This window comes from Lactuca virosa, chromosome 5, assembly GCF_052849685.1.
Source record: "Lactuca virosa cultivar CGN04683 chromosome 5, Lactuca_virosa_CGN04683_v6, whole genome shotgun sequence".
NCBI classification, from domain to species: Eukaryota; Viridiplantae; Streptophyta; class Magnoliopsida; order Asterales; family Asteraceae; genus Lactuca; species Lactuca virosa.
The window spans coordinates 339,375,898-339,520,076 of NC_136430.1; positions in this window are offsets into that span (position 1 = coordinate 339,375,898).

Below are 144,179 nucleotides of genomic sequence, written 5' to 3' on the forward strand. Positions count from 1 at the left end.
TAAAGTTCCAAGAGATTTGGGAAGATCATAGATGTCTGAACTAGACATCTTTTGGGAGATATTCAAGATAGTTGATCTAAAGTCCTTAATATAACACCCAATATGAAATATTAAGGCTAGGATCCAACAACCTATTTATAACTGGAAGAGGGATGCCGTAATCCGAGTTATAAAATAGTTGAAGGTAGGTAAATGACGATTTACCAATTTCCACCATGAAAAACGAAATAATGTAATTAGGTTTTTAATTGGATTTGAAACTCCTAGATCTTTTGAGATTCATTGAACTTTTCAATGGCATGTTTCAATCTCGAGTGTGCCCTTCAGGTTTTGTGACTGGGATGCCGAGGATCAGAAAACAAGGTGTGAAGTAACCATGCAAATTACTTGGTACCCTTAATATTTACCCCTCAATCGATGTGCCCGTTAACCACACAAGCTCCACCGATACTATGATAAATATTAAGTTACCCTTTGCCTACCTTGTTAAATACGAGTTAGTGTGCCGGTTAACCACACACGCTCCACTAACCGACTTAAACAAAGTGCAAAGTGTACTTTCATGGATTAGCACCTTATTCACATTTTCCTAAGTAACTAAGATTGGGAATTTATAAGTGTTTAGTTACTTAGTATTTATCATTAATACTTTTAATGAAGGGAGAATTATAGTCCTTGTCCTACCCGTTCGGCTAACGACCCTCCACCAGTCAAGGAAGCGGTGGGTGAGAGTGGACACCCATTAAACTGCCATTTTATAGGCAGTAACCTTATACCCCCCTTATAGACCGGCTTCGTGAATGAGGCCTACTAACGGTAAGACTGACTTGCTCTTATACATATATTTATTATTAACTTATAATACTATAAAGTATAAGGGTTGAATTTTAACTTTTAAAATTCTAAGGGCTAACTTGGAATTAAAGTATTCATGGGGAAAACTTTACAAATTCCAAAACATTGAGGGCAAGTTTTGAAAATATTCAAAACTAATTAATTCCATAACTTATGTGTTTAAAGTAGTTTTAATTAAAAAAAAAACTCTTCAAGTTCCATAACTTGAGGACAAGTTATGGAAGAATTTAAACTAATTAATAAAAAAAATAACTTTTTTTTATTGTAACTTATGGAACTAATTAAGGTTACACTTTTTTTTTTTAATTTAATGAAGAGACTCTTGAACCTCCATAACTTGAGGACAAGTTATGGAGTCATAAAACCATTTAATGAGGACAAGACTCTTCATTTTTGTAACCATTGCCAACTATTTATGAGTTTTATGAAACTTAAATGTGACTTTTCATATAACTTGAGGACAAGTTACAAAAACACATTTTAGAATCAACTCTTAGATTAAAATGGATTGAAAACACATAATCAATTAACTTTTCTATTAATCTAATAAACTCATATAAACAAAGATAAATCACATCAAATTTTTTTCAAGTAATTAGCATAACTTTTAAACTAATACAATTCGATTTTTCAGCTAATTTTGCAAGTATAACAAGAAAACAAGCCTTGGCTCTGATACCACTGATGGGTTATGAGCATTCTAACACTCCTAAGTGTACATGCAACCCTAAATACCTTGGATCTATGTTTTCTCTATTATACATACAATTATGAACATCCAAGGTATTATCCTAATCTAGCATACAAAATAATAAATATAACAAGATAGAATACATACCTCTTTGATGTAGAATGTCTTCATGAAGCTTGAGTGCCTAGTGCCCCAAGTGTGACACCTCAAATGGTTCACACAACACCAAATACACTTGGAATAACTTGAGAGAAACTTGAACACTCCTTGAAATCGTCTAGCCCTCACACTCACACATTAGTGCACGATTTCTTGAGCCATGGGATTCTTTTATATGGTGGCTATTAGGGTTACACCATGTAACTCATAACTTTACCCATTCCTTATGCTCCATGGATTTTAAACTCCATGGAGTATCCATGGGTCACCCCATGGACTTAGTCCAACATAAGGAATCTTGGATCACAAGCACACATATATAAGAATGAATGATTTACACAATCAACCCATATATTTAATTAGTCTCCTTTTGATCACTTAATTAATTCCAAATTAATTCTTGATCAATACTAATTAAATAACCTTATTAATATATTAGAACTTATAATATATTAACCAACCTTAAGTGTTATTTCTCTCATTATAGTCTATCCAAATGCATGATGCCATGCAACCCAAATGGATCATGCCGGGTCGGGTCAAGTCTTACCAATTATAGTTATGGACTTAGACATTAATCCAACACTATCTCTGTCATAGATAATGGATAAGGGTACCCTATGCAATCTGACGATCTCTCTAAGGTACACTCTGGTCATCTTCTCAATCTTATCTTCCTCTTTTATCAGTATGAAGTGGGCAGACTTGGTTAATCTATCGACAACTACCCATATAGTGTCATAACCAACAATAGTATTTGGTAATTTAGTGACAAAGTCCATTGCGATCTGCTCCCATTTCCACTCGGGAATCTCTGGCTGTTGCAACAATACCAAGGGTCGTTGGTGTTAACATGTTAGGCATTTACCTACGTGGGTTGCAATCTCAGCCTTCATGTTTAGCCACCAATAAAGGGTCTTTAGGTCATGATACATCATGTCTGCTCCAGGATGAATGTAATATCTAGTTCTATGGGCCTCATTTAGAACTAGTTCCTTGAGTTCTCTATATTTCAGAACCCATACTCGGTTCATGAAATATCTCGTTCCATCATCTTTAATTTCGAGTTGTCTTTCCATCCCTCTGAGGCCTTCTTCTTTAACCTTTCCTTCCGTTAAAGCCTCGATTTGAGCACTCCTAATCTGGGAGATAATATTTAACTGGATATTTATCCTAAGTGTTTTTACTCTAGGGGGTTTAACTTGCTCTTTGCGGCTCAAAGCGTCAACCACAACGTTAGCCTTTCCTGGGTGGTAACAAATCTCACAATCATAGTCGTTTATCAACTCTAACCATCTTCTTTGTCTCATGTTGAGCTCTTTCTAATCAAAGATGTGCTGCAGACTCTTTTGATCTGTTTATACTACACACTTCATCCCATAAAGATAATGACGCCAAATCTTCAGGGCAAAAACTACCGTTCCCAACTCTAGGTCGTAGATGGTGTAGTTGTTATCATGAACCTTAAGTCATCTTGTGGCGTAGGCTATGACCTTCTCCCTTTGCATCAATACACACCTCAACCCCTGTTGTGAAGCATCACAATATACTACGAAGTCATCAGTGCCTTCTAGAAGAGATAGTATCGGTGCACTACACAACATTTCCTTCAGCTTTTGGAAAGTTGTTTCCTGCTGGTCTCCCCAAACGAATCTTACTTCTTTTTGAGTTAATATTTTGAGGGGTTTGGATATACGTGAGAAATTTTCTATAAATCTTCGGTAATATCCAGCTAGTCCTAAAAATTGACGCACCTTTGTTGGCATTTTGGGCGCTTCCCAATTCTTTACCGCTTCTATCTTGGAAGGGTCAACATGAATTCCTCTGCTGCTTACTACATGCCCAAGAAAGTTTACTTCTTTTATCCAAAATTCACAGTTAGAAAATTTTTCATACAACTTTTCTTTACTTAAGGGTTCTAGGATCACTCGAAGGTGTTGCCCGTGCTCTTCCTTGGTTCGTGAGTATACCAAAATATCATCGATGAATACAATCACGAATTTATCCAAGTAGGGCTTGCACACTCGACTCATAAGATCTATAAAGATATTTAGGGTATTGGTCAATCCAAAGGGCATGATCAAGAACTCATAATGACCATAGCACATCATAATAGCGGTCTTTGGAATGACCTCTTCCATGACTCAAAGTTGATGATATCCCGATCTCAATTCGATCTTAGAGAAGTAATTGGATCCTTGCTATTGATCGAAGAGATCGTCTATTTGGTGTAATGGATATATATTCCTAATGGTCAACTAATTTAGCTCTCTATAGTCTATACACATTCTAAAAGATCTGTCATTCTTCTTGAAAAATAGAACGGGTGCCCCCTAAGGTGAAAAACTTGGTCTAATGAAACTCTTGTCAAGAAGTTCTTGTAGTTGGCTGGAGAGCTCTTTCATCTCCTAGGGTGCCAATCTATAAGGAGACTTCGCTATTGGGGAAGCTCCTGGAACTATATCAATTCAAAACTCTACTTGTCGATCTGGCGGTAGACCTGGTAGATCTTCAGGGAATACATCAGGGAAATCGCACACCTGAGGTACTTCCTCTATATTTTTCTTCTTATTGTCTTTTCTATTGACAATATGAGCTAAGAAGGCGAAATACATTTTTTGCAAGTAATTTCTAGCCTTCATGCAGGAGATGATCCTAAGGTTTCTACCGGGTTTGTCGCCATAGACGATTAAGAGTTCTCCGTTTGGTAGGGGTAGACGTAAGGCTTTCTCGAAGCATAGCACCTCGACGTGGTTAGAGGATATCCAGTCCATACTGATGACAATGTCCAAATTCCAATGACCATTCGCATAAGGTCGATGAGAAAAGTATGCTTATCAAACGTTAAGGCATAGGTCCTAAGTATTTATTTAACACTACCGACTTGACCGTTAGCCATTTCTACCCTATAGGCTTCCCTAAGTTTACTAGAGGGGTGATCTAACAATTTCCTAAATTCAGGAGTAATATAGCTTCTATCTCCGTCGGTATCAAAAATTATATTTTCATATAATTTATTGATTAGGAACGTACCCGTCACCGCCGTTGGATATTGGACGACCTCTCTTTCTCCTTTGACAAATGCTCTACCTCTAGCATTATCTCCCTGACCTCTCAACATTGGATAATTCCTTTTGATATGTCTAATCTCGTTACACTCATTGTACGCTCGGCTATATATGGTTGTAGTTCCTCGATTGGGTGAGGTTTCGCATCTGTTGGCAAGATGACCTTTCTTTCCGCAGTTGGTAAAGACCCAACATGCTCCATTGTAACGAAACCCACACTCATTACATCTAGGGCTACTTCCAGAGGTAGTCTCTGTCGAGGGTGTTTGATGTGTGATTTATATATATATATATATATATATATATATATATATATATATATATATATATATATATATATATATATATATATATATATATATATATATATATATATATGAAACATCCCAAAAGTACGGCCCAAAATTTTCATTTTGTAATCATAATAAAAATCATAAACCATCCAGTATCACAAGTCAAATCGTAAGTCATGTATCATAACACATCATAAAATCTGTCTCATATATAAATCTCATAACAAAATATCAGAGTAAAACTCCCAGGCTGAAAACTGTGGTGTGTGTCATGCGATCATCCCGCGCTCTTCCCTTTGCTAGTGGAAGTACCTAAAACCAAAACTGAAAACCGTAAGCACGAAGCTTAGTGAGCTGCCCCAAACTACCACATACCATACAATAACACATAAAACACATACTGGGCCTTGCCCACTGCATCGGACCACAGTCCGGAATAACTTGGGCCTTGCCCACTGCATCGGACCGGAGTCCGGACTAACTTGGGTCGTGCCCACTGCATCGGACCGAAGTCCGGAATAACTTGGGCCTTGCCCACTGCATTGGACCGAAGTCCGGACTAACTTGGGCCTTGCCCACTGCATCGGACCGAAGTCCGGACTAACTTGGGCCTTGCCCACTGCATCAGACCGAAGTCCGGACTAACTTGGGCCTTGCCCACTGCATCGGACCAGGGTCCGGAATAACTGAACATATCATATACATAAACATGTAACATAAACATATAACTACTGCATCGGACCGTAGTCCGGAACACAAGGCACATAACATAAACATGCATCAATCACAAAGACATCAAGCATACATACTACTTCTCGGGACCACCCCGGCATCGGACCGAAGTCCGGAAACATATAAACTGCATCGGGCTAACCCCGGCATCGGACCGAAGTCCGGAACTACTAATAACTAAACGAGTCGGCATTGTGGCCGTAGACCCGTTCCTAAAGGAGGAAACTCACCTCGCATAACTGGCTGCTGAAACTCTGAGCGGAAAATATCTGGCTACTGCTCCGGCGACTCTCCGGCTATAATTTCCACAATGACACTTAGTCAGAAACTGATTACTACCCTTAGGGTAAAATGACCATTTTACCCCTGGCTAAAGTCCACATCCTGGTCAAAGTCAACTTTCCAGTTGACCGGACTCGCCGAGTTGGCCCGCCAACTCGCCGAGTCCCAATCCTTTCATCTATCCCCAACTCCTCTCCACTCATCGAGTTTAGCAAGAACTCGACGAGTTCTCCTTCAACCATATCCACGGGACAATCTTCATCTGACTCGCCGAGTTCCTCCTGAACTCGTCGAGTTTATCCTCATCATATGAATGTGTCTAGTCTGTGACTCGCCGAGTTGTATGAACAACTCGTCGAGTCCGTCTTCATGAGTTGGGAGATGGCCTTGCACTCGCCGAGTACGTTCCTACACTCGCCGAGTCCCATGGTTTCCAGATCCATGGCTATGTCCATTTCGTTGAGTCCCTTCCCTGGACTCCTCTAAAACCCTTCAAAACTCAACTGGGTTCCTCTGAATCATAACAGTTTTGGGAATCAACCCATGACTCGCCGAGTCCCAAGAATGACTCATCGAGTCTATGCATATCCAAGTCTATAACTCGACTTCTGATGTGCAAAACTCATCCAGAAGGTAGATCTAGGCTCCTAAGATCGGTATAACACGTAAAGTCATGAACTTTACGTTCATGCATGGGACTTTTATGCTCAAAAGACCACAAATGAGGTTTATTTCATACTTGGGGTTCTCATGGCCATAAAGATGGCACCTTTATGCCATGAGAACCCTCTAAGGTTGCAGATCTGAGTGCAAATCGACTTGGGATGTCCAAGTCTCAAAGGTCAAGCTCCTTGGACCCAAAACCTCATAAAGATGACCACAAAGAGATCTAAGAAACTACAAGTCAAGCATGAGGCTTGATTACCAGAAAGTGAAGAGAAGCTGATGTTGTTCTTGGATCTACAATCTCCTCTTGACGTCCTCCTTCTTCCTCTTCTTCTCACAAGCTTCAAATACACCAAACAACTCTCAAAATCACCAAGGAAGCTCAAGATTGCTTATGGAGGATTAGGGTTTTGGGATCAATACTCTGGAGGTGATGGAGGCTGGACAAGAGGCCCATAATGTTGCTTAAATAGGGTGCAAACCCTAAATATTAGGGTTTTCCCAAGACTGGCCTACTCTTCGAGTCAAGACGCGGACTCGCCGAGTAGATCACTTAAACCCGCGTCTAATCCTGGCATCTACTCGACGAGTTAGGGCTACTACTCGTCGAGTAGCTCTTTATAAAAATACATTTAATGAATTAATACGTACCAGGAACGGGGCGTTACAATTCTCTCCCCACTTATCTTAGACTTCGTCCTCGAAGTCTGTTGTCTCTGGAAACAACTCCGGGTAGTGCTCCCTCATCTCTTGCTCGGGCTCCCACGTCCACTCCGAACCCTTGCGGTGCTGTCACTGCACCTTAACTAACTCTAACCTTTTGTTCCTCAGCTCCTTCGTCTTGGGATCCAAAATCGCCACTGGTCTCGCGATGTAGTTCAGGCTATCGTCAACTTGAATGTCCTCAAGGGGTACCACTGCTGACTCATCCACTAAGCACTTCCGCAACTGAGAAACATGGAAAGTGTTGTGGATCTGGTTGAGCTCTGCTGGAAGATCTAGTCGATAAGCAACCCGACCCACCCGGGCCAAAACCTTAAACGGACCAATGAACCTGGGGCCCAGCTTGCCCCGCTTCCGAAATCTGATAACACCCTTCCAGGGTGACACCTTCAGGAGGACCATATCGCCCACCTGAAACTCCAAGTCCGAACGCCGCTTGTCGGCGTAACTCTTCTGCCGACTCTGAGCAGTCTGGAGCCTGCTCCGGACTTGCTGAATCCGCCCTTAGTCTTGAGTACCACCTCTGTACTCCCCATGACTCGCTGACCGACCTCATCCCAACAGATTGGGGTCCTACACTTCCTCCCGTAGAGCATCTCGAAGGGAGGTTGGTCTATACCGGAGTGATAGCTGTTGTTATACGAAAACTCCGCTAACGGAAGATACGTATCCCAACAACCACCAAAATCTAGCACACATGCCCGAAGCATGTCCTGAAGAGTTTGAATCGTCCTCTCACTCTGCCCGTCCGTCTGAGGATGGAAAGCCGTGCTGAAGTGGAGACGAGTACCCATCTCGTCGTGAAACCGCTTTTAAAACGTGGAAGTAAACCGGACATCTCGGTCTGACACCACCGAGACAGGAACTCCATGACGTGCCACTACCTCTCGCACGTAAATCTCGGCCAGCTTCTCGGCCGAGATACTCTCCTGGATTGGTATAAAATGGGCGCTCTTGATCACCCGATCCACGATAACCCATATCGAATCCACCCCGCTTGCGGTCCTAGGATGCTTAGTAATAAAATCCATAGTAATATCCTCCCACTTCCACACGGGAATGTCCAATGGCTGCATCTTGACATGCGGCCTCTGGTGCTCCGCCTTGACCTTCCTGCAGGTCAGGAATCTTTCCACATACCAAGCTACGTCCCGCTTCATGCAGGGCCACCAGTAATCGGGTCGAAGATCCCTGTACATCTTCATCGCCCCTGGATGGATGGAGAACCGAGACTTGTGGGCCTCAACCATCAACACCTGTCGTACTCTTCCCCAGTACGGTACCCAGACCCTCCCATGCAGGGTCAACAATCCTTGATTGCCGTAATCAAACAAAGCTACTCGACCCACTATCCTCTCGTACTTCTGGCGCTCTTCCTTCAGGCCCTCGACCTGTGCCTCCCGGATATGTTCCAGTAATGGAGTAACCACTGTCATCCGCAGACAGATATCTCGGATCGGATCCGCCACCGCCGACTTCTTCGTCAGTCGGGTCAGCGGAACTGCTATCTTGGAGAAATCCTGGATGAATCTCCTGTAGTACCCTGCCAAAACCAGGAAGCTCCGAATCTCGGATGGAGACCTCGGGACCTCCCACTGCATCACGGCCTCAATCTTGGCCGGATCTACTAATATACCCTTCTGGTTGACAAGGTGCCCCAGAAACTGATGGGTTTTGAGCATTCTAACACTTCCTAAGTGTACATGCAACCCTAATAACCTTGGATCTATGTTTGTCTAATTATCATGCAAAGTTGAATTCCAAGGTAATATTCCTATCTAGCATACATGGGGAACAAATTTTAACTTGCATGAAAGATAGAATAACTTACCTTGTTGTTGCTTATGATCCTTGAAACCTTGTGAGCCTAGCACCCCAAGTGTGATGCCTCAAATGCTTCACACAACACCAAATGCTTTTGGAATGACTTTAGAGAGAATACACACTTCTAAAATCGGCCTAGCCCTCTTGTTTCTTATGTGTGGCCAATTTTGGTGGAGAATGGGTTTCTTATATAGTGTTGACACATCTAGGGTTACACCATGTAAACCCTAATGTGTCATGACTCTTCATTTCCATGACCCATGGGTTTGTAACTCCCATGGAGCATCCTATGGGTGGAACCCAACTTGATAATCCATGGAGCCTCTTAGCCCACTATATAAGATATGGAAGATTTACATAATCTACCCATATATTTAATTAGTTATCTTTTGATCACTTAATTAATTCTAAATTAATTCTTGATCAAACTAATTAAATAATATTATTAATATATTAGAACTTATAATATATTAATAAACCATAAGTGTTATTTCTCTCATTTTAGTTTATCCAATTGCATGGTGCCATGCAACCCAAATGGACCATGCCGGGTCGGGTCAAGTACATACCAGAAATAGTTATGGACTTAGACACCTTATCCAACAGTCTCCCACTTGGATAAGTCTAATAACTATAACTGCAATACTTCAGGAACCGATCGGCAATCGTAGCTCTTTCAAGGTCTCTCGGAACTGAGAAGATGATGATACACCATTTAAGATAAGTGATCATATAATCCTCTGTTCTAGATATCAGCCGGACAAATACATGAAACAATGTCTTACTTATTGTCCAGCAGTTTGTTTCCCGATTTCCGATTTGTTTGACAAAGAACTTAATTGAACACATTAACTTAGTTCTGACCGGGCCCGATACATAGGTCAAAACAAAATCATCGAGGGGCCCAGATATCAGCTTCTAATCCAAGAAGGAACAGATAAACTTCGACTCATATGTTTGTTCTACCACTCATTGAATTATACACAAAAGCACGTTTTATCACATCGAGTTACCAATGCGTTAACGTACAATCAATGCATAACCAACTCATAAGTAACAAATCATATCTCTAGGTTTGAAGACTTATATGATATTACCGTCTCACGATCACTCGAGATAAATTCCATGAAGTGATTCCAGTGAGCGTGGGTTGAGTCCAATGCTCAGAACTTATGAGCACTCATGAGTGTTGTAGCCATGTCCAACACCTTAGACCTCTGCATTCAATCATGACAGTCCTGATTCATACCTACTTCCGACATATGACCGACTGTGGAGGTTCGAATAATATGATATACCAAACATAATTATTCTGGAAGTCAAAACATGCAAAAGAAATATATTAAACGATCGACAAGAGATAGCAACACTTTACTCATAAATAAAACACCTTTTATTCATCATCTAATGTCAATTACACTTTACAAATTTCAAGGTTATCTAACTACTAAATCTAATATCATCCTTCAGCCCTATGCTCCGAGCATGCCGGAGATGCTTAACCCGAGTCAGTCCCTTCGTGAGGGGATCTGCTGGATTCTCATCCGATGATACCCTCTTTGCCACGAGGAGTCCTTCTTCTATTCGACGTCTGATGAAATGGTATTTTCTGTCGATGTGTCTGGATCTCCTGTGATCCCTTGGTTCCTTGGCTAAGGCAACTGCACTTTCACTATCACAGAAAATTTCCATTGGCTCTTTAATAGCTGGTACAACTCCAAGGTCTCCAATGAAGTTCTTCAGCCATATCGCCTCCTTTGCTGCCTCGCTAGCTGCTATATACTCTGATTCACAAGTTGAATCAGCCACTGTCTCTTGTTTGGAACTCTTCCAAGAAATTGGTCCTCCATTTAAGGTACAGACCCAGCCTGACTGAGAGCGGAAATTATCCCTATCAGTCTGAAAGCTAGCATCACTATACCCTACAACTCTCAAGTCTTCACTCCCACCGAGGGTAAGGACCCAGTCCTTAGTCCTCCGTAGGTACTTGAGGATATTCTTTACCGCAGTCCAGTGTACCTTGCCAGGGTTCCCCTAATACCTGCTAACCATGCTCAAAGAAAAGGCTACATCAGGTCGAGTACACGTCATAGCATACATGATCGATCCTACAGCCGAAGCATAAGGTATTCGACTCATTTCTGCTATCTCAGCCTCAGTACTAGGGCTTTGTGTCTTACTCAATCTGGCGTTACTCTGGATGGGTAACTCTCCTTTCTTGGAGTCCTGCACGCCGAATCTCTTCAACACCTTATCCAAGTAAGTACTCTGACTAAGTCCAATTAGTCTTTTACTCCGGTCTCTCAAGATCCTTATCCCTAGAATATAGGCAGCTTCTCCTAGGTCCTTCATAAAGAAACACTTCCCAAGCTAGGACTTAACTTCCTGCAGAGTTGGGATGTCATTTCCTATGAGTAATATGTCATCCACATACAATACCAAAAAGCTAACTATACTCCCACTAGCCTTGACATATACACAAGATTCATCTTCACTCCTAGAAAAGCCAAATTCCTTGACTTTCTCATCAAAGCAAAGATTCCATCTGCGAGGTGCTTGCTTTAACCCATAAATGGATTTCTCAAGCTTACACACTCTATTAGGGTACTCTGTGTTGACAAAACCCTCTGGCTGACTCATGTAAACATCCTCAGCCAACTTTCCATTAAGGAAAGCGGTTTTGACATCCATTTGCCATATTTCATAGTCATGAAATGCAGCTATGGCTAACAGAACCCTAATAGACTTAATCTTGGCCACTGGAGAAAAGGTCTCATCATAATCAACTCCCAGAGTTTGTGAGAAACCCTTTGCAACCAGTCGTGCCTTATAAGTGTGTACATTACCATCCATGTCGGTCTTCTTCTTGAAGATCCATTTGCACCTTACAGTCTTACGACCTAGTACATTCTCAACCAAGTTCCAAACTTGATTGTCATACATGGACTGTATCTCGCTGTCCATTGCCTCTTTCCACTTGGCTGACTCAAGGCCTGCCATGGCTTCCGCGTAACTGTTAGGTTCATCCAGACCTATCAGTGTCTCATCACTGATAAGTGTATCACCTTCCGCAGTAATATGGAATCCATAGTAATGCTCAGGTGCATTCCTAACCCTTGTGGAACGCCTCAGAGGTACAGACTTGTCAATTGGCTCAACAGAAGTTTCCTCCTCAAGTTGAGTGCTAGGGTTTGAAGTTCCTTCGCCACTTGACTCTTGAATTTCTTCAAGGTCAACTTGCCTCCCACTGTCTCCTTGGCTTATGAACTCTCTCTCTCGAAAGAAAGCCCTCCTAGCTACAAATACCACATTCTCACTAGGTCTGTAGAAGAGGTAACCAAAGGATTTCTGTGGGTAGCCGATGAAAATACACCTCTCACTTCGAGGTTCGAGCTTATCATGAGTCTCGCGTCTCACAAAAGCCTCGCAACCCCAAATCTTAATGTGGTCTAGTTTGGGTACTTTACCAGTCCACATGTCATGAGGAGTTTTGGCAACTTTCTTTGTGGGAACTAGATTAAGGATATGGGCGGCAGTCTCTAAGGCATACCCCCAAAATGAGATTGGTAGCGAAGCTCGACTCATCATGGAACGAACCATATCCAACAAGGTTCGATTACGCCTCTCAGCTACACCATTCAACTGCGGTGTCCTGGGAGGTGTCAATTGCGAGACAATCCCACATTCCCTAAGATAGTCGAGGAACTCTGAACTAAGATACTCACCACCTCGATCGGATCGAAGCATCTTAATGTTCCTGCCCAATTGATTCTCGACTTCCTGTTTAAACTCTTTAAACCTCTCAAAAGTCTCTGACTTATGCTTGATTAAGTAGACATATCCATATCTACTGTAATCATCAGTAAAAGTCAAATAATAACGATTAGCATCCCTTATGGCATGTTTGAAGGGCCCACACACATCCGTGTGTATAAGATCCAACAAACCTTCACCCCTCTCACAAGAACCTGTTAAGGGTGACTTTGTCATTTTCCAAGTAAGCATGATTCGCAACTATCCTCTGACTTTAGGTCAAATGACTCCAATACTCCATCCTTTTGGAGTTGGCCTATATGTTTCTTGCTTATATGTCCAAGACGACAATGCCATAATGATGCTTTATCCAAGTTATTATCATTAACAAAATCAATACACAATACATTATTTCCTAAGTTATCAACCACAGATACAGTTTCATACACACCATCACAAGGTAATGCTTTAAAATAAAGAACATTATTAAAGAAAGCATTAATCGAACCAACTTCATTATCAAATGAAAAGGTGAAACCTTGTTTATACAATGCATGAAAGGAAATAATATTTCTTGCCATTTCTGGCGAATAACAACATTTATTCAAATCTAAACTAAACCCACTACTTAGCGATAAAGTATAAACTCCAATCTTGGTGACAGGTAAAGCTTTCCTATTCCCCATGATTAAGTTTATTCTTCCATGCTCCACATTCTCACTTCTTCTTAGTCCCTGCAAATCAGAACAGATATGAATACCACAACCGGTATCAAGGACCCAAGAGTTAGAATGGGGTGAGTTATTAGATAAGATAGTGTAAATACCTGCATGGTTGGGTTTAACTTTCCCATCCTTCACATCTTGCTGGTACTTTGGGCAGTTCCTCTTCCAATGTGACTTTTCATGGCAATAGAAGCATTCAGCCTTTTTAGGGTCAGAAGAAGGACTGACAAAACCTTTCTTGGTTCCACTTGAAGAGGAGCCATCAAGGGTCCTAACCTTGGTACCCTTCGAAGAGCTCTTCCTCTTCTTCCCTCTACCTTTCCCGATTGCCAAAACCGGGGCGGAGTTTGGAGTAGGAGTGTTAACAACCGACTTACCCTTAAGACATGTTTCGGCGGTCTTGAGGAGTCCCTGAAGTTTGCTGAGTGTGACCTCTTCCTTATTCATGTGATATGTCATGCGGAATTGATCATAGCACGATGGTAAGGAGTGCAAAATGATATCTATTGCAAGCTCCTCAGGGAAGTTCACATTAAGCTTCAGCAACCGATCCACATACCTTTGCATTTTCTGCATGTGGCTCGTGACGGATTCCCCGTCCTTCATCATGGTTGTTATGATAGAGCATATGATTTCATATCTCTCTTGTCGTGCACTTTGATGGTATCTTTCCATCAGATCTTGGTGCATTTCAAAAGGGTAGAAGTCCTCATAGGACTTTTGGAGTTCCGCTGTCATGGTGGCCAACATGATGCATGCCACTTTTGTAGCATCCCTTTCATGTGCCCGGAAGTCAGCGATCTCCTGGGGAGTTGCAGTGGTCTCATCAATCTCCTTAAGCTCCTTGTCAAGGACATATTCTTTGTCCTCGTAGCGGGTAATCATCCTGATGTTTCTGATCCATTCATTGAAGTTGGATCCATCAAAAGTGACTTTCCCACACAAGTTCATAAGGGTAAAGGAGCCATTAGGATTAGAGCCAGAAGCAGCATTGTTTGAAGACATCTGAAAGAAGAGAACAAGATTAGTTTAGATATTAAGAGAGTCCTTAATAAAACACCCAAATGTAATATTAAGGCTAGGATCCAATCACAATATATTATAACTTAGAAGAGGTAAGCCGTAATCCAAGCTATAACATATTTGAAAGGTAGGTGAATGACGATTCACCAATTTCCACCATGAAAAACGAAATATAAATATTAGGTTTTTAATTGGTTCTTAGAAATTCCTAGATTCTTTTGAGATTCAATGAACTTTTCAAAGGCATGTTTCAATCTCGAGTGTGCCCTCCAAGTTTTGTGACTGGGATACCGAGGATCACAAAACGAGGTGTGAAGTAACCATGCAAATCACTTGGTACCCTCAAGGTTTATCACTCAATCGATGTGCCGGTAAACCACACACGCTCCACCGATGCTATGGTAAACCTTATGTCACCCTTTACCTACCTTGTTAAGTCCAAGTTAGTGTGCCGGTTAACCACACACGCTCCACCAACGACTTAAACAAAGTGTAAAGTGTAATTTCATGGATTAGCACCTTATTCACATTTTCCTAAAGTAACTAAGATTGAGAATTTAATAAAAGCATTTAGTTACTTTATAATATTCATCATACTTTTAATGAGAATTTACAAGTCCTTGTCTTACCCGTTCGGCTAACGACCCTCCACCGATCAGGGAAGCGGTGGGTGAGAGTGGACACCCATTAAGTTGCCATTTTATAGGCAACAACCTTATACCCCCCTTATAGACCGGCTTCGTGAATGAGGCATACTAGCGGTAAGACGACTTGTCGTTATACATATATATATTAGTAACTTATAATATTATAAAGTATAAGGGTTGAATTTTAACTTTTAAAATTCTAAGGGTTGGAACTAAAGTTTTAATCAAGACTTTACATGTTCCAAAACTTGAGGGCAAGTTTTGTAAACTTCCAAAACTTTTCATTTCTTATAACTTATGAATTAATTGAGTAATAAAAATGAAGACTCTTCATTTTTATAACTCTTGTGTTCTTTTAATGGCTTTAATAAAAGTGAGACTTTTGGTTTTCCATAACTTGAGGACAAGTTATGGACTCCATTAAAACACATTATGATCATGAATTAAACTACCATGAAGGTTACAAACAATTCCTATGATCATCTAATCTTCATAAGTTCAAGAACATGAATATGAACACTTTCAAGAATCAAAAATTACACTTAAAAAAAACTTGTAATTTTAATAATTGCCATTGTAAATGGAGTAGCATAAACATTACACCATCTAAAACAAGCTTTAAAACATCAAAACAGTTTAGGGTAATGTTTGTAGTCCATTTCCAGCAACAAATGTGCAAACTTTCATACGAGCAGAAAAACGATTTTTTTCAAGCTGTTTGCACAAAAAAAAAAAAAAAACAACAAACAACAAACAAACCTGGCTCTGATACCACTGATGGGTTTTGAGCATTCTAACACTTCCTAAGTGTACATGCAACCCTAATAACCTTGGATCTATGTTTGTCTAATTATCATGCAAAGTTGAATTCCAAGGTAATATTCTTATCTAGCATACATGGGGAACAAATTTTAACTTGCATGAAAGATAGAATAACTTACCTTGTTGTTGCTTATGATCCTTGAAACCTTGTGAGCCTAGCACCCCAAGTGTGATGCCTCAAATGCTTCACACAACACCAAATGCTTTTGGAATGACTTTAGAGAGAATACACACTTCTAAAATCGGCCTAGCCCTCTTGTTTCTTATGTGTAGCCGATTTTGGTGGAGAATGGGTTTCTTATATAGTGTTGACACATCTAGGGTTACACCATGTAAACCCTAATGTGTCATGACTCTTCATTTCCATGACCCATGGGATTGTAACTCCCATGGAGCATCCATGGAGCATCCTATGGGTGGAACCCAACTTAATAATCCATGGAGCCTCTTAGCCCACTATATAAGATATGGAAGATTTACATAATCTACCCATATATTTAATTAGTTATCTTTTGATCACTTAATTAATTCTAAATTAATTCTTGATCAAACTAATTAAATAATATTATTAGTATATTAGAACTTATAATATATTAATAAACCATAAATGTTATTTCTCTCATTTTAGTTTATCCAATTGCATGGTGCCATGCAACCCAAATGGACCATGCCGGGTCGGGTCAAGTACATACCAGAAATAGTTATGGACTTAGACACCTTATCCAACAGAAACTGCACCTCGCGCAACCAGAACTCTCACTTGGAGAACTTTGCGAAAAGTCTCTCCCTCCTCAAGGTCTCAAGCACCTCCCTCGGGTATTCCTCATGCTGCTCCTCAGTCTTGGAATAAACCAAGATATCATCAATGAATACTATCACAGACCGATCCAGCATCGGTCTGCACACGCGGTTCATGAGGTCCATGAACGCGGCTGGAGCATTGGTGACCCCAAACTGCATCACCACAAACTCATAATGACCATAGCGGGTCCTAAAAGCGGTCTTCTGCACATCATCATCTGTGACCCGCATCTGGTGATACCCGGACCGTAGATCAATCTTAGAAAACCAAGACGCTCCCTGAAGCTGATCGAACAAATCATCTATCCTCGGGAGTGGGTAACGGTTCTTCACTGTTACCTTATTCAGCTCCCGGTAATCAATGCACATACGGTGCGACCCATCCTTCTTCTTTACAAACAGGATCGGGGCTCCCCATGGTGAACTGCTCGGCCTGATAAAACCCTTGTCTAGTAGCTCTTGCAGCTGCGTAGACAACTCCTGCATCTCGGGAGGAGCCAACCGATACGGTGCATTGGCTATCGGAGCCGCACCAGGAACCAGGACAATCCGAAACTCAACCTGTCTCTCAGGAGGTATCCCAGGCAAATCCTCAGGGAATACATCCGGGTACTCTCGTACCACCGGTAAATCATCAACCGTCGCCTTACCCTTATCCCTGGTATCCATAACATAGGCGACGTACCCCGTGCAACCCTGCTGGAAATAGCATCTCGCTCTCGCTGCTGAACAAAGAATCGCTCTCGTGCAACACTGTGGCCTCTCGCCCTGAATCACTAACTCTCCCCCACTAGGAGTGCGGACCCTCACCAACTGTAGCTCACAATCAATCACTGCTCCATTGGAACTCAGCCAATCCATGCCCACTATAATCGTGTTCCCTCGCATGGGAATAGGAACCAAATCTACTGGGAACTGCTCATCAAATAACCGCAGTGTACATCCTCTATGAACTCTCGCAACCCTGACGATCCTGTCATCTGCTATCTCCACGTCGAGTGGGCAATCTAGCTCCCCCGGATGTCACACCCCCAAACCAGACGGCAGAAACGTCCGGGGGTGGAGGACTTCATTTGTAGTATCACAACACATGCATTATAGTAATCAGAGTACAAACAACCGTTGTATTTAAAAGTATAAATATTTACATGTGTTTCAACCTTGTATTATGAAACTAAATAGTTGTACAAAAGAAGAAGACAATACATAAATAGCTCCATCTTCTCAAAAGCTCGGGGTGTACCTGCCTACAGGTTCCCTGAGAATAAAAGTAATTTGAAAAGAGAGTATCAACATAAAGTTGAGTGAGTGCATAAGTATTTCTATTTTGAAAGAATGTCGTCTGTTTCTTGAATATATAACTGTTTCCAGAAAACTCTATATTTTCTGATGTATATGAAAAGTAGTTTTAGTTGTATAAAAACTGTTCTATTTGTAAACCAATGTTCTGTATTTGTAATCCTTTTGTAAACTTGTATCTATGAGTATGTCTGAATTCATTAACTGTTATTGTAAACTGTAATGTATTACTGTAAATTGTATCTGGTAAACTAGTACTTTGAAGTAGTACATAAGTTTAGTTAACTATACACTAACGTATTGTCAATATCTTTTAATGAGTTATTATAACCATACTGACTAGATGGCCTGACCCAACGCTATGAGTGCGCTGAAAGTTGATGATAACAATTGTCACTCATAGGCGTGTATGCCTGACTGTAGCTAGCAGTCTGAGTGCGGGATTGTCATTCCCAATATAGATCTATACACACATTGTTTCGATCCCCTGCTGGAGACTCTGTCATAATATCAGGACTTTACTATATTGTTTAAAATGAATTAAACAAACTGTACTACTTGACTCATAAAAGCATATAAACGTTACATGTATAATAATTATGAAAACTCAATCATTCTGAAATAAATGATTACTAGTATGTTCTTGAATTAATACTCTTAACCTGTATCTGAAAGAGTGTATACGCTTGAATAGTTTTGCATTAAACCTTTGTTTTTGTAAAACAATGTACTCTAGTATGCTTGAATCATAAATTAATGTTCTGTGAATCATAAATTATACCTATTATAATTTATATGTACTTTCTGTATTGATACTTAGTATTAATGAATACAACCCCTTGCTCAACTTGTTATAAAGGGTAATTGAAACTAAATGAATAAACTTTTATACTTGTATACATATACAAATATATATAAGTAAAATTTAAATGACACTCGGACAAATAACTGATACTTGTAATCCCACATCCAAACAAGGAAAAGGAATCAAAGTGGGTTATTAGTCCTAAATCTTTTAAATCTTATTTATATAAATATATGTATACTAGTATGATTTTTGGGGAAAAATATAAGTTTATAAAATATTTAAAAGAAGTTTCATATTTTGAAATCCATTTTGGTGACTTGATGTCTTTTTGAAATAATCACTTAAAACCACTTGATTTGATGATACTGAAATTCATTTTGATAAGATGTTTGAAACCATTTGTTTTGATAACTGTAATCCATTTGAAATTATTTGTTATAACACAAAATCTTAGTGTTAGACTTATATTCCCCCCCCCCCTCCTTAAAACAATAAAAACTATGAAAATGTGGGGGGTATGAACTCACCTGTTGTAAGTTATTAAAATGTAAGGTTGGTGTAGGATGCTAAGTGTCAAGTGAAGTTTTGAATACAACGGATCGTTTTGAAGCTTGAATGAGGTGTTCACGGCCTAAAGAACTAGTATGTGTTCTTGGTGTTCTTGAAGATCTAACCAAAAGAGATGATTTCATGGATGAAATCATAGAGTTTCACTAGATTAATCAATGATATCAACTTAGGAATGGAAGAATCACTTACAAATTTGGTGAAAATTAGAAGTGTTCTTGATGGTACTTGAGAGAATTTTAGAGTTCTTGACTGGAGGATATGAGAAATGAAGAAAAAATGAAGGAAATATATATATGTATGCGAGGGTTTACGGCCGAGGAGTTTGCGGTCCGAAGTCGGTTAGCAGTTTATGGCCGAAGCCTCGTTTACGGCCTGTGAGGAGTTTACGGTCCGAAGAGTTTACGGTCGTAAGCTCTTTGCGACCCGAAGTGTAAACGGTCCGAGGCAAGAATAAGATGCGAAGTTCTCGATTTTAAGCCTTTTCCTTCTAAATTCAACTATGGATATTATAAAGATTTTAGCAAATAAAGGTTATTATCATAACCTTAAATAAAAATCCAAATAATAAAAAGAACTTTAGTTGACTTTAGTTTGACTTCGGTTGACTTGTGTTGACTTTACAAATAGGAAAATAACGGGATATTACATTATCCCCCCGTTAGAGAGAATTTCGTCCCGAAATTAGAGTTTAAGCAAATAAGTAATTACAAATAATTAAGCGAAAAGACAAGGATATTTTAATTTCATTTGATCCTCACGTTCCCAAGTGAATTCAGGTCCTCGCTTGGCATTCCAACGAACCTTCACTATAGGAATACGACTTTGCTTTGTTTGTTTGACTTCTCGGTCCATGATTTCTACTGGTTCTTCCATGAAGTTGAGGCTCTCGCCGATCTCAATTTCGTCGAGTGGAATAACAAGAGTCTCATCGGACAGACACTTTTTCAAGTTCGAGACGTGGAAAACAGGATGTATGCTACTTAGTTCTTGAGGTAGTTGAAGTTTGTAAGCTACGGGACCAATTCTAGCAAGAATCTCGTATGGTCCTATATACCTTGGATTCAACTTGTCACGCTTTCGAAAGCGTATCATGCCTTTCCAGGGTGAGACCTTCAGCATGACACGGTCACCAACCTGGAACTCCAAAGGTTTTCTTCTTTTGTCGGCGTAGCTTTTCTGTCTATCTCTGGAAGCTTTAAGTCGTTCCCGGATTTGTACGATTTTCTCTGTGGTTTCACGAATGATTTCCGGACCAGTGAGAGTACTGTCAGGAACTTGACTTCTAGCTAGCTGCGTATCACCCACTTCAGCCCAGCACAGTGGTGATCTGCACTTACGGCCATAGAGAGCTTCGAAAGGTGTAGACTTTATACTAGTGTGATAACTATTGTTGTAAGAGAATTTGACCAAGGGTAAATGAGTATCCCATGCCTTACCAAAGTCTATCACGCAAGCTTGCAACATATCTTCTAAAGTTTGAATCGTCCTCTCACTTTGTCCATCAGTTTGTGGATGGTAGGCTGTACTCATGTCCAACCTAGTTCCCAAAGATTTTTGTAAAGACTGCCAGAAACGAGAAGTGAATCTACTATCTCGGTCAGAAATAATAGATATTGGCACACCATGCAGTCTAATGATTTCCTTGAGGTAAGTTCTTGTTAGCTTCTCCATTTTGTCGGTCTCTTTGATTGGCAAGAAGTGTGCGGATTTGGTTAATCTATCGACGATTACCCAAATAGTATCATAACCTCCCAATGTCTTGGGTAACTTGGTTATGAAATCCATTGTAATCCGCTCCCATTTCCATTCAGGTATTTCAGGTTGTTGCAATAAACCTTAAGGTTTCTGGTATTCTACCTTGACTTTGGCACAAGTAAGGCACTTGCCCACAAAGGTAGCAATTTCAGCCTTCATGTTTGGCCACCAGTATAGTTTCTTGAGGTCTAGGTACATCTTGTTTGAACCTGGATGAATGGAGTATCGAGTTTTGTGTGCTTCATTCATAACCACATCTCGGTAACCACCGAACTTTGGTGTCCAGATCCGGTTCATGAAACAATAGACTCCTCATCCCTGACTCTGAAGTTTTTATCCATTCCTCTCAAAGTTTCACCTGCCACATTTTTAGGTTTTAAGGCCTCGAGTTGAGCCTCTCTAATCCATGTGGACAAATGTGAATGGATTGTCATGGTCAACGAATTTACTCGGCGTCCCGAGTATTCTTTTCTACTAAGGGCGTCAGCTACAACGTTAGCTTTACCAGGGTGATAAAGAATCTCACAATCGTAGTCGTTTAGTAGCTCCACCCATCGTCGTTGTCTCATGTTCAGCTCTTTCTGATTGAAGATGTGCTGGAGACTTTTATGGTCCGTGAATACTGTGCATTTCATGCCATATAAGTAATGTCTCCAGATCTTCAGAGCGAATACCACTGCTCCTAGCTCAAGGTCATGTGTTGTATAGTTGACTTCATGTGTCTTTAGCTGTCTTGAGGCATAGGATATCACCTTTCCTCTTTGCATAAGAACACATCCAAGCCCTTGATTTGAAGCATCACAGTACACTACAAAATCCTCTGTCCCTTCAGGGAGAGACAGGATTGGTGCACTACACAAGGCTCGTTTCAGCGTTTGGAATGTTGTTTCTTGTTTTTCTCCCCAGCTAAAAATTACCCCCTTTTGCGTCAGAGTGGTAAGAGGTTTAGCTATTCGAGAGAAATTCTGGATGAATCTGCGATAATAGCCAGCAAGACCTAAGAATTGACAGATTTCTGTAGGTGTTTTGGGTGCTGACCAGTTTTCAATAGCCTTAATTGTGGAAGGATCGACGTGTATTCCTTCAGAACTGACCACGTAACCTAGGAATTCAACCTTCCTAATCCAAAATTCACATTTTGAAAACTTCGCATAGAGTTTCTCTGTTCTAAGAGTTTGAAGAACTTGACGAAGATGTTGGATATGATCCTCTTCACTTCTTGAGTAGATAAGGATGTCGTCAATGAAGACTATGACGAATTTTTCCAAGAATGGACGACACACTCTGTTCATTAAATCCATGAACACAGCAGGTGCATTCGTCAATCCGAACGGCATCACTACGAATTCATAATGACCATAATGAGTTCTGAACGCGGTTTTGGGAATGTCATCCTCCAAAATCCGTAACTGGTTATACCCGGATCTTAAGTCTATTTTTGAGAAGTAGCTCGCACCTTGAAGTTGGTCGAACAGATCGTCAATGCGAGGCAGAGGGTATCGATTCTTAATGGTAAGTATATTCAGCTCGCGGTAGTCTATGCACATACGGAATGATCCATCCTTCTTCTTCACAAACAAAACCGGTGCTCCCCAGGGTGAGAAGCTTGGTCTTATGAAACCTTTGCTAAGGAGTTCGTTAAGCTGGCTGGATAATTCCTGCATTTCTGAAGGTGCGAGACGATAAGGAGATTTGGCAACAAGGGTAGTCCCTGGAATTAAGTTGATTCTGAACTCGACTTGTCGTTCGGGAGGAACTCTTGGAAGATTATCGAGAAAAATGTCGAGAAAGTTACAGACTTCAGGAATTTTCGTGATATCTTTCACTTCTTGCTTTTCGTCTACCACGTGAGCTAAGAAAGCACAATACTCTTTGCGAAGGTACTTTTGTGCCTTAATGCAAGAAATGATCTGGAGGTTCATTCTGGGTTTGTCGTCATAAATAACAAGAGTTTCATTAGTTGGCAAGTTCAGACGAATGGCTTTTTCATAACATAGGATGTCAGCACGGTTAGGACACAACCAATCCATACCTATTATGACGTCTAAACTATTGATAGAGACCGGCATAAGGTCAATTGAGAAAGAAAAGTTATTCAAGGTAAGAGTACATCCTATGTATATTTCGTTGGTGGATTTGGATTTCCCATTAGCCATTTCGACTGTGAATGTTTCTTTTAATGGTTGGGAGTTTTGATTTAGCAATTGCTTGAAATTATGGCTCACAAAGCTCTTCTCAGCACCACAATCAAATAGAATGCATGCATAAGTGTTGTTGAGAAGGAATATACCCGTAACTACTGTGGGATTTGCCACTGCTTCTTCCTGGCCCAAGGCTAAAGTTCTCCCCACTCCACCTGCATTTCCAGCTTTAGGACAATCTCTCTTGAAATGCCCCACTTCACCACATTGATAGCATGCTTGACCCACTCCAGCAGCAGGTACTTGGTTAAGTGGTTGGGGTGGTGCTCTACAGAATCGGGCAATATGCCCTTTCTTGTTGCAGTTACGACATTGCATTTCCCTGTAATTTCCATTATGGTGAAAATTGCACTTGTTGCACTTGGGGAGGTTTCCAGCATAAGGCTTGGCTGGTGTTGGATTAACAGGAACAGCAGTAGGTACAGTAGCAGCATTAACTGTAACCAACTGTTGCTTCTTTGACGAATCCTGTGAGAACTTGCCCTTCCTCTTGTTCCGACCCTTCTTATTGTTGTTGTTGTTGTTGTTTCCCTTTGGTTGTTCTGGTGTAGTAACCACTGAGTGTTGATGGACTCCATGGTCGATAAGAGATTGTGCCAGCTCTTTGGCACTGTCAAAAGTAACAGGCCTTGAAGCTAAAACACTTGACTGAATTTGGGGCGACAGTCCCAAAATATATCTCTCAATCATCTTGCTCTCCAGAGCAACCATCTACGGGCACAGAATTGCCAAATCACAAAATCTACTGGTATAGGTTGATATATCAGAACCAACCATTGAAAGACCCCAGAGTTCATGCTCAAGTTTTTGGATTTCGCCTCGCGGACAATATTCCCGCATAAGCATACCTTTGAAGTTCTCCTAGCTGATTGAATTAGCCACTACCAGAGTAAGTGACTTAATGTGACCATTCCACCACGTCAAAGCTCTTTCCGAAAAAATGCAAGCAGCGAACTTGACTTTGCTGCTGTCAGGACAGGAGCAGATTTCGAAAATTGCTTCTGTCTTCTCTATCCACTGCCTTAATGCCATAACTCCTCCAGTTCCATTAAAGGTCCTAGGTTTGGCATTGGAAAAATCTTTATAAGTGCATTCTCGCAAATGCCCATGTCCTTCACCCTGGTTAGGGGGATTTGTACCAGCTCCAGACCCACTAGCACCAGAAGTATAGACATAGCAGTAGCTACAGCTGCCGTGACCGCCGCTTGGAACATAGCAGGGTCAAACTGAGGAGGTGGTGGAGGAGGTGGCACCGGCGGTTCATTTACATTGTGACATCTTGGATTTCTACGAGGAGGCATCTTTTTCTATAAAAGTCAAAAGATACAAAGATGATAAGATATCAAGAGTGAATATGAATTCTGATATCTTTGAACTAAAACATATAGTTTGATATGAATCTTGCAATGAATTGGAAATAGAAGTCTATGACAAGTACAACTTGTAACTGAATAATATGAAAGTGAATGGTTATTTTTCAATTACTAAGAAAATGCATGTCGATTAAATTGGCATAATGAATACATAAGTCTAGAAAACTTAACCCTAGACAGGTCTAGAATACACGAAATTCTGAGAAAAATATCGACATCATACAGACCTATCGAAAATAAAATTTCATGGTCTTAATGAAAAACCAGAAAAATAACTCTAAAACCTATCCATAGACTTAACTATAACCAAAAGAGTGAAATAGGAAACGAGTAGAGTATTTCCTAATGGCGACGGGTATCATTTGGATGAAACCTCATCTCAGCCATTTCACGCTCAATAGCAAGCAAATGCCTTTCATACACTGTCAGGCGTGCTCGAAGCTCTATGACTTCAGCTCGAGTTTCAGCTAATGCTTGCAATAGAGATTCATTGTCCCTTGTATCTCTCTCACGAGCATATTCAAGACGATTAATACTGATTGTATTAATTCTCACATTGGCATCAACTTCCCTGATTCGGTTGATGGCTGTTCTACCCTGAATTTCATTTCGAGCAACTCTGCTGACTATAATCGGCAGGAATCTGTCTGCTGAACCTCCTTCGCTTAAGTTGTAGAAGCTTCTGTCTCCGTTGTAAGGCATTGGTTGACCCTGTTCTTGACTCCATGTTTCCAAGCTTTCTACCCATAGAGGCGTCGGACCTAGGAAAACTGGACGAGGGTTAGGATTTTGAGCAATTGGTGGTGGATTATAGGCTTCTGATTCGGAATCATTGTCTTCAGGAAAGTTTTCTACAAAATCATCATCTAAGGGAATTTCGTGATTTTCTTCTGGCTCTGCATCTTGTTCTTGATCAGGGATATAAGGGTCTCCGGGTATGTTAAATCTAGCCATTGTTATCTAAGCGAGAATAGGGATAAGAGATATAGGATATAGTTAGTAACGATAAGTTTCTACAAGAAAGACCTACAATTAACAAATAATGTACTAAGTACAACTTGTTCTAGATATTACTATAACTATAAAGTGCATATTAATTATATATAACTTGGTTATATTCGACCTTCGATTAAATGACCTGGCTCTAAATCCACAACCAAACAAGGAACAGGAAATGAAGCCAAATCACATATTCTAAGTCTATATAACTTTAATTATATATAATTGTAATATACCCTTAATATTTATAGTTCTACCCTTGATTGTTCTACTGATTTCACATGTGTGTTATTAGTATATAGTGCCTAAAATACCCCTATAGTATTTTAATCTTTATGTTCTGTTCTAAAGTTCTTCTGAATATGTATAGTTGGTATGTTTTAGACATGCCACAACACTAATATCACTCCCAAACACATGTTGGTCATATCTCAAATCAATATAGTTGATCAGGCTATATTAATCCCAAATATGATTACATAACTGTCCAGGTTTGACTGTAATGTTCAACATCCAAATACTTTTAAGTTCTTATGATTTGATACTGTACTTGTAGATAAGTGTTAGTATACTTCTTGTAAAAATAATTAAATTTTTAAAAGTATACTTGTAGTCAGAGCTCTCGGCCCCAAATGTATTTATAGTTTGTATATCTTTTATGGATTGATATACTAAGTTCACTATAAACAAGGCTCTGATACCAATCTGTCACACCCCCAAACCAGACGGCGGAAACGTCCGGGGGTGGAGGACTTCATTTGTAGTATCACAACACATGCATTATAGTAATCAAAGTACAAACAACCGCTGTATTTAAAAAGTATAAATATTTACATGTGTTTCAACCTTGTATTATGAAACTAAATAGTTGTACAAAAGAAGAAGACAAGACATAAATAGCTCCATCTTCTCAAAAGCTCGGGGTGTACCTGCCTACTGGTTCCCTGAGAATACAAGTAATTTGAAAAGAGAGTATCAACATAAAGTTGAGTGAGTGCATAAGTATTTCTGTTTTGAAAGAATGTCTTCTGTTTCTTGAATATATAACTGTTTCCAGAAAACTCTATATTTTCTGATGTATATGAAAAGTAGTTTTAGTTGTATAACAACTGTTCTATTTGTAAACCAATGTTCTGTATTTGTAATCCTTTTGTAAACTTGTATTTATGAGTATGTCTGAATTCATTAACGGTTATTGTAAACTGTAATGTATTACTGTAAACTGTATCTGGTAAACTAGTACTTTGAAGTAGTACATAAGTTTAGTTAACTATACATTAACGTATTGTTAATATCTTTTAATGAGTTATTATAACCATACTGACTAGATGGCCTGACCCAACGCTATGAGTGCGCTGAAAGTTGATGATAACAATTGTCACTCACAGGCGTGTATGCCTGACTGTAGCTAGCAGTCCGAGTGCGGGATTGTCATTCCCAATATAGATCTATACACACATTGTTTCGATCCCCTGCTGGAGACTCTGGTCATAATATCAGGACTTTACTATATTGTTTAAAATGAATTAAACAAACTGTACTACTTGACTCATAAAAGCATATAAACGTTACATGTATAATAATTATGAAAACTCAATCATTCTAAAATAAATGATTACTAGTATGTTCTTGAATTAGTACTCTTAACCTGTATCTGAAAGAGTGTATACGCTTGAATAGTTTTGCATTAAACCTTTGTTTTTGTAAAACAATGTACTCTAGTATGCTTGAATCATGAATTAATGTTCTGTGAATCATAAATTATACCTATTATAATTTATATGTACTTTCTGTATTGATACTTAGTATTAATGAATACAACCCCTTGCTCAACTTGTTATAAAGGGTAATTGAAACTAAATGAATAAACTTTTATACTTGTATACATATACAAATATATATAAGTAAAATTTAAATGACACTCGGACAAATAACTGATACTTGTAATCCCACATCCAAACAAGGAAAAGGAACCAAAGTGGGTTATTAGTCCTAAATCTTTTAAATCTTATTTATATAAATATATGTATACTAGTATGATTTTTGAGGAAAAATATAAGTTTATAAAATATTTAAAAGAAGTTTTATATTTTGAAATCCATTTTGGTGACTTGATGTCTTTTTGAAATAATCACTTAAAACCACTTGATTTGATGATACTGAAATTCATTTTGATAAGATGTTTGAAACCATTTGTTTTGATAACTGTAATCCATTTGAAATTATTTGTTATAACACAAAATCTTTGTGTTAGACTTGTATTCCCCCCCCCCCCCTTAAAACAATAAAAACTATGAAAATGTGGGGGTATGAACTCACCTGTTGTAAGTTATTAAAATGTAAGGTTGGTGTAGGATGCTAAGTGTCAAGTGAAGTTTTGAATACAACGGATCGTTTTGAAGCTTGAATGAGGTGTTCACGGCCTAAAGAACTAGTATGTGTTCTTGGTGTTCTTGAAGATCTAACCAAAAGAGATGATTTCATGGATGAAATCATAGAGTTTCACTAGATTAAGCAAGGATATCAACCTAGGAATGGAAGAATCACTTACAAATTTGGTGAAAATTAGAAGTGTTCTTGATAGTACTTGAGAGAATTTGAGAGTTCTTGACTGGAGGATATGAGAAATGAAGAAGAAATGAAGGAAATATATATATGTATGCGAGGGTTTACGGCCGAGGAGTTTGCGGTCCGAAGTCGGTTAGCAGTTTACGGCCGAAGCCTCGTTTACTCCCTGCGAGGAGTTTACGGTCCGAAGAGTTTACGGTCGTAAGCTCTTTGCGGCCTGAAGTGTAAATGGTCCGAGGCAAGAATAAGATGCGAAGTTCTCGATTTTAAGCCTTTTCCTTCTAAATTCAACTATGGATATTATAAAGATTTTAGCAAATAAAGGTTATTATCATAACCTTAAATAAAAATCCAAATAATAAAAAGAACTTTAGTTGACTTTAGTTTGACTTCTTGACTTGCGTTGACTTTACAAATAGGAAAATAATGGGATGTTACACCGGAGCTCTGCTAAATCGCTTGCTAAGTGCAAGCGACACAAATGATCGGGTAGCCCCCGAATCGAAAAGTACCACAGCTGAAATGCCGTTCACTAGGAACGACCCTATAAGTACATACATAGCGTAAGCAATAATCAAATGAAATGATAGTAAGAAGATGGAGAAGATACATACCAGTAACCACATATGGAGTCGCTCGCGCATCCTCTGCTATCAACTGGAAGGCTCTGCTCTTCGCCACTGGCACCTCAACCCGGCCCTGACGGCCGTCTGTGATCCTCATGGTAGCAGGGGCGGGTACCACCACCTTTCCTGCTGCTGCCAGACTCGGACACTGGAACTTCTTGTGTCCCCTATGATTGCAATGGAATCAAATCAGATCAGATGTTGTGGTGGTGGTAGTGGTAGTAGCTGTACAATCCTTGCTCATATGTCTCGTCCGGCCGCACTTGCAGTAACCGGAACTCCCCGCCTTGCACACCCCATCGTGCAACCTGCCACACTTGCCACACCTACTGTGGCTCTGCTGTCCCCTAGACCTGTGATCAGACACCTTGGGCTTTTTGCCAGAACTCACTAAACCAGTCGTCGTTTCTGGCTTCCTCTTTCTCTCTATCTCAAGATCAATCTCCCTCTCACGAGCGCTCGCAATCATATCCTCCAGCGTCCTACAGCTGGAGCGGATCACAAACTGGCGGATATCACTCCGCAACATCTCATGATATCGGGCCTTTTTCATCTCCTCGTCCGCCGCATATTGCGGAACAAGAAGAGCCCTCTCCCTGAACTTGGCGGTAATCTCCGCCACAGTCTCTGTCGTCTGCTGGAGGTCCTGAAACTCCCTAGCAAGCTGCTGCACCTCAATAATCGGTGCAAACTCGGCCCTGAACCTGGTCGTGAAATCACTCCAGGTCATCGTATCCAACACTGCATCATCTCCAATGGATCTCCCGACCTCCTCCCACCAATCACGTGCCATGTCCTTCAGAAGACAGGATGCTAATCTGACCTTGTCCCCTTGGGACACCTGCTGGTACGGAACGTGTTGGCAACATCTGCCAACCATCTGGTACTCGCAATGGGGTCCCGAGCCCCATGATAGTCGGGAGCCCCACAAGCTCTGAACTCCCTGAAAGTCAATGTGCGCGATCCCATCATGGCCACTATCTCAGTACGGAATGTGCTCAACTTCTCATCCAGAAGCTCTAAGATACCCTCCTTGACCGATCCAAAGATCACAGGAGTTTGGTCTAGTATGCTGTGTGTGACCTCCGAGGAGATGAACTCCCTGGTCTGCTCATCTAACTGCTCGGCTCCAGAGCCTGAGCCCGATCCCTCTCCTGCACCTGAGCTACCCACTGCTGGTCTAGGGCGCAAAACCACCATTCTGAAACACACATAACAGACATCCGCATACCAATATAACTGGAGGGATAACATACACTACAGGTTCCCTGGTCTTATCTCAGCCTTCCTTGATTCGAGTACGGATCCTCTGCTTTCAGTAGTACGGGCCCATACTACCTTCCACATCTATCCGTACTCTCCTCAAGAACTGCCTCGACTCTACCAAGTCCTTTCTACTACTACTACTGCTGATCTCACACTAAACTCTTCCTAGGCTTACCCTAGTGTAATCACCAACCCACTATCCTCCAACAGCTGCATAAGAAGTCCCTGCTTTCTCTCACTAACTAGCTTGCAAATACTATTACATATTACTCAGACTAGATAATTCTTCGAGTGGGAGATCATACTCTACAACGATTGGACTCAGACAAGAGCTGCGAAATAGAGCTAGACTTAACCTTCTGAAATTATTTAGTCCTTGCAATATGCAACTTAACATATTCGTTTACTACTTAGTGAAAGATAACTAAGACTCCTAAGAGCACAAAGCAAGCAGCATTCGAGCATCGAGTACACATAATCAGGCATCAACTACTCTGGCTATCATACTGACTAATCTGTACTAGCATGCAGTTCTCATAAAGCTGAACACATATAACAGGCACATTAGGCATCCTTCCTAGATCCTTAGTCCTAATCTAGCATGTTGTTCTAATAAAGCTGATAATCATAACATAGCATAAACTTGTATGGGTAATTTGGGAGTACTTACTTGAGCTTGGCTGATTGCATGCACCACACCCTTTTCTCTTTTCAAAGTTCTTTTGCATTTTCAAAATCCTTTTGTAAAAATGATTTTCTTTTGAAAATTTCATGCCACTTCCTTAGTTTGAGTTCAGACACACCCAAGAGTGTGCTCGAATCCCTCAAACCAAGACTCTGATACCAACTTGAAACATCCCAAAAGTACGACCCAAAAATTTCATTTTTCAATCATAATAAAAATCATAAACCATCCAGTATCATAAGTAAAATCATAAGTCATGTATCATAACACATCATAAAATCTGTCTCATATATAAATCTCATAACAAAGTATCAGAGTAAAACTCCCAGGCTGAAAACTATGGTGTGTGCCATGCGATCATCCCGAGCCCTTCCCTTTGCTAGTGGAAGTACCTGAAACCAAAACTGAAAACCGTAAGCACGAAGCTTAGTGAGCTCCCCCAAACTACCACATACCATACAATAACACATAAAACACATATTGGGCCTTGCCTACTGCATCGGACCGCAATCCGGAATAACTTGGGCCTTGCCCACTGCATCTGACCGGAGTCCGAAATAACTTGGGCCGTGCCCACTGCATCGGACCGAAGTCCGGAATAACTTGGGCCTTGCCCACTGCATCGGACTGAAGTCCGGACTAACTTGGGCCTTGCCCACTGCATCGGACCGAAGTCCGGACTAACTTGGGCCTTGACCACTGCATCGGACCGAAGTCCGGACTAACTTGGGCCTTGCCCACTGCATCGGACCGGAGTCCGGAATAACTGACCATATCATATACATATACATGTAACATAAACATATACATAAACATAAACATGCATGAATCACAAAGACCGGAGTCCGGAATAACTTGGGCCTTGCCCACAAGGCACATAACATAAACATGCATGAATCACAAAGACATCAAGCATACATACTACTTCTCGGGACCACCCCGGCATCGGACCGAAGTCCGGAAACATATAAACTGCATTGGGCTAACCCCGTCATCGGACCGAAGTCCAGAACTACTAATAACTAAACGGTCCGGCATTGTGGCCGTAGACCCGTTCCTAAAGGAGGAAACTCACCTCGCGTAACTGGCTGCTGAAACTCTGAGCAGAAAATATCTGGCTACTGCTCCGATGACTCTCCGGCTATAATTTCCACAACGACACTTAGTCAGAAACTGATTTCTATCCTTAGGGTAAAATAACCATTTTACCCCTGGCTAAAGTCCACATCCTGGTCAAAGTCAACTTTCCAGTTGACCGGACTCGCCGAGTTGGCCCGCCAACTCGCCGAGTCCCAATCCTTTCATCTATCCCCAACTCGTCTCCACTCGTCGAGTTTAGCAACAACTCGACGAGTTCTCCTTCAACCATATCCACGGGACAATCTTCATCTGACTCGCCGAGTTCCTCCTGAACTCGGCGAGTTTATCCTCATCATATGAACGTGTCTAGTCTGTGACTCGCCGAGTTGTATGAACAACTCGTCGAGTCCGTCTTCATGAGTTGGGAGATGGCCTTGGACTCGCCGAGTACGTTCCTGCACTCGCCGAGTCCGATGGTTTCCAGATCCATGGCTATGTCCATTTCGTTGAGTCCCTTCCCTGGACTCCTCTAAAACTCTTCAAAACTCAACTGGGTTCCTCTGAATCATAACAGTTTTGGGAATCAACCCACAACTCGCCGAGTCCCAACAACGACTCGTCGAGTCTATGCATGTCCAAGTCTATAACTCGACTTCTGATGTGCAAAACTCATCCAGAAGGTAGATCTAGGCTCCTAAGATCGGTATAACACGTAAAGTCATGAACTTTACATTCATGCATGGGAATTTTATGCTCAAAAGACCACAAATGAGGTTTATTTCATACTTCGGGTTCTCATGGCCATAAAGATGGCACCTTTATGCCATGAGGACCCTCTAAGGTTGCAGATCTGAGTGCAAATCGACTTGGGACGTCCAAGTCTCAAAGGTCAAGCTCCTTGGACCCAAAACCTCATAAAGATGACCACAAAGAGATCTAAGAAAATACAAGTCAAGTATGAGGCTTGATTACCAGAAAGTGAAGAGAAGCTGATGTTGTTCTTGGATCTACAATCTCCTCTTGAAGTCCTCCTTCTTCCTCTTCTTCTCACAAGCTTCAAATACACCAAACAACTCTCAAAATCACTAAGGAAGCTCAAGATTGCTTATGGAGGATTAGGGTTTCGGGATCAATACTCTGGAGGTGATGGAGGCTGGACAACAAGCCCATAATGTTGCTTAAATAGGGTACAAACCCTAAATATTAGGGTTTTCCCAAGACTGGCCTACTCGTCGAGTCAAGACGCGGACTCGCCGAGTAGATCACTTAAACCCGCGTCCAATCCTGGCATCTACTCGACGAGTTAGGGCTACTACTCGTCGAGTAGCTCTTTATAAAAAGACATTTAATGAATTAATACGTACCATGAACGGGGCGTTACAATATATATATATATATATATATATATATATATATATATATATATATATATATATATTAATTGCCTCAAGTTTTAAATTTATAAAACTGATTTTATCGCAACTGGACTAACACACACACACACACACTAGGAAGTGAACATAATCGTGTAATAGTATAGTTGTGGTAAGAATGGGTGTCGAATACAAGGGGAACTGTACTGAATTAATTTTGAGTATTTGATTATAGGTTACACTAAACACACGAAAGCAGTAAAGAAGGGTTTTGTGGAATTAAATCTCAAACAAACGACTAAACAACAAATCTCAATAAATTGACCGAATACAAATCTCTTTAGGTACTTTGGTTTAGAAAAATTACATCTTAAAATCATAGATAATTTCGTGCATAGATTTATTTATTCTTTTTCACCGATTCCTAAAATGGCTAGCTCTAGTTCTAGATAACTAATCCTTTGATTTTAACACAACTATTAATCCATTAATCAAGTGAACAAACAATCATGGAAAGTATTAAGCAAGATTTGATCTTATTTAACCCTATGGTCATAGGCGTTAAATCATGCAGAGAATGCTCATTATACTCATGCATACACATTAAAATTCATCACTTATTTCCAAACCCTAGGTTTTGGTCAAAACTCCAGTCATAATCACCAATGGTCACTGGACAACTATGATTCAAATTAACACAGCTAGATGGTCATCTAAACTCTTATTAATTCAGCAATAGAGAACAAAGTAACAATCTCTAACACATATGGATCTTCAATCAAACTTGACAAAATAAATTAAACACGAATAAACAATCCAAATAGCAATTAAACCATAGATTCAAATATTCATTCAATCATAAACACCAAGTAAAAGGGGTTAAAACCCAAATCAGAAAGCAAACACATAACGGAATCACAGTGGAGTGCTAAACATGGTCACGATAACAAACCACATGATCACCTACATGAATCTTCTCTCCAATCCTTCAGATCTTCGCTCCTATCATCTTAACGGCCTTCCGACCACCTTCTAAACCCTCAAAACGGCTTCTTGGGGGTTTATAATCACAGGAATCGATCTACGGTTTTAGATATATCATTAGGGATAATTTCCGGCTCTATTTATAGGTTTCAACGACAACACAACGTGTTTGATAGCCAACATGCCGTGTTCTTCAGTAAAATCCCGTATTCTCCAAGTCAGCGTCGAGAATCGTGAAGATTCCATTCAACATGACGTGTTTGTGATCACCACGACGTTTTTGTTGGGAATCAACATTTTCTCAAAACATGAAAGTTGTCCGAAATTCTTTCTAGTTTTCATAAAATTTTGAATCTCGTCAATCAGAGTTACGAGTAACGAGATATGGCCAAAACACTGACGAGGGGTCAAGTTGTCCAGCAACATCATTTTTGTGTCTTTTTAGCTCCTTTCTCCTCCTTTTTCACTCGAGCTCCCATTTTTAATTGTAATTGAACATTTCAAAGCGTATTAAGTATCTTTTAGTTCTAAATAAAATAAAAAAATAGTATACAATAATTAGAAAACGTCATAAATATATGCATAAAATAGACGTTATCAGTGTTGAAACCACAAAACCCTTGAATAAATTCTCGTTTCTTCTCCGCTGGTTGCCTAGCCTTCCTTTTGGACTCCTTACCAAAATTACTCTTTCTAACCTCCACCTTCGGAAGGTCAGCCTTCTGAACCATCGTTCCAGTACGAACCTCTTGATGGGTTAGATTAAGGCTAGTCTCTTGGCGTTGTCAATGGTAGTTGGCTTTAAGGCAGTGACTAAGCATTGGATAGGATGATGCAAACCCCAAATACACCTCTTTATCTTCTTCTCTTCTGGGGTAACCATCTTGAGACATAAGGTGGCGAGGTCATTGAAACGACTTTTGTAGGCAACAACTTCAACTTCTTGCATCCTGAGATTCCACAGCTCCTGCTCCAGCTTTTGCATCTCTTCGCGTGGACAGTCCTCTCTAATCATGAGTTGCTTCAACACATATAAAGACATGACGTTTGCTACGTTAATGCCCATGGTCTTGGTGTAACTATTCCACCAGCTTAAAGTTGCATCTTCTAGGGTACAGGCGTTGAACTTGACTTTATAGTCCTTCAAACAAATGCTTATCTCGAAAACAGACTCCATCTTTTCCATATACCTAGTAAGCCCAAGTATGCCTTCGTTTCCATAGAAGGGTTTTGGCTTACAGTTCATAAAACCTTTATATGAATATAGTCTAGTTATACCTTGATTATCTCCCTGCAAGTTCTCGCCTCCGTTACTTCCTGATCCTAAATTCCTAGGGGTTTCTAAACTTGCTATGGCATCAACTACACGTTGGGCCACTAGTGCCTCGATCACGAATAAGCTCATAGGCTCAAGATTGGTTTCGGGTTGACCTGGGTTCCTTCTAGTTCGAAGCATGATTCTAAATTTAAGGCATATATTAGTTGTTATTTCAAGTTTTACTTTGATATTTTAGTTAGAAGAGTTAACTATATCAAGAAAACAAAGCAAACAAGCAACACAATAAACAGTAAGATCACACAGTTTTCATTAATTTTTCACAAACTTTTTACATCGGATTTTTAAGAACAAAAGAGTGTATAACAGTATGGTTTGAGTAGGAATAGTATCTATTTTACAAAAAATATGTAGCGGTTTCCTATTGTCGGCTACATTGCTATTCCCTCTCCCAAACCCAAAAAATCGTAGTCTCTAGCTTCCTAGGCTAGAACTATCTACCATAAGTCAAAACAAACTAATATCCATGCCACTATCTGAGCTAAATGATGCTGGAGGCAACTAATCATCACCTCCACAGTGGTTGCTCATATCTCAGATACCGATAATCTGAACTATGTCTCTCTCACCTGCTGCTCGATACCGTCAATCACGATCTGCTGATACTGTACGAGACAATGAGTCTCCTACAAATGATCATAAGCATGAAGGATTCTCATCTCGTTGTAATCTCTCTCTCCTTCTCTAATACTTTAACTCTACCAGCTAGCACCCTGACCTCCCTCCTCAATGAGTCGTGATCCTCCTCCACTCAATGTATGTGATACTTGTGTTGTGCAACACGTGGGACTAACACCGAGATCGCTTGATCGGTGGGATCGTCTGGGATGGAATCGCATCTCGGCGCCTGGGATGACTTTCCAACCTCATAAAAACCAATACTATCATCCTGGATCCACTCGTCCACCTGGGGTGTCCATCTGTGGGTGGGGCAAGCTTTCTTTCATGGATTCGGGGATAAGGGTGGTGAGGTTGCCCTTTTGCGGGATGGGATAGGAATGAGTTTTCTAGGGGTAGTGATAATTATGTGTCATGGGGTATGAATACTGAAAGGGAATGGGGAATGTGGGGCAACAATCTCTAGGGATGACTCTGACTCAGTAGGGTCCTCCTCCTGAGTCTCCTCACGATCCTGGTTGGAAGACGAATCTGGATAGGGTGAACTATATGTAGGTACTCCACCGATCTCATCGCTTGGCTGCTCCTCCTCAGTGGGTTCTTCCTCATCTTCGAATGCGTCCTCGTCAGCTCATACTGTAGTAGGTGGTAGGGGCATCGTTGGATCGTAATCGCTCTCAGTCTTGGGGGTGCGTGATACCACCTGATCTTCCTCCAGATAAGGATGCGACACCCAGTCCCATATGTCCTCCATATCGTCTCCGATTCCTGCATAAGACATCAAACGGGTAGATGTTTCTGAGAAATAATATATAATACATATAATTTCCTATTATAGTATATATATATATATATATATATATATATATATATATATATATATATATGTATGTATGTATATCTCCTTTATTGGAGTAATGTGTTCCATTGTAACTTGCAAGTTAAAAAAAACCTATATATTTAACAAAAAATTTCAAATATAAACAGAAAAATCGTAAAGCATTGATTGATTAAAGAATTCGTGATTTAAGTGTCAAATTCTACAATACAATACATTTAGGCAAATAAGTTAGAATATAAAAAGAAAACATATACTTGTTTTTCACCGAAAGAAAGATAAACTTGTAAATTTGACACTTATAATCAGCAACAAAAAAAAATAATAAATAAAATTAAAAAAAATGAAACAGGAAAAAAGAAAGTACATTGCTATTTAACTGATTTTGGTCGATAAAAATACACAATGGTATCATTTGTTTAAGTGAGTTATGGGTAAATAAGTTAGTTAAATACAGAGATAATGTAAATACAGAAATACATGATGGCAAATTCCAAAATTCGTGATATAAGTGTCAAATTCTACAATTGATTGATTAAAGACTATTTTGAAAGTGGGAGGGGCAATTTAGGCATTTTATAGTATAGAAAAAGAAAACATATACTTGTTTTAATTCAAAAAGTCATGATATACCAACATGGTGAACTATATATATGTTTAATGTTTACCAAAAAGTTCCCACTTATAATTACCATCATTTAATTTAAAAAAAAATCTAACATGAAAAAGAAAGAGAAACTTGTAAATTTCACACTTATAATCAGCAACCAAAAAATAAAGAAAACATATACTTAAAAAAAATTGAAACAGGAAAAAAGAAAGTACATTGCTATTTAACTGACATTGATTGATAAAAATATACAAAGTTATCATTGTTTAAGTGAGTTATGGGTAAACAAGTGGGAGGGGCAATTTAGGATTTGTATAATATTTAAGTGTGAAATTGAACAATCCATGATATCAGTTTCAAAATCATAATCATTAATAAATTATTTTCAAAGATGGCCTTCTAAAAAGGTGAAAACTTGTTTAAAAAGGTGTAATTCGTCATATTACTTCAATACTTTAATTTTTTTATATTACCTACATGATATCTGTCAAAACACACGTACACACATAAATGGTATGCAACAGTTAACAGGAATAGTCCCCATATAGTTCAAAGTTAATAGAATGTGTAACAGCTAACATAAACAGTACCTGTTTTTCAAATTTGGCATAAATGGTCCCTATGTTTAAAAAATTACAAAAATGTTCCATATAGTTCAAATTTAACAAAAATGTACATTGTTTTATTAATAAGTTAGATACTGTACACGTTTTAATAATTTTAGAATATGTCATAAATCGTCCCCGTACAGTTAAAAGTTAACATAAATAGTCCCCGCTTGTTGGAGTTAACGAAAGTGAAAGTAAGACGTCATTAAATGACTAATGACGATTTATGAAAGTAAGATGCCAGTAAAATAAACTAACATTAAAAGATGATTTCATTAAAAAATAGCAACTGATCCTGTTATACAATGGCAAATTCTGGATTCCAAATTATAGAATTGTACATTGATACATGATCAAATTGGGACCTGTTTTTAAAAATTTACAGAAAGTGTCCTTATTTCAAAGAACATTGTTATATGCTTTAAAGGAATGATCATATTGTTATTAAATAAATGAGCATAATTGGTCCATGTTGGAAAAAAAATAAACTGTCACATATATAGTCACATACATATACATTAACACACTCATTACATTAAAAAACACATAGAAAGTAACAACTAAAAAAACAGTGACACATAATGTATTAGTTCTGAAAGTAATATGCTGTAAACTTTTATCGAGATATGAGTATATACACTGAATAAGGGGAAACAGTAAACTAACCTGGTTGATTATGCAGTCCAAAACTACAAAGTCGATGAGTATATACCCTGGATATAGGAAAAACACATTGCAAACACACAAAAAAAAATCGATGAGTATACCATCGATATATGAAAAGCAGAGAGCAAACAATGTAGTCTCCTTACCCGATGATTAATGTATGATCTATGCGTAGTGAAACAGGAACGTAAACACGGATGTAAACGTGTATATATATTCGATTGCTGATTTATTGGGATTGATATTCGATTTGCTGATTTATTAGGAGTGATAGAGTTTAACATTTATTTTCTGCTATATTTGTTGCAGAATTATATGGTATGATTGAGAATTCAAATTTCAAATATCTTAATTTCTTGAATTAAGTTTTTCCTGATTTACAATATTATTTTCGAATTTCAGTAATTATCGACACGAAGGGCAAATCTGGAAATTCAGTTACAACAATTGAGCGGGAAAACTAAAGAGTGAGGGACTAAGGTATGCCACGTGGCGGTTAATGTACTGTTTTATTAGAGGAGAAGATATATATATATATATATATATATATATATATATATATATATATATATATATATATATATATATATAGAGAGAGAGAGAGAGAGAGATGTAAACACTTCTATATAAGGTGGGTTCCATACCACTTGTAGAGGTGTGCTTGAGAGATGTAATATTGAGAGTGTTAGTGTGAGCTATTTATTTGTCTAGATCTAGCTTATACTTTTTTGTAACACCTTTCATGATCGAATACATCTTTTAGCACCCAAATCACCGTGTTTTTTGTGTGTTCTTTAATTCCGCATACCAAATCAATGTTCATAATTCACATCAACCCCTATTAGTGTCCATACAACACTGAAATAAGTTTTTCAATTTTCAGTTACTTGGGGTGATGACATATCGTTGATAAAAATAATTAGTTTTTAATTTTTCACTACATTGGCGACGGCATATCATCGCTAAAGATGATTTGACAGTTTTTTTTTTTAATTTGATATCTTTTCGAAAAATGGCAATGTTATATGCTATTGCGACGACCCTATTGTCGTAATGGTTACTTTCAGTGATAAAACTATTGCAACCAAGTCTTTAGCGACGATTGTTGTTGGTAACAAAATTTCTACCTTTAACGACCATAATTATGTATAATTACGAATCTTTCATATCCACGAGACAACTAGCTCTGGATTTATCAAAATACAATCCAACACCTCAATGAAAGTGAATTATATATTGACACCGGTATATCTTTTTTTGTAGATCCGGTAATTCTATATAATTATAGATTTTTCATATTCTCAAGACAACCAACTTCGTCTTTATGAAAATTTAATTCGACAATGCAGTGGTAAGACTAATTTAAGCTAAATTTATCAAAACCGCAATTTCTAGCACTTGATGACATTGTTGCCCTTTTGCAAATTTCCATTCTTATACATCCCATTACTTTGATATTTGATATCCTATTAGAGTCATTACGTATGGTATTCACTTGACCGGGTAATATACTAATTTAAGACTTCAACTAAGCATGTAAAAGAGTATTCATGGTGTCAAAGGTGGACGGACCAGACTTCCAACTGTGAAAGTTGAGGGGATGAAAGTTAATGTTTTTCAGGTTTTAATGAATGTGTAATAATAGAACCTGTGGTCTATGCTTAGCCTTATTAACTTCATCAAAATTAAATAGAGCCTATTGGATCTACATTTGCGTACAAAAAGAAAATACGAGTGCACCCACTTTGCACATAGTAAATATATATTAAATGCATTTCTATTATATATCATCAGGCTATCATGTTCATTGATGGATAGAGAGATATAAAATCTATTTGATTTAAATATAATAAAAACTTTTAATAATTTTACCAATACTAAAAGTTGTTCATCCAAGGTACAGTTTTGTCGAACTCAAGTATTGGAGTATTTGGAAAATGAAAATCATTTAAATTATATACCAGGATTCACATATATACACAAAAAGTTGAACTAACTAATAAGAGTAAATAAATCAGTTATAATTATCTTTATGTTTGTTATTATTGTCGTAAAGAAGTTAATGAAGTTATTAGTCAGAATATACCTCTAGTAGTTTTTATTAGATAATGTGTTGGATTATTATTGAATGATTATGTATTTTTTTTTTCAGTCTGTAGTTACAATTTTCTTCGACTTTAGTTTCAATTTATGTAATTATTTTCTTTATTTTCAGTTTTCACCTTCCTTCTTGTCCCTACCATCAATCATCCATTTTCGGTGTCATCGACATCCATCATCTAAAATACTTGTATGTATAACTCCTTATTCACCGTCATCAAGAAATAAATAAATAAATTAATTAATATATAAACAAGAAAACTACATGATAATAACATTATGCATGATCTTTTGTAGTACATTGCGGAGCTCTACAACTTCTGATACTAGGAAATTAAAGATATCAAACATAAATAGTATAAACACGTGTTAATTATCAATACACGTTTTCTCGTGTTTTGTCGGTATATATTAAGCAATTTGCAAAACAACATACCCCACAACCAAAGACTCACTCAACTGTACCAATACCCCAAAGTGAAACTCTCACTCAATTTTGCCAAGGAAACTCCTTATTGTAATATTTTTTATAATAACTTTTTTGGTACAAAGTAAATAAGCTTAATTTGTCTTTTATTTAACAGAACTGTTTTAACAATCTTATAAATTAGCATCAATAAATTCATCTTGAAATAAATTCTCACCACTTCTTGCATATAATAGAACATAGAAACTTCTTCAATAATCAATCAAATGCTTAATTATAATTATTAATTAATAATTGTCAAATAAATATCAACGGTCCCATGTGATTGTGATGGACCCCAATTAACCCCGATTAGTTTATGGGTCCGCTCGTAAAATTGTCTGCCACGTGGCAAACATCGGCCCCACATACTTGCATTTAAAAACTAAAACAAAGCATATCAAATATATTATTCTTTTCGTCTCAAACTACATATTTTTTCGTAACACATGTATATTAAGCTCTTAATAATGATTATAAGTTTAAAAACTATTTACATGCTTATTACCATTGTATAGTTTTATTAAGGGTTTCAGATATGCTTCAAAAATAATATTTAGTTATTTTTATTTAGATTTAGCCTATGTTGATTTTGATTTTGATTTCGATTTCCTGGGTATCTATTGTCTAGCAACAAATTAGCTATACTTGTGTTTGCAACTTTAAAACTTTGAAAGAATATAAAAGATTTGGTTAAAAACCATTGCCACATGAGGGAAATAGCAACATCAGGGAGTTTTTATATAGAGAGTTTTTATCAACGTTTTGGTGGGTCATGATCCAATGATATTAAAGTAAGTATTTCTATAATGTCTGTTGTTTATGCTAATTCACAAAATAGTTGCGGATTCTATAATCAACTAATGTTACTATAAATCAAACAAATACATGCGGCAAACATGAAAATAGCATGAATTTAACTAATTTATTGAAACCAATACATAAATCAATAAATTAAAAAGTAAAAACAAATTCAATAAATCACATGTAATCAAGCGTCGAAATAGAAAAATGAAAAAAAATGGTTTTTAGCCATTTATGTCTAAAAACAAATAATCCAAAGTATGAATCAACAAACGTTTTTTGTGTAATTAAATGATAAAAATACCGATTTATTATGTATAAACATGTTCTTCAATGCTCATTTGCTCCAAAACTTGTTTTCTTATGTTAAAAGTCGAGATAATCAGAGATAATGACATAGGGGTATAGACTTGAAAAACGTGCATACCAAGAAAAGTGTTTGACTCGACTGAGTTGAGTTTGTCTTTGGAGTGACTCGGTCGAATCAAGTTTCTTGTGTCTTGAACTCGTGTTTTCTTACCGACTCGACCGAGTCGAACCGAAGGCAAGGGTGACTCGACCGTGTAATCCTATGGACCGGTCTAAATCTTCAAATTTGCAACTTCTTTGTTCTTCATTACATCTTCATAAAATTTGAACAAATTCTAGCATCATCTTAAGAATGTTTCATGCTTCCGCCTGAAAAACCTATCAAAATGGTGTATGTGGAAATATGTCTTCCCAAATTGACAAGTTCTGCTTAGTTCAAAGGCTATTTTGTCTCTTCAGCAATGCAGGTCTAATTTGGTTGTTTTGGGTCTAAAAAGGACACCTGGTCTAAAATGGGTGTTTCAGGTCTAAAAGGGGCGCCATAGTCTAAAATGGGTGTTTTCAGGTCTAAAAAGGCTTATTCCTTAAATGAAAATATTCCATTCTTGAAGGACCAAGTTTAGCCAAATTGGTCAAACCCTTTTCCCCTTTAATATCAATGAACGCATATTTTTTTTAAGATAGAGGGTTTTGATGACTTCTTGTAACAACCCACAAATCATAGAAATTTAAAATTTTCAAAAAACAACCATTATCCATAATTATTTACAAGAAAAACCATTGTTTCAAAAGTAACATCATATCAGAGTGTCCCGAAAGTCAATATCATGAAAATAGGAAGATGTGCACGATCAAGCCTTCGCTTTCCCATGATCTTATTAAGTACCTGAAACAATGAACTGAAACTGTAATCCAAAGCTTAGTGAGTTCCCCCAAAGTACCATCACACAACATAACAAACAAAAGCATGCAAATATGAGCCTTCAGCCTGACTGGACTGCCTTGCAGGGCCTACAACCTATCTGGACCGCCTCGCAGGGCCTACAGCCTATCCGGACCGCCTCGGGTGTCTTGTCCTATAGCACAAAGCAGGACCGCCTCAACCCAACCACAATATGTCGACATATGTAACAGATAAACATAAACACAGAACCAACAAATACAAATAATCATACAGATCTACTAATCAGTCATATACTAGCATAGTATTATCTTATAACTAGGATACATAATCTAGTGGGTCGGAATTGGTGCCTTCAACCCACAAGTACGGTGAGGAAAACTCACCTCTCAGTCCGAACAAGTAGTTGAATAGGTCTCCACTCTGAATATCAGCTCTAACCATCACATATTCATCAAATAGTGACCAATCTCATACACAACTAATATAGATGGGAGGTAGGCGGGGCTAGCTTGCTTCAAAATACCCAAAATACCCTTATGTCAAACTTGGTCAAAACAGGTCAAAGTCCAAAAAGTCAAACTTGGTCAACAGTGTTGAGTACGCCCATCGTACTCAGCTTGTACGCTTAGCGTACACAGCTTGACCAAAAAATGAGTTGGTTGACCTTGAACGCTAATCCTTAAGCTCTTTTGTTCATAATCCAGATCCAATCCTAAAATAACGTCCTTAACCATAAATTTTCCAACTTTATGGTCATGCATGGCCATTAAATGCTCAATACCAAAAACTCTAACTTCTTAACTCTTTAAGACATCCTAACTCATGCACGGAAGGAAACTAAGGTCCAAGATAACATTTTTATGGTTCCTAATAACTCCATAATGGATAAAGTTTCCAACTTTATCCATTAGAATGGTCCAACCAACCAATATCTAGTCATTAAGTCTCAAAGGGACCAAAAGTGCATCTTTTCCAACTTAATCCATTAAGTCCAAGTCTCAAGCCTTTAGTTCTGAATCAATATAATGTTTAGATGGATAAAGTTTCCAATTTTATCCATAACAAGGTCACAAACTTTCAAGATCTAAACTTTATGCACTAAAGTGACCAAAAGCTCATAACACCCAAGACTAGCTAGATCTATCAAATGCATCATCAAGATTCAAACTTTATACCTTTAGAATAAAGATCAAGGTCAACAAAGTCTTGATCTACAAGCTCCAGTGCAACCAACACTTCTCCAAAGAGTTCCTTCTTCTCCAAGATGCACTAAGAACACTCCAAAGCACTCAAGCACACCTTCTTTTGCTCAAAAGGCTCAAACTAGGGTTAGGGTTTTCAAGGGAGGGTGTTGGAGAGGTGGAGGATGAGAATGGAATGGTCTGGGGAAGTTAAGGAGCTTAAATAGGGTTTGGACACTGAGCGTGTACGCCCAACGTACTCCTGGTACGCCCAGTGTACTCAAGGTTGCCCTAGTACGCCCAACGTACTTCCCCATACGCCCATCGTACGTGGCTTAACCCAAAATCGTCCTAACTTCAAACAATCATAACTTCTTCGTTTCAACTTCGATTTTGACGATCTTTATATCCACGGAAATGTGTTGAGGAGCCCCACAATATTATCTAAATATCTTGGACTAAAAACTTCTCGAACAAAAATCCATATTTCATGCAAGAACCCGACCTATGAATTTTCCTTTTTTACCCTTCGGCCCAAAACACAATTCAAGGGTTAAATATCTTAACTATCATTACCTCCTTCCTCAATGACTAAACTTTGCCTCTTTAAGACCCAAAGCCTTACACAACCGACTTCCGACCCATGGGCCAAAAATAACAGGAAACAGGATGGTACATTTCTTCTGCTTCTTTCTTCTTGAGAGACATTTTCTAGGGTTTTTCCCTTTTATCACCAAATGATTATAGCTCATTGTAATCTCTTTGATCAATCTATGTAAACACTGCAATATTTTAGTGGATTGGTTCTCGGCTTCCTCCCCCCGTGGTTTTTCCCGATTTGGGTTTTCCATGTAAATCTTTGTGTCTCTTTTTTATTTACTTTTGCTTGGGTTTTTTCATTGCATGTGATTGATTGTGGTTTGATATATTAGTCATATTCCGTTTGAACTAATATTGTTCTTGTAATTCGGATTTATGGGTTGTTTGATGCATTAGGGCTTTTTCGTTTTAGTGCATCTTACCTTCTTTGTTTACTACAATTGGTATCAGAGCTTCCGAGTTTTAATATTAGTTCATTGGGATCATTTTATCAAGTGGTTGATCATGTCTTCGATGAACTACGATATCGCGTTGTTGGATTGAAACACCATATTTCCCATGTGGCAAGTTAAGATGAAAGATGTTCTTATTTAGATGGATTTACACAAGGTGCTTCTAGGTTCCGAGAAGATGCCCGCTTTGTGGACGGAAGAAGAAAAAAAGACGAAAGATTTAAAATCTCAATCCCAGATTCGTTTTCATTTGTGAAATGATGTTTTGCAAGATGTTTTGAAAGAAAATTCAGCGGCTGCTTTATGGTTAAAGTTGGAGCAATTGTTGATGACGAAGAGCCTACCAAACAAGTTGCATTTAAAGCAGCGGTCGTTCAATCTTAAAATGATTGAAGGAGGTTCTTTAGCTGAATATTTATCCACATTCAAAGAGTTAGTAAGTAACTTAGAGAATATGGATGTTCAGTATGAAGATGAATATTTAGATTTATTCTTGTTGTCGTCGTTGCCCGAATCCTACAACCATTTTCGTGATACTATCATATATAGTCGTGACACTCCTGTCTTAGATGAAGCTTTTACAACTTTGGATTCAAAAGAGAAGATGAAGCATATTATTGGTGGTGATTCAAGTGATGCGAAAGCCAAAGTTTTAAATGCCCAAGGAAGAACAACAGATAGAGTTAAAAATCCGCAATCTTCCAACAGGACCAAATCCAAGACTAAAATCAAACGAAAGTTTTGTAATTACTGTCACAAGAAGGGACATACTTAATGCTTCAGGTTGAAGAATAAAGAGAAAGCAACAGCAAATGGTAAAAAAGTTAGCACTTCGGGTGAAGACGATGTAGAAGAGGCCGGTTGTATTAGATAACTTCTCACAGTTTATTCAGATAAACTTGATTCCAGTGGTGAATGGATACTCGATTCTAGTTGTACTTTTCATATGTGTCACAACAGAAGTTGGTTTTACACATTTGAAAAGGTTAACCAAGTCTATGTTCTGATGGGTAACAATTCTACATGTCCGGTTGCTGGACATGGCTCAGTCAGAATCCGTATGTTTGAAAGGGTTATCAGAACCATTGGCGAAGTTAGATATGTTCCTGAACTCAGAAGAAACTTGTTATCTCTCATCTCCTTTGATAAAAAAAGGATACGAGTTTGCCGGTAAAGGTGGAGTTCTCAGTGTATTCAAATATGGTTCTAACAAACTGATAGCCAAGCGTAAAACCTCAGATCTCTACTTTCTTGATGGACAAACAATTTCAAGTGATGTTGTAGTTGTTTCAAAGTCTCTTTCTGATCCATATCAGTCCCGTCTTTGGCACCTTCGACTTGGCCATATGAGTTTTCAAGGTATGTCTGAATTGAGTCGAAGAGGATTACTTGGTGAACAAAAGATTGTTGATTTAGGGTTTTGTGAAGATTGTGTAATGGCAAGGCAAAGCAAGTGAGATTTATGAGTGGTATTCATACAAATAAAGGACCACTTGACTATGTACACTCATATTTATGGGGATCGGCTCGAGTTGCTTCGAAAGGTGTAGTTGTTTATATGCTCACTATCATTGATGATTTCTCCACGAAGGTGTGGTCTTTCTTCTTGAAACATAAGGGAGACGTTTTTTCTACCTTTAGAAATTGGAAAGTACAAGTTGAAAAGCAATTAGGATTGGTGATAAAGTATCTTCGCACGGATAATGGACTTGAGTTTTGCTCAGAAGAGTTTAATGCATATTGCCGAAAGGAAGGCATCACTCGACATCGCACGGTAGTCCATACACCTCAAAAAAATGGTGTAGATGAAAGGATGAATCACACCATTATGGAGAAGGTCTGGTGTATGTTTTTTAATTCCCAATTGCCAAATTCCTTTTCGGGGGAGGCTGGCTCGACTGCTTGTTATCTCATCAACCAATCACCGTCACGAGAAATTGAGAAGAAAACTCTGTTTGAGTTATGGTCTGGGAAAACCGTTGATTATGCAGATTTAAAACCTTTTGGATGTCCAGCTTATGCACGAGTTCACAATGGCAAGTTAGAACCAAGAGCAATCAAATGTGTTTTTCTTGGATACAATCAGGGTGTTAAAGGGTACAAGTTGTGGAGATTTGATCTGAAGAAAGTCATTATCTCAAGAGATGTTACTTTTGATGAGTTTGGTATGATTCAACCAGTTTCAGACTCTTCAAACGGTACAGTTGCATCAGATGCATCATTTGAAGCAAGTAAAGAGAAAGCTCAAATGGAGGTGGATCTTCCTAATTCACCTTCCACTTCTGTTCCAAGTTCAGTAGAAAATCAAGAGTCTTCCTCGTCTGATGAGCCCATTGTTGTTGAAGAGTCGATATCTTCACCACCACGAGCTACTACTCCATGAATTGCAAGGGATAGACCAAGAAGAGTAGTTGTACCTCCAAAGATGTATGATGAAGTTGATCTTATCGCTTATGCCTTTATTGTTGCTGATGATATTGAGTCTGGAATGGAACCTACGAATTATGATGAGGCTGTTAAGTCTAAAGACTCAAGTGAATGGATGATTGCAATTGTAACGACCCAAATTTTCAAATAAATTTTTCATTTTTAATTAGCCAAACATTCCCATAAAATGTGAAATAACATTAACCACTGTTTTAATAATTCATAACATTATCATTTCATTTAAAAAACATCAGAGTGTCCCATCAAAACAAATACCGGCGAGTGCACGTCGCGCCATCAAACCTTGTCCTTGCCCTTAGGCTCCGAAGTACCTGAAACAAATCAACAAATTGTAAGCTAATGCTTAGTGAGTTCACCAGAGCATACCCCACACACAATCCACGTAAACACATATCATATTAGCTATAAGAGCTACACATACCACATAAGCCATGCATATAACATATAGGGATGTCGTGGGCTCGTCCCCAGGGTCTTACTCCAGGGTGCCATGGGCTCCCCACATGGTCTTACACCTAAGTGCCATTGGCTCTCCCATGGTCTTTAATAGGAAATCCATGGGCTCTTAACATGGTCTTACATCCTGTTGCCATGGGCTCTACCATGGTCTTTAGTAGGAAAGCCATGGGCTCTCCACATCGTCTTACATCCAGGTGTCATGGGCTCTCCCATGGTCTTCCATACAAGCATACCCTATATACAACTAGCATACATCCTAGCACATAACCACCATCATGTCTCATAATATAACTTCAGCTAATGTACCACATATCATAAAATGGGTCGGCCTTGGTGCCTTCGACCCATTGGTATGGTTAGGAGACTCACCTCTCGTGAATGCTGAATTGTCAAGCTAATATTAGGTAAATCCCACGTGCTGCTCCAACTTAACAGCCTATAATCATCAAGTAATTGACTTGTCACAATCCCGAATTACCATAATTATCCTCAAAGTCAACCCTAGTCAACCCTGGTTAAAGTCAAGGTTAACAGTCAATGTTGACCTCCACTCATCGAGTGCATCCAACAACTCGTCGAGTTCCCGAGTAACTCCTCAACTCGCTGAGTTACCTATGTAACTCGTCAAGTTCCTCAATGTCCAGTAGACCGAAAATCCATGCACCCCGAAAACCCCAATCCTTCACATAAATCAATTGGAATCTCGAAAATGGGTAAACCCTACTCAACTCGTCGAGTTGCCTAAGGGACTCGACAAGTTCCTTCAGTCCTTTTTGTGTTCAGTCATTTCCAGTGAGATCCAAGGTCCCAAACTTCAGATCTAACCTCTCCTAGTGTAGTTACCACGTAAAGTTGCAAACTTTACATGCATGCAAGGCCTCACAAGGCTGAAACACCAAACTAAGGTTCCTACAAGGTCTTAATGCATGGAAAGGGCCTAAGCTGAATAAAGTGAGCAACTTTATGTCATTGAAGGCCTAGAGGGATACAGATCTGGAACCATATCCTTGTGACAAGTCCAGATTTGAAGGTGACACCCTTTTGGCACCAAAAGTGACCATTTACATCCAATAAAAGAGATCTAAGCAACTAAAGGTCAAGATAGTGACTTTATACCTCAATATGGTCACCAATGCAAGGTGGATGTTGGATCTACTGCTTCCCTCTTTACTTCTTCTTCTTCAAACTCCAAAATCTTCACAAACACACCAAAACTCACTCTCAAAAGCTCTCTTTCTCTCTCAAGAAGGTGTAAGGCTAAAACTAGGGTTTCTCTTGTTGTAGGAACGATGGAAGAGGCTGCAAATGAGCCATAAATTCTTTAAATAAGGTACAAACCCCTGAAAATTAGGGTTTCTCGTTACAGTGCCTACTCATCGAGTCAAGGCCTTCCGACTCGTTGAGTAGGATCTGAATCCTGCGTCCTCATAAATGACTCTACTCGACGATTTGGAGCTTCCCAACTCTTCGAGTCCAAGCCTAGAACCCTAAAACTTGAGAATTTAAATAATACCTGGAACAGGTGTTATAAATCTCCCTCACTCGAACTAGACTTCGTTCTCGAAGTCTACTGACGCGAACAAGTCCGGGTAGTGTACTCGCATCTCCTCTTCCGGCTCCCATGTCTATTTGGATCCCCTTCAGTGCTGTCATTGGACCTTTACTAGCTTCACCTCCTTGTTCCGAAGAACCTTGGTATTCCTATCTAGAATCGCAACAGGCCTCTCAATGTAGTTCAGGATCTCATCCACCTGAATGTCGTCCAGTGAAACGACCGCGGCCTCATCAGTGACACACTTCCGAAGCTGTGACACATGGAAGGTGTTGTGAATATGGCTAAGCTCCTCCGGCAGTTCTAGGCGATAGGCCACCTTGACCACCCGTGCCGTAATCCTAAACGGTCCACTATATTGGGGCCCCAACTTGCCTCTCTTCCGAAACCTAATGATTCCCTTCCATGGCGACACTTTTAATAACACATAGTCCCCCGCCTGGAACTCAAGGTCTGATCGCCGTCGGTCGGCATAACTTTTCTGACGGCTCTGTGCGACTCGCAGCCGGTCGCACACCTACTGAATCAGCCCAGTAGTCTTGAGCACTACCTCCATGCTCCCCATGACTCAGTGTCCCACCTCGCCCCCAACAAAACGGGGTCCTACATCTCCAACCATACAACATCTCAAACGGAGGTCGGTCGATACTGGCATGGTAATTATTGTTGTATGAAAACTCTGCCAATGGGAGGTATGTATCCCAACTACCTCCAAAATCCAGCACACATGCCCGAAGCATATCCTCGAGCATATGGATCGTCCTCTCGCTCTGCCATCTGTCTGAGGGTGGTACGCTGTGCTAAAATCAAATGAGTTCCCAATTCCTCGTGGAACTTCTTCCAGAATCTAGATGTAAATCGAACATCTCTGTCAGATACTACCGATACTGGCACCCCGTGTCTCGCCACCACCTCTCGCACATAAATATCCTCCAATTTCTCAGCGGAGATGCTCTCAGAGATCGGAATAAAGTGGGAACTCTTCGTCAGTCTATCCACAATAACCCATATCCCACACCCCTTATTGTCCTCGGTAACTTCGTGATGAAGTCCATAGTGATATCTTCCCACTTCCACATGGGAATGGGTAGCGACTGAACCTTGCCATGAGGCCGCTGATGCTCGGCCTTGACCTTCCGGTAGGTCAGGCACCGCTCCACGAACCAGGCGATCTCCCGCTTCATGCAGGGCCACCAGTAACTCAGCCTCAAGTCTCTATACATTTTTGTAGCCTCGGGATGTATAGAGAACTTGGACTTGTGTGCTTCCTCCAATATTTTCTGCCTCACCCCTCCCGATGCCGGAACCCATACCCGACCACACTGAGTCAAGAGTCCCTGACCATTCCGGACTAATAAAGGAATTTTCCCCCGTATCCGCTCTAATTTCCAATTTTCTTTCTTCAAACCCTCCACTTGAGCCTCCTTGATCATACCAACAATGTAAAGATCACTGTCATCCTCAAACAAACGTTCCCAATCGGGGAACCTGCCGTCTTGCGGCTCAAAGCATCGGCCACCACATTGGCCTTCCCCGAATGGTATAAGATCTCACAGTCATAATCTTTCAGCACGTCCAACCACCTCCTATGTCGCATGTTGAGGTTCTGCTGATCCATCAAGTACTTCAAGCTCTTATGATCAGTGTAAATAGTGTACCGTACCCCATACAAGTAGTGCCTCCAAATCTTGAGGGCAAACACCACTGCCCCCAATTCCAAGTCGTGAGTGGGGTAATTCGCCTCATGAGGCTTCAACTGCTTCGAGGCGTAAGCGATCACATGCCCCCTCTGCATTAGTACAGCCCCTAACCCCGAGATCGATGCATCACAGTACACTACCAAATCATCCAGTCCCTCAGGTAGCACGAGAATCAGAGCCTCACATAACATCTGTCTCAGGGTCTCAAAAGCCAACTGCTGATCCGGGGCCCATCGAAATGTCACATTCTTCTTGGTCAAGCGGGTCAAAGGTACGACTATCTTGGAGAAGTCCTGGATGAATCTCTGGTAATAGCCCGCTAAACCCAAGAAGCTACAGATCTCGAATGCATTCCTTGGTACTTCTCACTTCATCACAGCCTCAGCCTTGGCTGGATCCACCGAAATACCCTCCTGGTTGATGATGTGCCCCAAAAATTGCACCACTCGCAGCCAAAAATCACACTTTGAGAACTTGGCATAAAGATTTTCCGCTCTCAGTGTCTCGAATACCTCCCTCAGGTGCTGCTCATGCTACTCCTTGGTCTTAGAATAGACCAGGATATCATCAATAAAAACGATCATTGACCAATCCAGCATCGGTCGACACACCCTGTTCATGAGATCCATGAACCCCGCTGGAGCATTGGTGAGCCCGAATGGCATCACCACAAACTCATAGTTCCCGTACCGAGTCCTGAAAGCTGTCTTCGGTATATCCTCATCCCGAATCCTCATCTGATGGTATCCCGAACGAAGATCTATCTTGAAAAACCAAGACGCACCCTGCAACTGATCGAACAAGTCATCAATCCTCGGTAGCGGATAATGGTTTTCACCGTTAGTTTGTTCAGCTCTCGATAATCAATACACATCCTATGTGACCCGTCCTTCTTTTTCACGAACAGGATCGGAGCTCCCCACGGGGAACTACTCGGATGGATAAACCCTCGGTCCAACAGCTCCTGAAGCTGCGTAGATAGCTCTTGCATCCCGGGCGGAGCTAGCCGGTACGGTGCCTTGACTATCGGAGCGGCACCCGACACTTGATCAATGCGAAACACTACTTGCCTCTCCGGAGGCACTCCAGGTAATTCCTCGGGAAAGACATCCCGAAACTCCTGTACAACCGACACACTGCCCAAATCCTTCGGGGTCTCAACCCTCGTATCCGAGATATATGCCAGAAATCTCGTACATCCCTGCTGCAGAAATCTCCTAGCCGTCGCAGCTGAACAGAGGGTTGGCCCCTGCGAGGCCCTCTCCCCATGAATAACTAGTTCTCCTCCAATTGGGGTTCGAACCCTCACCAACTGGCGCTTGCAATCTATCATGGCCCCGTTGGCCCCCAACCAGTCCATCCCGACAATCACCTTCAGCCCTCGCAATGGTATCGGGACTAGATCAATACGGAACCTCTATCCAAGCAGATTTAGGACATAGTCCCGATACACCCTCGCAACACTCATGGTGCGGTCTTCGGCAATCTCAACCTCAAGCGGGGAATCCAAAGTCCCCGGCGCATCCCGAAACTTCTTGATGAGTGCAAGAGATACAAATGATCGGGTAGCTCCTGAATCAAACAATACGTGGGCAGACATACCATTGACCAAAAAGGTCCCTATACATAAGCACCAAGTACACATAAGCACCAAGTACACATAAGCAATGCAAATAAATTTAGAGTAGAAAAGATAAAACACGTACCAGCCATGACGTCTGGCGCTGCCCGAGCCTCCTCGGTAGTCAACTGAAATGCACGGCTCTTCACCGCTAGAGCATCCGCCTTAACAGGGCGGCCATCTGTGATCCTCATGGTGGCGGGCGCAGGCGCCACCACCGCTCCTCCCCCTCCCTGTAACCTCGGACAATCGTCCCATTTGTGGCCGGTCTGGTTACAGTGGAAACAAATCAAGCCCTTCTTGGGGCAATCCCTGATCACGTGGCCTGACTGGCCACACCCGTAGTATCTTGAACCGCCTGTCCGACAAGCCCCACTATGCGGTTTACCGCACTTGGCACACCGGCCCCGGCCCTGCTAGCCCCTACTAGAATAATATGAGGTCTTAGGCTTTTTAGCCTGACCTACTGCTATATGTGCCTGCTCAGGCTTCCGCTTAGTGCGGAAGTCCAACTCCATCTCCCGCTTACAGGCCTTCTCCATCATCTCATTCAGGGTTTTGCACCCTGTAAATCTCACAAACTCGCGGATATCATCCCTCAGTATGGAATGATACCTTGTCCTCCTCATGTCCTCATCGGTAGCATACTGTGGTGGCAATAATGCCCGCTCCCGAAACTTGGCGGTGATCTCCGCCACTGTCTCGGTGGTCTACTGAAGCTCATGAAACTCCCTCACTAGTCGTTTCACCTCAGTAGGTGGTTCAAACTCCAAATCAAATCGCCTAACAAACTCGACCCATGTCATCTCAGCCACACCGACTGCTCCCACCTGGCTGTTCACCTATCCCCACCAATCCCGGGCCCGATCCCTCAACATACATGAAGCAAACCCCACCTTTGCCGCACCAGGGCAAGAAATCGTGCGCTGGGCATTCTCTATGCCCGCTACCCAGCTTTGGCTAACAATGGGGTCCCTGGCCTCGAAATACTCCGGCGCCCCACACGCCTTGAACTCCCGAAACGAGGGAGTTCGGGCCCCGACCTGGCCCGCAACAATCTCGGCTCTGAGTTCCCTGAGCCTCTCCTCCATGATCCCCATCATACCCTCCTTGACTGTTCCGAAGATAATTGGGGTAGTGTCAAGGATGCCCCTCGTAACCTTTGTTGCAATAAGCTCACGCAACATCTCATCAATGGGCTCGTTAGTGTCACCTGACCTAGACCCACATCCTAATCTCGATCCTGATCCTCCTGCTCCGAACCGTGTCACCACCATACTGCTCTACAATACCATAAAACATAATGATCAGGATGTCCATAGAGGGGATCCTCCCATACCGGTCCTCCTTAGAGCCTCCAGATCTAACATTGGTTCGGGTACAAGTACTGTGCTTTCAGTAGTACGGGCCCAATACTACCTTCCACACCTACCTGTACCTTCCCCAAGGCTCTACCTGATAACTCTAATTTGTCCCAAAACAAATCATGCCTCACAGACTACGCATAGTTCAAATCCTAGGCTAACCTAACATTTCCTCCATCCATATCAAAACAGAACTCAATCATACTAGGTTGCCTTATGCATGCAAATTATACACAAAAAAAGGATCAAATAGACTTTCGAATAATAGACTCTACCCTAAGACCACAACCAGACAAGGAACAAGAAATAAGGCCAAATTAATCATTCTGAGGCTATAAGACCCTAACCGTATACAATTTTGAAAGTATACACATAGCAAGATTCATATGATTATCATAACTCACATATCAGTATAACATCGCTAACATATTGGGGGAACTACTTACTTGGCTCGACCGATTGCGCGCATTGCACTCTCCTTTTTCTCATTCTAAAAAGTTTTTAACTTTTATTTTTGAAAACAATTTTACCATTTCCTTAGTTTGAGTCCTGACACACCCGAGAGTGTGCCCGAATCCCTCAAACCAAGGCTCTGATAACAACTTGTAACGACATAAATTTTCAAATAAAATTTTCATTTTTAATTAGCCAAACATTCCCATACAATGTGAAATAACATTAACCACTGTTTTCAAAATTCATAACATTATAATTTCATTCAAAACATCAGAGTGTCCCATCAAAACAAATGTCAGAGAGTTCACGCCGCGCCATCAAGCCTTGCCATTGCCTTTAGGCTCCGAAGTACCTGAAACAAATCAAAAAAATGTAATCTAATGCTTAGTGAGTTCCCCAGAGCATACCCCACACACAATCCACGTAAACACATATCATATTAGCTATAAGAGCTACACATACTACATAAGCCATGCATAAAAAATAAAGGGATGTCGTGGTCTCGTCCCCAGGGTCTTACTCCAGGATGCCATAGGCCCCCCACATGGTCTTACACCTAAGTGCAATGGTCTCTCCCATGGTCTTTAATAGGAAAGCCATGGGTTGTCCAGATGGTCTTACATCCTGTTGCCATGGGCTCTCCCATGGTCTTTAGTAGGAAAGCCATGGGCTCTCCACATGGTCTTACATCCAGGTGTCATGGGCTCTCCCATGGTCTTTCATACAAGCATACCACATATACAACTAGCATACATCCTAGCACATAACCACTATCATGTCTCATAATATAACTTCAGCTAATGTACCACATATCATAAAATGGGCCGGCCTTGGTGCCTTCGACCCATTGGTATGGTGAGGAGACTCACCTCTCGTGAATTTTGAACTTTCAAGCTAAGATCAGGTAAATCCCACGTGCTGCTCCAACTCAACAGCCTATAATCAACAAGTAATTGACTTGTCACAATCCCAAATTACCATAATTATCCTCAAAGTCAACTCTAGTCAACCCTAGTCAAAGTCAAGGTCAACAGTCAAGGTCAACAGTCAATGTTGACCTCAACTCGTCGGGTGCATCCAGCAACTCGTCGAGTTCCCGAATAACTCCTCAACTCGCCGAGTTACCTATGTAACTCGTCGAGTTCCTCAAGGTCCAGTAGACCGAAAACCCATGCATCCCGAAAACCCCAATCCTTCACAGAAATCACTTGGAATCTCGAAAACGGGTAAACCCTACTCAACTCGTCGAGTTGCCTAAAGGAATCGACGAGTTCCTTCAGTCCTTTTTGTGTTCAGTTCTTTCTAGTGAGATCCAAGGTCCAAAACTTCAGATCCAACCTCTCCTAGTGTAGTTACCACGTAAAGTTGCAAAATTTACATGCATGCTAGGCCTCACAAGGCTAAAACACCAAACTAAGGTTCCTACAAGGTCTTAATGCATGGAAAGGGCCTAAGCTGAATAAAGTGAGCAAATTTATGTCATTGAAGGCCTAGAGGGATACAGGTCTGGAACCATATCCTTATGACAAGTCCAGATTCGAAGGTGACACCCTTTTGGCACCAAAAGTGACCATTTACATCCAAGAAAAGAGATCTAAGCAACTAAAGGTCAAGATAGTGACTTTATACCTCAATATGGTCATCAATGCAAGGTGGATGTCGGATCTACTGCTTCCCTCTTTACTTCTTCTTCTTCAAACTCCAAAATCTTCACAAACACACCAAAACTCACTCTCAAAAGCTCTCTTTCACTCTCAAGAAGGTGTAAGGCTCAAAATAGGGTTTCTCTGACTGTAGGAACGATGGAAGAGGATGCAAATGAGCCATAAGTTCTTTAAACAGGGTATAAACCCCTGAAAATTAGGGTTTCTCGTTACAGTGCCTACTCGTCGAGTCGGGGCCTTCCGACTCGTCGAGTAGGATCTAAATCCCGCGTCCTCATAAATGACTCTACTCGACAAGTTGGAGCTTGCTTCCCAACTCGTCGAGTCCAAGCCTAAAACCCTAAAACTTGAGAATTTAAATAATACCTGGAACATGTGTTACAGCAATGCAATGTGAGATGGAGTCCTTGCAAAGAAATGGTACTTGGGATTTAGTTCCTATTCTGAAAGGCAAAAGATCAATTTAATGCAAGTGGGTCTACAAGCTCAAGGAATATGTCAAACCGGATGATAAACCAAGGTATAAAGCTCGGTTAGTAGCTAAAGGATATAGTCAGATTCCTGGTATTGATTACACTGAATTTTATTCCCCACTTGTTAATCATACTTCTATCTATGTATTGTTGGGATTAGTTGCTTCTAATGATTATGAATTAGAGCAACTTGATGTTACTACAACTTTCTTAAATGGTATGCTTGAGGAAGAGATTTTTCTGCAACAACCTGAGGGTTTTGTAGTTCCTGGCAAGAAGGACTATGTGTGTAAATTGAATAAATCTCTTTATGGCCTCAAGCAGCCTCCTAGACAATGGTATAAGAGGTTTGATTCGTTCATGACCAGTCATGAATTCAAGAGGTGCACCCGTGATAGCTGCATGTATTACAAAAACAGTGATGGTGGTTCGATGATCTACTTACTTATATACGTGGATGGCATGTTGATCGCAGCGAAAGATATGAAGGAGATTCAGAAATTGAAAGACCAGTTGAAAGCTGATTTTGAAATGAAGGACTTAGGAGCTGCCAAAAATATTTTAGGTATGGAAGTTGCTCGTGATATGAAGTCTAGGGTCTTGCATCTTTCTTAGAAAAATTACATTGAGAAAGCTCTAAAATGCTTCATTATGCATGAAGAAAAACTTGTCAACACACCTTTTGCAGCTCATTTCAAGTTATCATCTCGTTTGAGTCCTACTACTGAGATTGATGTGGCTTATATGGCACTTGTACCATACTCTAGTGTTGTCGGATCCTTGATGTATGCTATAATTTGCATGTGCCCTAATTTGGCTTATGCTCTTAGCATGGTTAGTAGATATATGGCGAATCCGGGAAAATAACATTGGAAAGTAGTGCAATGGATCTTCCGTTATCTAGGTGATATGTCTTCTATGTGTCTACACTTTGGTAAATCTAACACTGGGGTGCTGGAATATGTTGATTCAGATTATGGAAAAGACTTGGTTAAAAGAAGATCGATTACAGGGTATGTGTTTACTTTGCATGGTTGTGCTATTAGTGGGAAAGCACATTTTCATTCTACAGTTGCTTTGTCATCTATTGAGGCAGAGTATATGGCGATTACAGAAGCAGTTAAGGAAGACATCTGGTTGAGGGGTTTATTTAGTGAACTCGATGATAGATTAAAGGTTACCACGGTATTATGTGACAATCAAAGTGATATGTTCTTGAGTAAAGGTCAAATGTTTCATGACCGAACAAAGCACATTGATATTCGTTTCCGTTTTGTGCGAAATATCATTGAAAAAGGTGATTGTGTCATGGACAAGATTCATATAAATTATAATCCTGCTAATATGTTCACTAAGAGTCTTCCTATAGCCAAGTTCAAATTATGTTTGGACTTGGTGGGTGTTTCTGATCGAAACTGAGCCTGAATGGCTCGTTGGTGGAGGAAGTATTTTATCTTTTGGAATCACTTTTTCTCTAAATGGTGATTGCAGGTTCTTATGGAGTTTTGGAGTTTGATGAGCTGTTAGTGTTTAATGTTCTTGGGAGATTGTTGGGCAAGTTGCAGTTTTCATTGTCTATTTTGAAGTCAAGGTGGAGATTGTGTAAATATGTCATCCAAAATTGACAAGTTCTGCTTAGTTCAATGGCTATTTTGTCTTTTCAGCAATCCACGCCTAATTTGGTTGTTTTGGGTCTAAAAAGGGCACCATGTCTAAAATGGGTGTTTAAGGTCTAAAATGGGCGCCATAGTCTAAAATGGGTTCTTTCAGGTCTAAAAATTGTTTGTTCCTGAAATGCAAATATTCCATTCTTGAATGACCAAATTTAGCCAAATTGGTCTAAACTTTTTCCCCTTTAATCTCAATGAACTCAGGTTTCTTTTAAGAGATAGAGTTTTGAAGACTTCTTCTGCTTCTTTTTTCTTGAGCGACATTTTCTGGGGTTTTTTCCTTTTATCACCAAATCATTATAGCTCATTGTAATCTCTTTGATCAAGCTCCGTAAACACTGCAATATTTTAGTGGATTGGTTCTTGGCTTCGTCCGCTTGTGGTTTTTCCCGATTTGGGTTTTTACGTAAATCTTTGTCTCTTTTTGATTTACTTTTGCTTGGTATTTTTCATTGCATGTGATTAATTGTGGTTTGATATCTTATTCCTATTCCGCTTGAACTAATATTGTTCATGTGATTCATATTTCTAGGTTGTTTGATGCATTAGGGCCTTTTCATTTTAGTGCATCTTACCTTCTTTGTTTACTATTGTGTAAATAGAGAAGTTCTACAAACCGACATAAAAATCTGTAACAGCCTAAATTTACAGTAATTTTTTTTTTCATTTTAAATAACCAAAACATTTCCAAAGAATATAAAATTCCAAACTCATTTGTTTTCAAAATCCATAACATCAGATAAGGTATTCATAAAATCAGAGTGTCCCAAATGAAACACCCGAGAGTGCATGTCGCGCCATCAAGTCGGGCCCTTGCACTAAGATCCTGAAGTACCTGAAACAACCAATAAACTGTAAGTTAATGCTTAGTGAGTTCCCCAGAGCATACCCCCACACAATCCACATACTCACAAAAACCATATAAGCCATAATAGCTATATAAACCACATAAGCCATGCATACAGACATATAAGGATGCCATAGAAACCCTCCAAAGTCTTACACAGGGTGCCATTGGAACCCCCACGTGGTCTTAACCCATTTCCATGGGAACCCCCACATGGTCTTAACTACCTGCCATGGGAACCCTTACATGGTATTCACTAACTGCCATGGGAACCCCCACATGGTCTTAGCTAACCAAAGAAATATCATGCAAGCTTAACATACAAACATACTAGGATGTCATGGAAACCCTCCAAGGTCTTACACTAAATGCCATGGGAAATGTCATACTAACATAACACATAATCAACTAACAATACACATATCACATAATGGGCATGCCTTGGTGCCTTCAACCCATTGGTATGGTGAGAAGACTCACCTCTCAAGAAATGATGAACCGGTAAAAATCAAATCCCAACTCACAGCTCCGAACTCAACTACCTACAACCACCATGTGGCTAACTTCATCAAAATCCCGAAATACCAAAGATACCCTTGTAACGCCCCGGTTTTTCTCGGTACGTTTGGTTATTTTAATTTAATTATTCTTGTAACCTTGGGTTAATTTATTTAACCAAGGTCTGATTTCTTATGTTATTGGACTCTTATGATCATCTTGTAAACTCCTTTTATTGAAGTCCATGGGCTATGGGCCTATTTGCAAAGTTCATCTAGTAAATAGTACTTAATGTGTTAATTGAGTCATTTGTAACACACACAAGAAAAATACTCTAAACCCTACTCTCTCTCTCTCATACATCGTCCTTCTCTCTCTCTCTCTCTCTCTCTCTCTCTCTCTCTTTGGGATCAAGAGCAGCCAAGGGGCTGTTGTTTGGAGCTTAATTCTTGTTCATTTCCAGCCTTGATTCATATTGGTATGAACCTCCTTATCATTTCTTACAACTTGATTCATAACCTTGTTCTAGTTTTATGATTTCATCTTCACTTCTTCTCCTTCTTATTTGATTTGTATCTCTTTTGTTATTTGAAAATAATTGTATGTTGTACATCATCTCAAGATCCTATCTTCACCCCATATATGGTGGATGATGGATCTAGGGGATTACATGTTGCAAAAGATCATGGAAACCCTAAAAGGGAGAATGGTGATTTTATGTGCTTTATGTTCATTTCCATGTTGATTATTATTACAATCTTGTGGCAAAATGAAATCCTAATGATACCTAACCCTTTTTAGTACCACCATGATCATGGGGACTAAATTGGGATGATGAACACATCTTAAAATGTGTTTCAAAGGGAGAAGGATGGATAAGCCAAAAAGGAATCACGGGTGGCTACGATTCTGTTTTCCATCATATCTGTAGTCCTTTTGTAAAACTCGTATCTTGAGCTCTTGAACTCAAACGGACCCCAAACCAGTTCCCAAAGTTCACAAATTGAGTTGGCTAACTTTCTTAAGCAGGCCAACCTCACTGATAAGGACTTTATCTATGGGTAAGAATGGCATCTTTGCTGTTAGGTCTGATCCGGGTCTGTTCTGATATGTCATTTTGTTTTCATCATTTATAAGGCTTGGAAAAGGATACAGAGTGATTCCAAGTTTCTATATGTTCCTGATATTATGAATTTAAGATCTGGAGCAGATGGGGTGTTATTTCCAATTATAAATTGGTTAGAATGGATCCACACTCCAGATCAGTGGGCAGTCACCAGCTTTTGCTAGTGCTGTGATTGTCCACAATGTGAATTTTATATCTGGAGTTTGGGAGATGCTTTTCATTCAATTCCAACTCTGAGACTTTCATTTGTATGTCCTTTACTTCCCTGAATTTTAGTTTGGACGAATTCTACTCACAAGTTGGGTAGAATTGGCCAACATCACTTGACTGTATTGTTGGAGACAGAAGTGATACACCATTTTGTAAAATTCATACTTAATTCATCTTTTGGAGTTAGAAGGAGTTCTTTATAGTTCTGGAATCCTGAGAAATCATAGTTTCCTATAAAATTTAGTTAAAGCTATGTTTCTCCTTTAGATTTTGGAGTAAATCCGTTTTGAACAGCAGGTCTGTTTTAGAGACCTTGCTGTGATTACTCTTTTCTCAACTCATAGCTTCATTACTTCTCCTTTCTAACCTTTAGTCCTTCTTAGGTGAGGTTTTGAAGTTTGCTCAAGCTTGGTAGCATTATTTGATTGTTAGCTATCCTTACTACTCACTCAAGGTGAGTTCTCTCACACCGTTGTATTGATGTTTGCGTTTGCTAGTTAGCTCGTGTGTGATTATTTGAATTTATTATAAAGGCATGCTATATAACCATTGATTTAATTCGTACATGTGCATTGTATGTAACTAATTATGGATATAGGGACACCACCAAAGGATACGGATTTACCGGTGCGGTGGGTAGGTAATATCACCAACGTAATACTCATCATGAGGTGCGGTGATTAGGGCCAAATGATACGGGATCTTCCCGGTGCGGTTCAAACCTACAAGTCCTTCTTGTATTATAGGCATTGATTCGTTCTTTGCCCTTATCATATAATTATAATTGGAAAATGGATTAGGGTTAGTAAATATGAATGTTAGTACAATGTCTGTGTTTGAATTCACTAAGCTTTGTGCTTATGGTTTCCCTTATAACTTTTCAGGTGTTAAGATTAAAGAGGCTAAGGCTTGACATGGAGCACCGGGACATCGCTACTAGTTATTTTTGTTGGGACCTTATTATTATTATTACTTCCGCACTTATTTTATATGATTATTAAGTTGATGGATTATGTTATGACTATTTCAGTTGTTTTAATTTAATTTAAGATGCGTTTTAAAAGTTTAAAATTTTTGCAAAAAAAAATGTGGGTGTCACAAGTTGGTATCAGAGCCAGGTTTGAGGGAACTAGGCATTCTCGTGGATGTTCTAGACTCAAATTTGAGGCTCTATAAGAGTTTATTTTCTTTTTAAAATATTTTTCAAACCTTCTGAAGACTAGTAGTGGAAGATGTTGCGGTGTGCCAGTCAGCCAGCCAAGTAAGCCTTATTTCTTATGTTAAATTGTTGACTATGAATTGGATTCTACTAGTCTTAAAATGTTAGATTACACATTTATTTAGTGTTAACATGTGAGAGAGTTGTAAAACTAACGGCTAGAGCGAGCTGGAAATTTTGAAACTAGACGCGAATGCGAAATTGGAACTTGTGTGGAAGGTAGTAGAAGGGCCCCTACTATTTGAAACATCGGTGCCGGTTTCGGGTCGGGGCAAGGTTGAGAAATTTTCGGCAAGCTGAGTGTTTCGTCTTCCTAGAAATATCTAGGCTGAATTATTTCTAAATATTTTCCTCCTTCTACGGATACAGATGGCTCCGCCTGCTCGACTTAATCAGCTCCAAATGGAGCAATTTAGGGATATTGTCGCTGAGGAATTCAATAACGCTTTCAACGAACTAATTCCGGGTGTGACCAATGACATAATCAACCAAGTCGGTGCTCTTCTGGATGAGCGCCTCGCAGCTATTCCCAGGGGAGCGTTACCGGCTCCGCCCGTTCGGGATTCGGCATACTACTTCGAGAAGTTCAGCAAGTGTAGCCCTCCTCTTTGGAATGGTGAATCCGACCCAGTTGCTGCTTAGCACTGGGTGTCAGATGTTGAGGGCGCCTTCATGACTGTTGGGTGTCCGGACCAGTACAAAGTTGTGATCGCCATGAATCAGCTGCGAAAAAGGGGAAAGACATGGTGGAACACCATCACCTCTCTATTAAACGAAGAAGAAGTGAGGGCCATGTCTTGGGCCCAATTTGTGGAGAGGTTCGAGGCACAATATGTGCATGAGGTGGAGCAGCAGCGGATGCAGCAAGAGTTCATGGCCTTACAGCAGACTACCGAGTCCGTTAGCGACCTGAACGCCAAGTTCTTCGAGATGCTATCTTTTTGTCCCTCGTTTGCTGGGAACGAGGCCTGGTTGGTCAGCCGATACACTTCCATTCTACGTACCGAGATTCAGGAATTCGTTAGCATGCAGGAGTTCCCGACTTTATCCGCGATCATGGATGCAGCGAGGAGGAGGGAAATCGAGTTGCAGACCCAGTCCAAGAGGAAGCCCAATGACACCTCTTCCAAGACATCCGGAGATGCCCAGAAAAAGCAAAAGCAGGGTGGTAAGACAAGGTATGAGTACAGGCCGTCTTCAGGTCAGGGCGAGAAGAATCCGTTGATATGCTACAACTGCAAAAAGCCAGGGCATCATTAGAAGAATTGTAGGGCTCCCCCTGCGAGTGCAGTTCCTCAGATTACTTCTGCTGCTCCCGTCTGCTATCACTGCAACGAGACGGGACACAAGAAGCCCGAATGCCCGAAGTTGAAGGCTGGTAAAGGAGACGGGGGTACAAATCCTGCAATTGCATCGTCTTCTAAGGGACCCACTATGGTGACACGAGGTCGTGCTCACCAGATGACTGCGGATGAGCCGGTGATTACCGCGACAGTGGCAGGTAAATTTCTTTTTTTTTCCTTTCTCTCCACCCTTGCATTATTTAATAAATGGTAGTTAGAATTGTTTACATGATTGTATGTGGTGAATCAGGCACTTATTTGCTAGATTTCGAGCCCGCTGTTGTTATGTTTGATAGCGGTGCTACCCATTCTTTTGTATCTCGCACGTTTATTAATCGTTTGGGGCGTAGTATCGGAAAATTGGCTCGCCCAATGGTTGTCGAAGTTGCCAACAACCGCACTATTTATGTCACCGATGTTTATCGGGGTTGCACTCTCGAGTTTTCTGGAGTTGAATTCCCCATTGATCTTATCCCTATTGCGATGCGAGAGCTCTGCGTTATCGTAGGCATGGATTGGCTTGATGCGTTTGATGCGGAAATCCACTGTCGTAAGAAGCAAGTTCAGGGGGACATTCCCCGCCTGGCCATGGCTTCTTGCTCTTTTGCTATAGCACTAGACGACGTTCCTATCATTTCCGACTTCAGCGATGTCTTTCCGGAGGAACTCCCTGGCTTGCCATCTATTCGGCAAGTGGAGTTTCGCATTGATTTGGTGCCAGGTGCGACTCCGGTAGCGAAATCTCCTTATCGCTTGGCACCACCTGAAATGAAGGAGCTCCAAGATCAGCTTCAAGAACTAAGTGATAAGGGGTTTATACGGCCAAGCTTCTCGCCTTGGGGTGCTCCTATTCTCTTTGTGAAGAAGAAAGATGGATCCCAGCGAATGTGTATTGATTATAGGGAGCTAAACAAGCGCACGATAAAGAATAGGTACCCGTTGCCACGTATTGATGATCTTTTTGATCAGCTTCAGGGAGCGTCTTGGTTTTCCAAGATTGATTTACGTTCCGGTTACCATCAGATGCAGGTTCGTGAAGAAGACATTGAGAAAACAGCATTTCGTACTCGTTATGGGCACTTTGAGTTCGTGGTGATGCCTTTTGGGCTCACCAATGCACCCGCAGCGTTTATGGATCTCATGAACCGGGTGTGTAGCCCGATGCTTGACCGTTCTGTCATAGTGTTCATAGATGATATCTTGGTCTATTCTAAGAGCAAAGAGGAGCATGAGCAACACCTTCGGGAGATTCTGGAAACTTTTGCAAGATAAAGGCTTTATGCTAAATTCTCAAAATGTGAATTTTGGTTGGAAGAAGTTCAGTTCTTGGGGCATGTGGTAAACAAACACGGTATTAAGGTCGATCAAGCCAAGGTTGATGCGGTTAAACAATGGAATATTCCAAAAACACCTTCTGAAATTCGCATTTTCTTGGGTTTAGCCGGTTATTACCGGAGGTTCATTGAAAATTTCTCTAAAATCGCCTTGCCACTCACCCGATTGACCAAGAACTCAGTGAAATTCATTTGGGGCCCGGAGCAGCAGTTGGCGTTTGATGAGTTGAGGAAACGATTGTGTGATGCTCCGATTTTGGCCTTACCTGATGGGGTTGAGGATATGGTGGTTTACTGTGATGCATCGCTTCAGGGTCTTGGTGCCGTGTTAATGCAACGAGATAGGGTGATAGCCTATGCCTCCCGACAGCTGAAACCCCACGAACAAAACTACCCCACTCATGATTTGGAGCTTGGGCTGTTGTTTTCGTTCTTAAGATTTGGAGACACTATCTCTGTGGAGTGAAGTTTATCATATACACTGACCATAAGAGTCTGAAATATTTGTTCGAGCAGCGGGATTTGAACATGAGGCAGATCAGATGGTTGGATGTGGTAAAAGATTATGATTGTGAAATTCACTACCACCCCGGTAAAGCTAATGTGGTAGCTGATGCTCTCAGTCGTAAACAATCTGTCGAACTGATTCGAGCTAAGTGACTCCGGATCACGATGGTGTCGTCTTTGTTAGATCTGATCCGGGACGCCCAAAAGACGACAATACTGGAAGAAAAAAATCAGGCGTGAGAAGATTGGGAAAGAGTTGCCTAAGATGGAACGAGACGGGCGGGGTTTGCTGACTCGCTACGGTAGGGTTTGGGTTCCATATACCGGGGGAAATTGGAAAACCCTAATGGATGAGTCTCATAAGTCAAAATTTTCTATCCATCCTGGTGCTACTAAAATGTACCGGGACCTTCAGGAGGCTTACTGGTGGCATGGAATGAAGAATGATGTGGCTCGATTTGTGGAAGAATGTATGACCTGTCGGAAGGTCAAGGCGGAACACCAGAAACCGCATGGGAAGTTGCAACCATTGGAGATTCCTGAATGGAAATGGGAGCATCTAACCATGGACTTCATTACAAAACTTCCTAGAACTGCCCGAGAAGCCGATACGATATGGGTGATTGTTGATCGTTTGACTAAGAGTGCTCACTTTCTGGCTATAAAGGAGAGCTCCTCGGCAGAGAAATTAGCCGAGATCTTTGTTCGGGAGATTATCTCATTACATGGGGTGCCCGTTTCTATCGTCTCCGATCGGGACACCCGATTTACTTCTCGGTTCTGGAGGAAGTTTCAAGAGGAGTTGGGCACACGATTACATTTTAGCACCGCCTTCCATCCGCAGACAGACGGGCAGAGTGAGCGGACGATTTAGACCTTGGAGGACATGCTTAGGGCATGTGTGATTGATTTTGGGGGTAGTTGGGATGACCATCTACATCTAGCTGAGTTCTCTTATAACAACAGCTATCACTCGAGCATTAAAATGCCTCCGTATGAAGCCTTGTACGGGAGGAAGTGCAGGATGCCCGTTTGTTGGGGCGAGGTTGGGCAGAGGGTACTTGGGAGTACCGATATCGTGCTACGGACTACGGAGAAAATCCAAGTGATTCGGGATCATTTGATCACAGCGAGGAGTCATCAGAAAAGTTATGCCGACAAAAGACGCTCCAATCTTGAGTTCCAGGTGGGAGATTATGTGTTGCTCAAAGTCTCCCCCTGGAAAAGTCTGATTCGATTTCGAAAGCGGGGAAAGCTCGGACCCCGATTCATTGGACCCTACAAGGTCATAGCCCGTGTGGGAAAGGTGGCTTACCGTTTAGAGCTGCCTGACGAGCTAGTCTAATTCATAATACGTTCCACGTGTCTTAGTTACGAAAATGCGTTGTTGACGAGACCACTGTGATACCACTGGAGGACATACAGATTGACGAGCGTCTCAATTATGTTGAGAAACCAATCGCTATTTTAGAACGAAAGACGAAAGCTCTCCGCAACAAGACCATAAACCTGGTTAAGGTGCAGTGGCAACATAGGAAGGGTTCGGAATGGACTTGGGAACCGGAATGCGAGATGCGGGCTCATTATCCGGATCTGTTTCTAGGCGTTGACTTCGAGGACGAAGTCCGTTCTTAGTGGGGGAGAGTTGTAACGCCCCGGTTTTTCTCGGTACGTTTGGTTATTTTAATTTAATTATTCTTGTAACCTTGGGTTAATTTATTTAACCAAGGTCTGATTTCTTATGTTATTGGAATCTTTTGATCATCTTGTAAACTCCTTTTATTAAAGTCCATGGGCTATGCGCCTATTTGCAAAGTCCATCTAGTAAATAGTACTTAATGTGTTAATTGAGTCATTTGTAACACACACAAGAAAAACACTCTAAACCCTACTCTCTCTCTCTCATACATCGTCCTTCTCTCTCTCTCTTTGGGATCAAGAGAAGCCAAGGGGCTGTTGTTTGGAGCTTAATTCTTGTTCATTTCCAGCCTTGATTCATATTGGTATGAACCTCCTTATCATTTCTCACAACTTGATTCATAACCTTGTTCTAGTTTTATGATTTCATCTTCACTTCTTCTCCTTCTTATTTGATTTGTATCTCTTTTGTTATTTGCAAATAATTGTATGTTGTACATCATCTCAAGATCCAATCTTCACCCCATATATGGTGGATGATGGATCTAGGGGATTACATGTTGCAAAAGATCATGGAAACCCTAAAAGGGAGAATGGTGATTTTATGTGCTTTATGTTCATTTCCATGTTGATTATTATTACAATCTTGTGGCAAAATGAAATCCTAATGATACCTAACACTTTTTAGTACCACCATGATCATGGGGACTAAATTGGGATGATGAACACATCTTAAAATGTGTTTCAAAGGGAGAAGGATGGATAAGCCAAAAAGGAATCACGGGTGGCTACGATTCTGTTTTCCATCAGATCTGTAGTCATTTTGTAAAACTCATATCTTGAGCTCTAGAACTCAAACGGACCACAAACCAGTTCCCAAAGTTCACAAATTGAGTTGGCTAACTTTCTTAAGCAGGCCAACCTCACTGATAAGGACTTTATCTATGGGTAAGAATGGCATCTTTGCTGTTAGGTCTGATCCGGGTCTGTTCTGATATGTCATTTTGTTTTCATCATTTATAAGGCTTGGAAAAGGATCCAGAGTGATTCCAAGTTTCTATATGTTCCTGATATTATGAATTTAAGATCTGGAGCAGATGGGGTGTTATTTCCAATTATAAATTGGTTAGAATGGATCCACACTCCAGATCAGTGGGCAGTCACCAGCTTTTGCTAGTGCTGTGATTGTCCACAATGTGAATTTTATATCTGGAGTTTGGGAGATGCTTTTCATTCAATTCCAACTCTGAGACTTTCATTTGTATGTCCTTTACTTCCCTGAATTTTAGTTTGGACGAATTCTACTCACAAGTTGGGTAGAATTGGCCAACATCACTTGACTGTATTGTTGGAGACAGAAGTGATACACCATTTTGTAAAATTCATACTTAATTCATCTTTTGGAGTTAGAAGGAGTTCTTTATAGTTCTGGAATCCTGAGAAATCATAGTTTCCTATAAAATTTAGTTAAAGCTATGTTTCTCCTTTAGATTTTGGAGTAAATCCGTTTTGAACAGCATGTCTGTTTTAGAGACCTTGCTGTAATTACTCTTTTCTCAACTTATAGCTTCATTACTTCTCCTTTCTAACCTTTAGTCCTTCTTAGGTGAGGTTTTGAAGTTTGCTCAAGCTTGGTAGCATTATTTGATTGTTAGCTATCCTTACTACTCACTCAAGGTGAGTTCTCTCACACCGTTGTATTGATGTTTGCGTTTGCTAGTTAGCTCGTGTGTGATTATTTGAATTTATTATAAAGGCATGCTATATAACCATTGATTTAATTCGTACATGTGCACTGTATGTAACTAATTATGGATATAGGGACACCACCAAAGGATACGGATTTACCGGTGCGGTGGGTAGGTAATATCACCAATGTAATACTCATCATGAGGTGCGGTGATTAGGGCCAAATGATACGGGATCTTCCCGGTGCGGTTCAAATCTACAAGTCCTTCTTGTATTATAGGCATTGATTCGTTCTTTGCCCTTATCATATAATTATAATTGGAAAATGGATTAGGGTTAGTAAATATGAATGTTAGTACAATGTCTATGTTTGAATTCACTAAGCTTTGTGCTTACGGTTTCCCTTATAACTTTTCAGGTGTTAAGATTAAAGAGGCTAAGGCTTGACATGGAGCACCGGGACATCGCTACTAGTTATTTTTGTTGGGACCTTATTATTATTATTACTTCTGCACTTATTTTATATGATTATTAAGTTGATGGATTATGTTATGACTATTTCAGTTGTTTTAATTTAATTTAAGATGCGTTTTAAAAGTTTAAAATTTTTGCAAAAAAAAATGTTGGTGTCACAACCCTTAAAGTCAAACTTGGTCAACCATGGTCAAAGTCAAGGTCAACAGTCCATGTTGACCCAACTCGTCGAGTACACTTCCTGACTCGCCGATTTCCTTTAGTTTCAGAAAACCAGGAAAAGCCCTAGTCAACTCACCAAGTTATCCCAGTAACTCGTCGAGTTCAAACAGTGTCCAGAAGATCGGGGAAACCCCGGGCCAACTGTAACGACCCAAAAATCAAGGGTAAAAATTTCATTTTTTAATACAGTCAAAACACATATATCTTTTAAATCCAAGCTTTCCAAAAACATTGCTAATTAAAAACATTTATCAGAGTTCACCCCAAAATCAAATATTACGGAAAACACAGGTGTGTGCGTTACGATCAAGTTGGGCCCTTCCTTTCAACCGATGATACCTGAAACCATAAACAAAATTGTAAACACGAAGCTTAGTGAGTTCCCCAGAGCATACCCCACACAATCCACGTAACCACATAATCCATATTAGCTATAACAGCTACATAAACCATATCAATCACATAAGTCATGCATATAAACATATAAGGATGCTGTGGGCTCCTCCCAGGGTCTTACTCCAGGGTGCCATGGGGTCCCCACATGGTCTTACACCTAAGTGCCATGGGCTCCTCCATGGTCTTTAATTGGAAAGCCATGGGCTCCCCACATGGTCTTACATCCAAGTGCCATGGGCTCCCCCATGGTCTTTAATAGGAAAGCCATGGGCTCCCCATATGGTCTTACATCCAAGTGCCATGGGCTCCCCCCATGGTCTTTAATAGGAAAGCCATGGGCTCCCCACATGGTCTTACATCCAAGTGTCATGGGCTCCCCCATGGTACTTAATAGGAAAGCCATGGACTCTCCACATGGTCTGACATCCAAGTGTCATGGGCTCCCCCATGGTCTTTCAAACAAGTATACAACATATACAACTAGCATACCTCCTAGCATATAACCAACTAACATGCCACATAACACTACATCAATTATTGTACCACATATCATAAAATGGGTCGGCCTTGGTGCCTTTGACCCATTGGTATGGTGAGGAGACTCACCTTGAATGCAGAAGCTTCCCGAATGACATCCTTAGCTACTGCCCCGCCGACTTCCCGAGCTGCCAATACCAATCAATATACCCAATTAGCAAGTGGGTTCCATACTCTAATCCTTAATCCATACATGGGGTAAAATGACCATTCTACCCCTAGCCCAGTTGTTGGATTAGATGTCTAAGTTCATAACTATTTCTGGTTTGTACTTGACCCGACCCGGCATGGTCCATTTGGGTTGCATGGCATCATGCATTTGGATAAAATAAAATGAGAGAAATAACACTTATGGTTTATTAATATATTATAAGTTCTAATATATTAATAATATTATTTAATTATTATTGATCAAGAATTAATCTAGGATTAATTAAGTGATCAAAAGATGACTAATTAAATATATGGGTTGATTATGTAAATCATCCATAACTTATATAGTGGGCTAAAGGCTCCATGGATTATCAAGTTGGGCTAAGGTCCATAGGATGCTCCATGGGAGTTACAAACCCATGGGTCATGGAAATGAAGAGCCATGTTACATTAGGGTTTACATGGTGTAACCCTAATTATAACACACTATATAAAGAACATGTTATCCACCAAAATTGGCTAGACTAGTGGCACTAGAAGCAAGATTGAGGGCAAGCCGATTTCTAAGTGTGACATTCTCTCTCAAAGTTTATTCCAAGTGCATTTGGTGTTGTGTGAGGCATTTGAGGCATCACACTTGGGGTGCTAGGCTCTCAAGGTTTTCAAGGAATCAAATCAACTACAAGGTATGTAATTCTAGCCATCTTTTATGTTAAAGTTCCCATGTATGCTAGATAGGATTATGAACCTTGGAAAAAGTATTTTGCATGTATTTTTAGACAAACACAGATCCAAGGTTTTCTAGGGTTGCATGTACACGTAGGAGTGTTAGAATGCTCAAAACCCAACAGTGGTATCAGAGCCTAGGCTTGTTTGTTGATACTTGATGCAAAATAGTGAAAAAAGTCTAATTTTTTGCTGTCTGCACAGGGAACTCGCCGAGTCCATGGGGGGACTCGACGAGTCCAAGCATAAACTCATCCTACTCGTCGAGTAGGTTCTTGCACTCGACGAGTAGGAGCCCCAGGGTGCAGATTTTCGACTTTTGTTGTTGGAAATGGACTAGAAACATTACCCTAAACTGTTTTGGTGTTTTAAAACTTGTTTTTTGATGGTGTAATGGTTGTTCTTATCCATTTACAATGGCTAATATCAAAATGACATGATTATATGTGTTCATATGTTCTTGAAATTTTGATACGACTATTCTTGTTCTTATGAGTTCTTGATAGATCATAGGAATTACTTGTTTAATGCTTAATTCATGATCTTTATGTGTTTTAGTAGAGTCCATAACTTGTCCTCAAGTTATGGATTACCAAAAGTCATTATTTTAAAGTCCATTAAAGAAACACATAGGTTACAAAAAATGAAAAGTCACTCATTTTATTAAACCATTAACTCATAAGTTATGAAAGATGAAAAGTTTTGAAAGTTACAAAACTTGCCCTCAAGTTTTGGAACGTGTAAAGTCACATTAAAAAAAATTAGTTCCAACCCCTAGAATTTTAAAAGTTAAAATTCAACCCTTATACTTTATAATATTACAAGTTTAATAATAATTATATATGTATAAGATTAAGTCGTTTTAGCGCAAGTAGGCCTCATTCACGAAGCCGATCTATAAGGGGGGTATAAGGTTGTTGCCTATAAAATGGCAGCTTAATGGGTGTCCACTCTCACCCACCGCTTCCTTGATCGGTGGAGGGTCGTTAGCCGAACGGGTAGGACAAGGACTAGAATTCTCCCCTCATTAAAAGTATTAATGATGAATATAAAGTAACTAAATGTTTTATAATTCCCAATCTTAGTTACTTTAGGAAAAAGTGAATAAGGTGCTAACCCATGAAATTACACTTTGCACTTTGCTTAAGTCGGTTAGTGGAGCGTGTGTGGTTAACCAGCACACTAACTTGGACTTAACAAGGTATGCAAAGGGTGACTTAAGGTTTTTCATAGGTCGATGGAGCGCGTGTGGTTAACCGGCACATCGATTAAGTGAAAAACATTAAGGGTACCAAGTAATTTGCATGGTTACTTCACACCTTGTTTTGTGATCCTCGGTATCCCAGTCACAAAACATGAAGGACACACTCGAGATTGAAACATGCCATTGGAAGATCAATGAATCTCAAAAGATCTAGGAGTTTCAAAGCCAATTAAAACCTAATAATTTATTTCGTTTTTCATGGTGGAAATTGGTGAATCGTCATTCACCTACCTTCAAATATATTATAGCGTGGATTACGGCATCCCTCTTCCAAGTTATAAAATATTGTGTTGGGTCCTAGCCTTAATATTTCATATTGGGTGTTATATTAAGGACTTAAAATCAACTAACTTGAATATCTCCCATTGCAGATGTCTGGTTTAGACAACTGTGATCTTCCCAAATCTCATGGAAATCATATTTCTCTACCTCCACCTCCTCCATTTATTCTCCCTGACCCACAAGCCCCAAGACTTGAAAGGTTTAAGGTCACTCAAGTCCTACTAGAAATGAAACATAAAGATGGAAGACCTGTATGCACTCATGTCTTAAGAATGAAGTCACACATTAATAGGTTGAGAATGTTGGGTGCTGTTATTTCAAGGAAGTTTGCTATTGACTGGGTTCTTCAGTCACTTCCTGAGTCGTATAGTGAGTTTATTAAAGACTACTATATGACAGATCACGACATGACCCTAATAGATCTTTCTTATTTGCTTGTTGCTGCTAAATCAGCAATGATTTGGCGCAAAAGTCAAGCAAATATGGATGGAAGGTCTATTTCTTAAACTTCCATGGACATTGATAATGGTAGCATTGGAAGTCCAGAAAAGCTTTCTCGTCCCAATGGAAAGGGATCGACCTTGGTCAACCCGGTTGACCAAAAGGTAAAGGGAAAAGCTAAGTCTGTGATAGTCCCATGTACCATACCCAAAGAGTCCATATGTTTTCATTGTCAAGAGAAGGGGCATTGGTTGCGAAACTGCCCTAACTACCTGAAAGATCTAAGAGAGAAGAAAAAATCAAGAAGATTTGACTCTACTTCAGGTAAGTCCACTATCTAACTCTATTAAGTTCCTTATTTATGATTCTTAATACAAAATGTGACTCGGTTACATTTTTGTTTGTGTTTAAAGTTGCATTGTAAGGAAAGTTTTTTTTTCCGCATTTATTAAATAAATAAAATTTTGTTTTACTTTATTTTATATCTCCTTGCATTGGCATTTATGGAAAATTGATGTTTGTATGGTTCTAGCAATAATGGAAATATGAATTTGATTCTTTCATTTGTGGTAGTGTCTAAATTTACCAAATAAGGAAAGATTCTCATCAACCAAGTTTCAATTGGATCGAAACTTGGAATCATGCAAGTTGTATATTATGATGAATGAGAACTTTTAGATTTGGAAAATTAAGACTAATTCCTTGTTCACATGTATATGTGAGCCAAGTGAGGGACTAAGGGATCGAGTACACATTCTTGTGCACTAGTCAAGTCCACCACAAAAGATTGATAAGACTATTCGTCATGATTTACAAAGGTTTAGTAAATATGGTTATACTTACAAGATAATTATAATTCTGAAACATTGGAAAAACTTCGATGTATGGCAGAACGAATGAGAAGAATCAAATTAGGCAGAAGGATAAAAGTCTCTCAAATCTGGAAAGATGGGAGAGTACTTTAGTATCATGTTTTGTGATCATCTTAATGATTAAGAAACCATGTCACAATTGATCCTCTAAGGACATCTTAGTGCATTCCTATGGCTAAGAAGAGGAATCAAGAATTGCTGAAATGATTGAATCAAGAAGATGAGTCATACTTCATTCCAAAACAAGTCTTAGAGTCATACTCCAAGACTGTGGTTGAGTGACATATCTTAAAGAAAGGTTTATAACACTTGTCAAATGTAAGAGTAAAAGTGTCCTACTCTTGTACATTTGAAATTGGTAAGTTGTGATGTTTTGGATAAAACAAAGACCAACTAAGGCCAATTGTGCGAAGTGTTTCTCTTGATAAAGAATCCGCACTATCTCTTGAATATTTGACAAGTGAGTCTTATATGTCAAGAGGACAGTGGGAGTCTTAAAGATCTTGGAAAAGCCTTTAGATCTAATCAAGAAGAAAAACCTATAGTTTATCACTAGCACACGACTTGAGGGTTATAACCTATCGTGCTGACATATTCCTACTTCTGTGCCCATTCCAGGAGAAGTTGGCTTTGCATATGAGTTCTGAGAGTTCTCAATTGGTTGCATAACAGCTTGGAAGCAATGGCAGGCCCTTGAGCTGCCAGGTGGCAAGAAGTTAAGACTGCACAAGTTCAATCCATAAGAGTTTGGATTTGTCACTAACCTGGTCTTGTGATTATGGTTTTGACAAATTCACATGGATAAGAACACATACACCATAACATCTAAGTGTCATAAGGTTTCTCTCTGATTCATGAAAATGATGGTGAGGAAACACTTTCACTAAGTAGATTTTAAGTAGATAACAGTTGTGATATTTGCATTCTCAAAGTCGTTAGTGGAGCGTGTGTGGTTAACCGGCACACTAACATGGACTTGTGAGAAATGGCAAAGGTCTAAACAATTGAGACTATGATTACGACATCCCTTTTCATAGTTCTGAAAGTGCTTAGACACACATATGTGCTACCTAAGGAAAGGTGTATGATTTTGATAAAGTTTTATCAAAAGCATCCCGTATCATAAATGTGAACTTTGGTAAGAAGGTCAATAAAGTATTGATTTCTAGAAGTCCAGCTAATTTCTGAGTACATGTCGAAGCTAGTGGGAGCATAAGTATTATGCTAATAATCATCATGCAAGTGGGAGCATGATAATTATGATAAGTGTTGCAAGTTAGCAATGTTAATTATAGAAAACAAAAAGGTTTCAATTGGGAAAAGTGGTTTTGCTATAATTAAGGGAGAGAAAATTATACTTCACTTCAATTCTAAAAGATTAGATTGAGGTTTTAATCATATTTAGTCAAGGATATATATATGAATTTTATGTTGGAATGGCTCGACATAAGGAAATTCTATATATGGGTCCATTACTTGCGTTCTAAAATTCGGTTATGATTACGGCATCCCTCTTCATAATCTGAATTATGAGAACTTGGCAAATAGAAATAGAAATATTATAGCAAAAGACTGGTCTAGTATCATGTCTTTATGAATCGTGTCCCATATGCTTCGGATATAGGATCGATTGCATGTGCTATAATATTCACTTGTTCTAAATTTTTCCAAATGCCCAGAGCATTAAGAAGGGAAAAGTACTAGAACTAGATATGACTAATTTGATTAAGCAATTGTTGAGGACAATCTAAGGTTTACCAAAGATTGGTTGCTCAGGGACAGTTGGAAGTATAGTGTTAATTTTGGAAGGACCATATTGACATATTCTGAAAAGAGGCAACTCTTGTTCAAGAGTAATAGTCAAAAGGGAATATGGAAATGTTCCCATAGGTGGAAGCTATTCATTAAATATGTGTAAGATTAGGAAACTTAATGCAAGAAGAATGTTCAAAGCAATGAACTTTGAATATGAGACTTCGTTTCCATGGAATTGATCTCCATTGGAATACTCTGTAATGTCTGTTGACAAGTATTTGTGACTTTGTGCATAATCATTACAAGAGGACCACTGCATATAAGTTTAGAATCTAACAGATTTAAGTAAATGCCGAGAATCTGGGATTCGTGCATTTGCAGTATGGATTTGGGATTATGAAATGAGAATCATTGGAAGTATGTTCAATCGATCTATTTCACAGAGTAAAGATCATAGACAAACTTAGTGTGCATACTTGATGTATTTCATATCTAATGTTTAGACAAACATAGTGTGCATACTTGGTGTATGGCATGACTAGTGTTTAGAAAACATAGTGTACATGCTCGGGGCATGGGACAGCTATTGTTTTAATTCAAGAATAAAGTTGATAGTTTGAAACAGTATACAATGAATAATGTGCAATCAATATGGTGATAAACAAGAGGTGGTTTTTTATTTATATTCATAAGTTCTGAGACCATAGTTGATTCGATTATTCTTGTGTTTCACTTTGCATATTTTGACTTCCAGAATAACTAAGTCGCTCTTCCTAAATGACTAAGTTATTCAAACCATCCACAGTCGGTCATATGTTGGAAGTAGATATGAATCAGGACTGTCATGGGTTGGATTGTAGAGGTCTAAGATGTTGGACAAAGTGGTGCTACAACACTCATGAGTGCTCATAAGTTCTGAGTATTGGATGTCATAGAAACCCTCCAAAGTCTTACATCGGGTGCCATTGGAACCCCCACGTGGTCTTAACCCATTTCCATGGGAACCCCCACGTGGTCTTAACTACCTGCCATGGGAACCCTTACATGGTATTCACTAACTACCATGGGAACCCCCACATGGTCTTAGCTAACCAAAGAAATATCATGCAAGCTTAAAATACAAACATACTAGGATGTCATGGAAACCCTCCAAGGTCTTACACCAAATGCCATGGGAAATGTCATACTAACATAACACATAATCAACTAACAATACACATATCACATAATGGGCCTACCTTGGTGCCTTCAACCCATTGGTATGGTGAGAAGACTCACCTCTCAAGAAATGATGAACCGGTAAAAATCAAATCCCAACTCACAGCTCCGAACTCAACTGCCTACAACCACCATGTGGCTAACTTCATCAAAATCCCGAAATACCAAAGATACCCTTAAAGTCAAACTTGGTCAACCATGGTCAAAGTCAAGCTCAACAGTCCATGTTGACCCAACTCGTTGAGTACACTTCCTGACTCGCCGAGTTCCTTTAGTTTCAGAAAACCAGGAAAAGCCCTAGTCAATTCACCGAGTTATCCCAGTAACTCGTCGAGTTCAAACAATGTCCAGAAGATCGGGGAAAGCCCATGCCAACTGTAACGACCCAAAAATCAAGGGTAAAAATTTCATTTTTTAATACAGTCAAAACACATATATCTTTTAAATCCAAGCTTTCCAAAAACATTGCTAATTAAAAACATTTATCAGAGTTCACCCCAAAATCAACTATTACGGAAAACACAGGTGTGTGTGTTGCGATCAAGTTGGGCCCTTCCTTTCAACCGATGATACCTGAAACCATAAACAAAATTGTAAACACGAAGCTTAGTGAGTTCCCCAGAGCATACCCCACACAATCCACGTAACCACATAATCCATATTAGCTATAACAGCTACATAAACCATATCAATCACATAAGCCATGCATATAAACATATAAGGATGCTGTGGGCTCCTCCCAGGGTCTTACTCCAGGGTGCCATGGGCTCCCCACATGGTCTTACACCTAAGTTCCATGGGCTCCCCCATGGTCTTTAATTGGAAAGCCATGGGCTCCCCACATGGTCTTATATCCAAGTGTCATGGGCTCCCCCATGGTCTTTAATAGGAAAGCCATGGGCTCCCCATATGGTCTTACATCCAAGTGCCATGGGCTCCCCCCATGGTCTTTAATAGGAAAGCCATGGGCCCCCCACATGGTCTTACATCCAAGTGTCATGGGCTCCCCCATGGTACTTAATAGGAAAGCCATGGGCTCTCCACATGGTCTGACATCCAAGTGTCATGGGCTCCCCCATGGTCTTTCAAACAAGTATACCACATATACAACTAGCATACCTCCTAGCATATAACCAACTAACAAGCCACATAACACTACATCAATTATTGTACCATATATTATAAAATGGGTCGGCCTTGGTGCCTTTGACCCATTGGTATGGTGAGGAGACTCACCTTGAATGCAGAAGCTTCCCGAATGACATCCTTAGCTACTGCCCCGCCGACTTCCCGAGCTGCCAATACCAATCAATATACCCAATTAGCAAGTGGGTTCCATACTCTAATCCTTAATCCATACATGGGGTAAAATGACCATTCTACCCCTAGCCCAGTTGTTGGATTAGGTGTCTAAGTTCATAACTATTTCTGGGTTGTACTTGACCCGACCCGGCATGGTCCATTTGGGTTGCATGGCATCATGCATTTGGATAAACTAAAATGAGAGAAATAACACTTATGGTTTATTAATATATTATAAGTTCTAATATATTAATAATATTATTTAATTAGTATTGATCAAGAATTAATCTAGGATTAATTAAGTGATCAAAAGATGACTAATTAAATATATGGGTTGATTATGTAAATCATCCATAACTTATATAGTGGGCTAAAGGCTCCATGGATTATCAAGTTGGGCTAAGGTCCATAGGATGCTCCATGGATGCTCCATGGGAGTTACAAACCCATGGGTCATGGAAATGAAGAGCCATGTTACATTAGGGTTTACATGGTGTAACCCTAATTGTAACACACTATATAAAGAACATGTTATCTACCAAAATTGGCTAGACTAGTGGCACTAGAAGCAAGATTGAGGGCAAGCCGATTTCTAAGTGTGACATTCTATCTCAAAGTTTATTCCAAGTGCATTTGGTGTTGTGTGAGACATTTGAGGCATCACACTTAGGGTGCTAGGCTCTCAAGGTTTTCAAGGAATCAAATCAACTACAAGGTATGTAATTCTAGCCATCTTTTATGTTAAAGTTCCCATGTATGCTAGATAGGATTATGAACCTTGGAAAAAGTATTTTGCATGTATTTTTAGACAAACACTATAATGTCCATAACTTCATCAATGGAAAAACTGAGTCCCAAGCCCAAAACAAAATCCCAACACTATAATGTCCATAACTTCATCAATGGACCTAATCCGAGAACGCTTAATACCAAAAGGCCTAAAATACTGAATGGTCAACCCTAGTCAACTCCTGGTCAAAGTCAAAGTCAACAGTCAAGGTCAACAGTCCATGTTGACCCAACTCGTCGAGTGCATCTAGCAACTCGTCGAGATCCTCAGTGTTCAGAAACCGGGAAAGAGCCTAGCCAACTCGCCGAGTTATCTCATCGGCACGCCGAGTTTGCTCAGTATCCAGAAAGTGGGAAAACCCTACCCAACTCATCGAGTTGCCAGGGTAACTCGTCGAGTTTCCCCTCTCTCAACATATTCAACCCCTTTCCAGTCGAATCTAAAGCCCCAAACTACAGATCCAACCCCCTAGGGTTAAGATACCACGTAAAGTTGCTAACTTTACATTCATGCAAGGCATCAAAGGCTCAAAACAGTTAATCAAAGCTTGTCAACGGACTTAGAGCATGAAGGAGGGCCAAGACTTGATAAAGTTGGCAACTTTAAGTCCCCAAAGGCCCTGAGATGTCCAGATCTAAAGTCATATCTTCATATCACGCTCAAAACCAAGAATGGTCCCAAACTAGGCTAATAATGGCCATCAATTTTCATAGAAAAAGATCTAAGCAATGGAAGGTCAAGGTTTCGAATTTATACCTTAAAATGGTTGCCATAACAGAGTAAACAACGGATCTACAGCCTCTCCCTTTAGCACTTCAAGTTTCTTCACATAAACACCAAAAAGGCACTCCTTAAGCCCTCACCCACTCAAAATGGGAGATGAGACACAATTTAGGGTTTCTCTGGACAAAGGGGTGATAAGGGAGGCTACAATTTAGGCTTAAGGTCTTTAAATAGGGTACAAACCCTAAAAATTAGGGTTTTCCTTTCCAGTGTCAACTTGTCGAGTTGGGGCCTTCCAACTCGTCGAGTAGACATCAAATGATGCACGACTGAAGAGCTCTCTACACGACGAGTTGGAGCCTACCAAATCATCGAGTTCCCTTCAAAACTCAAAACTTAATATATTTATTCCATACTTGAACCAAGCGTTACACCAACTCGCCGAGTTGGAAAGGCAACTCGTCGAGTTTGCACAGTCTTAACTCATTCAGCCACTTTCCAAACCATGGATCTAATCCCCTAGGGCTGAGATACCACGTAAAGTTGCTGACTTTACGTCCATGCATGGTATTAAGGGGCTAAAACACTCAATCCTAGCTTATTAATGGATTTAGGGCATGAAGGAGGGCCAAGCCTAGATAAAAATGGCAACTTTAAGTCAAAATAGGCCATGAGATGTCCAGATCTGAAGTCATAGCTTCATGACATGCTCAAATATAAGAATGGCCCCAATATAAGCTAAAAATGGCCATATACTTTCATAGGAGAAGATCTAAGCAATAAAAGACCAAGGTATCGACTTTATACCTTAAATTGGTTGCCACAACAGAGTAAACACCAACTCTACAACCTCTCCCTTCAGCTATGCACTAACCACTTCAAGCTTCATCACATAAACACCAAAAAGGCACTCCTTAACCTCTCACACACTGAAAATGGTAGGAAAAACACGAAATAGGGTTTCTCTGGACAAAGGGGGTGATAAGGGAGACTAACAATGATGCTTAAGTCCTTTAAATAGGGTGCAAACCTTGAAAATTAGGATTCCCCTTTCCAGCGTCTACTAGTCGATTTGGGGCTCCCCAACTCGTCGAGTTGAGTCCTTAAACCCGCATCCAAATGAATCTCTACACGATGAGTTGGAGCTCCCCAACTTGTCGAGTTCCAGCCCAAAACCCTAAAATATTGAGAAATAAATAATACGTGGACCAAGCGTTACAAATCTCCCCCACTTGAACTAGACTTCATCCTCGAAGTCTGCTGAGGGAAAAAGGTCTGGATAATACTTCCTCATCTCATCCTCCGGCGCCCATGTCCATTCGGAGCCTCTTCGGTGCTGCCATTGCACCTTAACTAGCCTCACTTCCTTGTTCCGTAGGGCTTTCGTTTTCCGGTCTAAAATCGATATTGGCTTCTCCACATAATTCAGGCTCTCATAAACCTGAATATCATCCAAAGAAATGACTGTGGCCTCATCAGCGACACACTTCCTAAGCTGAGACACGTGGAAGGTGTTGTGGATCTGGCTAAGCTCGACTGGAAGATCCAATCGATAAGCCACCTTGCCAACCCGGGTAGTAATCCTGAATGGGCCAATGAATCAGGGCCCTAAATTTCCCCTCTTCCGAAACCTGATGACTCCCCTCCATGGAGACACTTTCAACAAAACAAAGTCCCCTAGCTGAAACTCGAGATCCGATCGGCGTCGGTCAGCATATGTCACACCCCCGGCCGAGGCGGCGGAAGACGTCGGGCTGTGCGACTTAATTCATGGATCACAAGCAAATTGAATATACATCACAAGTTACAACAATAACAACATAGCAGTTACATTACACTTTAAGATTTGAATACAAAGTTCATAATAATAAATTCATAAAGTTGCCTTAACAGATAGGCCGATTTAACAAAAACTAGATAAACTAGGTCGCCTGAAATCCATGACTAATCTTCTGATTGAGAGCTCGTTTGGTGATACCCTAAGAATACATGAAATTTTGAGGGTCAACACAAGGTTGGTGAGAGTTTACAGGTTTTCTGCTAACCGCAGTAATGATACTTTAAAAGACTAAAAAGTATTCTTTTTGTAGTTTGAACCATGTTTGAAAAAAAGAAATTGTAAGCAAATTCATACTTAAAATATTTGATAGACAGAGAAATCATAAGTAAATCCGTACTTAAAATGTTTGGTAATCAGTGAAACCATGAGTAAATCCATTCTCAAAATGTTTAGTATTCATAGAAACTGTGAGTAAATCCATACTCAAAATGTTTGGTAATCGGAAAAAAACCGTGAGTAAATCTATACTCAAATGTTTGGTGATCAGAGAACCGTAAGTAAATCCATACTCAAAATGTTTAGTAATCAGAGAAACTGTGAGTAAATCCATACGCAAAATGTTTGGTAATTAGAGAAACTGTGAGTAAATCCATACTGAAAATGTTTGGTACTTAGAGAACCGTGCGTAAATCCATACTCAAAATGTTTGATAATCAAAGAAACCGGATCCGTGGTTTCTAGATTATGAGATCTAGTTAACGCTTATAGTGAGTCCTATAACCGAGCTATGTGACTGTACCTACCCCTACGACGCTTCATTGGACGTCGTAAAACTGTTTTAGATATTTATCACCCGCTTCGATTGATCGGTCGAGGTTGTAGCTAGCAACCACGGGTGGGGGTGTCAACCCGTATAGATCTATACATACGTATCTCAGCTCCGAAGATTAACGGTTATAGTGGTGTGGGTCTTCTAAGTGTTTGTTTTCACTTAGGGTAATGAATAATGTCTCACTCATAAGGCCCTTAACTAGAGTTTGTCATGAAAAACCGGTTATACTCGATAGGAAAATCCATAAAAATGTGTAATGCTCGTTTAAACAAGTGGTAAATCTCATGTAGTGTACACAGTACATAAATGATTTCAAGATAAGAGTTTGATAACTCGTACATGTATGTTTTGTATGAACTTGAAATACTACAAAGGTGGTAACTTTTTATGACATAAGTTTTATGACATATTTTGTCATAAAATCATGATATTTTGTATGCAGAAATCATTTGTTATCTCGACTAGTTGTATTATTAAAAAAAAACAATTGTAATGTATTTACATCAAACATATTTATCACTAGTTTATTTGTATATGAAATATTATTTAATAAAATAATATTTATAAACTAGTTTTGAAATCGGTAAGTGTTTGTCAAGATCAATAAATATATATAGCACATGTATTCTCCCCCAAAGCGTAAAAATATTAAAAAGGGGCCGTAAACACTCACCCTTGAAGCATGAACGAGGCTCGAGGGTGAAACTTGTCGTGAAAATCGTTTCGTGACGTCCCGTTCCCTTAAAACGAATCATCGGGTTTATTTATATTACCTAAATAACCAAAAGGGTAGTTTTGGTATTAATTATTAGGTATGGAGTGTTCTTTATTAAAATAAATAAATTCTAGGGATTTATTTTGTTAAAACCATTCAACGAGGGACTGATCTGGTAATATATTTCCTAGGAAGGGACTGAAATTGTACATTCACAGCCTAAGATGCAAATTTCGGACCCATCATGCTAAGATTTTCGATGGGATGGGCTGGAAATGCACATTTAAAACTATTTTAGAGTTTCCAGGACTAAAACTATTAAGGTTTTCGGAGGAAGGGATTGTTCTTGGTCCTCTTAATGGCAGTTTGACTTAAACGATGGATTATTTCTAGGGGAGGGGCCAAATCTGTACAAGTCTGAGAGTTGAGGGTTTATTTTTAATAGAATTAAATAAAGTTTGAACTGGTCATCTTGTCCGTCTGAACTCGTTTACAGGGCGCCAATTTGAGAAACAAGACCCACTTCAAGGTCTACTGATCGATTGATACGAGTGCATAACCGAAGGTGATGATGGTAGAGAATCGAACCTACAGTGGCAGCATAAGGTGAAGGTGTCTGGTCATGCTCTTCTCAACAACAATGGTGGTGGTGGTGGGTTTCTCAGTGGTCACAATAGCAAAACCACCCTCACGGTGGTGGTGGTTCTTGGTAGCAACAAACGAAGGGAAGCAAGGGAGGCAGAGTACCGGAAAGAGTGGTGGTTGTGGGTTTCTGAATTCGCAACAGCAGCAGCCGGCAGCAGTGGTGTCGGACTTTTAACAGTGTTGGCGGCAATGGGGTGGGTCGGCGATGGCAAGAAGGTGGCGGTGGTTGTTGCGTCGGCTCCAACTGCCTCGTCTCTCTTATGTGCGGCAGCACACGGTGGAAAGAAAAATAGAAGGGAAAGCAGCAATGATATCGCAATGGAGGTGGGGTACGACAGGAGGAGGCGAAGGGGCTGCCACCGTTGACTGTGGTGGTCCTCTTCGCCGGAAAAGTAAGAAACGGAGGTGGATAACGAGGGGGAGGGGCGGAAGTAGGCGGTAAGAGGCAGTGTTTGGTGTAAAACGAGAAGAATAATGGAGGTGGTTGTTTAATGGTGGGACTCAAAGCTGAGATCCTCTCTTTATCACCTAGGATTCGAAGTTTTCAGCCCAAGGGGTGGAAAGGGACCTATCAATTTAGTCAAAGGGATCATATTTGACATACTGAGTCCAGTTGCTTTATGTGATTCGTTTTACACCAGTTGCAGAAGGGGGAAAGGAAACCAGTCGATGGAATGAGGAAGAAGACACAACTTTTGATGTTTGACACCTATTGTCCCTACTATTTAGCATTCGAACAAACTCTACCCTAATCTCATAATTTGATATCAAAATAGTTTCTAAAAATTGTAAATCTGCCCCTAGACACATATATATACTAATATGCATTTATTTATTATTATTATTATTATTATTATTATTATTATTATACCAAAGTATAAAATCTCATTAAGTCTTAAAACGGATATCGTTTCACGTGTCAAATTTTCGATGTCAACAAATTTTTCTGATGGTTCCGATCGATAGATTTTAATTCTAGGATTTTAAAAACCCGAACGGATATTTTTTTTTTGAGTTGTATAACTCCGGGAATTTACGTTTAAAGTTTCGCGCATAATTGGTCTGAAACGTCTGATTTTTCTGACTTTTACAAATATTTTTACTATAATATGAATTAAAATTCGATCCGTCGAGATACGAAAAGGTTCGCGGTGATCTGACACTTTACAGATTAAGCCCTAAATTCTGGGATGTCACATTACCTCCCCGTTAAAGGAATTTCGTCCCGAAATTACCTCGTTCCTATAACTATTTCGTTCCACTAGTGGAGGGATCACCATTGAACAGTCGTTGGTACTTCTGCTTCATTTGGTTTTTGTGTTCCCAAGTAAACTTTGGCTCTCTACAAGAGTTCCATCGGGATTTTACTATAGGGGTGCAGCCTTTAACCTTTCCTTGATCTAAACGATCTTCTCTATGATTTCCTTAATGATCTCGGGGCCAATACGTAAAGTATCTCCAACATGCCTTCTAGCCAGTTGGATACCTCCAACTTTTCCTAGCCTAGTGGAGAACGACATTTGCGTCCATACTTGGCCTTAAATGGGGAAGCCTGTATGCTAGGGTAATAACTATTTTTGTATGAAATCGCGACTAGCGGTAAATGAATATCCTATGCATTACCGAAGTCTATCACTCAAGCACTGAACATGACTTCCAGAATTTGTATCATCCTTTCACTCTGTCCATCTCTTTTGAGGATGGTACGCAGTACTCACGTCTGTTTTGTTTCATATAGATCTCGGCAACGTTTTCCAAACCTGGAAGCAAGTATGTTATCTCGGTTTGAGATAACAGATATTGGTACTCCGTGCAGTCTGACTACTTACTTGACGTAGTCCTGGTGAGTTTCTGTAACATCCCAAGTTCGGAAGCAAGAAGTTGAAGGGTGCAAAGTGTAAATTTAGGAAAGGGACTCGACGAGTAGGTCCGCTTACTCGCCGAGTCGGAGCGGGATTCTATCGCGGTTTAAGTGGCCAACTCGTCGAGTCGGCAGCTTGGACTCGACGAGTTGGTGCTGAAGAGAGAAAACCCTAATCCCGGGGGTTGTGCCCTATATAAAGCACATTATAACCCACCCTCAGCCTCTTTGCTACCCTTTTGAGATCCAGAACCCTAGAATCGAGTGAGCTTCCATTAATAGAGAGAATAGAGCTTTGGAGGAGAAGATCTTGGAAAGGAGCTTGAAGATCAAGAGGTTTGCTGCAAAGGAGTGGTGTAGATCCGGGATCTACTTAAGTTGGAGCTTATATTGGAGGTAATAATCTGTTGCTTGGGCTCTTTTGCATCTAGATCTATTATCATTTGAGATTTGGGGCACTTTTGGTATGATTGAGAGCTATTTCGAGCTAGAAGCTTAGATCTGAGGTTGCTACTTCAGATCTAGGCTTGTGATGGTCCTTAATGTCATAAAGCTCCTGTCTAAGAGTTATTGGTGAATCCCCTTTGTCATGAACCCTAGCCCTAGAGTGTTTTGGGCTTATATCTCCTTGGTGTCACGTAAAGTTTGCAACTTTTTGTGAGGGTTAGGCTGCAGAAGAGTGGATCTATGGATTGGAGCCCCTGCATGGCTCGAAAAGCCTCTGTATGGATTAAGAATTGAAGAGACTCGGCGAGTCACATGGGTGTACTCGACGAGTTGTATGAACATGTGCATGGACTCGGCGAGTTGGAAGAACAACTCGGCGAGTCTGTTGAAGATTGCCTTGGACTCGGCGAGTCTGTTCTTGGACTCGGCGAGTCTGGTCGCAGAACCCAACCTCTTGTGGTTAAAGCTTTGGATTAGTGAGTCGGTTGGCGACTCAGTGAGTTGGACAGGATGGGATTCCGAGATCGTTGAACTCGACGAGTCTTGGGGCGACTCGGCGAGTTGAGTCGTGTTATGGGAGCTTTTTGAGTATGAGAACTCGACGAGTCGACGGGTTGACTCGGCGAGTAGAGTCAACCAGGAAGGTTGACTTTGACTGAGGACTTTGACTTTGACCAAGAGTTGACCAGTTTGACTTCCAAGGGTATTTTGGTAATTTTTGGTATTTATGGAATTGGTTCTTTGGTGGTGTGCTGTGGTGAAGTTTGTATCGGTGGTCGGAACAGCTTGGTCGTATCTCTTCAGTCGGCAATTGCAGGTGAGTTATCCTCACTATATCGACAGGGTCTACGGCACCAAGGCCGGCCCTTTATCGGATGGAAATCCGAGTATTGTTTGTTATGTTATTGCCTTGCTAGATCTGCATCCTGGTATTTAGGATGGTGTTATGTTAGTGACCTGGTTAAGGTCGGTACCCGGTATATAGGGTAATGTTATGTTAGTGACCTGGTTAAGGTCGGTACCCGAAATATAGGGTAATGTTATGCTAGTGACCGGTTAGGTCGGAATCCTGGTTAGGATGTTGATATGCTATGTGATCTGTTAGACTGTTTGTCTGGTTAAGGATCTGTTATGTGATTAATTGTTTTATGTGCACATGGTTGTTTGACGGGGGTTGGGTTGAGGCGGGTCCTGCTTTGTGTTGTAGGCCAACATACCCAGGGCGGACCGGATATTCCGAAGGCCCAGCGAGCGGTCCGGATAGGATGAAGGCCCCAAGAGGGCGGACCAGACGTGCTGAGGCTCGGAGAGTGGACCAGGCCGACTGAAGGCCCGGTCTGGGCGGACCAGTCATACTGTAGACTCAGAGAGTGGACCAGGTGGATTGAAGGCCCGGTGCGGGTGGCCCGATCACACTGTAGACTCGATGTACATGGCTAGACTCGGAGGGTGGACCAGGAGGACTGAAGGCCCGGTACGGGCGGACCAGTCACACAGTAGACCCGATGTGCATGGTTGTTCTATTTGTGATATGTTACGAGTATGTATATGTGTGGTTGGTATTTTGGGGGTAACTCACTAAGCTTTCGGGCTTACAGTTTCAGTGTATTGTTTCAGGTACTTCAGGAGATCGTGGCAAGGCGAATGCGTGATCGTACCGCTCCTCATGTTTTATGTTTTATGTGATATGGTTCTGGGGGATACTCTGATGTTTAAACTATTTTGAAAACGAGGTGTATGAACTTAATGGTTTTTGAATGAATTAAAATGTTTTAATTTGGCTTAAATTTTATGGGCGTTACAAGTTGGTATCAGAGCCTTGGTTTGAGTGAATTGGAGGAACATTCGTGTGAATCCAGTCTCAAATCATGGAGAGATTTTCAAAAATAGTTTCAAAAAAAAAGGTTTTCAAAGTAAGTAAAGGAGGACGCAGAGGGTACGATCAGCCGAAGCCAGTAAGTAGACCCCAATATATCATGCAAGTTATTTGATTATGTGATATGTTAGAACAGCATGCTAGTACTAGGCTAGGGATCTTCAGGAATTGCATGATAGAATTGCCTGATTACATGATGCCTGCTAGCCTAGGGTTTTCCTTATATGAGATATTCAGCTTTCCTCTAGGAGTGAGGATTGAGCGTGTGTGTGTATATATAGTTAGAGTGTTGTGGTGATACTTGAGACAAATATGGGTAGGTGTGGAAGGTAGTATGGGCCCGTACTACTGAAAGCACAGGACCCATACGCGTATCAAGGAAGTCACAACTCTCTAGGGTATCGGTTATGAGATAGTTCCCCGGGTGGATATGTGATGTGTCTAAGGGTCTCGTTGGTGTATTGTAGTATGGCGATTACGAGACATGTCGGGGCAGGATCCGGTTCGGGATCGGGATCAGGAGAGGGTGGTCAGGATGGACCAGTACCACCCGAGGTCATTGGTCAGATGAGTACGGACGAGTTGGACGCCAGGATTCGTGAGATCCTGCATGATGAGGTTGCTGCCATGTTCCGGGCTGAGTTGCCAGAGATGTTTGGGTCGATCAAGACCGCCATGGTTGAGTACTTTGATGAGCGCTATGCAGCTCTTGCGGAGACGGCTGCCGCGGCAGCTACAGCGGCTGTAGCAGCGGCAGGAGGAGGAACCGGTCGAGGTTTTCAGTATCGGGACTTCGATAATACGAAGCCCCCTACCTTTGATGGAGTTCAGGATCCTATCATTGCTATGAGATGGTTGTCAGACGTGGAGGGTTGTTTCTTCACGTGTTCATGCCCTGCGGATCAGAGGGTGAGGTGTGCTCTGAACCTTTTGAGGCTCGGGGCGAAGGATTAGTGGAGGTTGACTACGGGATCTTACTCTGATACGCAGCGGGCTGCGGTTACTTGGGATCAGTTCCGAGAGATGTTCAGTACTCGTTATGTTCTGCAGGTTGAGAGAGAGAGGTTGGCTCAGGAGTTCCTGGAGCTGAAGCAGGATTCAGAGTCGGTGACGGAGATCACCAGGATGTTTACTGAGAGGGCGATGTTTTGCCCGGAGTTTGCTTTGGAGCAGGCTCAGATGTCCCGATATCTGAGTATGCTCAAGAGGGATATACGGCAGTTTGTGTCCACACAGAGATGTGATACCCTGTTGGAGTTGCAGGAGGCCGCCAGGCGGTGCGATTTGGAGATTGAGTTGCAGTTGCGAGAGCAGAGGCAGGCCCCGGTGCAGTCGCAGCCGGCGCCGAAACGGTCCAAAACCGTTGACTTTAGGGTTGGAGGTCAGAGCAGCCACACTTGTGAGAAGTGTGGGAAGGGTCATGCCGGAGTTTGTAGGTCCGGTGGTGCGTGTCACAAGTGTGGGAAAGAGGGGCATTATACGAGGGATTGCCGTCAGTCGGTCCCGGCTCAGGATGGGAGGATCTGTTATCATTGTCATCAGGTTGGACACTTGAGGGTCAACTGTCCACAACTTGTTGCAAGACCGGTGCAGGCTCCAGCACCGGCCACTTTGAGGATTACTGGCGGGGGTCAGGGTGGAGCGGAGCCCCCGAGGGCTCAGGGACGCGCATTCCAGCTTACAGCAAAGGAGGTCAGGGCAGAGCCGGATGCAGCTGCGGTATGATTGAGGATCTTAGTAGTTAGGAGTTGCAGTTGGTTAGCATCAAGAGGATAGATGATCGGAAGGTCGGGTATATGATATCTTTGCTGGGTATGGCACCTGCGATGTGAGAAGTGTTCAGCTGAGATTCAACTTCCCTGGAGTTCGGGTGTGCGATGGCGGAAGGGTTATTCGGTGAAGGTTACTCACTCCCGAGGGAGTCAATTCATGGTTAAGAGGGAATATATGGAGTAAGGGCGATTGAGCTATGCCGGTTTTGGGCATCAGTGGTTAGTAGTCGGTGCACTAAGTGGGGGAGAATTGGAAAATTCTCCGGTAAAACAACATGCATCCAAGGATGGTTAGTTGTTTGGATTTCAGCGGTGTTTTGCTGAGGGTGTGGATCGGTGAGAGCAAGTGGTAGACAAGTGGGGCGGAGCACAGACCTGTTGAGTTTTGAGCATTCTAACACTCCTAAGTGTACATGCAACCCTAAATACCTTGGATCTATGTTTTCTCTATTATACATACAATTATGAACATCCAAGGTATTATCCTAATCTAGCATACAAAATAATAAATATAACAAGATAGAATACATACCTCTTTGATGTAGAATGTCTTCATAAAGCTTGAGTGCCTAGTGCCCCAAGTGTGACACCTCAAATGGTTCACACAACACCAAATACACTTGGAATAACTTGAGAGAAACTTAAACACTCCTTGAAATCGTCTAGCCCTCACACTCACACATTAGTGCACGATTTCTTGAGCCATGGGATTCTTTTATATGGTGGCTATTAGGGTTACACCATGTAACTCATAACTTTACCCATTCCTTATTCTCCATGGATTTTAACCTTCATGGAGTATCCATGGGTCACCCCATGGACTTTGTCCAACATAAGGAATCTTGGATCACAAGCCCACATATATAAGAATGAATGATTTACACAATCAACCCATATATTTAATTAGTCTCCTTTTGATCACTTAATTAATTCCAAATTAATTCTTGATCAAAACTAATTAAATAACCTTATTAATATATTAAAATTATGATATATTAACCAACCTTAAGTGTTATTTCTCTCATTATAGTCTATCCAAATGCATGATGCCATGCAACCCAAATGGACCATGCCGGGTCGGGTCAAGTCTTACCAATTATAGTTATGGACTTAGACATTAATCCAACAGTCTCCCACTTGGATAAGTCTAAAACTATTATTGCGTATGACTTCAGGAACCGATCAGCAATCGTAGCTCTCAAAAGCTTCTGTCGAACTCTGACCTTTGTCAATGACTTGTCCATTAGATAAGGGATCATATATTCCTCCATTCTAGATATCATATGGACTGAGACATGGATTATCAATCATTCTCTCTGTCCATTTGTTGTTTCCCGATTTCCGATTCATGATGACTGACTGATTGAACAAATCAAATCAGTCCTGGCTTGGCCAATCACTCACATGTATCATCTTTAAATCATCGAGGGGCCCACAGATATCGCTTTTATCCCGAAGGTAAAAGGAATGGATAAACTTCGACTCATATGGCTTGTTCTACTACTTGTTGAATCATACACAAAGGCACGTTTTATAACATCGAGTTACCAATGCGTTTTCGTGCAATCAATGTATAACCAACTCATAGTAACAACTCATATCTCTAGGTTTTAAGAATATAAGATATTATCGTCTCATGATCACTCGTGATAAAATCCATGAAGTGATTCAAATGAGCATGGGTTGAATCCAATACTCAGAACTTATGAGCACTCATGAGTGTTGTAGCACCACTTTGTCCACCAACTTGGACCTCTACAAACCAACCCATGACAGTCTTGATTCATATCTACTTCCAACATATGACCGACTGTGGATGGTTTGAATAACTTAATCATCCAGGAAGAGCGACTTAGTTATTCTGGAAGTCAAAACATGCAAAGTGAAACACAAGAATAAATGAATCAAATATGGTATCAAACCCTATGAATATAAATAAACACTTTTATTTATCACCATACTGATTACTCATTATTCATTGTTTCGGTTTTATCAACTTTATACTTGAATTAAAAACACTAGTTGTCCCATGCTCCAAGCATGTACACTATGTTTTTCTTAAACAATAGCTTTACCATACACCAAGTATGCACTCTATGTTTGTCTATGATCCTTACTTTGTGAAATAAACCAATTGAACATGATTTCAATGATTCTAATTTCACACTCCCAAATCCTTATCGAAAAATGTGAGAATTTCAAATTCCTATCATTTATCGAAATCTGTTTAGATTTTAAACTTATATGCACTGACCCTCCTGTAATGAATATGTACAAAGTCACAAAGACTTGTCAACAGTCATTATAAGGTATTCCAATGGAGATCAACTCCATGGAAACTAAGTCTCATATTCAAAGTACATTGCTTTGGACATGCTTCTTGCATTAAGTTTTCTAATCTTACACAGATAACTTCCACCTATGGAGACAACTCCATATTCTCATTTTGACTATCACTTCTGAATAAGAGATGCCTCTTTTCAGAATATGTCAATATGGTCCTTCCAAAATTAGCACTATACTTCCAACTGTCCCTGAGCAACCAATCTTTGGTAAACCTCAGATTGTTCTCGACAATTGCTTAATCATTTTAGTCATATCCAATTCTAGACCTTTTCCCTTCTTAATGCCTCTGGGCATTTGGAAAAATTTAGAAATGACAAATATTATAGCACATGCAATCGATCCTGTACCCAAAGCAAATGGTACACGATTCATGATGTCTCACATAAAGACATGATTCTAGACCAGTCTTTTGCTACAATATTTTTATTTGCCATGTTTTCAAAATTTGACTATGAAGAGGGATGCCGTAATCATATAGAATTTCCTTAAGTTTAACCAATCCAACATGAAATTCATATATATATTCTTGACTAAAGATGATTAAGGTCTCAATCTAAGCCTTTAGAACTGAAATGAAGTATATCCTCTCCCTTAATTATAGCAAAACAACTTTTTCAATTCCTGCAGCCTCACGAATTGAAACTTTTGTTTTCTATAATTAACATTGCTAACTTGCAACACTAACAATAATTATCATGCTCCCACTAACATGATGATTATTAGCATAACACTTATGCTCCCACTAGCTTTGACATGTACTCAGAAATCAACTAGACTTCTAGAAATCAATACTTTATTGACTTTCTTACCAAAGTTCAGATTTCTGATACGAGATGCTTTGATAAAACTTTATCAAAATCATACACCTTTCCTTAGATAGCATGCATGTGTGTCTAAACAATTTCAGAACTATGAAAAGGGATGCCGTAATCATAGTCTCAATTGTTTAGACCTTTTGCCATCTGCTTCAAATCTACTTGGTGGAAGTGTTTCCTCACCATCATTTTCATGAATCGGAGAGAAACCTTATGACCCTTAGATTTTATGGTGTATGTGTTCTTATCCATGTGAATCTTCAAAACCATAGTCACAAGACAAGGATAATGACAAATCCAAACTCATATTGATTAAATTTGTGCAATCTTAAATTCTTGCCATTTGGCAGCTCAGGTGCCTGCCATTGCTTCCAAGTAGTTGTGCAACCAATTGAGAACTCTCAGAACTCCTATGCAAACCCAACTTGAATAGGCACAAAAATTTCAACACGATAGGTTATAAACCTCAAGTCGTGTGCTAGTGAAGGACTTTAGGTTTTATTCTTGATTAAGTCTTGAAACTTTCAAGAGCTTTAAGACTCCCACTGTCCTCTTGACATATAAGACTCCCTTGTCAAATATTCAAGAGATAGTGCAGATTCTTTATCAAGACTAACACTTTACACAATTGGCCTAAGTTGGTCTCTGTTTTATCCAAAACATCACAACTTACCAATTTCAAATGTACAAGAGTAGATAACCTTTTACTCTTACATTTGACTAGTGTTAACAAACCCTCTTTAAGATATGTCACTCAAGTTACAATCTTGGAGTATGACTCTAAGAATTGTTTTGGAACGAAGTATGACTCATCTTTTTTATTTAACCATTTCAACAATTCATGACTCCTCTTCTTAGTCATAAGAATGCACTAAGATGACTTTAGAGGACCAATTGTGATATGGTATCTTAACCATTAAGATGATCATAAACATGATACTAAAGCACTCTCCCATCTTTTCAGATTTGAGAAACTTTTATCTTTCTGCCATACGTTGATTCTTCTTATTCGTTCTGTCTCACATTGAAACTTATCCAATGCTACAGACTTATACTTAAACTTATAAGTATAACCATATTTACTGAACTTAAGTAAATCATGACGAATAGTCTTCTTGATCTTTTGTGGTTGACTTGACCAGTGCACAAGAATGTGTACTCGATCCCTTAGTCCTTTCCTTATTCACATAAGGAATTAGTCTTAATTTTCCAAGCTGAAAGTTCTCATTCATCATACTATACAACTTGCATGATTCCAAGTATCGGTCCAATTGAACCTTGGGTGATGAGAATCTTTCCTTATTTGGTAATATTAGACACTACCACAACCGAAAGAATCAAATCCATTTTTCCAATATTGCTATCAATGGAATCTTATAAGCAACAACTTTTCACAAATGCCATTGTAAGGATACTTAAAATAAATAAAATCAAAACCTTTTTCTTTTATTTTAAAACTTTGCGGAAAAACTTATCCTTACAATCCATATGAAAACCTTGTTGTTATCTATTCCTAATCAATATAAATATCATAACTCTTAAGTAATAGCCCAAAATTCTGATCACCGAACCATGTGATTGAAATCCATCTTCGCGATCAGAATCAGCATGTACTTAATAGAGTTAGACAATGGACTTTACCTGAAGTAGAGCCAAACTTATTGACTTTAACATCCTTAGGTAAATTTTGCAGCTTCGTAACCAATGCCCCTTCCTTTGGCAATAGTTACCTATGGACCCTTGATAATGGGACTATCTCAGACTTCGCCTCTCTCTTTACCATTGGGTCAACCGAGTTGACTATGGCCGATCCCTTTCCATTGGGAAGAGAGCGCTATACTGGATATCCAATGTCATCATTGTCAATGTCCATAGCGTTTTAGGAAGTTGATCTTAGCAAATAGATAAGATCATTAAGGGTCTTGTCATAGTCTGTTTCATAGGATTCCCAAAAGAACTCACTATGTGACTTAGAAAGTAGTTGAGCCACCAACTTTCTCAAGACTTTGACACCCAACTCTCCCGGCTTGTCAATATGTGACTACATCTCCAAGATGTGATCACACCTAGACCTTGCCTTGACAATAGGGCTTGAGTGACCTTAAACTTTTTAGGAACTTGTGGGTTAGGGAGAATAATTGGAGGAGGTGAAAGAAGTATGGTATCCATGGGACATCATCTTCATTTAGGAAAGCTTGTTTCAAGAGATTTGGGAAGATCATAAATGTCTAGACCAGACATCTTTTTGGGAGATATTCAAGATAGTTGATTTAAAGTCCTTAATATGACACCCAATATGAAATATTAAGGCTAGGACCCAACAAACTATTTTATAACTTAGAAGAGGGATGCCGTAATCCAAGCTATAAAATATTTGAAGGTAGGTGAATGACGATTCACCAATTTCCACCATGAAAAACGAAATAATTTATTAGGTTTTAATTGGATTTGAAAGTCCTAGATCTTTGAGATTCATTGAACTGTTCAAAGGCATGTTTCAATCTCGAGTGTGCCCTTCAGGTTTTGTGACTGGGATGCCGAGGATCACAAAACAAGGTGTGAATAACCATGCAAATATACTTGGTACCCTTAATATTTACCCCTTAATCAGTGTGCCGGTTAACCACACACGCTCCACCGATACTATGATAAATATTAAGTTACCCTTTGCCTACCTTGTTAAGTCCAGGTTAGTGTGCCGGTTAACCACACACGCTCCACTAACGACTTAAGCAAAGTGCAAAGTGTAATTTCATGGGTTAGCACCAAATTCACATTTTCCTAAGTAACTAAGATTAGGTATTAATAAGAGTTTAGTTACTTAGTATTTATCACTAATACTTTTAATTAAAGGAGAATTATAGTCCTTGTCCTACCCGTTCGGCTAACGACCCTCCACCAGTCAAGGAAGCGGTGGGTGAGAGTGGACACCCATTAAACTGTCATTTTATAGGCAGTAACCTTATACCCCCCTTATAGACCGGCTTCGTGAATGAGGCCTACTAATGGTAAGACTGACTTTACTCTTATACATATATATAAATATTATTAACTTATAGTATTATAAAGTATAAGGGTTGAATTTTAACTTTTAAAATTCTAAGGGCTAACTTGGAATTAAAGTATTCATAAGTGAAAACTTTTCAAATTCCAAAACTTGAGGGCAAGTTTTGAAACTATTCAAAACTAATTAATTCCATAACTTATGAGTTTAAAGTAGTTTTAATTAAAAAAAAAAACTCTTCAAGTTCCATAACTTGAGGACAAGTTATGGAAGACTTTAAACTAATTAATAAAAAAAAATAACTTTTTTTTATTGTAACTTATGGAACTAATTAAGGTTACACTTTTTTTTTAATTTAATGAAGAGACTCTTGAACCTCCATAACTTGAGGACAAGTTATTGAGTCATAAAACCATTTAATTAGAACTAGACTCTTCATTTTGTAACCTTTGCCAACTTTTATGAGTTTTATGATTCTTAAATGTGACTTTTCATATAACTTGAGGACAAGTTACAAAAACACACTTTGGAATCAACTCTTAGATTAAAATGGATTGAAAACAACTATTTCACACAACTTTTCTATTAATCTAAGAACCTCATAAGAACAAGATAATTCAAATCATCAATCTTCAAGAAATTAGCATGAACATACAAACTAATACAAATCTTGAAATTATGACAATTATCTTAGAAATTGGATTAGCATGAACATTACCACATCAAAAACAAGTTTATAAGTCCAAAAACATCTTAGGGTAATGTTCCTAGTCCAATTCCAGCCAAAACAATTGAATATATGCATCCAACTCGATTTTTCAGCTACTTTTGCAAGTATAACAAGAAAACAACCAGTCTCTGATACCACTGTTGAGTTTTGAGCATTCTAACACTCCTAAGTGTACATGCAACCCTAAATACCTTGGATCTATGTTTTCTCTATTATACATACAATTATGAACATCCAAGGTATTATCCTAATCTAGCATACAAAATAATAAATATAACAAGATAGAATACATACCTCTTTGATGTAGAATGTCTTCATAAAGCTTGAGTGCCTAGTGCCCCAAGTGTGACACCTCAAATGGTTCACACAACACCAAATACACTTGGAATAACTTGAGAGAAACTTGAACACTCCTTGAAATCGTCTAGCCCTCACACTCACACATTAGTGCACGATTTCTTGAGCCATGTGATTCTTTTATATGGTAGCTATTAGGGTTACACCATGTAACTCATAACTTTACCCATTCCTTATGCTCCATGGATTTTAACCTCCATGGAGTATCCATGGGTCACCCCATGGACTTAGTCCAACATAAGGAATCTTGGATCATAAGCCCACATATATAAGAATGAATGATTTACACAATCAATCCATATATTTAATTAGTCTCCTTTTGATCACTTAATTAATTCCAAATTAATTCTTGATCAATACTAATTAAATAACCTTATTAATATATTAGAACTTATAATATATTAACCAACCTTAAGTGTTATTTCTCTCATTATAGTCTATCCAAATGCATGATGCCATGCAACCCAAATGGACCATGCCGGGTCGGGTCAAGTCTTACCAATTATAGTTATGGACTTAGACATTAATCCAACAAGACCATGGTTTTCGGAAAAGGTGACTGATTGTTGTAAGGCCTAGGGTTAGGCCGGGAATTGAGTATATGGAATGGAGCTGGAGTTCGGAACCCCAAGAGGGCTAGAACAGACTGCATGGGAGAGATTCCCGGGAAGGATGGTTTAGGGTGACGTACGACAGTTTTGAGCGGTCCGAATAGACTGAAGGCCAGAAGGCGTACCAGTCAGACCGAAGGCTCGGGGAACGGTCCAGACAGGCTGAAGGCCCAGGAGGGCGGTCCAGACATGCTGAAGGTTCTGAGAGTGGTCCAGATAGGCTGAAGGCCTGGTAAGGCGGTCCAGTCATGCTGAAGACTCTGTATGTGTTAGTAGATCTGTATGCGGAGAATGAGTAACTGTGTCGCCATGCAATAGTAATTGATATGGTCTGGCCCCAAGTATTGATCATGATGATGAAGTTGGTTGGAGGCCGTGCGTGGGCCTTGTTAGTTATGTGATCGGATTCGGAGTATATGGGAGTTCGAGAATAGCAGTTGCTCTACATGGATAGTGTAGAGTGGAGTTTAGCTCTGTGGCACTTATAGGTGCGGTAAGGGTTGTTGAGTAGACTTCCTGGAAAGGGAAGGTATGTAGCTCCGTAAGGAGTTTGGGTCCTCTGAAAGGAAGGCAGTGGAGTAGATGGATGATCGAAAGTGCTTGGTAGTAAGCACTGGGATTGTACCAGCTATATGGAAGCACATACGGGTTGGATGCCCATTGAGGTTGGGGCAATGTTGGATGATGCACAGGCATGTTTTTAGTCTCCTTGGAAGAGGATGAGGAAAGTGGTTCCAGATTGGAGATTGGGACAGAGGAAGGTGAGACAGCAGGTTAACAAACTCGGGAGTAGTCTGGACCGGTGCTGAGGACTGTATAAGGATATTACAGTCGAAGGTCAAGGACCTAGAGATCGTGATAGGGAGGTGTGAGTGGGTTGCACTCTGTTGTGTCGAACCGAAGGGTTCAAGGGTGACGCAAGGACAAGGTCCTTAGTTCCGAGTATGGTTGTAGGCTTGAGTTATATATGTGGAGGTATTCCAATCTGGGGTATTCCATCATGAGGATTCGTTCCAGGTTGCAAGTTATCAGGGTTATCGCCAATCTTGGGCGAAGAAAGATGGATTAGTGTCTTGGCGGAGCTCAGTGGGTGTTGTGGTATCCAGTTTTCGGGCTTACAGTTTCAGTGTATTGTTTCAGGTACTTCAGGAGATCATGGCAAGGCGAATGCGTGATCGTACCGCTCCTCATGTTTTATGATTTATGTGATATGGTTCTGGGGGATACTCTGATGTTTAAACTATTTTGAAAACGAGGTATATGAACTTAATGGTTTTTGAATGAATTAAAATGTTTTAATTTGGCTTAAATTTTATGGGCGTTACAGTTCTCCAACTTGTCGGTTTCGTTAATGGCTGGGAAATGGGCGGACCTGGTCAAACGGTCAACCACTACCCAAATGGTATCATAACCGTTAGAAGTCTCCGACAACTCCGTTATGAAGTCTATAGCTATCTGTTCCCATTTCCATTCCAGAACCGATGGTTGTTGTAGTAGTCCTGATGGCTGTTGGTACTTTGGTTTGACTTTAGAGTAAGTCAAGCATTTACTGGCATATGTGACAATCTTTGCCTTAATGTTGGGCCACCAATAGTGCTTCTTAAGATCGAGGTACATCTTTTCTGATCCGGTATGTATCGAATATCTCGACTTATAAGTTTCGTTTAAAGCTATGTTCCTGACTTCACCAAACCTCGGGGTCCAAATTCGGCTCATCAAATGTTGTGTTCCGTCTTTCTTGGCTTCGAACTACTTGTCCATTCCTCGTAGGTTCTCTTCCACTATGTTTTCGGGTTTGAGGGCTTCCAGCTGGGTGGCTCGAATTTGGGTGGTGAGATTAGAGTGGATTGTTAGGGTTAGAGCCTTTATGTGAAGTGGTTTTGCTCGTTCATTCCTATTCAAAGCATGTGCTTCAACCTTTGCTTTACCGAGATGACGACGAATTTTGCATTCGTAATCATTTAGCAATTCAAACCACCTTCGCTGTCTCTTGGTGAGCTCCTTCCGATCAAAGGTGTGTTGGAGGCTTTCGTGATTGGTGAACATGACACACCTCGTTCCATATAGGTAGAGCCTCCAATTCTTTAAGGAAAACACTACCGCTCCTAGCCCCAAGTTGTGGTAAGTGTAGTTCATCTCGTTTGACTTAAATCGTCTGGATGTGTATACAATGGCTTCATTCCTTTGCATCAGCATGCATCTTAATCCTTGGTGAGAGGCATCGCAGAATGCTACCAAGTCTTTTGGTTCCTCTGGGGAAAGGAAGGATCGGCGCACTGCACAACGATTGTTTCAATCTCTGGTAGGCAGACCCTTGATTGTCCACCCAATCGGATTTCTTGTCTTTCTGGGTTAGAGAAGTTGGAGGCTTGGCTATTTTAGAGAAATTCTCGATGAATATCTGGTAATAGCCCACAAGCCTTAATAATTAGCGTACTCGGTTGGTGTCGTTGGTGCTTTCTAATCCGTATTTGCTTCAATCCTTGCAGGTTCACTATGAATTCCTTTGCTATTAACCACATGATCAAGGAAATGTTCCTCGTTGATCCATAATTCGCATTCTGAGAACCTTGCATAAGGTTTCTCCTTCTTTAGTAGTTCCAGAATCAAACGCAAGTGCTGGCCATATTATTCCTTGGTTTGTGAGTTTGTTATAATATCATCGATAAAGACGACCTCAAACTTGTACAAACGGGGTTTGCACACTCGGTTCATAAGATCCATGAATATTATCGGTGCATGGGTCAACCCGAAGGGCATAACCAAGAACTCGTAGTGACCGTACCAGGTCCTGAATGTCGTATTGGGAGTGACTTCTTCTTGAACTCTGAGTTGTTGAATATCGGATCTTAGTTCGATCTTCGAGTGGTAGCGGGGTCCTTGTAACTGGTCGAACAGGTCATCGATCCTCGGGAGTGGGTATTGGTTTAACTCTCGATAGTCGATGCATATCCTGAACGTTCCATGCTTCTCTTTGACAAGCAACACCGGAGCTCCCAAGGTGAGAAGCTTGGCCGGATAGAGCCTTTGTCAATTAGTTCTTGGAGTTGACCGGATAGTTCTTGCATTTCCGATGGTGCCAGGCGATAAGGAGATCTTGCCACTAGCGCTACACCAGAGATTAAGTCGATTTGGAATTCAACCTACTTGACTGGGGGTAGTCCAGGTAGATCCTCTGAGAATATGTCCGGGCAATTGCATACTTGTGGAATATCTTTGATTTCCTTACCCTTGCCTTGCTTATCCATCTTGTGGGCCAAGAAAGCGAAGCATCTTTTCTGTAATCACTTTCTTGCCTTTATGCAAGAAATGATTCTTATATTTTTCATTATTTTATCTTCGTAAATCACAAGGGTTTTGTCATTGGGTAGGGGTAGTCGGATGGCTTTCTCATAGCATAGATCTTCGGTTTGATGAGGCGATAACCAATCCATTCCGATGCTCACATCAAAAATTCCAATGGTCATGGGTATTATGTCGACGTGAAAGACGTGGTTATTTAGGATGAGAAGGAAATTGGTAAGTATTTCTAAGGTGCATTCTACTTGGCCGATTGTCATTCCTACCGTGTAAGTTTTATTAAGTGTGTAGAATTTATGTTTTATCGTGTTTCTAAACCTACGATCATTAAAGTTTCTATCGGTATCAAGGTTTACTAATACTGAAAACATAAATATTGTTGGCAGTAAACGCACCAGTAATCTCAGTTGGGTCATGACGAGCATCTCCTGTCCCAGTCATAAGTGTTCTTCCTTTTCCACCCCGATTCTTCAGTTTCGGGTAGTCCTTCTTAAAATTCCTTGATTGGTTGCATCCATAGCGATTTCGGCTTCCTCCTGCTGTAGTGGTTGAGGGTTTTCTACAATACCTCGAGAAGTGACCTTTCTTGTTACAATTTTTGCAGATTACATCCCTGCAATTCCCGACATGATGGAAATTGCATTTAGTGCATTGGGGAAGTGTCCCATTGTAGGACTTTGATAGGGTGGGAGTGTTTGGGATTGTGACGTTGATAGTCATAGGTTCTGATTTGGGCCTTAGGAGTTTGAAGTTTCCTTTGGACTTCTCAGGGTATTTCCTCTTCTTACTCTTTGCATGGTTCTGTCCTGTTTGTTGGGTCGTGGTACTCGGATGAAGATCATGTTCAGTCAAATGATATGCCAATTGCTTAGCGCCATCAAAGGTAGTGGGCCTGGACGCAGCAACTTGACCTCGAATCGTGGGACATAGTCCCCAGATGTATCTTTCAATCTTTTTGTATTCTGGGTTTACTATTCCCGGACAGAGGTTAGCGAGCTCATTGAAACAGGATGTATAGGCAGTCACATCTGACTCTTTCATAGTAAGGTTCCACAATTCTTGTTCTAGGGCTTGGATTTCTTGTTGAGAACAATATTCCTTGATTAGCATCTGCTTCAAGTCTTCCCAAGTGATGGCATAGGCCACGTCGACCCCTACGGACTTGATATGGTCATTCCACCAAGCTAGGGCGAAATCCATTAACGCGTATGTAGCATACTTAACTCGACAGTCATCAGTGCAAGAGCTGAGGTGGAACACTGCCTCCATCGACTCTATCCAGCGGGATAGACCAACGACTCCTTCCGTACCACAAAAGGATTGAGGTTGGTAAGCTAAGAAATCCTTGTATGAACAAGTCCTTGGATTGTTTTGGTTAATCACTAGAGTGTCGCCACCATTTCTATTGTTTCCGGAGTTTTCGCCTCGGGCAACCTCATATGAAACTAAGGCTGTGGAGATTCCTTGCGCAATCAGGGTCTGTACTAGTGTTGAATCCATTTGAAATGATGCTGACGGGTGAACTTGTGGATTCCTCCGAGGGGCTTTATCCTAAATGTTTAGAAAAGACACACTTAAGTTACTTAGTCATAAACAAGTATCGTAAAATAGGGTATTAGTAAAATTTGTTTCCTAGAATCTCATAGATTCCCAGATTATAGGGTAAGATTTATTATTGAAATCATATTGATTTTCCAAATGATAGGTTGGTCGATTCAGAATTTCTCTAGGTTTCCAAACGCTAGAGATTGGATCTTAACCGATAGTGATTTCATATTGAGTAATGATAAGTTTCTAAATGAATAAGTGTTTTAGGTTTGACATAAGGATTCTGCAACGAATCTTGAGAACATCCTTCAATCTCTAAAACTCTCAACCATTGTAGTCTGTCAAACTCGTCGCTCAAGGTTAGTTGTTCACTAGCCCGACCATAAATAACATAGGCGCGCGTTCCAGGTTTATTTATGGTATGGCCTATGTACGATACTAACCTTAGTTGAGGCTTTTGACCTAAAGGGTTAAGTTGGTAGCTTCAGTTGAAGGCATGTCAGAATTTTTATTAAGTGTTCCCATCGCGGGTCAGAGTATATATATAACTCTTATATATTATTGTTGGTGAGGTTTATAGTATTATTAAATTTTGTTTTGTACTCCAAGACTACCAATCACAGACGAGGGCCAGACATGAAACACCGGGGGCAGGACCATTGTGGCAATCAAGTCGTTTTGAAGTCCAGCAAACCTAGCGGCCCTTCAAACCAGTTGCCTCTCACGTGAGTAGTCGAGAAGTAGTATATTTGTTAATAATACTTTTATTAGGAGCCTGTAGCTATAGTTGTATTTCCTCTTTCGAGGATACGAGTTCTCTATAGCAAATTTAGCTTTGATACCAATCTGTCACACCCCCGGCCGAGGCGGCGGAATACGTCGGGCTGTGCGACTTAATTCATGGATCACAAGCAAATTGAATATACATCACAAGTTGCAACAATAACAACATAGCAGTTACATTACACTTTAAGATTTGAATACAAAGTTCATAATAATAAATTCATAAAGTTGCCTTAACATATAGGCCGATTTAACAAAAACTAGATAAACTAGGTCGCCTGAAATCCATGACTAATCTTCTGACTGAGAGCTCGTTTGGTGATACCCTAAGAATACATGAAATTTTGAGGGTCAACACAAGGTTGGTGAGAGTTTACAGGTTTTCTGCTAACCGCAGTAATGATACTTTAAAAGACTAAAAAGTATTCTTTTTGTAGTTTGAACCATGTTTGAAAAAAAGAAATTGTAAGCAAATTCATACTTAAAATATTTGATAGACAGAGAAATCATAAGTAAATCCGTACTTAAAATGTTTGGTAATCAGTGAAACCATGAGTAAATCCATTCTCAAAATGTTTAGTATTCAGAGAAACTGTGAGTAAATCCATACTCAAAATGTTTGGTAATCGGAAAAAAACCGTGAGTAAATCTATACTCAAATGTTTGGTGATCAGAGAACCGTAAGTAAATCCATACTCAAAATGTTTAGTAATCAGAGAAACTGTGAGTAAATCCATACGCAAAATGTTTGGTAATCAGAGAAACTGTGAGTAAATCCATACTGAAAATGTTTGGTACTTAGAGAACCGTGAGTAAATCCATACTCAAAATGTTTGATAATCAGAGAAACCGGATCCGTGGTTTCTAGAGTATGAGATCTAGTTAACGCTTATAGTGAGTCCTATAACCGAGCTATGTGACTGTACCTACCCCTACGACGCCTCATTGGACGTCGTAAAACTGTTTTAGATATTTATCACCCACTTCGATTGATCGGTCGAGGTTGTAGCTAGCAACCACAGGTGGGGGTGTCAGCCCGTATAGATCTATACATACGTATCTCAGCTCCGAAGATTAACGGTTATAGTGGTGTGGGTCTTCTAAGTGTTTGTTTTCACTTAGGGTAATGAATAATGTCTCACTCATAAGGCCCTTAACTAGAGTTTGTCATGAAAAACCGGTTATACTCGATAGGAAAATCCATAAAAATGTGTAATGCTCGTTTAAACAAGTGGTAAATCTCATGTAGTGTACACAGTACATAAATGATTTCAAGATAAGAGTTTGATAACTCGTACATGTATGTTTGGTATGAACTTGAAATACTACAAAGGTGGTAACTTTTTATGACATATTTTGTCATAAAATCATGATATTTTGTATGCAGAAATCATTTGTTATCTCGACTAGTTGTATTATTAAAAAAAACAATTGTAATGTATTTACATCAAACATATTTATCACTAGTTTATTTGTATATGAAATATTATTTAATAAAATAATATTTATAAACTAGTTTTGAAATCGGTAAGTGTTTGTCAAGATCAATAAATATATATATAGCACATGTATTCTCCCCCAAAGCGTAAAAATATTAAAAAGGGGCCGTAAACACTCACCCTTGAAGCGTGAACGAGGCTCGAGGGTGAAACTTGTCGTGAAAATCGTTTCGTGACTTCCCGTTCCCTTAAAACGAATCATCGGGTTTATTTATATTACCTAAATAACCAAAAGGGTAGTTTTGGTATTAATTATTAGGTATGGAGTGGTCTTTATTAAAATAAATAAATTCTAGGGATTTATTTTGTTAAAACCATTCAACGAGGGACTGATCTGGTAATATATTTCCTAGGAAGGGACTGAAATTGTACATTCACAGCCTAAGATGCAAATTTCGGACCCATCTTGCTAAGATTTAAAATGGGATGGGCTGGAAATGCACATTTAAAACTATTTTAGAGTTTCCAGGACTAAAACTGTTAAGGTTTTCGGAGGAAGGGACTGTTCTTGGTCCTCTTAATGGCAGTTTAACTTAAACGATGGATTATTTCTAGGGGAGGGGCCAAATCTGTACAAGTCTGAGAGTTGAGGGTTTATTTTTAATAGAATTAAATAAAGTTTGAACTGGTCATCTTGTCCGTCTGAACTCGTTTACAGGGCGCCAATTTGAGAAACAAGACCCACTTCAAGGTCTACTGATCGATTGATACGAGTGCATAACCGAAGGTGATGATGGTAGAGAATCGAACCTACAGTGGCAGCATAAGGTGAAGGTGTCTGGTCAAGCTCTTCTCAACAGCAATGGTGGTGGTGGTGGGTTTCTCAGTGGTCACGATAGCAACACCACCCTCACGGTGGTGGTGGTTCTTGGTAGCAACAAACGAAGGGAAGCAAGGGAGGCAGAGTACTGGAAAGAGTGGTGGTTGTGGGTTTCTAAATTCGCAACAGCAGCAGACGGCAGCGGTGGTGTCGGACTTTCAATGGTGTTGGCGGCAATGGGGTGGGTCGGCAATGGAAAGAAGGTGGCGGTGGTTGTTGCGTCGGCTCCAACTGCCTCGTCTCTCTTCTGTTCGGCAGCACACGGTGGAAAGAAAAATAGAAGGGAAAGCAGCAATGATATCGCAATGGAGGTGGGGTACAACAGGAGGAGGCGAAGGGGCTGCCACCGTTGACTGTGGTGGTCCTCTTCGCCGGAGAAGTAAGAAACGGAGGTGGGTAACGAGGGGGAGGGGCGGAAGTAGGCGGTAAGAGGCAGTGGTTGGTGTAAAACGAGAAGAATAATGGAGGTGGTTGTTTAATGGTGGGACTCAAAGCCGAGATCCTCTCTTTATCACCTAGGATTCGAAGTTTTCAGCCCAAGGGATGGAAAGGGACCTATCAATTTAGTCAAAGGGATCATATTTGAGATACTGAGTCCAGTTGCTTTATGTGATTCATTTTACACCAGTTGCGGAAGGGGGAAAGGAAACCAGTCGATGGACTGAGGAAGAAGACACAACTTTTGATGTTTGACACCTATTGTCCGTACTATTTGGCACTCGAACAAACTCTACCCTAATCTCATAATTTGATATCAAAATAGTTTCTAAAAATTGTAAATCTTGCCGTGAGGCCTCTAATGTTCGACCTTGACCTTCCTACAGGTCAAGAACTGCTCTACAAACCACGTGACCTCCCGCTTCATGCAGGGACACCAATAACTCAACCTCAGATACCTATACATCTTTGTGGCCCCCGGATGATTAGAGAACTTGGAATTATGCGCCTCCTCCAAGATCTTCTGCCTCACACTCCTTAATGTCGGCACCCATATGTTGGATAAGGTGTCTAAGTCCATAACTATTTCTGGTATGTACTTGACCCGACCCGGCATGGTACATTTGGGTTGCATGGCATCATGCATTTGGATAGACTAAATGAGAGAAATAACACTTGTGGTTTATTAATATATTATAAGTTCTAATACATTAATAGTATTATTTAACTAGTATTGATCAAGAATTAATCTGGGATTAATTAAGTGATCAAAAGATGACTAATTAAATATATGGGTTGATCATGTAAATCATCCATAACTTGTATAGTGGGCTAAAAGGCTCCATGGATAATCAAGTTGGGTTAAACCCATTGAATGCTCCATGGAGGCTCCATGGGAGTTACAAACCCATGGGTCATGGAAATGAAGAGTCATGCCACATTAGGGTTTACATGGTGTAACCCTAGATGTGACACACTATATAAGCAACATGTTCTCCACCAAAATCGGCGACACTAAGAAACAAGAGGGCTAGAGCCGATTTTGCAAGTGTAAGATTCTCTCAAAGTTTACTCCTTTGCATTTGGTGTTGTGTGAAGCATTTGAGGCATCACACTTGGGGTGCTAGGCTCACAAGGTTTCAAGGATCATAATCAACAACAAGGTAAGTTATTCTATCTTTCATTCAAGTTAAAAATGTTCCCCATGTATGCTAGATAGGAATATAACCTTGGAATTCAACTTTGCATGATTATTAGACAAACATAGATCCAAGGTTATTAGGGTTGCATGTACACTTAGGAAGTGTTGGAATGCTCAAAACCCATCAGTGGTGTCAGAGCCAGGTTCGTTTGTTTTTTTTTTTTTGTGTGCAAACAGCTTAAAAAAAATCGTTTTTCTGTTTTCTGTTCGTATGAAAGTTTGCACATTTGTTGCTGGAAATGGACTAGAAACATTACCCTAAACTGTTTTGATGTTTTAAAGCTTGTTTTAGATGGTGTAATGTTTATGCTAATCCATTTACAATGGCAATTATTAAAATTACAAGTTTTTTTTTAAGTGTAATTTTTGATTCTTGAAAGTGTTCATATTCATGTTCTTGAACTTATGAAGATTAGATGATCACAGGAATTGTTTGTAACCTTCATGGTAGTTTAATTCATGATCATAATGTGTTTTAATGGAGTCCATAACTTGTCCTCAAGTTATGGAAAACCAAAAATCTCACTTTTATTAAAGCCATTAAAAGAACACAAGAGTTATAAAAATGAAGAGTCTTCATTTTTAATACTCAATTAATTCATAAGTTATAAGAAATGAAAAGTTTTGGAAGTTTACAAAACTTGCCCTCAAGTTTTGGAACATGTAAAGTCTTGATTAAAACTTTAGTTCCAACCCTTAGAATTTTAAAAGTTAAAACTCAACCCTTATACTTTATAATATTATAAGTTACTAATATATATATGTATAACGTCAAGTCATCTTACCGCTAGTACGCCTCATTCACGAAGCCGGTCTATAAGGGGGGTATAAGGTTGTTGCCTATAAAATGGCAACTTAATGGGTGTCCACTCTCACCCACCGCTTCCTTGATCGGTGGAGGGTCGTTAGCCGAACGGGTAAGACAAGGACTTATAAATTCTCATTAAAAGTATGATGAATATTATAGAGTAACTAAATGCTTTTATTAAATTCTCAATCTTAGTTACTTTAGGAAAATGTGAATAAGGTGCTAATCCATGAAATTACACTTTACACTTTGTTTAAGTCGTTGGTGGAGCGTGTGTGGTTAACCGGCACACTAACTTGGACTTAACAAGGTAGGTAAAGGGCGACTTAAGGTTTACCATAGCATCGGTGGAGCGTGTGTGGTTTACCGGCACATCGATTGAGTGATAAACCTTGAGGGTACCAAGTGATTTGCATGGTTACTTCACACCTCGTTTTGTGATCCTCGGTATCCCAGTCACAAAACTTGGAGGGCACACTCGAGATTGAAACATGCCTTTGAAAAGTTCATTGAATCTCAAAAGAATCTAGGAATTTCTAAGAACCAATTAAAAACCTAATATTTATATTTCGTTTTTCATGGTGGAAATTGGTGAATCGTCATTCACCTACCTTTCAAATATGTTATAGCTTGGATTACGGCATACCTCTTCTAAGTTATAATATATTCTGATTGGATCCTAGCCTTAATATTACATTTGGGTGTTTTATTAAGGACTCTCTTAATATCTAAACTAATCTTGTTCTCTTCTTTCAGATGTCTTCAAACAATGCTGCTTCTGACTCTAATCCTAATGGCTCCTTTACCCTTATGAACTTGTGTGGGAAAGTCACTTTTGATGGATCCAACTTCAATGAATGGATCAGAAACATCAGGATGATTACCCGCTACGAGGACAAAGAATATGTCCTTGACAAGGAGCTTAAGGAGATTGATGAGACCACTGTAACTCCCCAGGAGATCGCTGACTTCCGGGGACATGAAAGGGATGCTACAAAAGTGGCATACATCATGTTGGCCACCATGACAGCGGAACTCCAAAAGTCCTATGAGGACTTCTACCCTTTTGAAATGCACCAAGATCTGATGGAAAGATACCATCAAAGTGCACGACAAGAGAGGTATGAAATCATATGCTCTATCATAACAACCATGATGAAGGACGGGGAATCCGTCACGAGCCACATGCAGAAAATGCAAAGGTATGTGGATCGGTTGCTGAAGCTTAATGTGAACTTCCCTGAGGAGCTTGCAATAGATATCATTTTGCACTCCTTACCATCGTGCTATGATCAATTCCGCATGACATATCACATGAATAAGGAAGAGGTCACACTCAGCAAACTTCAGGGACTCCTCAAGACCGCAGAAACAGGTCTTAAGGGTAAGTCAGTTGTTAACACTCCTACTCCAAACTCCGCCCCGGTTTTGGCAACCGGGAAAGGTAGAGGGAAGAAGAGAAAGAGCTCTTCGAAGGGTACCAAGGCTAGGACCCTTGATGGCTCTTCTTCAAGTGGAACCAAGAAAGGTTTTGTCACTCCTTCTTCTGACCCTAAAGAGGCTGAATGCTTCTATTGCCATGAAAAGTCACATTGGAAGCGGAACTGCCCAAAGTACCAGCAAGATGTGAAGGATGGGAAAGTTAAACCCAACCATGCAGATATTTACACTATCTTATCTAATAACTCACCCCATTCTAACTCTTGGGTCCTTGATACCGGTTGTGGTATTCATATATGTTCTGATTTGCAGGGACTAAGAAGAAGTGAGAATGTGGAGCATGGAAGAATAAACTTAATCATGGGGAATAGGAAAGCTTTACCTGTCACCAAGATTGGAGTTTATACTTTATCGCTAAGTAGTGGGTTTAGTTTAGATTTGAATAAATGTTGTTATTCGCCAGAAATGGCAAGAAATATTATTTCCTTTCATGCATTGTATAAACAAGGTTTCACCTTTTCATTTGATAATGAAGTTGGTTCAATTAATGCTTTATTTAATAATGTTCTTTATTTTAAAGCATTACCTTGTGATGGTGTGTATGAAACTGTATATGTGGTTGATAACTCAGGAAATAATGTATTGTGTATTGATTCTGTTAATGATAATAACTTGGATAAAGCATCATTATGGCATTGTCGTCTTGGACATATAAGCAAGAAACGCATAGGCCAACTCCAAAAGGATGGAGTATTGGAGTCATTTGACCTAAAGTCAGATGATAGTTGCGAATCATGCTTACTTGGAAAAATGACAAAGTCACCCTTCACAGGTTCTTGTTAGAGGGGTGAAGGTTTGTTGGATCTTATACACACGGATGTGTGTGGGCCCTTCAAACATGCCACAAGGGATGCTAATCGTTATTATTTGACTTTTACTGATGATTATAGTAGATATGGATATGTCTACTTAATCAAGCATAAGTCAGAGACTTTTGAAAGGTTTAAAGAGTTTAAACAGGAAGTCGAGAATCAATTGGGCAGGAACATTAAGATGCTTCGATCCGATCGAGGTGGTGAGTATCTTAGTTCAGAGTTCCTCAACTATCTTAGGGAATGTGGGATTGTCTCACAATTGACACCTCCCAGGACACCGCAGTTGAATGGTGTAGCTGAGAGGCGTAATCGAACCTTGTTGGATATGGTTCGTTCCATGATGAGTCGAGCTTCGCTACCAATCTCATTTTGGGGGTATGCCTTAGAGACTGCCGCCCATATCCTTAATCTAGTTCCCACAAAGAAAGTTGCCAAAACTCCTCATGAGATGTGGACTGGTAAAGTACCCAAACTAGACCACATTAAGATTTGGGGTTGCGAGGCTTTCGTGAGACGCGAGACTCATGATAAGCTCGAACCTCGAAGTGAGAGGTGTATTTTCATCGGCTACCCACAGAAATCCTTTGGTTACCTCTTCTACAGACCTAGTGAGAATGTGGTCTTTGTAGCTAGGAGGGCTTTCTTTCGAGAGAGAGAGTTCATAAGCCAAGGAGACAGTGGGAGGCAAGTTGACCTTGAAGAAATTCAAGAGTCAAGTGGTGAAGGAACTTCAAACCCTAGCACTCAACTTGAGGAGGAAACTTCTGTTGAGCCAATTGACAAGTCTGTACCTCTGAGGCGTTCCACAAGGGTTAGGAATGCACCTGAGCATTACTATGGATTCCATATTACTGCGGAAGGTGATACACTTATCAGTGATGAGACACTGATAGGTCTAGATGAACCTAACAGTTACGCGGAAGCCATGGCAGGCCCTGAGTCAGCCAAGTGGAAAGAGGCAACGGACAGCGAGATACAGTCCATGTATGACAATCAAGTTTGGAACTTGGTTGAGAATGTACCAGGTCGTAAGACTGTAGGGTGCAAATGGATCTTCAAGAAGAAGACCGACATGGATGGTAATGTACACACTTATAAGGCACGACTGGTTGCAAAGGGTTTCTCACAAACTCCGGGAGTTGATTATGATGAGACCTTTTCTCCAGTGGCCAAGATTAAGTCTATTAGGGTTCTGTTAGCCATAGCCGCATTTCATGACTATGAAATATGGCAAATGGATGTCAAAACCGCTTTCCTTAATGGAAAGTTGGCTGAGGATGTTTACATGAGTCAGCCAGAGGGTTTTGTCAACACAGAGTACCCTAATAGAGTGTGTAAGCTTGAGAAATCCATTTATGGGTTAAAGCAAGCACCTCGCAGATGGAATCTTTGCTTTGATGAGAAAGTCAAGGAATTTGGCTTTTCTAGGAGTGAAGATGAATCTTGTGTATATGTCAAGGCTGGGAGTATAGTTAGCTTTTTGGTATTGTATGTGGATGACATACTACTCATAGGAAATGACATCCCAACTCTGTAGGAAGTTAAGTCCTGGCTTGGGAGTGTTTCTCTATGAAGGACCTAGGAGAAGCTGCCTATATTCTAGGGATAAGGATCTTGAGAGACCGGAGTAAAAGACTAATTGGACTTAGTCAGAGTACCTACTTGGATAAGGTGCTGAAGAGATTCGGCATGCAGGACTCCAAGAAAGGAGAGTTACCCATCCAGAGTAACGCCAGATTGAGTAAGACACTAAGCCCTAGTACTGAGGTTGAGATAGCAGAAATGAGTCGAATACCTTATGCTTCGGCTGTAGGATCGATCATGTATGCTATAACGTGTACTCGACCTGATGTAGCCTTTTCTTTGAGCATGGTTAGAAGGTATCAGGGGAACCTTGGCAAGGCACACTGGACTGAGGTAAAGAATATCCTCAAGTACCTACGGAGGACTAAGGACAGGGTCCTTACCCTCGGTGGGAGTGAATACTTGAGAGTTGTAGGGTGTAGTGATGCTAGCTTTCAGACTGATAGGGATAATTTCCGCTCTCAGTCAGGCTGGGTCTTTACCTTAAATGGAGGAGCAATTTCTTGGAAGAGTTCCAAGCAAGAGACAGTGGCTGATTCAACTTGCGAATCAGAGTATATAGCAGCTAGCGAGGCAGCAAAGGAGGCGATATGGCTGAAGAACTTCATTGGAGACCTTGGAGTTGTACCAGCTATTAAAGAGCCAATGGAAATTTTCTGTGATAGTGAAAGTGTAGTTGCCTTAGCCAAGGAACCAAGGGATCACGGGAGATCCAGACACATCGACAGAAAATACCATTTCATCAGACATCGAATAGAAGAAGGACTCCTCGTGGCAAAGAGGGTATCATCGGATGAGAATCCAGCAGATCCCCTCACGAAGGGACTGACTCGGGTTAAGCATCTCCAGCATGCTCGGAGCATAGGGCTGAAGGATGATATTAGATTTAGTAGTTAGATAACCTTGAAATTTGTAAAGTGTAATTGACATTAGATGATGAATAAAAGGTGTTTTATTTATGAGTAAAGTGTTGCTATCTCTTGTCGATCGTTTACTATATTTCTTTTGCATGTTTTGACTTCCAGAATAATTATGTTTGGTATATCATATTATTCGAACCTCCACAGTCGGTCATATGTCGGAAGTAGGTATGAATCAAGACTGTCATGATTGGTTGCAGAGGTCTAAGTTGTTGGACATGGCTACAACACTCATGAGTGCTCATAAGTTCTGAGCATTGGACTCAACCCATGCTCACTGGAATCACTTCATGGAATTTATCTCGAGTGATCGTGAGACGGTAATATCATATAAGTCTTCAAACCTAGAGATATGATTTGTTACTTATGAGTTGGTTATGCATTGATTGTACGTTAACACATTGGTAACTCGATGTTATAAAACGTGCTTTTGTGTATAATTCAATGAGTGGTAGAACAAACATATGAGTCGAAGTTTATCTGTTCCTTCTTGGATTAGAAGCTGATATCTGGGCCCCTCGATGATTTTGTTTTGACCTATGTACCGGGCCCGGTCAGAACTAAGTTGATGTGTTCAATTAAGTTCTTTGTCAAACAAATCGGAAATCGGGAAACAAACTGCTGGACAATAAGTAAGACATTGTTCCATGTATTTGTCTGGCTGATATCTAGAACAGAGGATTATATGATCACTTATCTTAAATGGCGTATCATCATCTTCTCAGTTCCGAGAGACCTTGAAAGAGCTACGATTGCCGATCGGTTCCTGAAGTATTGCAGTTATAGTTATTAGACTTATCCAAGTGGGAGACTGTTGGATAAGGTGTATAAGTCCATAACTATTTCTGGTATGTACTTGACCCGACCCGGCATGGTCCATTTGGGTTGCATGGCACCATGCAATTGGATAAACTAAAATGAGAGAAATAACACTTATGGTTTATTAATATATTATAAGTTCTAATATATTAATAATATTATTTAATTAGTTTGATCAAGAATTAATTTAGAATTAATTAAATGATCAAAAGATAACTAATTAAATATATGGGTAGATTATGTAAATCTTCCATATCTTATATAGTGGGCTAAGAGGCTCCATGGATTATCAAGTTGGGTTCCACCCATAGGATGTTCCATGGATGCTCCATGGGAGTTACAAACCCATGGGTCATGGAAATGAAGAGTCATGACACATTAGGGTTTACATGGTGTAACCCTAGATGTGTCAACACTATATAAGAAACCCATTCTCCACCAAAATCGACGACACTAAGAAACAAGAGGGCTAGAGCCGATTTTGCAAGTGTAAGATTCTCTCAAAGTTTACTCCTTTGCATTTGGTGTTGTGTGAAGCATTTAAGGCATCACACTTGGGGTGCTAGGCTCACAAGGTTTCAAGGATCATAATCAACAACAAGGTAAGTTATTCTATCTTTCATTCAAGTTAAAAATGTTCCCCATGTATGCTAGATAGGAATATAACCTTGGAATTCAACTTTGCATGATTATTAGACAAAACATAGATCCAAGGTTATTAGGGTTGCATGTACACTTAGGAAGTGTTAGAATGCTCAAAACCCATCAGGTTCAGGCACCTGTGGGTCAGGCTAAGAAGCCTAAGACCTCCGATCCTCCCAGCAGGGGCCAGCAACACCGTGACCGATGTGCCAAGTGCGGTAAGCCGCACAGTGGAGCTTGTCGCGTTGCAGGCTTGATAGTTTATTTTATTTACTTCTTTTTATAGTTTATTTTAGCATATTTCATCCATAATTTAGTTAATTTCCATGCATATTTTCCTTTTTGTTATTTTATGACCATTTCGGGTATTTTCTAGTTTCGTGAGCTTCATTGCAGATTTCATGGAGATTAGTGGAGCGGGAATGTTCGGGACGTATGGAAACCGATTGGAATAAGAGGACGTCGAGGATTTTGGGCTTGATGGATAGTGGAGATGATGCATGGAGCGAGCTTGATGATTATTTGAAGGCTTGGAGAGAAATAAACTTTAAATTTGCAAGATGCGGGAGAATATTCAAGCGTGCGTAGATTATTAATCGGGCGAGTTTACGAGCTATGGAGGATTTGGAGAAGCCAAATTGGGCTTAAAATAAAGAAAACTTGAAGAAAAATGGGCTAGGAGCTGATTGGACTCGAATTGGGCCAAGTGGGCTAAGCTATGGAGGCCCAAACCTCAAAGAGGCCACATTCAGGAACCACCCGCGCAACAGCACGCGGGTCGCGCACAACACTGCAGGGGCAAATTCGGAATTTCATTTGGAAGGCTATTTGAGGAAGGTTGGTGCCCATATTTTGGAGACTTTTGCATATCCGATTTTGGAGTTTTTCCTCTGGAGTTTTGAAGACTTTTGAAGGCTAAGAACACCTTAAGAACATCATCTTTTCATCTCTAAATCTTGTTGAATGTTTGGTACAATCTTTTCTAACTTTGTTTTCTTAAGTTTAGCCATGCTTGGCTAAACTAAAATTGGTTGACTTTTGTTGAATCCTTTGAACTTTTGTTGAATGTTGAAGACTCCATGAACTTGTTCTTGAATCTTTATGAGAATGTTTTGTGTTTTAACATCTTATCACTACTTGTATGTTTTTATTCATGAGTTTAAATGTGTTTGTGGTGATTAGTTGGCTAATTTCTTGATTAAGTAAATGATCCTCAAATTAGCAAGCAACAAATGATTTTTGTGTTGTTTTTGCTTCACACAATCATAAAAACATTTTCTCCAACATGGTAGTGAAAGCATTTGACTCCTCTTGGATTTGGTGACTTTTTGGTTCTTAATGCTAGTTGACTTTCACTAATCACATGCTTAATGGAGATTGTGACTTTGACTAAGGAAATTGTTATGAGCTTCTCTAACCATTTTAACAACTAAGAAAGGTCTAGGTAATCTCAAGCTTCTTGGATTACTATAGCCAAATTGAGGATTTAAAACAAGTATTGCACCATTGGATTCTAATGATGTGTTCATCAAAAGTCAAAGCGAGGAAACCTTAAGTCAACCATCCTTTCCTTATTGATTTTACATCAAACTCTTATTTTTATTGAAATTGTCTATTTAAATCTGAGTTAATTCTAGTTTATTTCAAGTATTTTAAAAGACCAAAACCCCCATTTTTAATTTATCGTCATTTTACAAGTATTTTTACAAAGAGATTTTTCATAGAGTTAAAAAATTGAACAAATCTCCATGGATACGATCCCTTTACCACTATACACTATTTTAGTGTGTAATATTTAGGGTTATTAATTTTGTTGGCCTCGACAACTATCAAATTTTGGCGCCGTTGCCGGGGATTGGTTTATATTTAATTAGTTTGTTTCTCTATGCCTAGATCTCATTGTGCAGGTACTCTAGTTTAATACTCAAAAATTGAAAAAAATAGTATGGCTTGGAAATGAACACTCCTTGCATTGAAGACCAACTTTCTGAGCTAGCTTAGTTAGTTATGATGATTGAAAGTGACCAAAATGTGCAGCCCACACCTTTTTTTTTGCGATTTTTGTGCCCAAAATGGACATCATTCCGACAAGTGTCCATATTTACAAGGAGAATGGGAAGAAGTGCAAGATAAGGGAAGCTACTACCGGTCAAACCAATGGAGTTATGATCAGCCTCAACATGATCAATGGTGGGACAACAACCAAGCTTGGGGAAATAACCAATACCAACCAACTTCACAGTTCCAACAACCTTATCCATACCCTCCTCAACAAACTGAAAGGCCAAGCATGTCCTTAGGGGACATTGTGAAAAGCATTGCAACTTCTACCCAAATTTTCCAGGAAACAACCCAAGCTAGCCTCAAAAGCTTAGAGCAACAAATAAGACAAATTGCTCAATCAATGAGTCTACTGGAAGCTCAATACAAATTACCATCCGAAGAGAGCCCATCGCATAGCGCATGTTCCATTCCTTTGAAAGATGATAAAAGTTTTGATGGAAGAGTGTTATATGAAGAAGAGGAAGAAGAAGGAGAAGTGGAAGAGGTTGTCAAAGAGGAGGAAGAAATTGATAAAGTTGTCAATGAAACTATAGAGGAAGTAATAGGGGTTAACGAAAGAGAGGTTGAGCCACCCACTATCATTGAGAAAGTAACTCCATTGGTAGAACAACCTCAAGAGCCGGACACGATAAATCTGTCAGACCCTTCAAAGGATACGTATCCCGAGAAAGAAGACGCCCAAACGGCCACCTACTCAACCACCATGTCAAAAAGGGAAGAGTTGGTCACCTTACTGAATAAGTACAAGAAATAATATGGTTGGATGATTGCTATTATCAAAGGTGTAAGTCCGGTATGGTTCTCCCGTAAAAAGAAAGTCAAATATAAGAAAAGAGTCCCAATGGAGGTGTGGAAATTAAAAAATGTCGACACAAGGCAAATTTTCAAGGTTACTGGACATCGATTGAATCCATTCAATGAAGATTTTGATTCAAATGTCCAATATGTCGTCCATTTGGACGCCCCAAAGAGTTAAAGTGAAGTTTGGAGGTGTCTCGCCAAAGACGTAAAGAAGGGCATTTTTGGAAAGCATTGTGCTTTCGTGTTTTTAAATTCGAATAAAGAAGTTTGAAGATGTTTTTGGGATCCTCAAGGAGTTGTCTTTGAAGGAATTAAGTGTTTCCATATGTTCGGCCCCTTCCAATCCAAGAAAATGCGAAGAAACAAAGAAAAAGAAACAAAAATGAAGATCAGGATCAGGAGGTTGCGCGACCCGCGTGATGTTGCGCGGGTGGCCTGCGCGGCCGGACTCAAGCATGCAACATTAGCCCAAGACTTAAATGCAAGGTCTGCGCGACCCGCGTGCATCTCTGCGCGACCCGCGCACCGAGCTGGGCCATTTATGACGATTTTTTACCATCTTTGACCAGATCTTTAAGTGGGTTGACTTGTTGACTTCCGTTGACCATATGACTTATGAATGCAACCTTCTCCTTTATTTATCCCATGTGTTCATCATGTTCTTCCCTCATACTCCATTCCTCTCAAGAACATAACCTTCCAACACCCACCTCGCCGGAAAATTCAAGATTGTCGGAGTTCTACCGGTCGTAATTTCATGAAACCACCACCACATACATCTCTCGTCACCCGATCCTCCGATTTAGGTCATTTCTGCCCTTACCTTAAGCATTGAGGACAATGCTTGTTCTTAAGCTTGGGGTGGGGCATTTCCCTTTCTTTTTACTCTTTCATACATTTTTAGGTAGGTTGCATATCATATTAGTTTAAGGTAATTTGCATTCATTTTAATTTTTTTATAAAATTCCAAAAAGATTTTATTTTCTTCTTTTCTACTTTCTAGTTTTGCATAACATTTAGCTTAGGGCATTAGCATTCATGGATTTTTGTTGTCCGTTTATTCTCGCCCCCCTTGGATGCCATGGAACAAACTCTACCCTAATCTCATAATTTGATATCAAAATAGTTTCTAAAAATTGTAAATCTTGCCGTGAGGCCTCTAATGTTCGACCTTGACCTTCCTACAGGTCAAGAACCGCTCCACAAACCACGTGACCTCCCGCTTCATGCAGGGACACCAATAACTCAACCTCAGATACCTATACATCTTTGTGGCCCCCGGATGATTAGAGAACTTGGAATTATGCGCCTCCTCCAAGATCTTCTGCCTCACACTCCTTAATGTCGGCACCCATATGTTGGATAAGGTGTCTAAGTCCATAACTATTTCTGGTATGTACTTGACCCGACCCGGCATGATACATTTGGGTTGCATGGCATCATGCATTTGGATAGACTAAATGAGAGAAATAACACTTGTGGTTTATTAATATATTATAAGTTCTAATATATTAATAGTATTATTTAATTAGTATTGATCAAGAATTAATCTAGGATTAATTAAGTGATCAAAAGATGACTAATTAAATATATGGGTTGATCATGTAAATCATTCGTAACTTGTATAGTGGGCTAAAAGGCTCCATGGATAATCAAGTTGGGTTAAACCCATTGAATGCTCCATGGAGGCTCCATGGGAGTTACAAACCCATGGGTCATGGAAATGAAGAGTCATGCCACATTAGGGTTTACATGGTGTAACCCTAGATGTGACACACTATATAAGCAACATGCTCTCCACCAAAATCGGCGACACTAAGAAACAAGAGGGCTAGAGCCGATTTTGCAAGTGTAAGATTCTCTCAAAGTTTACTCCTTTGCATTTGGTGTTGTGTGAAGCATTTGAGGCATCACACTTGGGGTGTTAGGCTCACAAGGTTTCAAGGATCATAATCAACAACAAGGTAAGTTATTCTATCTTTCATTCAAGTTAAAAATGTTCCCCATGTATGCTAGATAGGAATATAACCTTGGAATTCAACTTTGCATGATTATTAGACAAACATAGATCCAAGGTTATTAGGGTTGCATGTACACTTAGAAGTGTTAGAATGCTCAAAACCCATCACCATACCCGGCCACACTGTGTCAAAAGTCCCCGACTATCCCGAACAAACAAGGGAATCTGACCCCGAATCCGCTCTATATTCCAGTTCGCTTTCCTCAATCCCTCCACCTGAGCCTCCTTGATCATATCCAACAAGGGGGAAATCACCGTCATCCTCAAACAAATATCCCTAATCGGAGTACTTGTCGCCTTTCGGCTCAAGGCATCAGCCACTACATTGATCTTCCCTGGGTGGTACAAAATCTCGCAATCGTAATCCTTCAGTACATACAACCACCTCCTATGCCGCATGTTAATGTTCTGCTGATCCATCAAATACTTCAAACTTTTGTGGTCAGTAAAGATGGTGCACCGGACTCCATACACGTAATGCCTCCAGATTTTGAGGGCAAACACAACCGCCCCCAATTCCAGGTCGTGAGTAGGGTAGTTCGCCTCATGAGGCTTCAGCTGCCTCAGGGCGTACGCGATCACATGCCCCCTCTGCATCAAAACTGCCCCTAACCCCAAGATAGACGTATCAAAATACACCACCAAATCATCCAATCCCTTGGGTAGCGCTAAAATCGGGGCCTCACATAATCTCTTCCTCAATGTATCGAAAGCCAACTGTTGGTCCGGGCCCCACCGAAAGGTCACATTCTTCGTGGTCAAGCGAGTCAAAGGTACGACGATCTTGGAGAAATCCTAAATAAATATCCGATAGTACCCCACTAGAGCCAAGAAGCTACGCATCTCAGATGCATTCTTCGGTATTTCCCACCGCATCACTGCCTCAATCTTGGCTGGATCAACCAAAATACCCTCTTGGTTGATAATTTTCCCCAAAAACTACACCTCACGCAACCAAAAATCGCACTTTGAGAACTTAGCATAAAGCCTTTCCGCCCTTAATGTCTCCAATACCTCCCTCAAATGCTGCTCGTGCTGCTTCTTGGTCTTAGAATAGACCAAGATATCATCGATAAAGACTATCACAGACCGATCCAACATCGGCCTACACATCCTGTTCATGAGGTCCATGAACATTGCTGGGTCATTAGTGAGCCCAAATGGCATCACCACAAACTCATAGTGACCGTACCGAGTCTTGAAAGATGTCTTCGGTATATCCTCATCTGATGGTACCCCGACCGAAGATCAATCTTTGAAAACCAAGATGCATCCTGCAGCTGATTGAACAAGTCATCGATCCTCAAAAGCGGATAACGGTTTTTCACCGTTAGCTTGTTCAGCTCCCGATAATCGATGCACACCCTGTGTGACTCGTCCTTCTTCTTCACGAATAGGATTGGTGCTCCCTACGGGGAACTACTCAGACGCATAAACCCTCGGTCTAGCAGCTCCTGAAGCTGCGTAGACAGTTCCTGCATCTCGTGCAGAGCTAGCCGATACGGTGCCTTAGCTATCGGAGCTGCGCCCGGCACCAAATAAATGTGAAACTTTACTTGCCTCCTCGGAGGCACCCCAGGCAACTCTTCAGGAAAGACATCCCAAAAATCCCGTACAGATGGTAAATCTATCGTGGTCTCAATCCTCGTATCCGAGATATATGCCAAAAATCCCGAATAAGCCTGATAGAGCAGTCTCCTCGCCCTCGCAGCCGAACAGAGGGTTGGCCCCTATGAGGCCCTCTCCCCATGAATAACCAGTTCTCCCCCACTTGGGGCTCAAACTCTCATCAGCTGACGCTCGTAGTCTATCATGGCCCCCATTGGCCCCCAACCAGTCTATTCCAACGATCACCTTCAGCCCTCGCAACGTTATGAGAACCAGGTCGACACGGAACCTCTCCCCAAACACATTCAAGACACAGTCCCGATATACCCTCACAGTACTCACGGTGCGGTCATCCGCAATCTCAACCTCAAGCGGGGAATCCAAAGTCCCCGGAGCATCCCAAAACTTCTTGATAAGCGCAAGAGATACAAATGATCGGGTAGCTCCCGAATCTAAAAGAACATGAGCCGACATACCATTGACAAAAAAGGTCCCTATATAAGAGCACATACATACATAAGCATAATAAATTAATATCGAGCGGGAAAATAAATTACATACTAGCCATGACGTCTGGTGCTGCTCGAGCCTCCTCTGTGGTCAACTGAAATGCACGGTCATCAGTGATACTCATTGTAGTGGGCGCATGCGTCGCAACCGCTCCTATCCTTCCCTGCAACCTCGGACAAGCAGCCTTTTTATGGCCGGTCTGGTTGCAGTTGAAACAAATCAAGCCCTTCTTGGGGAAGTCCCTGCTCACGTGGCCTGGCTGATCACCAGTATAACATACCGGGGCCGTCACCCGGCAAACTCCATTGTGCGATCTCCCACATTTGGCACACCGGCCACGGTCCTGCTGGCCCCTACCAGAAGAATCAGAGGTCTTAGGATTTTTAGCCTGTCCTACAACTGTCTGAACCTGCTCTGGCTTCCGCTTGGTGCAGAACTCCAACTCCATCTCCTTCTCCCGGGCTTTCTCCACCATCTCATTCAGGGTTTTGCACCCTGAAAAGCTCACGAACTCACGGATATCATCCCTCAGCATGGAATGATACCTCATCCTCCTCATATCCTCATCCACAGCATACTGTGGAATCAATAGTGCTCGTTCCCGGAACTTGGCGGTGATCTCCGCCACAGTCTCGGTAGTCTGTTGTAGCTCCTGAAACTCCCTCACTAACTGTTACACATCAATGGATGGTGCAAAATCCAAGTCAAAACGCCTGACAAACTCCTCCCATGATATCTCAGCCACTCTAGCTGATCCCACCTGGTGGGTCACCTCCTCCCACCAGTCCCTGGCTCGGTCCCTCAACATGCACGAAGCAAACCCCACTTTTTCCGCCTCGGGGCAAGAGCTCGTGCGCTGGGCATTCTTCATATCTGCCACCCAGTGTCGACTAACTATGGGGTCCCAGACCCCAAAGAACTCAGGTGCTCCACACGCCTTGAACTCCCAGAACGAGGGAGTTCGGGCCCCGACCTGACCTACAACAATCTCGACTCGGAAAGACCTGAGCCGCTCCTCCATGATCTCCATCATCCCTTCCTTGACGGTCCCAGAAATCACTAGGGTAGCGTCAAGAATGCCCCTCGTAACCTTGGATGCGATAAGCTCGCACAACCTCTCGTCAATGGGCTCTATAGCGTAGCCCGACCCAGATCCGGATCCTGATCCTGATCCCCCTGCTCCATGACGTGTCACCACCATTCTGATCTGAAATACCATAAGATAGAATGATCAAGATATCCAAAAAGGGGATCCTTCCACACCGGTTCTCCTTAGAGCATCCAGATCTAACATTAGTTCGGGTACAAGTCCTGTGCTTTTAGTACAACAGACCCAATACTACCTTCCACACCTACCTGTACCTTCCCCAAGGCTCTACTTGATAACTCTAATTCTTCCCGGAACAAAACATATCTCACAAACTACCGCATAACTCAAATCCTATCCTATCCTAAGATTTGCTCCATCCCCATCAAACCAGAACTCAAATCAATAATAACAGGTTGCCCTATGCATGCATATTATACACAGAACAAGATCAAATAGACTTTCGAATAACGGACTTTATCCTAGGACCACAACCAGACAAGGGAGCCACTGACTATCATATTCCAAATATTAGTATAGCATGGCTAACATATTAGGGAGCCACTTACTTGAGCTCGGCCGATTACGTTCATTGTGTAACGCCCGTGTTTATGGGCAAGGCATTAATGATGATGTGATAGTCTAGGTTAACCTTTGTAACCCATTTTGAAATAATAGAAGTGTATTATTTGAGTATTGCGTGTTTTGTGCTTAATTGTGTGTCTTAATTTAATTAAGGTTAAGAATAAGCGTCAAAATGAAATGTTAGAAAAACCCAATATTGATACATGAAGACGTAGTGGTCGTGACGAGGTTTCCGAATATATAAAGAACGCCGAAATCCGAGTTATAACGAAGAAGTTATGACATGTCGAAGTTTCGCGACAGAACCGGCACAACACTGTATGACGTAAAATACGAATGTAAGATAGAGCGATATCTAGCCTTAGTAATCTAAACGAAAGTCGCAGAATACGTTAAACCGAGAGCGTGCATAAAAAGAATGCCCAAATCTGGCTTCGTATGAGGAAGTTATGATTTTTCTAAGTTTCAGCTTAGCAGTATGCAGCCCGAATACTCGAATTTGAGATCGAGTGGTTTCTAGCCGAAACTTTCTAAATGAGAATTGAAGATCTCATCGATAGTAGTCCAACGGTAAAAAGACAGACGAAAACGGACGTCAGACGAAGAAGTTATGGATTTCTAACGGAGTTTTCCTGTCCCGACCTTCAAAAAAATAATATAATAAAAATAAATTCAAGATTAGCCAACGGAGTCTAAACGAGAGTTGTAGAGCATAATCTCACCTACGCGTGGATATAAAGAACGTCGAAACCGGAGATCCTATGCGAAAGTTATGAGTTTCTGAATTTCGAGGCACGCATCCCAAAGTGGGAACGCCCCGCGTTCAATTGGGGAACGCACCGCGTTCAGTGCGTGGCTCCGGATTGGCCACGTCGATGTTGACTCAACGGATAACAGATAGGATCGGAACCCCGCTCCTACGCACCGCGTTCGAAGGGAACGCCCTGCGTTCGCGGCAGACTTCACCCTATAAATAGATCACAAAGGGCAGCCGTTTGTGGTTGCCAAATCTCTTCTCTCTCACCCTTATTTCATCGATATACGTGCAAATTATACCCCCGAAGCCCCGGTATCATCCCGAGACCCAAAGCCCCGGAAATCCCGAGAAGTAAAGTTTCCGAGCCGAAACTCTGCCCGCGAGAAGCCTGGTGTGTGAAGATCTCCCGGTTTCATCGAAGAATACTACTTTTAGAGCCGTAGTGTTGTCCGATCATCTTCTTATCAAGTGAGTGTATATTCGTTTTCTTCTAACGCATAGATATGAAGTATTCTTTATAAAATACATGCTAGGTGTTTATATATTATTTGTATATTTGAACTAGTTGTTGAACGGATGTTTTGTACAGGTTTTAAGATGTATGTAAATGTATATACTTTATCTACTAATATGTTGGGTAGAACATGGGTAGACAGTTGTTGTGTGATGAAATAAAATGATGAGAGGCCTCGTTGTTGTTGCTGATTCAGTCATCTAGCGGAGTTTAGATGACGGGCACAGACTTTTCTAGACAGTCCAGTGGAACGCTAGCAGGCTCATTACCTGTAGGTGTTAATGAACTTGGTTGTTCATTTGCCGTACTCCATCCCCCTCATGGTGCCTTTAGGACATCTATTGTTAAGGAAACCCCTTTGCAGTAATGTCTGTCCCGATGAAAATCCTAGATTAGGTCCCTTGTAATAGTTGTTGTTTTAGGGACATAAAGTGAGGATAACGGGAATGGGTAATCGGGTTATTGTTGGTTGATGAACTAAATATATTTATTTATTGTGGGTTGAAAACCCTATATGCTCACCAGGCTCCCAAGCCTGACCCACTCAGTTTCTTTGTATTACAGGTAGTGGCACGAGAGCATAAGTTGGAGGCCATTGTCAATATATTTTTGGATTATAGACCAGTAGTTATATGTAACTGTTGTAAGGTCTATATTGTATTGTTTATGCTTTTGGTCTGTATCGGAACATGACATCCCGAGTTTTGATATATATACTGAAAATACATTTCTTTAAGAAATGCTTTGATAAACTTTATTTTATCATGTTTTGTTTTGGGGACAAATTTCCGCAACTCTTTTAAATCAATGGATTTACTCTGAAATTATTTTAAAAGCATAAATGAAACCGGTATTTTCTGGCCGTGATTTTGAGGATGTCACAGTTGGTATCAGAGCATTAGTTTAAGCGAACTAGGAACTTGTAGGATTTCTAGACTTAAACTTAGAATGCTAAGTGAAGATTTTGAGATAGTGTCTGTTATACTTTAGACACGAGCACTAGTTTATTTTAGGAAAGTTGCCTAAAATTCTTTTATGTGCTAAATGTTATATGTTTGCCATATATGATATTATTTGTTCGGATCTATGGTTTGTTGCCAACCGGATCTGGAAACCTTACGTGTTTAGGATTCTAAGCGTATGATTACGGTATTAGAACTAGCATGTAAACGTTTCGGAGTAATAAGGATGATTTGATTTCTATCGTAATTGAGGATCTAAATTCACCTTATTCGGTGTATAGATCAAGAATGGCAAGAACAAGAAGCAGAGCATTCCTGTCGTGTGTGATTATCCGGAAGTATTTCCCGAAGATCTTCCCGGATTACCGCCTGATAGACAAGTGGAGTTTAGAATAGACTTGTTACCAAGGACGACACCAATAGCAAAGGCACCTTACCGATTAGCACTGACGGAGATGAAGGATCTAATGATGCAACTTCAGGAGTTATTGGACGAAGGTTTCATTAGACCTAGTTCATCACCCTGGGGAGCTCCGGTGTTATTCGTGTAGAAGAAAGATGGAAGTATGAGAATGTGCATCGATTACAGAGAGCTGAACAAGGCAACAATAAAGAATAGATATCCGTTGCCGAGGATTGATGACCTGTTCGATCAACTACAAGGTTCAAGTTATTTTTCAAAGATTGACCTAAGGTCAGGATATCATCAGCTGAAGGTGAAAGAGCAGGATATAGAGAAGACTGCATTCAGAACACGATATGGACACTACGAGTTTTTGGTTATGTCGTTTGGACTAACCAATGCTCCAGCAACATTCATGGACTTAATGAACAGTGTTTGTAATCCGTTCCTTGATAAATCTGTGATAGTGTTCATAGATGACATTCTGATTTACTCGAAAAGCCAAGAGGAGCATGGCAGACACTTGCGAGAAGTGTTAGAAGTCTTGAAGAAGGAGAAGCTGTATGCCAAGTTCTCCAAATGTGATTTTTGGATTCGAGAAGTCCAATTCTTGGGTCACGTGGTCAACCAAGAAGGAATAATGGTTGATCCATCAAAGATTGAAGCTGTGACGAAGTGGGAACAACCAAAAAGTCCCATGGAGATCCGAAGCTTTTTAGGATTAACCGGATACTACCAAAGGTTTATCCAAGGCTTTTCTTCGATCGCTACTCCACTAACAGCTTTGACCCACAAAGGAGCTACTTATGATTGGAGTGATAAGCACAAAGAAGCATTCGAGTTACTAAAGAAGAAGCTATGTGAGGCACCGATTTTATCTCTACCCGATGGAGTTGAAGACTTCGCTGTTTATAGCGATGCGTCTGGGGTTGGATTGGGTTGTGTTTTGACCCAAAGAGATAAGGTGATCACGTATGCATCTCGACAGCTGAAAGAGCATGAAAGGAACTACCCCACTCATGATTTGGAGTTGGCAGCGGTAGTTTTCGCTCTAAAGATATGGAGGCATTACCTCTATGGCACGCAGTGCAAACTTTTCACTGATCATAAGAGTCTCCAATATCTCTTTAATCAGAAAGAATTGAATATGAGGCAGCGACGCTGGCTGGAGTTACTCAAGGACTACGACTGTGAGATACTTTACCACCCCGGTAAAGCAAATGTTGTTGTTGATGCTCTCAGTCGGAAAGTCAATATTGAAAGAAAAAGGCCAAGAGCGTTGAGAATAGAAGTTGTCTCGACAATTGTGGAAAGTATAAGGAAAGCTCAAGAAGAAGCTTTAGAGAAGAATGACCGAAAGGAGGAACGTTTGGGCAAAACGTTGGTGTTCGGTACAAACGGTCATGGACTGAAGGTATTCCAAGATCGTATTTGGGTACCTAAGTCAGGAGGAATAAGAGATCTTCTTATGGAAGAAGCTCACAAAACCATGTACTCGATTCATCCTGGTAGCACTAAAATGTATAGGGACCTAAAACCCTATTACTGGTGGCCGACGATGAAGCTCGATATTGCAAAGTATGTGGCTGAGTGTGTGACATGTGCAAGAGTGAAGGCACAACATCAGAAACCATACGGGAGTCTAGAACCTTTACCTGTACCGATGAGTAAATGGGAAGACATTGCTATGGATTTTGTCACTAAACTGCCCAGAACAAAGAATGGTCACGACATGATTTGGGTGGTTGTTGATCGATTCACTAAGAGTGCGCATTTCATAGCAGCCAATGAGAAATGGTCTATGGACAAGCTTGCGAATTCTTACGTGAAGGAAATTATGAGGCTTCACGGTGTTCCGTTAACGATTGTATCGGATCGTGACAGCCGTTTCACCTCAAGATTTTGGAAAAGTCTACAAGAGGAATTACGTACCAAGTTGTGTTTAAGTACAGCTTACCATCCACAGACTGATGGTCAGAGCGAAAGGACGATACAAATGCTTGAAGATATGCTGAGAGCATGTACCCTGGAATTCCCAGGAAAATGGGATGAGCATTTACCTTTGGCGGAATTTTCCTACAATAATAGTTTCCATTCGAGCATCAAGATGGCACCTTATCAAGCTTTGTACGGACAGAAGTGTCGTACGCCGTCTTGTTGGCTTGAGGCTGGAGAAAAGCAGTTTATGGGACCGGAGATAGTCCATCAGACTGCTGAAAAGTTGAAAATAATCAGGGAGAGAATGTTAGCAGCTCAGGATCGTCAAAAGAGCTATGCTGACAACAAGCGAAGACCGATGACTTTTGAAGTTGGAGATTCGGTTTTGCTTAAAGTCTCACCGTGGAAGGGACTTATACGATTTGGTAAAAGGGGAAAGTTAAGTCCAAGGTTTATTGGACCGTTTAAAGTTCTTCAGAGGGTTGGGAACCAAGCTTACAAGCTCGGATTACCCGAAGAACTGAATGGAATTCATAACACTTTTCATGTGTGTTACTTGAGGAAATTCGCGGGAGAAGTTCCCGACATGATTCCACTTTCGGAACTGAGAATTGATGAGAACAAAAGGTTAATTGAAGAACCAGAGGCAATCGTTGACCGAAAGACTAAGAAGTTACGACGCAAGATGGTCGAGTTAGTGCTTGTCCGTTGGAAACATACGAATGGGACAAATCTCACCTGGGAGACGGAGAGTGACATGATGAGTCGCTATCCGCATGTGTTTGTTGATGGGTGATTCCGGGGACGGAATCATTCTAAGGAGGAGAGAGTTGTAACGCCCGTGTTTCTGGGCAAGGCATTAATGATGATGTGATAGTCTAGGTTAACCTCTGTAACCCATTTTTGAAATAATAGAAGTGTATTATTTGAGTATTATGTGTTTTGTGCTTAATTGTGTGTCTTAATTTAATTAAGGTTAAGAATAAGCGTCAAAATGAAATGTTATAAAAACCCAATATTGATACATGAAGACGTAGTGGTCGTGACGAGGTTTCCGAATATATAAAGAATGCCGAAATCCGAGTTATAACGAAGAAGTTATGACCTGTCGAAGTTTCGCGACAGAACCGGCACGACACTGTATGACGTAAAATACGAATTTAAGATAGAGCGATATCTAGCCTTAGTAATCTAAACGAAAGTCGTAGAATACGTTAAACCGAGAGCGTGCATAAAAAGAATGCCCAAATCTGACTTCGTATGAGGAAGTTATGATTTTTCTAAGTTTCAGCTTAGCAGTATGCAGCCCGAATACTCGAATTTGAGATCGAGTGGTTTCTAGCCGAAAAATTCTAAATGAGAATTGAATATCTCATCGATAGTAGTCCAACGGTAAAAAGACAGACGAAAACGGACGTTAGACGAAGAAGTTATGGATTTCTAACGGAGTTTTCCTGTCTCGGCCTACAAAAAAATAATATAATAAAAATATAATAAAAATAAATTCAAAATTAGCCAACGGAGTCTAAACGAGAGTTGTAGAGCATAATCTCACCTACGCGTGGATATAAAGAACGTCGAAAACGAAGATCGTATGCGAAAGTTATGAATTTCTGAATTTCGAGGCACGCATCCCAAAGTGGGAACGCCCCGCGTTCAATTGGGGAACGCACCGCGTTCAGTGCATGGCTTCGGATTGGCCACGTTGATGCTGACTCAACGGATAACAGATAGGATCGGAACCCCGCTCCTACGCACCGCGTTCGAAGTGAACGCCCTGCGTTCGCGGCAGACTTCACCCTATAAATAGATCACAAAGGGCAGCCGTTTGTGGTTGCCAAATCTCTTCTCTCTCACCCTTATTTCATCGATATACATGCAAATTATACCCCCGAAGCCCCGGTATCATCCCGAGACCCGAAGCGAGTCCCGAAGCCCCGGAAATCCCGAGAAGTAAAGTTTCCGAGCCGAAACTCTGCCCGCGAGAAGCCTGGTGTGTGAAGATCTCCCGGTTTCACCGAAGAATACTACTTTTAGAGCCGTAGTGTTGTCCGATCATCTTCTTATCAAGTGAGTGTATATTCGTTTTCTTCTAACACATAGATATGAAGTATTCTTTATAAAATACGTGCTAGGTGTTTATATATTATTTGTATATTTGAACTAGTTGTTGAACGGATGTTTTGTACAGGTTTTAAGATGTATGTAAATGTATATACTTTATCTACTAATATGTTGGGTAGAACATGGGTAGACAGTTGTTGTGTGATGAAATAAAATGATGAGAGGCCTCGTTGTTGTTGCTGATTCAGTCATCTAGCGGAGTTTAGATGACGACCACAGACTTTTCTAGACAGTCCAGTGGAACGCTAGCAGGCTCATTACCTGTAGGTGTTAATGAACTTGGTTGTTCATTTGCCGTACTCCATCCCCCTCATGGTTGCCTTTAGGACATCTATTGTTAAGGAAACCCCTTTGCAGTAATGTTCGTCCCGATGAAAATCCTAGATTAGGTCCCTTGTAATAGTTGTTGTTTTAGGGACATAAAGTGAGGATAACGGGAATGGGTAATCGGGTTATTGTTGGTTGATGAACTAAATATATTTATTTATTGTGGGTTGAAAACCCTATATGCTCACCAGGCTCCCAAGCCTGAACCACTCAGTTTCTTTGTATTACATGTAGTGGCGCGAGAGCATAAGTTGGATGACATTGTCAATATATTTTTGGATTATAGACCAGTAGTTATATGTAACTGTTGTAAGGTCTATATTGTATTGTTTATGCTTTTGGTCTGTATCGGAACATGACATCCCAAGTTTTGATATATATATATATATAATGAAAATACATTTCTTTAAGAAATGCTTTGATAAACTTTATTTTATCATGTTTTGTTTTGGGGACAAATTTCCGCAACTCTTTTAAATCAATGGATTTACTCTGAAATTGTTTTAAAAGCATAAATGAAACCGGTCTTTTCTGGCCATGATTTTGGGGATGTCACACATTGCACTCTCCCTTTTCCGGTTTTAAGAAGTTTTAACTTTGATTTTTGAAAATAATTTTACCATTTCCTTAGTTTGAATCCTGACACACCCGAGAGTGTGCCCGAATCCCTCAAACCAAGGCTCTGATACCAACTTGTAACAACCCAAATTTCCAATTTTTTTTTCATTTTAACTAACCAAAACATTTCCAAAAAATATAAAATTCCAAACACATTTGTTTTCAAAATCCATAACATCAGATAAACTATTCATAAAATCAGAGTGTCCCAAATGAAACGCTAGAGAGTGCATGCCACGCCATCAAGCCGGGCCCTTGCCCTAGATCCTGAAGTACCTGAAACAACCAACAAACTGTAAGCTAATGCTTAGTGAGTTCCCCAGAGCATACCCCACACAATCCACATACTAAGATAAACCATATCTGCCATAATAGCTACATAAACAATATAAGCCATGCATACAAACATATAAGGATGTCATGGAAACCCTCCAAGGTCGTACACTGGATGCCACTGGAACCCCCACGTGGTCTTAACCCACTGCCATGGGAACCCCCACATGGTCTTAACTACCTGCTATGGGAACCCCCACATGGTCTTAACTACCTGCCATGGAAACCTCACATGGTCTTCACTAACTGCCATGGGAACCCCCACATGGTCTTAGCTAACCAAATAAATATCATGCAAATTTCATCTTATCGCCATAAGAAAGATTTACATAGACGTAGTGGGTAAACGAGCAAAAAATGGTCTTAATTCACTGCCACGGGAACCCCCCAAGGTCTTCCATGCAAATGTCATACTAACATAACACATAATCAACTAACAATCCACATATCACATAATGGGCCGGCCTTGGTGCCTTCGACCCATTGGTATGGTGAGAAGACTCACCTCTCAAGAAATGCTGAACCGGTAAAAATCAAATCCCAACTCACAGCTCCGAACTCAACTTCATACAACCACCATGTGACTAACTTCATCAAAATCCTGAAATACCAAAGATACCCTTAAAGTCAAACTTGGTCAACCATGGTCAACAGTCAAGGTCAACAGTCAAGGTCAACAGTCCATGTTGACCCAACTCGTTTAGTACACTTGTTGACTCGTCGAGTTCTTTCAGTTCTCAGAAAACCGGGAAAAGCCCTAGTCAACTTGCGGAGTTATCCTAGTAACTCGTCGAGTTCAAACAATGTCCAGAAGATCGGGGAAACCCCGGGCCAAATCGCCGATTTGGAAAGGCAACTCGTCGAGTTTGCACAGTCTTAACTCATTCAGCCACTTTCTAAGTGAGTCTAACGCTCCAAACCATAGATCTAATCACATAGGGCTGAGATACCACGTAAAGTTGTTGACTTTACGTCCATGCATGGTATTAAGGGGCTAAAACACTCAATCCTAGTTTATTAAGGGATTTGGGGCATGAAGGAGGGCCAAGACTAGATAAAGATGACAACTTTAAGTCAAAATAGGTCATGAGATGTCCATATCTGAATTCATAGCTTCATGACATGCTCAAATCCAAGAATGACCCCAATATAAGCTAAAAATGACCATATACTTTCATAGGAGAAGATCTAAGCAACAAAAGGCCAAGGTATCGACTTTATACCTTAAAATGGTTACCACAATAGAGTAAACACCGGATCTACAACCTCTCCCTTCAGCTATGCACCAACCGCTTCAAGCGTCTTCACATAAACACCAAAAAGGCACTCCTTAAGCTCTCATACACTCAAAATGGTAGGAAAAACACGAACTAGGGTTTCTCTGGACAAAGGGGGCGATAAGGGAGGCTAACAATGAGGCTTAAGGCCTTTAAATAGGGTGCAAACCCTGAAAATTAGGGTTTTCCTTTCCAGCGTCTACTCGTTGAGTTAGGGCTCCCCAACTCGTCGAGTTGAGTCCTTAAACCTGCGTCCAAATGAATCTCTACACGACGAGTTGGAGCTTCCCAACTCGTCGAGTTCCAGCCCAAAACCCTAAAATATTGAGAAATAAATAATATCTGGACCAAGCGTTACAAAATCCCAAAATAGTAAAAATACAAGAATTTTATTGCCTAATGTATGCAAATACACTAAATAAACCAACTAAAATATGCATAAAATCTATCTATTAGTCACAAAATTTTGAGTTGCAATCACTAAAGTTTAAAAAAAATGGTTTATATATCTGGAAAAAAAATTATTTAATAAAATATTTGATTTTTTTTAAATAAAATCACCTTAATTAGATACATATGGGGTTTTTCCGATTATATTGATTATATGACAAATCATGTTGGTATGGGTGATCATAAAAACTTTTTATATGTGGTTAAAGTTGTTTTTTTTTTTAATAATTTTTTTGATTAAATCATAAAAATAAAAAATAAAAAATTATTTTAGGCTGTTAAAACGAAAAAATCAAATGAATAAAATAAAATATAGTTGAATTAAACAAATATTATTCAGGTTGTTAAAACAAAAAGATCACAAAGTACACAAAGATCTCTTACACTTGCTTCATCTTTTATCTTATTCTTTCTCCATTTTGGAGATAAGAAAATTGATTGTGAAAGTAAAAGTAAAATTAACTAAATCTGATTTTTATCTTATTTCATGAAATCACTATAAAAAAACTTTTAATTATATTTTAAATCAGGCATAGGATTTATATTGTTAACAAATATATTTATTTTGTGTCCATATAATTCACCAACAATAATGCTTTAATGAATTTTAAAATAATTCAAATAATGTTGTAAAATAAAACCCAATCTGCCATCGGCACGTGACGGAGTTATTTGCCTAATTTTTATATACAAAATAAAACTATTATTCTAAACCCAGTATCTCAATCAATTATCGCCATAATTAATATCTGCATGAAAGTCGATCATGATTTTTTATTTTTTTTATTTTTTTTGCTTCAGTCGTTAATTATTACGATTCTCAGGTGTTTAGATTCATATCTCAAGCATGTTATAATATTAAAGTTCTTATTTTACTTTGGAATTTTGGATTATAATAATTTATTTAATGGACTATGTATTTATATATGACTTAAAATGGGATAAGGTTAAGAACAACTGACTAATTATAATTTTATTCTTACTAACAAAATTAAATAAATAAAGACAAATTTATTTATTTTTCTAGAGGATTGTGAAAATAACTTGGGTTAATGTCATAAAAGTCATATTTTTTCGGATTAAGACTATGTTTGGCGTACTAGTTGAAAAGCTAGCTGGTAGCTGAAAAACTAGCTGTTAAATAAAAAGCTAGCTGATAGCTGAAAAGCTAGCTGATAGCTGAAAAGCTAGCTGATAAAAAATAACGTTTGGTAAAACTAGCTGAAAAGCTAGCTAAAATATATAAAATTACATAAAAAGACATGTAGGAGTATGTGTTTCTATAATTAATTAAGGGGTGTATTTGGAAAATTTTTAAAAAAGCTAGTCTAAGTAGCTTTTCAAAAAGCTAGCTTATAAGCTAGTTTAAAAGTTATTTTTTGGCTTACCAAACACGACAACATAAAAAAGCTCGAAAAATAAGCTAGCTGTGGCGCGTCAAACACAGCCTAAATATCAATTTTATTATTTTCTAAAAAACACTGTTTTTTATATTTTTTTTTTTCAAAAAAAAAACCCCACCTTTAAAAAAAGCCCTTAACTTTTTATATTTTTCCAGAAAAAACTCAAATTTAACAATTTTTTTGGAAAAATAAACTGCTAAAAAGACTAAATCGGAAAAATGAAAAAAAAAATTCTATGCTCTTTTAAAAAAATTATATTTAATCCGAAAAAATACAACATATAAAGTTTTTTTTTTCGTAATATTAACCAATATGATTTTGATAAAATGAATGGTTCACCCATAATCACTCTCTTTTTGTAAATTGTAAAGTTTTACAAATAATAATAGTATAAGGATTAATTCCCTTGATTTATTATTGATAATAATCATGTACATATATAGGTATAAGATACAACAACTAGCCCTCTAATAAAAGAATTTAAAAATACAAGATTATATATTGCTAATCTTATTACTAATACCCCCGTCAAGCTAAGCGGTGGTGGTCCAACTCGTAGCTTGGTGCGAAAATGTTCAAACGTTGGTCTTGGAAGACTTTTAGTGAATATGTCGGCTAGTTGTAGATGAGTAGGAATGAACTTGGCGTGAAGTTGGCTGGAAGCAACAAGTTCACGAACAAAATGATAGTCGATGACAATGTGTTTTGCTCATTTATGAGAGATCATATTTTGACTTAGAAAAAAAAGCACTTTTATTGTCAAATAGGACAGTAGGAACCGTGGGTGGCAATGCATGCAATTCTCGCAACAGATGTGTGACCTAGATAATTTCAGAAGCAATGTTTGTTATGGCTCTATACTCGGATTCACAACTAGAACGTGACCGGTTGGTTGCTTTTTGGCACTCCAAGAAACTAGGTTGCCCCCAAGAAAAATGGAATAACCATAGGTAAATCGTCTTGTTTCGATGCATCTTGCCCAAACGGCATCAGAGTAACCAAGAATAGATGAGGATGGAGGACGAGTGAAGTGTACCCTATAGGAAATGATACATTTAACATATCAAAGAATAAACTTCACTGCTTGAAAGTGATCATTTGTTGGAGAGTGCAGGAACTGATTAACTTGATTGACTACAAAGGAAAGGTCAGGTCATGTAATGGTAAGATACTGAAGTGCTCCAACAAGTGAATGATATAGTGTCCGAGAATGACATTCCGATGGTGACTAAGTAATTTGTGGTAGAAAGAGGAGTAGAGATAGGCTTGGCATCTAATAATCTGGCTCGAGTGAGGATGGGTGAGCATACTTGGCTTGTGTGAGAAACAAACCATCACTTGTATAGGTAACTTCAAGACCAAGGAAATAATTCAACTTCTTAAGATCCTTAGTAGCAAATTCCTTATTTAAACGAGTAATGAAGGAGCTAATAAGGTGTGGATGGTTACCTGTAAGTATAATGTCATCAACATATACTAGAAGGTATAATAAAGTGGTGTCTCGATGGAAAACAAATAAGGATGTATCAGCTCTACTACAAACAAAACCGAGGCTGACGAGAAAGGTGCAAAGGCGTTGAAACCATGCACATGGAGCTTGCTTGAGACCGTATAGGGATTTTTTTTGACGGAAAACATGTAATGTAAATTGTTCATCAATGAAACCCGATGGTTGCTCCATAAAGACCGTATCGGAAAGTTCACCATTTAAGAAGGCATTTTTGAACATCAATTTTGTGAAGTGAACATTGTTGCATAACCGCAAGAGATAGAACAATCCAAACAATGGAAGCTTTAACAACCGGACTAAAAGTATGAGAGTAATCGATGCTCGATATTTGGGTGAAGCCTTGAGCTACAAGACGTGCTTTGTAGCGATCAATCGTGCCATTGGAAGGGAATTTAGTGCGAAAATCCATTTGGTACCAACCACATTTGTGTTTTTGGGACGAGGGAGAAGTTCCCAAGTGTCCTTAGCACACAAAGCAACCATTTCTTCTTCCATTTCCATCAACCATTAGGGATGTTTGGCAGCAGACTTAAAGCCTTTAGAATTCATGGTGGTGAGAAAGGCATGGAAGAGTTTTGAGGTACCCAAGAGATGCGAAAACTGCCCCATGTTTTGGCTTAAAGATTCTTGCACGAGCTCGAGTGACCATAAGGTGAGTAGAGGTGACTGGAGGGGGCGATTGTCGAGGCAGTGATGGATGCAAAAGTGGTGGTGATGGAGGTGCATCGTCAGCAATTAAGGTGACAGTGGGTTGATCGATAACGTGTTGTTGTTGGTCCGATGCAGAGATGGCAGATCCGGAAATGGTACAGACATGACATGTGTCAATTGTCGAGTGAGGTTGGATGTCGGATGAGATGGAGGATTTTTCTACCACATGTTGAGAAGGTTTTGATGGAGTAACAACTTCATTAAAAGTGGTAATGTCAAGAGTGGCAAGATTAGATCCATTATTGGAACCAGCGAAAAGAAATAGAGTCTCGTCAAATTGGGCATGTCGTGTGGTGTAGATACGATTGGTGGAAGGATCAAGACATCTATATCCTTTATAGATGGTGCTTTATCCACTGAATATGCATGGTGTACTTCGAGGTGCTAGTTTGTGAGGAGCATAATCTCTTAAATACGGAAAAACCCGACATGCAAATACCCGAAAAAGATCATAGTTTGGTACCGTGGATTATAAAAGCTCAAACGGACTCTTGTACTGTAGAACTTTGGAGGGCAACCGATTTATAATAAAAACAACAGAAACAAATGCATCCACCCATAGGGAGGCCGGGGCTTGAGCATTGAAAAGCATAGCAAGTCTAGTTTCGATGATGTGGTGATGTTTTCTTTCAACCCGACCATTTTGTTGCATGGTATAAGAGTAAGAGACTCGATGATGTATACCATTTGCAAGGAGAAAATGAGCAAACCGATGATTAATAAATTCAGTACCCCCATCACTTTGAAAGATCTTAACTTTGCAAGAGAATTGAGTCTGCAAAAAGATGAGAAAGTTGCTAAGGATTTGAGAGAAATCTGATTTGTTCTTCCTTAGATATAACCAAGTGAACCTGGAGAAATCATCAAAAAATGATGCATAGTAAAGGAAACCATTTGTAGATGGGATGAGAGATGGTCCCCATAAGTCACAACGAACAAGATCAAGCACATGTAAAGATCGTTTCATTTTATCATAAAAAAGGTAAGCGTTTGCTTTTTGAAAGTTGACAAGAAAAACAAATGTCCGGTTTGGGTAAAACACAAGTAAGAGATAAAGACCCCAATTTTTGCAATAAAGTAATAATGTCAAATGCAACATGCCCTAATCTACTATTCCAAACTTCAAATGAAGCACTATTTACATCTACCTATAGCAATGATTTTCCTTTTGCAATTGATGCAATGAGTCGCGAAGGGACTGAAATCGTTCCATGGGGTCGTGGCGATAGGTTTTCTCCAGTAACAATATCAATACAAGATTATCTATTGCTAATCTTATTGCTAATACCCCCTGTCAAGCTGAGCGGTGGTGGTCCAACCCGTATCTTGGTGAGAAAACGTTAAAACGTTGGTCTTGGAAGACTTTTAGTGAATATGTCGGCTAGTTGTAAATGAGTAGGAATGAACTTGGTGTGAAGTTGGCCGGAAGCAACAAGTTCACGAACAAAATGATAGTCGATGTCAATGTATTTTTGTAGCATCTGAATCCTTGAGGTACTTAAATTATTGAATTCTTACATTTTGGGAGGAGGTCTCACGACGTGAGCCATAGTGGTCACGACGTGAGTGAGCATTGACCATTTGACCCATATTCTTGAACCTCACGACGTGAGCATGAGGTCTCACGACGTGAGCAAGGCCTGGTGATCCAAAACCCTAATTTTCAAGTATTTAATGGAATGAGAGAGCTAGGGTTGCCTATACTCAACCTCTCTCACTCTCTAGCCTCCTGAAAACCCTAGATTCAACCTCCTTGGGACCCTTGGCCATTGTTGGTGACCTTGAAGAGCTTATTTGGTGATTTTTGGTCCATTGAAGTGCAAGAGGACTCTTATGGTGCTTCATTTTGGCAATCTAGCTTCTACATCTTGGTCTTGTTGAGTGTTTGGACCTCTGTAAGTCATAAAGCTCTTACCTTTTTGCCTCTGGCATGCTAGATCTAGATTTTGGGAGCTTTCCTTGCATGGTTAGGTGGTGTAGCATGCATGGGATCCCCAAAGTTGGCAACTTTACGGATCATTGAGACATCTTCTGTATATGAGGCTTTGGATTTGAGTTTTGGTGTTGGTGTTAGACTCCAATCATGAGTCTTGATCTTATTACCTTTCTTTTGACCAAGATAGTATCTAAGTCATGCATTGGACATGCATGACTGAAAATCTATGATATTTATAGTCCTTGGAGTCGAGGAAGGTCCTCTGGAAGGTCCCAATGTAACATCCCATTTTTTAAGAGATTAATTAAATAATAAATCAGGAACCCCGGGAAGTAATTATTATTATTTTATATTGTTAGAGCTCAGAAATTAAATAATAATTAGTGGGGTGTTGGTTTCGGGGAGCCAAATGACAAGATTTGAATCTCTAGGGGTTAAAGTGTGATTGTGGGACTTAATTTGTAAAGATTTTCATAAGTCAAGGGTTGAAAGGGTAAATTAAGGAGTGTTTTGATAAATAATAGAGGAGGAGGTACCATTCTTGTTATCATGGGAAAAAGGCTAAGAGAGGTGGGGGCATATAAACCCGCTACCATCATTCAAACCCTAACCCTAAAGCATTATGTTCAGCCGCCGTGAGTAGCTTCTAGCCACCGTCGAGTTGCTGCTGTGAACCACCGAGGCAGCCACCTCCTCCCTTGCTACACCGAGTTATCGAGCAATTGCGGCTACCTTCCTTCCGGCGAACTCGAGTGACCATCCATTCATGTTACCTTTTTCCTCCCTCTCCTTCTCCAACCTCTATATTAGCGCATTAGCCGCCGCTGCTGGCAAGTCATACTCCGGTGGAGGCGCAGCCTACCTTCCCCCGCTGCAGCGACCTCCTTCTACGACTTCTACTGCCATTGTAAAGCCATAAAAATCACCAATAAGTCGTCGTGTTGTCTCACCGCACCACCATGGTCGTTGCTGCCGCCAGAAACGCCGCCATCGCTGTTTTACGCCGCCAGATGGGGTAGCTGGGCTCGTTTTCGATCAGAAGGGTGCGTGTATGTGTTCTGGTGGCTGGTGTGTGTAGCTGCGTATTTGGGGAAAACAAAAGAGACCACTGCCACCACCGTGAGGTGGTGGCTACCATCATGAGACAGACACTGTCGCCGCCAAACGCCGCCAGGAGGGCGGCTGAATCCATTGCAAGCAATAAATGTGTGGGTGTTTGTTTCTGTTGTATTGTGTGTGTGTTGTATTGTGTGGGTAGGAAAACCTTGGCCGGAATCTATAAAAAAGCCACCACCACCACCGTGAGGTGGTGGCTGCCGCCACGTGCCACCACCGGCCACCACGAGGTGGTTGGGTGTGTGTGTGTGCTATTAGTGAGTATGTATGTGTTATTAGTGTGTTTGTGTGTGTTGGTTAATTGGGGTTTAGCATTGTAATTGTAACAAAAGAGGAATAATGAAAAGAACCCAAATCACCACCATAGGGTGGTGGCTGCCGCCACCTGCCGCCACCGGCCGCCGTGTCGGGTGGCGGTGTGCTTGTCTTATTGTGTTTGACTCGTTTGGGGGATGTTTGAACAATGTGGAATCAAGGAAACCCTAGTGGGCCCAAAGAGACCCCAATGGACCTAATAAAACCCTAATGGGCCCAATAAGGCTCAAAGTGACCTAAAAGCCCAACCAATGGACTAATGGGCTAATATTGGGTTGGAAAACCCTAATTAGGGTTTGGAAAACCCTAAGAGCATAAAACCCTAAATGTGGGAATTGTTTGGGACACACACAAGAATTAATTATTAAACCTAAAATAATAATTAATAATCTTTGGCAAACTAACGTAAGACAATAATGGACTTAATGGATTAAGTCCTTAATGGATTAAGTCATTAAGGGGTTAAGTAAGAAACACTTAACCCTAATCATCATTTCATGAGAAAGCCCTAATCTCACTCGGGCCTTGAATTGGGCCTTTCTATTGAGCTTTGGTAATTGGATTATTAATGGGCCATCCAAGAATAATCATAAGGACTAGAATATGTTGATGGGCTTAGGGTAAGGCCCATATGAGGGTGTGGGCCCAATTTGGAAAATTGGGCCATATGTTGGGCTTTGGCCCATTACTTGACTATTGAGCCTTTAGTGTGTGAGTTGGACTTTGGGCTTGGAACCCAGTTATTAATTGGGTATTGTTTGATGTTGACAGTTCGAAAATCTGTCAATCAGCAGCTGGAGTGCACCTGTGGGACTTCAGCAGTGCCAGGTGAGTTCTCCTCACTATATCAACAGGGTCTAAGGCACCAAGGCTGACCCTTTATGGATTGTATTCGGATTATTGCATGTTATGCTTACTGATTTATATCCTGGTAGTAGGATGGTGATATGCTATGCTTTAGTGACCCGGTTGGGTCGGTATCCTGGTATATTGGATGATGCTATGTTAGTGACCTGTTAGGTCGATATCCTGGTTATAGGATTGTTGCAATGCTTTGTGATCTGTTAGATCGGTTTGACTGTTATATATATACATGCTAGTGTTATATGATGTTTATGTGCACATGATTGTCCTGGTTATAGGATGATGCTATGTTAGTGACCGGTTAGGTCTGTATCCCGGTTATTGGGATGTTGCTATGATTGGTGATCTGTTAGATCGGTTTGACTGTTATATGAAATGAGCTAGCGTATGATATTTATGTACACATGTTTGTTTGATTGAGGGTTGGGTTGAGGCGGTCATGCTTTGTGCTGTAGGCCAACATACCCGGCGAGCGGTCCGGATAGGCTGTAGGCCCTGCATGGCGGTCCAGACGTGCCGAAGGCTCGAAGAGCAGTCCAGATAGACTGAAGGCCTGTGAGGCGGTCCAGTCAGGCTGATGACTCATTATGCATGTTGTTCTGTATTTGTTATATGATATGGTTATATTTGTATGCCGTTGGTATTTTGGGGAAACTCACTAAGCTTCGGGCTTACAGTTGTTGATTTTATTTCAGGTATTTCTGATGATCGCGGGAAGGCGAAGGCGTGATCGTGCACCTCCTCTTATTTTCATGATTGATTCTGGGGATACTCTGATGTCTGAACTATTTTGAAAACAAACTGTAATAACTTAATGGTTTTAAAATGTATTAAAAAGTTTAAATTTGGCTTGAATTTTATGGGTGTTACAAGTTGGTATCAGAGCCTTGGTTTGAGTGAATTGGAGGAACACTCGTGTGAATCCAGTCTCAAATCAAGGAAAGGATTTTAAAATGAATTTTTAAATGGTTTTCAAAATAAGTAAAGGAGGATGCAAGGTGTACGATCAGCCAGAGCTAGTAAGTAGACCCGAAAATACCATACAGTTATTTGATTATGTGATGTGTTAGAACAGCATGCTAGTACTAGTCTAGGGATCTTCAGGATTTGCATGATAGAATTGCCTGATTACATGATGACTGCTAGCCTAGGGTTTCCTTATATGAGATTGACATCATTACTGTAGTTACTTGTGTATGCATCACGGCTGTATATAATTAAGATCTCATAGCCTGAGAATGTTTGATTTGGCCTTATGTTCTATTCTTATTGATTAGGGCTTAGGGTAGGATCGAATATTCAAAAGTCTATGGGGTCCAGCGTTATGTATGGCTAGCATACACTAGTGCTGCAGGGTTGATGGAAGTTTCATGGATGAGTGGGTTGTGTGAGGCCAGTAGGCCAGTTACGAGATATTTAGCATTCCTCTAGGAGTGAGGATTGAGCGCTCGCCATGATTATGTATATTGATTAGGGCGTTGTGATGACACTTGAGATAAATATGGGTAGGTGTGGAAGGTAGTATGGGGCCGTACTACTGAAAGCACAGGACCCATACGCGTAGCAAGGAAGTCACAACCCCTAGGGTTTGGTTGGGAGTAGGTTCCCTGTTATTGTATGGATTATCAGAGATCTCTCTGGTGTATTATCAGAATGATGGTTACGAGACGTCTTGAGACCGGATCCGGGTCAGGATCGGGAGCTGGCAGCCGGGATAGGCCAGCATTGTCAGAGGACCGTGTTAGTAAGATCATCCTGGAGGAGGTGATCGGGGTCGTCAGGGAACAATTATCGGAGATGTGTGGGTCTATCAAGACCGTCATGGTTGAGTATTTCAATGAGCGCTATGCAGCCATTGCCGAGACGGTTGCCGCAGCAGCTATAGCAGCTGTAACGACGGTAAGGGGAGGAGCTGGTCGAGCTTTCCAGTATCGGGACTTGTTACTGGGACATATTCTCCAGAGGGCTACAGTTATCTGGGATCAGGAAGACGATTTGTACTCGTTATATTTCTGCGGGTGAGCGGGAGAGGATAACACCTTAGTTTCTAGATTTGAGGCTCGGGGGTTTTGCTCGGGGGTTTTGCTCGAGGCCGGATGTGATTCGCAGGGACTCCGGAAAGGAGTAATGATTGTGTTCAGCTGGAGTTATGCATCTGGAATTAAAAATGGTTTATTGATAGGATTTGAATGTCGTTTTCTAGGGCAAGGATTGTGCCCTTTCAGTTTACGAGCTCGAAGGATTAAGCAGGCTTGTGACCCCAGGATCAGGTTGTATTCTAACTCGGGGTTAGTTGGTCGCCGGGATTGGCGACCATGGTTTAGCGCGGGTAAGCGCAGGTGGGTCGATGTGGCATAAGTAT